Raw genomic sequence first — 144,179 nt, 5'->3', positions numbered from 1 at the left:
CCCTACTGGGAAGAAAGCAGGTATAAATGAGGCAAATAAATACAATTATTTACTTCATCTAAACCACACCCTTCAATTTCTTCATTTACTTTTACCTAATTTCATATACCCCACCTTTCTGCCCAGTGAGAGAACAACAATGTAAAGTAAGTTAGGCTGAGAATGTATAACTGGTCAACAGTGGGGCATTTGAACTTCCCAGATACTAGTCCAACACTCTAACCACTGCACCACTACAGTACAAAGTGGCATCAGTGTTCTTAAAGGCTTTGTACAGAACATAGCATGATAGTAAAGGTTTTTAAGCAATACAAGGAAAGATTCTGATCAGCATGACCAGTTATGCCAAATGCAAAATACATGGAATTGCTCTGGCTTTTGGTATAAATGTATTTATTTATTTAATCATATTTATACCCCACCCTCCCTGTGAACAGGCTCAGGGCAGCTAACAATGAAACATTACACATTAAAATCATCAGCAATTTTCTAAAAACAATATTTAAAACTCAATACAATGTAGGAAACAGGAAAACTTTTATTACACAATCTCAATAATATCACAACTTCACTGAAAAAAATTATAAGGAGTCCTGGGTATTGACTGATCACTTGAGGTTTCTCTGTAAAAAGGGGTAAAGCAGAAGAGCCAGAGTATTAACCCTTTATAATAGGAGAATGGTTTATTCATCGTTTCCTTCCCTAACCCTGAGGTCATGTTATCCTTTCATTGTCTTGGGTTGTGTTTCAGTCTGACAAATAGCAATTGATTCTACTGACAGTTAGACCAGTGGTAAGTGGAGGATGGTGTTTCAGTGAATACAAATAGCACTTCACAAGTCTGACCTTTCCTTTTGAAGATTTTGTTGCCATTCCCTTGAAGATGTGCTTTTTAAAAAGAAGACTCTAATCAGCAGTGTCTATCTATGCAGTTTTGAATAATCACCTTCATGAGCTTTGGCCTTGATTGTGAAAGTTGCTTATCTTAGCTTTGGCACTCTAAAGTTCATACCTTGGAAATCTAGTTGGTCTTTAAGGTGCTATTAGACTCAGGTGGTCTAGCCCAGACTTTATTAACCATTCCTTGTACATTTTTATTCATACAGTAGCAGTGTTCAGATTCCTTACCTGTCTTTCCCCAAGGAAGGAAAGTTACAAATTTATAAAATGAAACCAATAAACTTACTGTAAAAACAGTGGCATGAAACAGTGACCTCTGACCATTTCAAAAGAGCGAAGTCTTCACAATCTTGTGGAAAGAAACCAAGACAGACTCAAGCAAGCATCCTAAAAGAAAACATTTCACAACTGTGATACAACCATAGAAAAAGCCCTAGAGCATCTGCCAACCTTTGGAATCTCTAAAGATGCAAACAGTTTCCATGGGAGTAGATGCTTCCAGTCCTTTGGGGGCTGAGAAGTCAACATCATCCTGAGCTGAGTTTTCAAACAATCTGGCACCCAATCTTTCAAAATTGAAGAACGGTTATCCCTTTGTATTTATATATTAATTAAATTCTATAAATGTAAAATTTTAAATAAAAATAACGTTGCTGTTCTCTCCCCTCCCCTCCCAGTAATGAATTTACTTCACTAGCTAATACAGATTATCAATCTACTATGTAGCTATGTGCTCACCATAGTGAGCTATCAATGGTTTAATGGTCATATCTATATTCACCAAGCATTGGGTGGAAGGAAAGTTCCAGAGGCAAAACACAGCAAAGCAAGGAGGTAGTGTCTGTTATACTGAACCACAGGAGTGGAATTCTGTATTCGATATCAGTTCTATGGGAAGGACTGCTTTATATGCTGTTCAGCTAAATTAAAGAGATTGAGGTGATACACTTAACTGCAAGTAGAGAGCATGCCTGTTTTAATGTGCGCTAAGCTCCTTGACAAGCCCCTGCACTTAGGGACAATCTAACTGTTCATTACCACATGGCAGGGAGTTGCCTCAATATTTGTGGTGAGGAAATTTACAGTGCAATCCTAATTCGGCCCACTTGGCCAGCAGTGTAGCTGCTTAAGGCTGGGGGTTGCCTTTTGCCTCCCCGCAGGAAGAAGAGCTGACAGACAGCTTCCCAGCCATCCAGGGATTAAGGAGGGGGTGAAGCCAAGCTCCTTATAAGGCAGCTCCACCCCTGCTCCCCTGCAGTTGCCTTGAGCTTGGCCTTGGCCTGAGTAGAGCACATTTGAAGCCCAGCTCCTCTGAGGCTGGTTTTATTGAAGGCCTTCAGGTCTAGGCAGCAGTAGCTGCCTTGGAGAGGCTGTGCTACTCTCCTGAGAGTGCTACCTTCAGACTTCAGAATGAGAGCCAGAACTTGGCACTAGGCTCAATGGTTTGGCAGAGACGTTTTTATTATTTACATTTGAGACTTGTCTATCAGTCAGGAGGGCTAAAGCAGGGTTAGATCCTGCCCCTGCAGGCCTCTGGCCTATCTAGGCTTCTCTCTCCTCCCTATTGTTTTCATACAGCAAAGGCCTTTCTGTAGGCCTCAGGGGTGGCTTGTAGCCACCTGAGGGGTGGATTGCTTCACATATTGTTGCTACTGGCCTAGCAGGTGTCTACGTTCCCAGGGTGGATGCTGGTAAGCCCCCCCTCCCCAGTCTAGGCTTCTCTTCTCCCCCTCCCACTATTTTCACTTCATGGGGAGGGAGTACTTCCAGAAGCAACAGCAAAGGCTTTGCTGGAGGCTGCAGGGGTGGGTTGTAGCCATCTGAGGGGTAGATTGCTTCATACGTTATTGCTACTGGCATAGCAGTGGTATATATTACCAGGGTGGATGCTGGTAACCCTTCTGTTTTTGCTGCTCAATTGTGTTGCCTTTTGGGGCCTAAAGAACCACTAAGGCTTTCTCGTTCAACACCACCTGATTGCATCTGCTTTAGCAATAACTGGGTTTTTGTGCAAAGAAAGAGAGGAACAGAAGGGGAGAGCAAAAGTTAACCATTTGATTGGCAATGTGTGGTATTTGATGAATAGCATTTAATTTATAGCAAACAAAATACAAATTGATATTAAAGGACAATCATCACAGTTACTAGGTGTCAGGCTTTGTGGGCTGCTGTAACAACACGGTGGAATGCCACCAAAGAAAGTCATCCAAAAGCCACCCAAAAGAAAGGGGGAGCATGGATGCACCCTACAGCCAGAGGACCCCTGAGGCAAGAGGAGGCATCAGGGACCCAGTGGCATATCTAGATGCCTAGGAAAGGCCAAAGCCTGGAAGAGGAGTCTGGGTGGGGAATCCTCTGGGGAGGGTGCAGAAACCTGCAAAGTTGTCATGCAGGGCACAGAAGTACAAAATGTTATCTGACCTTTCTGACTGATCAGCACAATTGATGGCTGGCAGCCAATCTGGGCTAGTCTGCCATAATCCAATCCTGTTGCAGTAGCAGTTAGGCCCCTGGAAAAATATTTGATTTAGGCCACCAGGGACATAGTATAAAGGGGGCGGTATGTCGATGGTTAACCTTCCTCTTCAAGGAATTGGAGGAGAAGGATGAGATAGACCTTGTAAGTCAGACCAGTGAAGTGAGACATAGGAAGGTTTACTGCACCTGGGCCATTTGGCTTCCAGGGTTTCCAGTTTATGCTGAGGTTCTGGCCCGTGGGCAACTGGGTGGGCGTCCTCCCCTCTTTTCTTTATACATTATGTATATATGTGCTTAATTCAGGGGCCTGTTCCAAGAAATGTACAATTCAAGCATGAATACAACGATGGCTGCCCCCATGTCTTTACGCTGGCCCAGGCTGTGGAGAGTGGGCGTTAGGTGTTGGGAAAGAGAGCTGGGCCCCCAGCTGTGGGCCAGTAAATTGGCCTTTACCTCATGTGACTGGAGGTACTTAGCCAAATGTACAGACTGTTTGTTAGAAGGCTTCAAGTTCAGTTCATATCTGCAACGATGGCTGGTGAGTTCTGGCTTCTTTACCATCTTTCTCACATTACTGGTTGGGAGGTTTATGGTCTGTTGGGCATGGCTGGCCTCTTCTATGGGAGCTCCAGCAACTGGCAGAACACTGAACCTTATCTCCAGGGTGGTGGCACCTAGAAATGGAGTTTCAGGCACCTCTTCTGCCTCAGGGTACACTGGCTTCTTGGCTTATTTTCAGGGGCACTGGTGGCTGGAGCAGTGGCCTGTTGACCAGTCAGAAAGGGGTCTCATCACAGACCTTATATGCTTGGAATTTTCCAATCCTCATGGCAGTTTGATTGTGGGGGAGGGAAGTAGATAACCACTCAGTCCACTTCAGGTATGATGATCAGGCAGTGGTGCATGCACCCAATCCTGTTTTGTCTAAGTCACATGAGACTGATCTGGGCATTTATGGTCCAAGGCAATGCCCTGTCTCACCCGCAGATGGAACAATTTTGGCAGCTTGCCCCTCAGATGCTCTCAGAACTATGGCTGCTTGGAAGGCAGTGGGTGCTTGGCAATCTGGGCAATCATTGCCCCCAGCACACAGTGAACCTATGACTGAGTGGTCGACAGTTCACTGGGCTGGGGCGGTAGATGGGTCTGCAGCGATATGGCTGATCTTGTGGAGCACCTCCACAGTTCTGTGTCTAGTGAAGAGATAAGGGCTTAGCTTCAAGTTCATTGGTAGCCAACAGGTGGTTTTGGCTTCACCAGTTAGGTGGTTAGGTGGAAACCTGTGCGACTTCCAGGATCAGAAGGTTGGCAAGGGAGTTAGGGGCTCGGAGAGATGACAGGAAGCCCATTTTCCCATCTATGCCAATGGGCTAGGTGGTCGCTGTGGGTTTGAGTATGCCACTCCAGCCTTGAGGCAGTGCTGTTTCACGCAGTCACTCTAACTGCCCCAAGGATTAGCACATTGATAGCCTGATCCCTTAGGGAAGGGTCCAGTTGAGTCCTGAGGCTCAAGACTCTAAGTAATGTGGGTTATGGTTAAACTTAGTTCAAGTGCTCTAAAACTGACCATAGGCAGTAAGGGAGGTGATTCAGCTAGGTCCCTGTGCTGACCAGGGGTGAAGTCCAGTGATTGCTCTCCAGTGGTATGGGGAGGTCCGGAGCGCTTAGGCAGAGGTGCTGTTCTGCTGCAGTGATGGTATACCCTCACCAAGTACCAGTTTGGGACAGTACTGTGGGTGCTGTCCTGTTGGCCTGATGGGCAGCAATTCTGCACCCATTATTTTAGCTATGGGTGACCCATGGGCCAGTTATCCAGTGTTGGGTCTGGTCAGCTGCAGATTGATCTCATGTGCACCACAAGGCAGTGAGAAAAAACTTTACTGACTATGTTTTCTCTTTAAGTGCTGTGTCCTGGCTTGGGCAGCTGAGGATCCTCATCTGCGCACACAGCACAGAGTTATAGCAGCACATTAAACCAAGAGGATGCCGGTTTGGGACTGTGATGGCTGGGCAGCTGCCACTGTTTTGAGGGGAGGTGCAGTCTTCTTCCTCACATTTGGTCATTTACCTGGGGGCAATGACCTTGGCTTCCCAAGGGCATAGCCCTTCCGTTACATACTCACACAAACTTGCAGGCCTAGGCAAAGTGGCCTGGTGTGCTGGAGGGGAGGTGCGGTCCTCTGCCTCATGTTCTGGTCATTCACCTGGGTCATAATGATGTTGGCTTCCCAAGGGCATGGCCCTTTCGTTACAGGCTCACACAGACTTGCAGTGTATAGGCAAGCAGTGACCTGGTGGTTTGAGGGGAGGTGCAATCCTCTGCCGCATGTTGGTTATTTAACATGTGGTAATGACCTTGGCTTGCTGGGCATAGCCTCTTTCATAACAAGCTCACACAGACTTGCAATGCACAGGCAAATAGTGGTGCTGAGGTTTTTCTGAAAGTTTACTTTAATTTCAGGCTCTGAATTTAGAGTTCTGTTTAGGCGTTCGACCATTCAGCTGGATTGCAGCCGCCACAATGTATGTATATGCCATTGAATCCCTAACGCTTGTGCTACCTTCTGAACGATCTCGCTGGTGAAGTGAGTTTTACGATTTGAATTCAGAGCTGCAGGCAAGCCAAAATGTGGCAGAATATCATTGAGCAGGTACTGTAGGGGCAGTACAAGGAAAAGCTTCAGGCCATCTGGTTAGTTGGTCTATAAATACAAGCAAATGTCGGAATTTACCAGATGGAGGTAGTTCAGTGAAGTCAACTTGTAGAGCTTCAAAAGGTCTCTTAGTCCATGGTCTTGCTCCAGGGATCACTGATGAGCCTTCCTTAGCATTGACTATCAGGCTGTGGCTTGCTAAAAGTTGCAAATCAGCCCACCTCTTGCAATAAGACAAAAGTCCATTGATTTCAAAAGGCTTTACTGAAGATAGTCAACCAATAGAGTACACATTCTAAGATACATTGATCTTAGCTGAACTGTAAAATTGTTACGAATGCCAAGCAAAGGATTAGGTACAGAATAAGCAGTTCCCCTCAGGCCCCATTCTCCCCCACAGTTCTCAAAACAAACGGCCCGAGGGTGAGAAAAGGAAAGTTTCTCAAGGGCGGCAGGAAGGCGGAGGTATGTAGACGATAACAATCCCTCTCCCTCTCCCTCTGCAAGGCTTCCAGCAGCAGTCTTCCCACCTGCAAAAAGCACACTTGATACACTGACAAAGTTAAAATGGAGTCTCCTTGGCTTAAACACAATCAGAACCTGACATTCTGCCCCGTCTAAGATGTCCCTCCCCCAGGTTTATGAGGATATTGAGTGTGGAAAACTTTCAGTAATCTGGGGGCACGAATATGGATGGATTCTACCCATTCATTATGGCCAGGTTCAAAGTCCTTCCACCTGATAAGGTAAAACAACTTGTTGTGTCGGATCTTGGAATCCAGAATTTCTTCTACTTCATAATGAATTTGATCATCAATCAGGGTAGGCAGTGGTGGGGTAGTGGAATGCCATTGATTTGGAGGGGGAGCCCTTTTCAATAGGCTGACGTGGAATGTTGGGTGAACATGACGTAAGTTCTTTGGTAAATCAAGTGCTACAGTCACTTTATTAATTACTTTACGAACAGGAAAAGGTCCCACAAATTTGAGAGCTAGTTTACGACTGGTTTGAGCAATCCTTAAATTTTTGGTGGAAAGGTAAACAAGATCTCCTGGATGTAATTCCCCTTCGGCCACACGATGGCGATCTGCGTATTTCTTATAATCCCGTTTGGCCTTTTCCAGATTTGATTGAATTAGAGTCCATTGCTGCGCGGCATCCCCCCACCACTATCCCCTCAGTTCCCCTCAGGCCCCAGTTCCCCTCAGGCCCCATCCTCCCCCACAGTTCTCAAAACAAACGGCCCGAGGGTGAGAAAAGGAAAGTTTCTCAAGGGCGGCAGGAAGGCGGAGGTATGTAGACGATAACAATCCCTCTCCCTCTCCCTCTGCAAGGCTTCCAGCAGCAGTCTTCCCACCTGCAAAAAGCACACTTGATACACTGACAAAGTTAAAATGGAGTCTCTCTGGCTTAAACACAATCAGAACCTGACATTGACAAGTTGGCATGTGAGACAGGCTCAGGCCTCTCTTTCTGCTTCTTGGTAAAGCCCAGGAACAATGCAAGTGCAACCTTATGTCTGTCTGTCTGTCTGTCTGTCCGTCCCATGCTGATTCCTCCCATATGAGTTGACATATGATAGTCGTGAATGATTTTCCGTAGTAATGTTCAGGGGAGCCAGATCTTTCCATCTGGGCTGATGAGCCAACCAGCTTCATTCTTTTTTTTTTTTAATAAATTTTTTATTGGAATTAGAATCATTTGTTTTCACATTACAATCAATTCCCGTTTCCCAATTTCTAACCCCCTCCCTTTCCCCCCTTTTTTGTAGACTTCCAACAGTTTTCCAACCCTTTGTCCCTTTTCCCTTACTCATTTTAAATTCATCTATCTAACAAACATGTACTTTCCCTTTAATCTAAGCAATAATTCTTTAACTATTTTTAACACTCTGTACCCTATCTTTAAGTCCCTTCTTCCGTATTAGACAAACAATTTGTCCCTTTTTCCATAATTTCATAATTTCCTGGTTTCAAATATTTCTATAAACCATATACCATATAAACCATATAATCCATGCATTCATATAAGTCAACCAATTTAACTTATATTCTGTATATTACTTTTTCTACATATCTTGTCTTCATTCTACTTTAGTTATATTTAATTATATTATTAATTTCCTCATTCTTTAATTATACATCTATATAACTATCGTCAAAAGTTATCAATCAATTTGATCCATATGTTTCTTCAGGTAGACTTATTCAATTTAACATGTTACACATTTATACCAGAAACAATATTAATTAGTCCGTCCTTATAGTTAGTTATTTTCTATCCATATTCTATATGTTTTTCTATATATAACAATCTAACAAGATAACTGCTTAGAGATTTTCATTTCTCTCTCTACCCTCCGGTAAAGTCACCCCCCTCTACATTTTGTCATGTTTCAATAGTTCTCAAACTGCCACAGTTCTCCTCCCACCTCCCATTTCTTCAACACATATTGCTTCAGCTTCTCCCAGTTTGTGTTGAACTGTCCTGGGTCCAGATTTCTCAATTTCCTTGTCATTTTGTCCATTTCGGCCATATACAGCAATTTGTAAGTCCAATCCTCAATAGTTGGCACTTCTTGTACTTTCCATTTTTGCGCATACAAAAGTCTGGCCGCTGCTGTCATGTAAAATAGCAATGTTCTATATTGGGCTGGAAAGTTCTCCATTCCCAAGTTCAGTAGCAGGAGTTCTGGGTTCTTATTAATTTGAAATTGTAGAATCTCACTTATTACTTTTATTATTTCTCCCCAGTACTGCCTAGCTACCTCACACGTCCACCACATATGGTACAGAGAGCCCTCATGTTTTTTACATTTCCAGCATTTATTAGAAGTGTTCAAATTCCCTAGCGCAATCTTCTTTGGTGTCATGTACCAACGATAGATCATTTTGTAAATGTTCTCTTTAATATTAGTACACGTTGTAGTCTTCATTGTGTTTTTCCACAAGTGTTCCCATGCCTCCATTGTTATTTCTTTGTTAAAATTTATGGCCCACTTCACCATTTGTACTTTAACTATTTCATCTTCAGTATACCATTTCAACAGTACTTGGTATACCTTGGAAATTTCCTTCTTATCCTCTTTTAAAAGTGTCTGCTCTAGTTCCGAATTCTCTGTTCTTATGCCTCCCTTTGCACAGTCCGAGTTGTAGAGATCTCTGATCTGCCTATACTGAAACCAGTCATAGTTGGGTGATAACTCGTCCTGTGTCTTTATTTTAAGTTTGGAAGATTCTATTCGGGTTATCTCCTTATATGTTAAACACTGTTGCTCAGTATCGACAGCTCTCGGATCTATTACTTCATATGGAACCACCCACATGGGGGTTCCTTCTTGTAGAAAGTCTCTGTACTTCTTCCAAGTTGCAAATAGGCTTTTCCATATGTAATGATGTAAGAACATAGAGTTCACTTTCACTTTATCATACCATAGGTATGCATGCCATCCGAATATTTTTTTATATCCCTCTAGGGCCAATAATTTCTTATTCTTCAGCGTCATCCAGTCTTTCAGCCACACTAGGCAGATTGCATCATAGTAAAGTCTTAGATTGGGCAGTTGCATTCCGCCTCTTTCCTTTGCATCTTGTAAAACTTTCATTTTCACTCGAGGCTTCTTGCCTGCCCAAACAAAATCTGATATTTTCCTCTGCCATTTTTCAAACTGCTTAGAGTCTCGGATAATTGGTATTGTCTGTAACAAAAACATTACTCTTGGTAACACGTTCATCTTAACTGCTGCAATCCTTCCCAACCATAACAAATTCAATCTATTCCATTTAATCAAATCTTGCTCAATCTGAGTCCATAATTTTTCGTAGTTATTTTTGAATAGATCTATATTCTTTGCAGTCAGTTCAACTCCCAAATATTTCACCTTAGTTGTTACTTCACAGTCCGTTATTTCCATTAACAGTTGTTGTTTTTGCTTAGTCATATTTTTGCATAGTATCTTTGACTTCTTTTTGTTAATATAAAACCCTGCCAAATCTCCAAACTCCTTGATCTTCTCTATCACTTTTGGCATATTCTCCATTGGGTCTTCCACAATTAACATTATATCGTCCGCAAATGCTCTGACCTTATAAGAAAAGTCTTTTATTTTTATTCCGCGGATTTCTTCATCTTGTCGTATTTGTATCATCAGTATCTCCAATACCAAAATGAATAACAGCGGAGACAACGGGCAACCTTGTCTTGTTCCTTTACTTATAGTCAATTTCTTAGTAGTCTCATCATTCACCACAATTGCTGCATTCTGGTCTCTGTAGATTTCTTTAACTGCTCTTATGAATCTTTCTCCCATTTGTAGCTTTTCCATAGTGGCAAACATAAAGTCCCAGTTCAAATTGTCAAACGCTTTTTCAGCATCCACAAAGAAGAAACCAACCTCTTTGTCACAACGCTTATCATAATACTCAATAGCATTGATCACTGTCCTTAAATTGTCTCTGATTTGTCTACCAGGTAAAAAACCTGCTTGTTCCTCCTCAATAACTTCCGAGAGCCATCCCTTCACTCTCTCTGCCAGTATCTTCGCAAAGATTTTATAGTCATTATTAAGTAAGGATATAGGTCTGTAATTTTTCACATTAGTCAGATCTTGGCCCTCTTTGGGGATCAATGAAATGTTGGCTTCCTTCCAGGTATCTGGAATCCGTTGATCCTTTAATACTCCATTGATCACTTCTTTTAGGAATGGTACCAGTTCGTTGGCCATTGTCTTATAAAATTTGGCTGTAAGTCCATCTGGCCCTGGCGCCTTTCCCAAATTTGTTGATTGTATTGCCATTTTTATTTCCTCATCCGTTACTTCATTGTTCAGTCTGTCTCTCCACACTTCCGAGATTACTGGGAGCTTCATTTTCTCCAAATATATCGCTATTGATTCTTTATTCACCTCTTTCTTATTATACAATTTAGCATAAAATTTATAGAAGGCTCTACTAATGGATGTCTGTTCCAAATAAGTTTTGTTATCTTCACATATTTTATTTATTATTTTCTTTTCCTTTCTCTTTTTCAATTGCCATGCCAAATATTTCCCAGGTTTGTTTGCACCTTCAAACCCTTTTTGATTCAGTCTTTTAAGATTCCACTCCAATTCTTTATTATTCATTGCTGTCAGCTGTTCTTGTAATATTTTAATATCCTGATAAATTTTCTTTTTCCCTGGTCTCTTCTTTAACTGTATTTCTTTGGCTTTTATTTTCTCCATAATCTCCTGTCTCTTCTCCTCTTTCTTTTTTCTGGCTCTTCCATTTAAGTCCATTAGTATGCCCCTAATTACCGCCTTGTAAGTGTCCCAAACCTTGTTGGTTGGTACTTCTTTATTCATGTTGTATTGTATGAAGAACTTTGTCTCTCTTCTCAGCATCTCCATATTCTCTCCCTCTTGAAGTAAGTCCTCGTTTATTCTCCATCCTTTCCTTTTACTCCTTCTCCCCAATTTCCACATAATTGGATTATGATCCGAGCCTACCATCGGCATTATTTCCACTTCCTTAGTCCATAACGCTAAGTCTTTTGAGGCCCAGATCATATCAATTCTCGATAGTGTAAAGTGTCTTGCGGAGTAGAACGTAAATTGTCTGCTTTTCGGGTTTTGTCTTCTCCATACATCTTCTAAGGTTTCCTGTTGTATCAATTCAAAAAACAACTTTGGTAGCAGTCCTCTCTTCTTTTGTGCAGTTGATGATTTTTTGTCTAAATCCAAATTTGTCACTCCATTGAAGTCTCCAGCAAGTATTATCTGGTCATATGAAAGTTCATCTAGTTGCTTCCTTAAATCCCCAAAGAAGCTTTCTTTTGCTCCATTAGGTGCATAAATTCCAACTACCAGCACTCTCTTTGAATTCCATACGCATTCCACTGCTATAAATCTGGCTTCCACATCTTTCATTACAAACTTTGGCTGCAGCTCCTCTTTAATATAAAGCACTACTCCTCTTTTTTTCTTATTAGAGGCCGCTGCAAAATCATTGCCCAATTTTTTTGATTTTAAATACTTTACATCTTGTTTTCGAATATGGGTCTCTTGCAAACATACAATATCACATTTTTGTTTTAATAGCCAGTGAAAAATACTTTTTCTCTTATTCGGTGAATTAAGTCCATTTACATTCCAAGATAAAACTTTACACTCCATAATCATAATCTTGTTGCTGGTAAGTCCTTTTCATTGTCTCTTATAAATCGCTCCATCTCTCGTTCAGATCTGATGCGTTTTTTGGCCCCTCCAAATTCAAAGGACACTCCTTCTGGTAATTCCCATCTGTACCTGATTTTCATGTCCTTCAAAATCTGAATTAGCGCCTTATATTTTTTCCGGTCCAATAACACCGATCTGGGTAATTCCTTCATAATGATAATCGTCTTGCCGTCAATCTCCAATGGATCTTGAAACTGTTTAGTCACAATCTTCTCTTTCATATTTCGGGTCGTGAATTGCACAATCACATCTCTTGGTAATTTCCTCTGGGTCGCAATTCTTGAATTTACACGATATACCACGTCCAGGATAGCCACAACTTCCTCCTCCTCCTTCCCCAGGTATTCAGCTAACACCTCAGTCATCTGTTCTTGCGCTGTCTTTCCTTCCACTTCCGGCAAGCCGCGAAATCTTAGCTGCTTCTCCATATGTTTACTTTCCGCAACCGCCATTCTCCCCCTCATCAGCCTTATCTCTGTTTGTTGCGTGTCAGCTAGATTCTCCACCGCGCCTTCTACTACTTTAACTCTCTGCTGTGTTCCTTGCAGTTCATTTTGCATTGTTTCCATACCTTTCTTTACTTCTGACAGCTCACTTTTCACTGTCTGTTTAACCTCTTTGATCAGCTCCGGTTTCATGTCCTTAAGTTCTTTGATCACTTCTAAAAGTTTTTTGTCTAAGTTCTCTATTGCCGATTGCCACTCTTTTTTCGACATCGTGGGGCTTGCCTTAGCTCGCTCCCACGAGTCCGCCCTCTTCCTTAACTCCGTGGCGTAAAATTTAGTGTCTTTTTAGTTTTTAATTTAAATGTCCCGGTCTTTTTGCAAAGAAAAAACTTTTAAAAAATCCAAAATGTCGGGCGTCTTTTCTCTATGGTTCTTCTATGGTTTTTGTAATCCAAAATGGCTTACTTCCTCTTCCGCTGAAGCCGCGGCTTTTCCCCTTTCAAAGATGGTGATTCCCTTCTTCCTGCCCTCCGGCAGGGGCCGCTTCTCTCCAGCAACTCTATTGTTATTACGTACTTCCTGTCTCCCGACTTCCCGCAGTAGCTCTCGCGATGGTAAGATTTTCTCACAGCTCCATAACCGCAAGTATTCAAAACAATAGTCCAAATTCTTTAATAACTTCTTTAAACTTAGTCTTTTTTCTATTTCGACTCTTGCCGAGTCTTCTCCTCCTTATAGTTAGCCTGTTGCAGTTTTAAAATCTACTTTTAATCTTCTTTACTTTTAACAATCTGTCCCGTATCAGAAGATAGTGATCTTTACCTTCCCATTCACTTTCCGTGGGTTGTAATCACTGTTTCAATCTTCGTTTCTCCTCTACTCCTCTTTCCCCTGTTGAAGCTTGGGTACGTAGGTCTTATGCCAACCGCATTGGCCCCGAAACTGCCGCAGAGATCATAGCCGACCTGTCACAGGGTGGGACCTCAAGGGTCGTGAGGGGGCCCGTCGCGTAGAGCCCCCCCTCGCCCGAGATCAACGCGCCCTGAGGTCTTGAGAGTTCTTTGCCTGCTCTCCGCCTGAGAGCAGTCGGCCTCGGGCTATTTTGCCCCCGCCGGCCGCTTAAAATGGCAGTCCGGTCAGCTCCGCAGTTGGAGCTGCGTCAGACCTCCATGAATCCCAAACCGTAAGTCCCCAACCAGCTTCATTCTGTGTAGCTTCATCCTTCTTGGCCTGCTGTCATTTTTTTTTTTTGGTATAAGCTGGCTGATCAGGGAGCTGGAGGGTTGTGATTAAGGCTAGTTGCATTAGGATGGGCTTAAGTGTCCCTTCCTTTGCTGAGACATCAGCTGGTTCCCTCTTGCTTCAGCAGAGATGAGGCGCTGATGTCCTTGCACATGAATGACTGCTACTTCTTTGAGAAGGAGAAGACTCTTCAGAACTGAAAGTACTCATTCTTCATGAGAGATGGGCTTCCCTGCTGTTGTCAAGAAGCCTCTTTCCTTCCACAGTTTACCAAAAGCATACTTTGAATCAGTGTAGATGTTGGCATGAAGTCCAGTTGATCGGTGCAAGGCCCTGTCTAAGGCGAACAGTTCAGCTACTTGGGCAGAGCAGGAAGTAGGCAGAGATCTGGATTCCAAAGTCTCGTGCTCCATAGTGACTGCATATCCGGTGTATCTCTTTCCTTCTTTCATATAACAGCTCCCATCGATAAATAGCTCTAAATCCGGGTTCTGGAGAGGAATATCACATATGCCCACACGACTCATAGTGGCTTGGTCAGTTACTTCTAAACAATCGTGTTCCAGTTCCCCGTCATGGAAGGGCAGAAGGGTTGCTGGATTCAGGTGATTGCAGGCTTCCAGGGTGATGTCATCAGGTCCCAAGAGTAAAGCTTCGTATTTGGCAAGCCTGGAGTTGGTAAGCCATTTGGCTCCTCGCTGTTGTAAGAGTGATGAGATCGAATGCGGGCAGAACACATGCATACTGTGTTCCAAAGTCAGTTTTTTAGTATCTTCTACTGCCATAGCGGTGGCAGCTATGGCTCTCATGCAGTTGGGCCATCCTTTTGCTGTCTGGTCAAACTGCTTATACAAGTAAGCGACTGGCCACAGCTGGGATCCTAGATGTTGAGTTAGGACTCCACTCATTTGCCCCCCCTTTTCATGTACAAATAGCTGGAATGGCTTGTTCAGGTCAGGGAGCCCAAGAGCTTGAGCTGACATCAGGGCTCTCTTCACTTCCTCCCAGGCGTGAGTTTCTTCTGGGGTTCAGACTAGGAATTCAGGCTCTCCAAGGTGGCACTTGGTCATCAGTGGTTTGGTAATTACACTGAAGTCAGGGATCCAGGACCTGCAGAAACCCGCCATGCTTAGGAATGTTCTCAGGGCTTTCTTAGTGCTTGGCAGGGGCAATGACACAAAATAGCCATTGGGTGGCTGAAAGCAACAGGTTGGTGGCAACAACTTGCAAAGGCAGTGGGGCCTAAAAAAAAATCCTTCAAGCATGGACATGAGTGGGTGCAGAGCACTGGCAGACTTCAGCAGCTGGCATGGTATGGTTGGATGTCCAGGACATGCAACTCAGGCAGCAAGAACTTTTGCTGTTGTTTCTTGCAGGGTGCCACTCCTAAATATGCTGGTTATGCAGATGAGGTCCTCAGGTGAAAAGCTGGATAGATGCAATCCATTTTCAGGCCAGGAGCAGGACTGGAAGCAGCCTCTTCACTTCTCGAGTACACACGCACATACACACAGTCTCTTCCCAAACGGGACCAACAAACACAAACTTCAGGAGCAAACAAAAAGCAAACAGATACAGGCAGATTCTTAATTCTCAAAATAGTTTCAGTAGTGCACACAAACAAACAGGCTTTTTTTTCAGAACAGTCTCCCAAGGCAGACAAAACAAAAAAAATAAACACAACCTTCCCAGAGGGACCAGCCCCCTCCCAAGGCAAGCAAGTTTTCCAGGCAGACAACCGAGCACAGAGAGACACAGATTTCAGAGCAAAGATAGGTAACATCCACAAGCATACAAACAAAGAGAAACAGGCACACCAATGGGCTAATGTAAGCATGCAGTTTCCTGATTTTTTCCTTAGGCAATTTTTTTTTCCAACCCAATGTTCAGTTCCCTTCCACAAGGACAACAAAGTTCACAGTCACTCACTTCACACACTCCAACGGACGGACCAGGGCAGGCAGTACATTCACAGACCATTTCAAAAACAAAACTTTTCACAAAGACACACACACAGGTTCCAGTCTGGACGGGGGGCCCATAAAGGAGTCCAGATGTGCTTGCAGATACACAGAAGGTTCAGGGTATTCCAGAGACACGGAACAATTCTGGTCTGGAGGGGGACCCTTGCAGGGATTTGCAGAAATCCAGACACTTACTGAGACAAAGTAGGATACAGTTCTTGCAAGTTCTCTTGTAGCTCCTAAAAATAGGTGACTTCGTTTTTACTTTCAATGTTCTCTCGTCTCATCCATTCTTCTTTAAAGACGTCCTCTTGCCTAATGTCTGAACAGCAACTCAAACGGATTAAAACCAAAACTTTCTTGTAGCACTTCATGATAACCAAACAACAGATGTTGGAGTAGCTGATTCCAATCATTAGGATGTTTCACAGCATGGGTCTTCAGCATGTGGTTCAAGCTGACTGTATCTATCAATCTAGGCTCAGTTTGTAAATTTTCTGCTAGGTGGCTACAGCTGGTATCTGTAGCAACCACTTGAATCTCAGGCCTAGTCTGCTACTCTGAAATCTGACTTTGGGGCCTACTCCTAGTTACCACTCTACCTACTTTAGCTTATGAGGGCAGGTCATTCACTAACAAAATTGGAACGTCCAATTCTCTCTACACTCATGATCCATTTTCCCTGGAATCCTTTATATCTAATTGGGAGTTCTGCCCAGTTCACCACAAACTCTGGGCCACTGATTAGTTTAATCCTGTATGTTTTCCCCGATAAATATTTGTTCTTTCTTTACAAAGTTAGGCTATATTAAGGTGACTTCTGTCTCTGTATCTCTCTAGCCTACTACTTCTTCGCCATTTATGTCTACAGGCTTCAGGTATTCCGTTTAAATCCTCCTGCACTTTTCAGACTTGTAAGACTCTAGCTAGTCTCTCTGTTTGGGCTTTTACTGGAATACAGTCCGAGGGAAGTTCTGTGACTGCTTCTGTTTTTCTAACTAGTTTGATAAATTTGACTGAAGTTTGCTGGGGGGGGCGTTGTCTAACTTTGGACAACGGGCTTTTATGGGTTCCTCTTCCTGGCAGGTTCCACTCGCAGAGTTGGTTTTAAATGGCTCAATTTTCTCTGAGATGCTCCCAACTTTTTCTTGATTGGGGTGGGAAAGGAGATCCTCCCAAGTCCTATCTTATCTAGTGCATGCATTGAAATCCCCAGCAATTATTAAGTTAGCAATGGAGAAAGATCAACTTAAAAAACTTAAAAAGTTCCCCAGTCTAGTCCAACAATTTTTCACCCTATCATTGCTTGAAAAGGGGGAAAGATAAGTTGACACTACAAGAAGAGACAGTTCTGGGAGCTCAGAGTATACTGTCAGTGCCAGCAGGGCCGGTGCCAGGTGAACCATGTAAATTCATGGCCTGTTCTTCCTCAGGCCCAATTCAGAAGAAGCAGACAGATAGAATCCGATGAGGAGAGGAGTTACTTTATTTGAATAGAGGGAAGACCGCGGATACAAGGGCAATAAAAGCCCAGTAAAACCAACCATTCTTCAGAGATCTGAGAAACATTACATCAACTTTTATCACCTTGGGTTCATTATGCATTCAAGCAAGTTATTGGTTGAGTTAGTTACGTGTACATATGATTTAGCATCATTCCATTGGTTTAGCATAATTAGGGGTTGTCCCCTTACTCAATTAACACTTGTAAAAGTTGTTTATCATTTCAAAGAACACTCTTTCTTTGGCAACTCTGATATCAGTTCAAGAAACTGTTAACCCAAATAGGGCCCCACCCACTCCTGGCCCATTTAAGGAGAAGGCAGGTGGAGTAGAAGGAGTACAGAAAGTCTTTCTTGCAATAAAGGGAGGAACAGGTTCTTAACACAAAGAAAGTTACCTCAGGTTCCTCACAGAAAACAAAGCTGCTACCCCCTTTATACTGAAGGCAGCCTATTCCATATATGGTAATCCAAGCTAATTGGCCTATTTCAATGCTGCAGTATGATGTTCAAGGCACAAGTGTGTCTAAAGAGTTAAACAAGTTAAGTTGATCACATGTCCTCTGGCTCTGCCTGTGATCAATCAGTATACTCCTTTAGGAGCACTAGGCCAGACTAGGCCCAACATCAGGTATGTGCCATCAGTCCCCCCTTTGGCCCAAGGCCTAACCTACAGTGGGCCACTTGGGCCACCTTGATTTCGATAATGTTGAAGCATTATAAATGTCATTTTCACAACTAGCCCGGATCCGTTCTCATCCTTGATGTAACTAGCAGAACAACTACCCATTGTTAATTTATTCCATTACATGATATAGGTGCTGGGCAAAGAACATTTCCCCACATTCCTGAAATAAAGGCTTTAATACAAGTGCCCCAATCTATGGCAGGATGATGGCCATCTATCTCTTGCAATGTTGCCAATGAAGGAACTGAGATTCTACAGGCCTGGATCTTAATTGTTTTGTTCTCACAGATTCTAGAAATGCAGTTTCATTTTCTACTGTCAGCACTTTTGTTAGCTTGCAAGGACAAAAGAAAGGAGTAAGGGGCTTCTCTTAGTGTGTCTGTGTAAAGACAAAAATCATAAAACATGATTACATCTACATTCATATAGTCATCTTTCTGATACATGTTCGTGCTATATCTAGAGTTGCATATTACTCAGGGACTCTAACTACTCAGAATTTAGGGGGGGTCAGGGCTGCGTCCCACGCAAGTTTTCTGGCACCTGAGACCAGATTCCTTTCCCCTCCCCCGGGGGGCAGCTTCAGGGGTGTTGGTGCCCCCACGTGCATGTGCGTGAAGCGCGTGTGTGCACCCGGACTATGTGATGATGTCACTGCACGTGACATCACGTAGGGCATGCCATTGCGAGCTGGCCACTCCATTGGCAAGACAGGCAGCTGGGACAGCACACAGGTGTCCTCCCAGCCCTCCCACTCAGTTGCCTCACACTGCCCTGGCCGCCTGCCTCACCTGGCTGGCCCGCAGCTGTGTGCTGGCGGTGGTGGCAGCAGCAAGGGGCAACTGAGTGGGAGGTCTGGGAGGCTGCCTGCTCAGTTGCCCTGTGCTGCCACCACCAGCACGCGCTCCTGGCCAGGCACCTGCAGGCCAGGCACACAGGCAGCCAGGGCAGTACACGGGAGTGGCTTCCCAGCCCTCCCGTTCAGCCGCCAGCACTGCCATCGCCAGCCCCGCAGCATGCATCCCCACCCCTGGTCAGCGCTTGAGGTGGCTGCCGGCACCGCCTCAATGGATGTGCCGGCCCTGAGTGCCAGAGGTGGAAGTTCATCAATGTGAATGTCTCCGAGGGACAACCCATTTGTAACCAAGCAGACAAGGCCAGCTGTAGGGTGCCCCCTTCTCATCCCTTTTTGTGCTTTCAAATAGTATGATGAATATCCTGTAAGGAAGCAACTTTCCAGGCACCAAGTTTCCTGGAGCAGAATTATAGAATGCTCACATAAAAAGATTTCAAATCCTGGAGTTTGTATTTGAGCCATCTTTATAGCATTCTCCAGAGATTGCTGAGGGATCTCTGTAATGGCGCTGGACTGTACTACAATGCAGCCATTTCCATTCTGAATTGTAATCTTGGGTTCAGGGGGGGGGGGGTGTGAAACCCCGCATTGCCACTCTTCAGATTCCACGACTTGGAGATGCCCCATTGACTAGAGCAGGGTAGAAAAAACTTCAACAAGAGTATTAAAGCTGTGGCTACTAAGTTTCTACCTTAATTTCTCCAGAGTTCCCTGCCAATAGCAAAACCTTTTAATCATTTTATCCTGGTCAGAGGGTGTGAGGGAGCTAAAGGAGGAGAAGATGTTGGCTTTGGTTGCGGCCAGTACCACTTCACCTGAGCCCTAATGGATCTCCATCTTGGGGTCAGGAGCAACGGGGTGGTTGGGCGCACTCCAACTCGGTACCTGATGATATGTTCCTGGGAACTCTGTTCAATCATGCCATCAATGTTAAATGGTTATCTGGTTTTCTTCTGGACCTTCTAGCTTACTTGAAGTTGGTAGCTTTAAAGAGTTCTCATACCAGATTAGGGACCTGACAGTGGGTTCCCAGAAAAACCTAGTTACCACTGTACCAAAATTCCTAAGTCTTTCCCCTTCTGCCTGAAGCAATGATGGTATTCTAGATGAGTGGAAAGAGAGTAAAATCCTGTCAAAATGAACAACACCAGGCACTCGCTCAGCCTACTTTAGGTCACCATGCTAGCTCATCTAGTAAAGTGGCAACCTCATTGACCATCTTTAACTTTTTATCCCTGAAACTATCTAAGTTGTCTGTAAAACTGTTCTAAGCCTATTAATTGCTTCAATTCTTCAAATGTTTGTACTTTCCTCAACTCATCCATTTGAGGCTCTGTTCAAATGACAACCTAGCTGTGCATACATTTCACCCTGCTTTATTTTAATTTCCCTGAAAGCTTTTCTACTTTTTCAGCGGTCAGCCCAAATCTAAGTCTGACCCTCTCCTGTAAAAGTAAATAATATGAGGTTTCCTCATCCCTCATCTTTGTGTATACTTCACTCAGTCCTCCACAAATCAGTGGGCACAAATAAATCATTCTATCCTCATCTAGGACCCCAAAGTCTTGACAAATTCATTCAAAACTGAAGAGAAATGCCTCCATACCATCCCCTTTTTGATAATGTGGGGATTTCTTTTGTCCACTGAGGTATTTTCCCCACCTTTCTGTGGCAGTGGCAATTCTGCCCTTAGCTGAATTTCCCTCATCTTCATTTTAAGCATTTTTTTTCGTGTCCCCTTTCAGCTTCCCTCTCTCTTGCCTGCTGTGCCATTTTAGCTATTTTTTTTATCTACCTGAATTTTGTCTAACTGTGAGCCAAGCTACAAGAGGTAAATTACACAAGGAGGAGCACATAAAGGGAGTTGCAATGTTAGTCGGGAAGCTGAGTTTTAAAAGAGATCAGAAGGGCTTTGTTAATTTCCCCTCTTTACAGAGCCAGGGAGATCACTGCTTAGAGGGTTTATTTATTTCCTCTTTGCCTCCTGAAGGCTCTATCAATTTCACCTCCCCTTCTAAGAGGCAAAGAGGAAATGAACAACCCCACTGAGCAACCCCACTGGCTCTGTAGAGAGGGGAAATTGCCACAACTTTCCAATCTCTTTTAAAATTCAGCTTCCTGGCTAACACTGCGACTCCCTTCACATGCTCCTCCTTGTGTAATTTGTCTCTTGTAGCTTAGCTTTGTATTTGTTGTTCTTTTTCCACTTCAATTTTGGCTTTTTCGACTTCTGTTTTTGCCAGTTCAGTTCTAATTCTCATAATTTCTACCTTCTGACTAGGATTCTCCTCAGTAGATGTTTCCTATCCCTCTCCTCCATATGCTTCTCTTGGTTTTTGTGGTGGTGCGATTTTTGACAGGAATTCTGTAGTAATTCCTCACAAATTTATAAAATATTTTATTTTGGTTTGTGTCTATGGTGGGAGAAACTAATTGTGAGTTTTATTTTTGTATCACCATGTTGCCATCAATTATGACATTCCCGCCTCCTCCTCCGCCCTCTTTTTTGCCCTTAAACAACAGAAATGGTACCAGAGGTATTTTTAAAAATTCAAAAGTAACTATTTATTTTAGAGGGGAAAGGTCAGGTAAAATCAGAGGATGAAAATTTCTGAGGTAATTTAACATAGAAATCTCAGTGATAAAATCAGTATATGCACAGACTTTTAGTTCTTATGTTCTTCACAGTTATGCAAATTATGTTTAAAGGCTTTTGTTCCCATGTCTCCCCAAACACTCTAGTATACTTTTTTTTAGGATTCTCTTTCTCTTTTGGGTTTAAGAATGTTGGTATACACTTTCTAGTACCCCACAGCCTCTCTCTTCAAATACCAGTGCTTTCCTTCAGTTTTTAACTGACTCTTAAAGTCTGCAAAGCCCTGACCTGGATAGCCCTGTTGAGCCTGATCTCATCAGATCTCAGAAGCAAGCAAGGTTAGCCTTAGTTAATAATGGGATGGGAGACCTCGAACAAAGACCAGGGTTGCAGGCAATGGCAAACCACTTCGGTTAGTCTCTTGCCATGAAAACTCCGCCATTCTCCACCACCAAAGTCTCCAAAATGCAGTTTCCAACTTTGCTCAACCAGGGATCTCTCTACTCTCCTGAGCTACCTCCTTGTTTGCCTGGGTACGGAAAGTCTCCTCTCCTTAGAAGAACTATTCCCTTTCTTTGGCCCGAATGGGAGTCTGCACCTACTTCCAAACTTTCTTGCTAACTTTTCCCCAGTTCTTCCATCTATGTTAAACTACTTTTAGTTAGGACTAGAGATGGGTATGAACCTGAATATGACCCAAAAAACCCACGAACCAGCCCAGTTCATGGTTTGCAAACCAGTGGTTCATGGAAGCTCCTTTCCACGAACTGGTTACTGGTTCATTTGGGTCATATTGGTTTCAGAGAGGGGCAGTTTAAATGGCCCTTTCCCTGAGGAAAAGGCCATTTAAACTTTTCCTGCCACTTGCAAGCAGGTCCCCCCCTCACCTCCTGCCAACTGATAGTTTAAAGGGACCTTTAAACAGCCAAAAAACCCAGCCCCCCCCCCGCCCCAGCCCCACACTTACCTTGATTCACTCTCCTGCGGACTGTGGCCTCCTCCCTCTCCTCTTGCACAGGCCCACAGATGGACAGAGGAGGCCGAAAAAAGCCTTGTTGCCCCTCAAATGGCCACGCGGCATGGGAGTGAGGGTGGGGGGGCTGGGGCATGAGGGGGGTTGGGCAGTTTAAAGTGCCCTGCCACTGGCAGGTCCCTTTAAACTATCAGCTGGCAGGCGGTGAGGGGAGGATCCCCCCCTGCCACCTACCAGCTGATAGTTTAAAGGGACCTGCTGCTTGCAAGGCAGGAAAGGGCCCTTTAAACTGTTAAATGCTCTTTTCTCTGCTGCTGCTAAGCAGTTGGAAAGTGGCATTTAAACCCCACAAACTACAAACTGGTTCATAACTGGCCCCAGTTCTGTGCCAGTTCGTGATTGTGAAAACCCATTTACTACGAACCTCGTGGTCTGGGGGTTTTTTTGGTTCATGCTCTTGTCTAGTTAGGACTCAATCTCCAACTCCTTCACACTTGAATTCCTCTCAGCTAGGGCTGAAAATAGACCCTCCTCTTTCCAGCTCCTGCTACCCAATCAGATTTATTAGAGTAGCCTGTCACTCAAAGCTCTCTATGTCTGTGAGGGATTAACTCTTAACTGTTCTTCAGTTGCTTGTACAGCACTTCCAGGCTTTTAAAAAGTGCAGTCTGTCACAGTGATCAATATGCTTCAGTTCAGCCACATCTGTTGAATCATGATGATGTGGTTTGAAGGGGCAGCCTTTCAAATAAAAAGCACTGCATAATGAGAGGCCTCTGGATGCTCTGCTTGGGCCTTTTCTGTGTCCTTTGGATGCCACTTAACCTGACTAAAAGGTTGAGAAACAACCACATCCACTTTACTAATCAGAATTTATATTTAAGCCACTTCCAAGCTTACTCTGTGTCTTCAAAATATCTTTTTCCATTACATACAATTGTTTTTAAAAGTCTCCTTTGGAAATCAGAAATTAGTTATAATGAAAAACAGACAAAGTCAAAAGTATCATTCATTACCTTTCTGACTATTTATATTTCTCCAAGAAAAGAACGCAGCCACAGGGCCTGTGTTCAGATCCTTTGGGCTGAGAAGGAAGTTTCTCTAAAGTATGCTTCTATATTTACAAGCAAGTTGTGATTGCCAAATGGAAGCTTTATTTTAAGTTCTTCTCAGAAGGGTGCCCAGTCCTCGTATTTCAGCTGAACTGAACAGAATGTTGTGTGCCAATAAAATGTCATTTTTAAGTGGAAAGGGTTTTTTAAAAAAATTTGCTCCACAGGTGTCTTCAACTTTTATCAAAATTCTAATCATTTTCCTCCTCCACCATGTTATTTCCTGCCAGAGAAATTGATCCTGAAACAGCCTTTTGAACTTTAGATATATCTTGCTGTCTGTTAGACTTTATTCTGCCAGGAGTTCCTTTGAGCTGGTCTCAATTCCAGAAGTCAGGGCCAGCTACCATCTAGCCCTGACTGTGGGGAGAAGGAAGGTTTCAATTTAATATGTTGTAATTTGTGTTATTCATGTGCTGTTTTTACCAGTTTTCTTCACATCACATTACAATCCCATGGCTAGTTCACACAAGCATATACATCACTTGGTCTCTCACAGCTTACTTACTCTACCCCACTTTGTGCATGTGATGTAAGTTTTGGTGGGAAATGTTCTACATTTTCAGCCCCTGTAAAGCTACTGTCACACATAAGTGGAAAAATTGTAGGGGCAACTATGTGTGCATGCACATAAAAAAAACCTTGAATTTTCCAAACACTTTTGAGGAAATCTCTCACTAAAAGCTCATGGGATAAGAGGAAATGATGTCCTATAGATCAGAAAGCAGTTAAACAATAGGAAGCAGAGCTTAAGCGGATAGTTCATGCAATGGAGAAAGACGGGATTCCATAGGGATTGGTATTGGGTCTGATGCTATTTAATTTGTTAATAAATTATTTGGAACTGAAACATTTTGCTGACCAAGTCTACAGATGACACCAAACTATTTAGGATGGTAAGAATCTAAGAAGTTTATGAAGACATACTAAAGCATCTCTCCAAATTGATGAATGGCAACAATGTGAAAGTAGGATTGCAGCCAAATGAGTGACCTTTTAAAAGCTTTACTTATTTAAATAACATCTAGCACTTTTTAATGCTACCCCCCATTAAATTGCAGCAGCCCAAATAGGCCAACTTAGTGCAAGTTTGTCAGAACTTGGATGCTAAACAAGGGTGGCGTCAGTGAGTACTTGGATGGGGTTGCTATGCAGAGGAAGGCAATAGCAAATATCTCTGCTCGTCTCTTACCTGGAACACCCCATGGATGGGGTTGCCATGCGTTTGTTGTGACTCAAAAGCACATTCTTCTAAGTCAAAGTGCAAGAATGATATGAGAACTTTACAAGGTCTTCCCATTATTTCCACAAACAAATTGTACGAAAACTAGCTGGTACACATTCAACTAGTAAGAAGAAATACAGGCAGCAGGAGCAAAAATTGAGGGAAGATGTCGCCTGACAGCTTTAAAAACCTAGGTAGAGTGATTTTTTTCCCTCTCGCAGCTGCAGGTGTCTATAGCCTAAGAAGGCATTAGCCAAAGGGCAAGAGTTTAAGGGCTCTTATCCCATGGATTACAGCTCATGGCCTTGGCCAGATAGATTAACCCAATTGTCATCAATTTAGGATTTCTTGTTTACTTCTTGTCTTTTGTCTGTTTTCTATATTGTTTTATATAAATTTGTTTAAAACTGTATTTTTTGGTAAGCCAGTTTTGGTCTCCATTAGTGAGATAAGCAGGATAAAAATATACTAAATAAAAATAATAATAAAATAGTGCATGTATTAAGGCTTCGTTTTTAAACAGTTGAAAAATAGATTAGCACATGAGCAGTATGGTGTTCATGTGCCTAAAATTAGGGGGGCCCAAGAAAAGGTTAAACTCTCACCGATACAAAAGTTTGTTGAGTGCACTTGGGACAGATACTATCTTTGGGTATGCCATCATGTTATATGCAGTTCTGTGATGATTTAAAAAAAAATTGTTTTACAGATTGCAATTCATTTTAATAATATAATAATAACAATAACATTTGATTTATATACTGCCCTTCAGGACAATTTAACGCCCACTCTGCGCAGTTTACAAAGTGTGTTATTATTATCTTTATGACAATGGGTGGGGCTGAGAGAGTTCTGAGAAGCTGTGACTTACCCAAGCCCACCCGGCTGGCTTCAAGCAGAAGAGCGTGGAATCAAACCCGGTTCTCCAGATTAGAGTCCTGCCACTCTTAACCATTACATCAAACTGGCTCTTTTCAGAGAAAGGCTGGTGAGAAGGGGACAAGAGCAGCTTTATAACTTGTCTCTTCCATGTTCATATTTCCCTCCAGAGGGAATAAAAAGAAACTTAAAGGTGGCCGTGGTGGGATGTGTTGTTTTGGAAGGGTTAAAAAGTTCTCTTGCTTTCTCTTGCCTCCCTTTGGAAACTGAATATTATGTTCTGTGATTTTGGCCCATAGTGATTTCAGCCAGACAATGATTTCAGCTCATAAGAACATCTTTATTACCAACTACATGCGCACATGCTCCCAAAGGAGCCAGATATATGCACCCAATACTATGCCCCTTTTCAGTAACCCCCAATAAGAACACATGCAACTAGGATCCCTCATTTGCATGCCCTAAATACAATGTAACATATTTACAAAGCAGCAATTGGTCCTAATCCAGGAGGATCGATTGGCTGCTGCTAATCCTATTACCCAATAAGATTGCCGACCCGAAGAGCCCCACTTTAATTGAAGCTAGCTCAATACATAACACTGAAGGAAAGCAGAAGCAATCTGTAAAAGAAAACAAAGCGTTAAAATTATTATGGAACTACATCTAACAGGCAGTTCTACCTCTCAGCCTAATCTAGCTCCCATGATTATTGTGACGATAAAAGGGGAGACCAAATGAACTGCCTTGGTAGGTGGATGAAATAAAAATAAAATATATATACAAAAACAGCAAACTCTAGATAAAGGGAAAAGACAGAAGGATTCCAAACTTTGTATTTATATATCCTAAAGCTTTTCCAGCTTTATACTGTATAACCCCTATCAGTTCTGCTAGAATCAAAGATGTCAAAAGGACAAGGGCAGTACTGTACATTTTAGTCTCTGCTTAAATGCCAGAAATGCATAGCTAATGAGTCTTCTGAAAGGCCAAATGAAATATTTGCTCCAACAGATCTGTGCTGCAACACAAGCTATTTTTGAACCAATAACATGACTTTTTCCATGCTGGTGAAAAAGGAATTTAACTAGAATGCCAAAAAAAGAAAAGAAAAAAGCTATAATCTAAAGCCATGATGAAAAGGATGTGAAGCTGCAAAATCCTGACTAATCAGAAAATGATGCAGATGGGAAAGGAAATTGTTAGCCTGATTAGATTTCCACACAGCTGAGAATCAGATGTTTGGAAATAACCAGCTTTAAAAAATATACTACAGATCCTAGATGTAAAAACAACTAAAGATAATAAGGACCCATGAGCTCATTTACACATATCCTACACTAAAATGACTTTGTTGAAATATCCACAAGAGTAAGTTAGCTCAGCGTTCCTGTTTAAAAAAAAAACATAAAGTAGATGAGTTAGGGCACTTTTTCCACTAAAGCTGTGCAGGTTTTATAGAATCTATTTGGAGAAAGGAAAGATGGACAATACATTTGCCAAATACATCATCAGTACGTGTGCTTATTCAATGGTAAAGGATCATCTTCCTGGAGGGAATAGACGAAAACAGCTGGTGTTCCTTACCTTTAGAGACAGTTGGGGACATCATGATTAAAGCTGATGAAAACAGGAGTAAAAGAGGGGAACATCTCACTCCAAAAACACATTTTAATGTGTTTAAACTCATTGAACTAAAAGTTAGTTTAGTTTCCAAGTTAGGTTATGACCCCCAAAAAACGCCCTCAGGGCCAAAAACTGTTTTTGATTCACTTTAAAGGTTTTTATATTTACATTATTAAACATGCTATGTTTATCACATTTTGTAGTCATTTCCATAAGTTTTAAAAGGAAACACATTTCTAGCTATTATTTATTTATGTCATTTATAGTCCACCTTTCTCGCTGAGACTCAAGGCAGATTACACAGTGTGAGATTAGTACAGTCAGTTTCAAGGACATTTCTATGTTTGTTTGTTCAAATTGAGATGAATTCCTCAAGAATTGTAACCTCTACAAAATTTCAGAAACATTAGAGAAAGCATCCCTATTTTTAGCAATACAAACTGGCAAGTGGCCACAACTGATACATCATAATAAAGGCATGCTCAGGTATGATCCCACCCATTCATGACTAATGTAGGTGGTGGGTCTCTTTGTCTATTGCCAGACAGTGGGAAGTGTAGTCTCAAGCTCCCATCAATGCATCTTCCACGCTGCCTGCCCTGTAACTGACAGAACAGCAAGTAAACAGGAGTTATTCAGTTGTACAGAATCATATCAAAGACCTCACCCTCCTACTCAGTCCTAGCAATTGGTATAAGCAACACTTTGGAAAGACCTGTCAATGTAAACCTCTTTGGTGACAAGATCTGCTTTGCTGGCCAGTTAAACATTCCTGTTTCTGGACAGAAACAAACAGGGTGTGGAGGCAAACACTGGCTACATAAGAGGCCATGCCAACCCTGAGAGGCTGCCATGGGTAACAACCAACTGAATAAAAAGGGAAAACCCTCCCATGGAATAAATACAAGTACAATGAATAAGACAGTGTAAAATTAAAGTGCCAGGTGCAATAAATATGTTCTGTGATATCAACATATATAATCTATATAAATGCTATACTATAAATAACAAGAATAAACAAATAGCAAAGAGCCCAGTAGTACCTTTAAGATGAACCAACTTATTTGCAGCATAAGCTTTTGCGAACCACAGCTCTCTTCGTCAGATGCATGGAGGGTATGAAGAAACAGGCCAGAGATATATAGGTGGTGAGGGGAGGGGGGAGATCATGCAGGGAGTGAGGGTCATATAAATGTAAATCAGTTACAAAAAGTCATGAAAGAGGTGGAATGCACAATGCAGGCTGGGTGTGACCCCTCCCCTCCATAGCTGAATCTGAATGGAATGCCTGAGGGCAGTTACTTTTGGTAATGAGATAACCATTCATAGTGTAAATAGCGACATAAATAGCGACATCTAAGATACAAAAATCACACTATCCCCCAAAATGTTGGGTTACAAAAATCACTGATCAATCTGTCCGTTATTACTTCCACAGGTCACAGTTCCTCCCGGTCTACAGGTATGTGAAAAAGTCCGATGCAACTCATATCCAAAATAAATAATGTTCTTTCTGTGTTGCAGGTACAGGGTCCAGTGAATCTCACCCAACAGACCACTAGCTGAAGGCCGGTTTCGTCAATCTTTCTCAAGGGCATATTAAATAACAGTCAACCTGATAATACAATAAATTAAATGCTAACAACTAAACAGCGGACATTCTCTAGTATAAATGCATCCTATAGTAAAAATTCAAGAAAACCCCATCTAGGGAAATAACTCACATTGATTCCATAGTCATAAATCACCAACAGAGCAATCAACATACGGTTGCCGTGATCACCCATCCAAACACTGATCCTAAAAAGGGTGTCACTAATTGTTGCACTATCCTCCTTAAGAGGCCATCCCTGCCCCAGCCCCCTCAACACAGCATGCAAAAAAGGGGGTTGCTGGTGCTGCTGACTAGTTCCCCTCTCCACTGGCCACAGCAAACCCTTCCACTTCCCATCTCATCTCAATTGAAGGAGGTGGTGCTGGAACAGTCTTTTCCTCACTCTCCTTATCTTCTTAAAATCCTGAGTTGCCATCTCTGAGTTTGGAAATTCCTAGATATTTGGAGCAGTTCTAGGAAATGAGAGAGATCATTATCACCCTCTCCCTTACAGCTTAGATCCTTTGTTATGTCTGACCCACTGCTAATATCCATTTTGGCCCCTTGTAGTCTGATGTTTACTAACCACAACTAGCAAAGTGGGAATTTTTTTTGCCACTCAGGAAATCTCTACTTAATATTCTGCCTCCCACGAGTACTGGGAAAGAGGGAATATCTGCACTGCAATGCACTTCAGTTCTGTGCACATTATACTCTTTATGTAGCATTAAACAAGCTTGTAATTGCTTTTCATTAGTTGTAGCCTCAATTGATAATCCTAAAGCTATGAAATCAAATCTTGCATTACTTCCAAGAGTCTGTGAGGGGAGGGGCATATGTGATGTTTTGAATAATAATTTATAGCTTGCCTCATCTTCTTTTATCAACATTTTTCACAAACTGCCTTTTTCTGAGGTGTCTCATGACCCCGAGTTACCTTTTCTCCTAAAAAATCGATCTATAAATTTGCACACAAATCAGATTGTGTTTCTTGTTTTTCCTTCCCTGACTGATGAAAAATTCCATAAGCATATATGAGGCCAGTTTCAGCCAGAGAATAGAGCTTTGTAGAAGCATGTTAGAATTTACAATAAACTGCTTATGTAGAACCCAATAGGCAGAAAGTGCTGAGGGTTTAGAAACATGCACATAGCCTTACAAATACAGATATGTATGTGCTCTTGTCAGGGTTGCTGGGGGAGGAGAAAATTGACATGGCTTGTATCACTGAAACTTGGTTAGATGAAAACAACGGGGTCTGCCTTAATGCTTCCTGGTTACATGACCCTTCATCAATCCCATTCAGAAAGCAGGGGGAAGGGGCTATCATCCCCAGGGCTGGCGCGCCCATTGAGGCAGGTCCAGCCCCCGCCTTGAGCGCTGAGGTGCTGGAAGGGGTGCCAGAGGGGGTGCCAGGGGTGGGGGCGTGAGCTGTGGAGCTGGCATGCCTGGCCTGCAGCTTCTGCAGCCTGCCAGCCTTCCCACCCCGCACCACCACTGCCACCTCCGCCACCTCCGCCTCTGCCTCCACCAACACACGCCCCTGGCCAGGCGCAGCAGCCACAGGCCAGGCGCAGCAGGCATCTGGGGCAGCGCAAGCAGCCTCTGCGTGCCGTCCCAGCCACCCGTCGGCCAATGGGGCCAGCTTGCTCTGTGATGACATCACACGCAGTGATGTTATCACGCAGTCTGGGGGGCGCGCACGTGTAGGTGCAGCCGCGGGAGCCAGAAATCCTGCTGCCACCCCCGATCGTCCCTAATACAATCAGAAGACTTCCTAAGTGCCTGTTCCCTTGAAAAACAATGCATAACCATTACCTGGTAAGCCAGAGATTTTGTGCCTTTAGCACACCTGGCCTAATATAATTATGCACATTCTAGTTCCCCATGGATTATCAGTTAATTTTCAAACCTTCCAATAAAATTTAATTATAGTTTCCAACTCTATTTTTGGCCAGTCATAGTACCCACTCTCTTACTGACAAACACCAGACACAAGACCCATAAAAACAGCCTCTGAGCCTCCCCACACTCAAGTGTAGCCAGTGATCTTGTCAAGCCTGCTTCCCCAGGTCAGATAGCTGGCCCCGCTGGAGTCTTCCAATTCTGAATCTACCTTTCATAATTCTCCTAGACTGAACTCTTAGCCATCTTTTCAGGATCAGGATCTAATGTTTTCTTTCTCTCCCTTTTTTCTCTTTGAACATCCCCAATTCACCTTACCACTAGTCAGTCCCCTTTTTCCACATTCTTCACTGCACCCATAGATAGGATTGCTAAGTCTGTGGTCCGCAACCAGTGAGAATGGGGGGAGGGGTGTTAGCAGTCAGACCTCTCCTCCTGCTGAGGGGCACTTTATAGATATAAAATTATAAACACTTTTCCTCATAAAACATAAGTACAAGACATAAATAAAACAAAATGGATGTCAGCCAGGGAAGAACCTGGAAAATATTTTAAAAGGAGAGACAGAGTGGCTGGCTGACTAAACGCACACACACTTGCCCCAAAGAGATGCATAACTTAAGACAATGAGGCTCCCTGGAAACTGACTCATTTTGTCAATGCCCAGCCTCACTTCCCCTCATCCATTTACCCTAATCAAACAACACCCAAGCTATTCAGCAAACCTGGTAGCTTTTCCCATCCAGGACTCACAAGCTCATCAAGAACCATTTTCACCTATAATCCACCTCAGGTAGACCCGTTAGGCCTCTCTCAATTCCATTGTCCACCTCCAGCAAAACCCATTAAGTCATTGTTTTCAGGGCAAAGATGTCAGCATGCCCCAGGGAGCATGTTCCTCTATAACTGGACTCCCTAGTCACCAGTGTGTGTGAGAGAGAGAGACAGACAGAGACAGAAAGAGAGTGCACACACCATTTGGGCCTATTCTCTTCTCTGTGAAATGCTGGCTGTTTTGCTGCTGCCTCCGTGGACCTGTATCCTCGAGACTGGTAACTATCACCTTCCCCAAAACTGCTTTCTCCTCTCTACTCCCTGATTTCTTCTTAGTTAGCCTTGTATGTGCTCTGTGTGTTATTTCTGTGCATTTCTTTTATTTCTCTTAATAAAAAACTTTTCCAGTTAAACATCTTTGTCCCTGTTAAGCTAATTCCCCCAGCTAATTGAGAGACCTCCTCTTTGGGAAATAGGAACAGGGATATGAGGGTGTCATTGGCATGATGGCATTATATCACTTCCAGGGGAAACCCAGGAGTGATATCATGCCTCTCTGGGTATCACCAGAAACTATGGTAATCCCACATTATAGGAATCTATAATGTAAAACCATAGACTTTCCAACAATTCCTAGAGAGGCATAACTTCACTTCCAGGTTTTCTCCAGAAGTGACATAATGCTGTTGTATTTTTTACTTTATTTTTCTTCAGACAGTCAACAGTGGTGTAGGGCTACAAGAGCTCAGGGAAGGACATCTGCCATACCCTATCAGTAACTGGTAACCATATCTAAGACAATAGTTCATAGGCAGGTAGACTTAGGTAAATGTTTTTAACTAGTTTGTTTTATCCACTGGTTTCTTCTATGTTCTGCTATTGTTCCCATTCCATTCCAATTCGGTATCTTGTTATAGAAATATTTTCTTTTTTAACAGCTGTTTTCTTTCTCATTCTTTTGGAGTGCTACCTCAATTTAGGACTTAAATTTCTACTATTGTATACTAGAAAGATCCGTGGTGATGAGCAACTCAGGATGCCTGGCACTGCATTCCTCTGTGTATGTGTGTTATTTTCCTGATTAGCATAAACCTTTGTTCAAGGTGGGAACACCTCCCGCACTCCACCTTATCATCCTATGTCCATTGTGGGAGTTTGTCATGCCACATGGTCTTCCCAGGAGGAGGACTCACCTTTCCAGAGCTTCTGCGGGGTCTGTGAAACTGACAGCTCCTTTCTCCTGCTGCCCGGGCTGTCAGTTTTACAGACCCCACATCAGTTCCAGTGCAGGATCCGTGAAACTGGCAGCAGGAGAAAGAGGCTGTCAGTTTCACAGACCCCGTGCTGGGTTCAGCCCATCAGAATGAACCCAGGCAGCAGAAGAAAAGGGCTGTCTGTTTCAAACGCCCCACACTGGCTTCAGCAGCTGGTGCAGGGTGGTTGAAACGCCACAAACCATGAACTGGGAAAAGGTCGGAAGTACGTGGTTCGAGGTTCCGTGGAATGCTACGAACTATGAATCACGTGGTTCGTTGAGGTTTTTTTGGTTCATGCCAATGTCTATTCCCAAGTATTCTTGATTTTCAGGCTGATTTCATCAGTGGAATGTTTGCTGGCATTTGTTTGCATTCTTTGGTATTTAGCATGATGGCAAAGTATTTTGTAGCCTCTGGTGCCTGGAATAGCTATTGATTTTGCTTTCTAAAAATAAGCACTTTGCAACATCACTTTTTTGCCAATTTGTACTTGCCTTTGTTTAGACTGCAGCTTAGGTAGCAAATGTCTTTTAGAATAGTGATGCTATGTGAGACGACACTTTAAACCTGACTAAAAGTATAACAATGAAAAAAGTTACAATTGAAATAGTGCTGTTGAATTAATTAATGTATGACTTCACCGTTTGACTTCACCGTTAGGTTTCAGTCCTGTGTTTTAACAGTCCTATGTTTTAAATATTCTTGATGCTAAAAACAAATCAAAAGAGCATTTCAAGAGAAATGTCATGATCCAGCAAATGACATTTGCTGAGCCAACCTGGGAGTGCAGAGTTACCACATGAAAGATTGGGAGTGCATCTAGCACCTGTCGGCGTGCATGTGGCAGTGATCTTGCATTGCATCTGAACTATTGAAGAACTTATCAGATGACCCCCTTTTTGAGATTCAGGAAAAAAGTACAGGAGACAAAGAGGAAGCCAATACTGAATTCAAATAAGGGGGGGGGGGGAGAAGGTGATGAGGCAACTCCTACTCAATTTTTTGAAATGACCCCAGCTGAATTCACTGGCAGCTGCCTGGACTGGTTCTAAAATAACCTACCAGACCTGTCCTTTTCATGACTTTAATAAGGTGGTTAGTGCCAGTCATCTTATAGTTTTATTGATCAACGTTAAGTCATCTTGAAAAGGAAATCAAGAGTTTGCACATCTCTCATCTTGTTCTTGAGAGTCATAGTTGCTTATTTTTTGCAGAAAAGATGTTTGCAATCTATGGGAGACATTGGTAGTCAGCTGAAGGTAGTGGGGACCTGTGAGTTGGAGTGCTGATGTATCTTAAACTTGACCTCTACACATGAACCTGATATGCATCGACTAAATGGGTGGAGAGGGAGAACAGGTATGAGTGTGTTGGACGCACCCCCTATTCTGTGTAATTGCTGGGACTATATTTCTGAATAGACTTTCTATATCTGCAAGTCAAAAAGGAGAAGTTTCAGTATACTTTCTGGTTTACTAGCAGATTTTGTATTTCTTCTGTATTTCTTCTGTATTTCTTATTGTATTTATTACTGTACTATATTCATTGTGCATTTATTGGCTATTTAGCATATTGTATTTACTGTCAGACTGAATACACACTACCATGGTTCAGGTTTAGATGTTGGTGAAGAAATGTTCAAGATTTTGGAGCACTTGAGCACTTTATATTTAAGAATACAGTCATATATGCTTTTATAATTTATTGTCATTTCTCCAGATAGGTTCCTTGGTGGGGTTTTCCCTCTGGTTGTCATTATACACTAGGGTTGCTAGGTCCCTTTACCCTCCCTGTGGGAGGATGGACCTGGCAGTCACTTTCTTTTGTCTCCTTGTGCCTGTGCGAAGTGCTCCCAGGGCCTGTGTGATGATGTCATTCCTGGGAGTGATGCTATTGCGCTGCAGTGGGAGCATGCCTGGGAGGCCTGTTCCCCCACTTTTTCTCCCTGCTGCCAGCCATGTGAGTGGTAGGGGCAGAGGGTGGGAGTGGAGGATCCCCCGCCCCCACTGGGGGACCTGGCAGCCCTATTATACCCACTGGTTTTATGTAACAATAGAGCGGTGAATCATTATTTCTGTCTCACACTGAAAGAGGATCTGGGCCTTTGCCATCACCAAGTTCTCTCACTTTGCTTATATGTACTACAGGTGTGGCACAGACTGGGTGAGACTTTTGCAATGGCAGCCAAGGACATAAATCTGATGATGGAACAAGACACACAATGGGCTTTCCCTTCACACAATTTAACAATAAAGGTTGTGAGAAAAGGGTTTCCAGTCAAAGCCACGAATGTTTCTATGTTTGCTGACCGCAAGCTGAATTTGCTACTTCTATATATTTGCATATATTGTAAATGTATTAAATGCAGAACTAATTTTCTGCAGAGCTTTTAAAAGCTAATGTTCAGACAGAAGACAGACAGAGCTTTTAGTGCAGCCACATTTGACTCATGTCAGGTATAATAAAATAAAGTAAATCTCCTGTGTGCACCATATTTTCCTTTTGCTATAAGCTCAAAATAGAAGAAAAAGGCCTTTTGCTGTCCTTGACTAGCGTCAGATGCAATTAACATAATTAATGTTCAAGAACAAATCAATCAAATCACATAAGTGCTGTTTCACTTTTGTTTTAGCCCATTTCAAATGCTCATGTATCATAGGCAAAAAGACTATCAGAAGTCTTGGCCATAATGGCCTGGTTGCACACCGTGTATAGTATTTCTGTCCACAGATAAGTCTGAGTAATAGTTTGGCACAACTTTGATATGAAAAGCAATGAACCATCCTGCACAACTGCCTCTAACACTTAGGCAAGCTCACAAGTTCCCAATTCCTCAACATTATAAAATATAAGATATTGTCTCTAAACTGTAAATTCTATCACCACATGGTGTGCACTTTAAATTCCTTTTCTGTATGTGCTGAAAAAACCTACGAGAGCAATCATGGGGATATTTAGGAGCATTAAGGTATCTTTGCAAGTTGTTAGATAGTACAAAATGCTTCCCTGGAAATCATGCTGAGGACTCAGGGTAGGTGCTGGGAAAACGACTGCTTTGATTTGCTTCTAAGAGATATTGGAATGATAGAATATGCTGTACTTGTTGGATCCTGGGGCCTTGATTTATTGTCTTTGGGAATTAGCAAAGACTGTCTTAACTGTTTCCCAAAGAAGTCCACATGTGTGACCAGTAATGCACATATCATCCTCCTTGTGTGTTAAGTCAGACACATGTCTCTAGGGCAATTAACTAATGTGTGTGTGGGGGGGTCAATCTTATTGGAAACAGTTATTTCTATTTTATTTGCTAGCAGAGTTACCCAGTCAGAAGCATTGTCCCAATGTGCAGCAGTTAGACAAATGTATTGTCGAAGGCTTTCACGGCCGGAGAACGATGGTTGTTGTGGGTTTTCCGGGCTGTATTGCCGTGGTCTTGGCATTGTAGTTCCTGACATTTCGCCAGCAGCTGTGGCTGGCATCTTCAGAGGTGTAGCACCAAAAGACAGAGATCTCTCAGTGTCACAGTGTGGAAAAGATGTAGGTCATTTGTATCTACTCAGGAGGGGTGGGGTTGAGCTGAGTCATCCTGTAAGAGTTTCCCAGGGTGTGGAATGCTAATGGCGGGAGGCTTCACTGTATCCTGAGGAGGTTCTTTTCCATATGGATTGGTACTTGATGTGCTAATCTTCTCTGCAGGGCTATTGTCGGGGATAGAATGTTTTGTTAGCCTGGTGTTTTTCAGAACTGGAAACCATGCTCTGTTCATTCTTAAGGTTTCTTCTTTCCTGTTGAAGTTTTGCTTATGCTTGTGAATTTCAATGGCTTCCCTGTGCAGTCTGACAAAGTAGTTGGAAGTGTTGTCCAGTATTTTGGTGTCCTGGAATAAGATACTGTGCCCTGTTTGCGTTAGGCTATGTTCAGCCACTGCTGATTTTTCAGGTTTCTGTTTTTACTGTTTTTAACTTTGTATTGTGACGGCCTTTGGCCTTATACAATTAAACCTTCTTGACTAATCCATAAATCCATATATCATCAAGTCCAAGTCATTATTATCTATGTCATGTAAAAAGTCTATAAACGGTTTCCATTCAGCCACAAATGTAGCTAATGTATTTTCTCTAATCAGTGAAGTAAATTTTGCCATTGATGCAAACTCCAAAACTTTTATCCTTCATTCCTCCATTGTAGGCAATGTTGAAGTTTTCCATTTTTGCGCATATAGTACTCTTGCCACTGTGATCAAATATAGAAACCATGTTCCAAAAGTTCTTTCCAACTGACTATCCATCATTCCCAACAGAAAAGTCTCTAGTTTCAACTGGATTTTGATCTTCAAAATCTTCTGAATCGATGACTGTATCTGCAACCAGAAACTCTTTGTTTTCTTACATGTCCACCACATATGATAAAACATCCCTTCTTGTTTAGTACATTTCCAACATACATTTGAGGCATCTTTGTACATTCTAGCCAATTTTTCAGGGGTCATATACCAACAATACATCATCTTATAGAAATTCTCCTTAATGCTAGTGCTTAATGTAAATTTCAACCCCCTTGTCCACATATTTTCCCATTGCTCTATTAATATGTCACGTCCACAAATTTTTGCCCATTTAATCATACTTACTTGCTTTACTTCTGTCTCAAACATCAACAGTTTGTACATTTTAGCAATAACATGTTCATCATTAGTACAAAGGGCAATTTCAAATACAGTTTTAGATTGCTCAAAGTCATAGTCTCTCTTACCTAGTTTAAATCTCTCTGAGATTTGCATATAAGAAAACCATTGGCAAACATGCCCTTCTGCTACCAAGTCCTCTCTTGATTGAATTTTAACTTGGCCTTGGGAGAATTCATCCATAATCTCAAATCTGGTAAACCCAAACCTCCTCTTTCCTTTGCATCCTGTAGAACCTTAAATTTAACCCTTGATTTTTTGCCTTGCCATATAAATCTCGATATATCCTTTTGCCATTGCTTAAATGGTGCCTCAGTTAGAATTACTGGAATTGTCTGAAATAGGAATTGCATTCTAGGTGCCTCAGTTGTCAATACTGGAATTGTCTGAAATAGGAATTGCATTCTAGGTAGCACATTCATTTTAATTGTAGCTATTCTTCCCAACAATGATAACTGAATGTTATCCCATCTTAACATATCCTTTTTAATTTCATTCAAAGTCTTAATATAATTGTTTTGGAATAACATACAGTTCATACTTGACAAAGTAATACCCAAATATTTTACCTTTTTCTCAATTTTAAACACTGTTTGCTCTCCAATTTCATTTGGTCCTGTATTTTCATATTTTTAATAAACACTTTAGTCTTCTGCTTGTTAACCTTGAAGCCAGCCACTGCACTGCACCAAATTCTTTCAATTTTGACATTAATGTTTCAATTCCCTTTAGGGGATCCTCCATAACCAACACCAAATCATCCGCAAAGGCTCTTAACTTGTAAGTCTCCTGTTTCAGCTTTAATTCTTTCATCTTGTCTTAACCCACTGTTCAGGACTTCAAGCACTAGTATAAATAACAAGAGTGACAGCGGGCAACCTTGTCTTGTACCTCTTTGTATTCTACATGGTTTAGTTAACTCCCCATTAACAACTATTTGTACTGAGGGACTTCCGGTTCGGGATCCATGAAGGTCTAAAGCAGCTCTAAGAGCTGAGCTGTCCGTGCCGCTGTTTGTGGAGGCTGGAGGGGCACAGATTGCTCGCGGCCCCCTGTTCTCAGGCGGAGAACAGGCAAGTACGCACTGCATCTGAGGGTGCGTCGATCTCAGGTGGTGGGGGGCTCTAAGCAACGAGCTCCCTCCCGCCCTGGAGATCCCACCCGAAGACAGGTTTGCCAAGATCTCTGCAGCGGCTCTGGAGTCAATTGTATTGGCATAAGACCTGCATGCCTGAGCTTCGTTAAGCAGCAAGGGAAACGGATTCGTTTGATTAAAAGAAGCAGCAATTACAACCCAAGAAAAGACGCTTAAGAAGGTAAAGATTGTTATCTCTCAAACCGGGACAGATTTAAGCAAGTAATAAAGTTTAAAACTGGACTTAAAAACTGCAACAGACTGATTAAGTGAAGGGGAAGATTCCGGCAAGGGAAAATCTAAAAAGCGACATTTTAAACAGTAGTTAAGGCGGAAAATTGGATATTGTTTACATACCTGAAGTGGGAAGAGATACTGGACTGTGGGAAAGCTTGAATATCGCGAGAACTGCTGCAAACATTAAAGAAACAGGAAGTACGTCAGGACCATAAAGAGACTGGCAAGAGGCGTTCTGTGTTAATACAGGAAGTGGAAGTTCGCCATTTCGGAGAAGGGCAAAGTTTTGGCTTCAAGGAAACAGGAAGTAGGACATCTTGGAAGAAGGTAAGGGTGTTTGCTTCAAGTTAAAACCATAGAGAAAAAACGCCCGACATTTTGGACTGAGCAAAACAACTTTTAACAAAAACTGGGTAAATTGGGATTTTTTAAAGCAATTGGAAGTAATAAATCAGTGCCACGGATTTAAGGAAAAGGGCAGACTCGTGGGAGCATGGTAAATCTAGCCCCATGATGTCGAAGAAGGGGTGGCAAGCTGCAATGGAGAATCTGGATAAAAAAGTTTCTGAAGTTACAGAAGGCAATAAAGAGCTCAAAGGTATGATACAGGAGATGGCAAAAGACTTTAGAGACTTTAAAGAGACACTTAAATCGGAAATGGCAGAGCTGGTAAAAGACATATCAGATACGCAGCAGAGAGTGAAGGTAGTAGAAAACACGATGGATCTGCAGAGGACAGAGATGAGAGGACTGAAAGCGAGAGTGACCATCGCGGAAAGTAAACAAATGGAAAAACAGCTAAGATTTCGTTCGATCCCGGAAACAGAGGAAAAGACCGCCCGAGAGCAGATTACAGAAATTTTGGCAGAGTACCTGGGGAAGGAGGAAGAGGAAATTGCAGCTCTCCTAGACGTGGTGTACAGAATTAATTCAAAATTTGCGTCTCAGAGGAAGTCACCAAGGGATATGATTGTGCAATTTACGACAAGAAATACAAGAGAACTAATTGTGACCAAACAGTTTCAGGATCCATTAGAAGTTGATGGAAAGGTGGTAAGAATTATGAAGGAACTGCCCAGATCGGTGTTGTTGGAAAGAAAGAAATACAGAGAGCTAGTCCAGATGTTAAAAGAAATGAAAGTAAAATACCGATGGGAAATACCAGAGGGACTGACATTTGAGTTTGGTGGAGTAAGAAAGAGCATCAGATCTGGCCAGGAAATGGAGGATTTTATTAGTAAAAATGAAAAGGACTTACCAAAACCCACAAAACCTTGATCATGGAGTGTAAAATTATATCTTAGAATGTAAATGGACTAAACTCACCTTGTAAATGTAAGGTTATTTTCCACTGGCTTGTAAAACAGAAATGTAAAATTGTATGCCTACAAGAGACACATATTAGAAAGCAAGATGTAAAATATTTGAAAATGGCAAAACTTGGAAAAGAATTTATACCTGCCTCCAAACAGAAAAAGAGGGGTGTTGTGTTGTATATAAAGGAGGAACTACAGCCTAAAGTGGTGTTCGGTGATGTTGAAGCTCGATATTTGGCGGTGGAAATAATTTGGAATTCAAAAAAGACATTGGTGATTGGAATTTATGCGCCTAATGGTGCAAAAGAAATTTTTTTTACGGACTTACAAAAACAGTTACATGAACTGTCTTATGACCAAATAATATTGGCAGGCGATTTTAATGGAGTTACAAACTTGGAGGAAGACAAGAAATCTAAGACTACACAAAAAAAAAGAGGACTATTACCAAAGTCATTTTTTGCAATCATGAAACAGGAAAGTTTAGAGGATGTATGGAGGAGACAGTATCCCAAGAATAGACAATATACATATTACTCTGCAAGACACTCTACACTATCAAGAATTGATATGATCTGGGCCTCCAAAGAACTGTCGCTCTGGACTAAAGAGGTGGAAATAATGCCAAAGGTAGGCTCAGATCATAATCCAATTGTGTGGAAATTTGGTAAGAATACTAAAAGAAGGGGATAGAGAATAAATGAAGACCTGTTACAAATGGAAGAGAATATTGCGTTGCTGCGAAGAGAGACCAAGTTCTTTTTGCAATATAATTTGAATAAAGAAGTATCGACAAATAAGGTTTGGGACACATATAAGGCCGTGATCAGAGGGATACTAATGGACTTGAATGCGAGAGACAGGAGGAAAAAGGAGAAGAAAAGACAAGAAATTATGGAAAAAATTAAAGCCAAAGAGATTCAGCTCAAAAAGAGACCAGGCAAAAAGAAAATATATCAGGATATAAAAATATTGCAAGAACAGTTATCGGCAATGAACAATAAAGAATTGGAGTGGAATTTAAAGAGGATGAATCAGAGGTCGTTTGAAGGTGCAAATAAACCTGGGAAATATTTGGCATGGCAACTAAAAAAGAGGAAGGAGAAGAAAATTATCAGTACGATACGAGAAGATGATAAGCTATTAAGTGAACAAGTCGCTATTAGTAGAGCCTTTTTTAAATTTCATGCAAAATTATACCAAAAAAAGAGGTGAACAAAGATTCAATAGCGGAATATTTAGATAAGATGAAACTTCCGACACTCTCTGAAGAATGGAAAGAGAAATTGAATAAGGAAGTGACAGAAGAAGAAATAAAAGAAGCTATTCAATCAACGAAATTGGGGAAGGCGCCAGGCCCGGATGGACTAACGGCAAAATTTTATAAAATAATGGGCCAAGAATTGGCACCTCTCCTGAAAGAGGTGATGAATGGTGTTATGCAGGATCAAGAGATTCCTGATTCTTGGAAGGAGGCTAACATATCATTGATTCCAAAAGAAGGACAAGATTTGACTAATGTTAAAAATTATAGACCAATTTCATTGTTGAACAATGATTATAAAATATTTGCAAAGGTGTTGGCGGAAAGAATTAAAGGATGGATGTCGGAATTTATTGCAGATGAACAAGCGGGATTTTTACCTAATAGACAAATTAAAGACAATCTGAGAACAGTAATAAATGCTATTGAATATTATGATAAGCATTGTGATAAGGAGGTTGGTTTCTTTTTCGTAGACGCAGAAAAAGCATTTGACAATTTGAACTGGGACTTTATGTTCGCCACCATGGAAAAGCTGCAAATGGGAGAAAGTTCATACAAGCAGTTAAAGGAATTTATAAAGACCAAAGTGCAGCGATTGTAGTGAATGACGATTTGACAAAAAAACTGAAAATAAGCAAAGGCACAAGGCAAGGCTGCCCATTGTCTCCATTGCTGTTCATATTGATTTTCGAGATATTGATGATTCAGATACGAGAGGATGACACAATCCGAGGTATAAAGATAAGAGAGTTTACCTACAAGGTCAGAGCATTTGCGGACGACATAATGTTGATTGTAGAGGATCCAATTGACAATATGCCAAAGGTAATAAAGAAGATAAAGGAATTTGGAGATCTGGCTGGTTTTTTTGTAAATAAAAAGAAGTCGAAGATACTATGCAAAAATATGACCGAACAGAAACAACAAGAACTGATGGAATTAACGGACTGCAAGGTAACAAACAAAGTAAAGTATTTGGGAATTGAACTAACCGCAAAAAATATAGACTTATTTAAGAACAACTATGAGAAATTGTGGATACAAATAGAGAGAGATTTGATAAAGTGGAACAAGTTGAATTTATCATGGCTGGGCAGAATCGCGACAATAAAAATGAATGTTCTACCTCGTGTGATGTTTCTGTTACAAACGATTCCGATTATTTGAGACTCTAAACAATTTGAAAAATGGCAAAGAAAAATTTAGAATTTTGTGTGGGCAGGCAAGAAACCACGTGTTAAAATGAAAGTGTTACAGGATGCGAAAGAAAGAGGTGGCTTGCAACTGCCCAACTTAAGACTGTATTATGAAGCAATTTGTTTGACATGGATAAAGGATTGGATAACGTTGAAAAATCGCAAGCTTCTGGCATTGGAAGGTTATAAGAAAATATTTGGATGGCATGCATACCTATGGTACGATAAAATAAAAGCGGACTCTCTGTTTCTGCATCACTATATTAGAAGAAGCCTCTTCACAATCTGGAAGAAATATAAGATGTATCTGGAAGATCAAATCCCCTCTTGGGTGGTCCCGTATGAAGTAATAGACCCGAGAACTGTCGAGAATGAACAGCAACTTTTAACTTATAAGGAGATAACACAAATACAATATTCAACATTAAGAATAAAGTCACAAGAAGAATTGTCTCCTTGCTATAGTTGGTTTCAATACAGACAGATAAGGGATCTTTATAAATCGGACTGTTCAAGGGGAGGAATAAGAATGGAAAATACAGAATTGGAAGAAGTAATGCTACAAGAAGGCAAGAAACAAATCTCAAAGATCTATAAGATACTTCTAAAATGGTACACTGAGGATGAAACAGTGAAAGTACAGATGGTGAAGTGGGCAATAAATTTTCATAAAGAAATAGCAATGGAGGCATGGGAGTGTCAGACTGTGGCTAAATAAGGCACTCACTACAGGGTTCCCTTTAGAAGCAAACACAAGTCCATTGTTTGGAAAAGGAAACTGTAAATAAAGTGACTGTTACTGCAACAGTCACTTTATTTATTATCTTGCGCACAGGAAAAGGTCCTAGGAATTTCAGAGCGAGTTTGCGGCTTGTCTGAGCTAGTTTCAGATTTTTTGTGGAAATATACACATGATCTCCGGGTTGTAATTCCCACTCGGCCACACGATGGCGGTCTGCGTATTTTTTGTAATCCAGTTTGGCTTTTTCAAGGTGTTTCTTAATAAGAGTCCATTGCTGCGCCGCCTCCCCCCACCATGAAGAGACATCTGGCAATTTAGAGGAATGGAGAGGGGGTGCGTCCAACGGGAAGGGATTGAAGTGAGTTCCGTAGACAATTTTGAAGGGGGCCTCCCCCGTTGAAGCGTGTACACTGTTGTTATATGAGAACTCGGCCAAAGGGAGAAGGTCCACCCAATTATCTTGTTGAAAATTGATGTAGCAACGAAGGAACTGTTCTAATATTTGGTTTGTTTTTTCGGATTGCCCGTCGGTTTGTGGGTGGTGGCTTGAACTGATGCCTTGCTCAATATTCAACATTTTCAAAAGCTCCCGCCAGAAGTTGGCAACGAACTGTCCGCCGCGATCCGAAATCACCTTGGACGGAAAAGAATGTAATTTTACGATGTGTTTTAGAAACAAATCCGCTAGTTTTCGAGCGGAGGGTATAGCAGTACAGGGAATAAAATGAGCTTGTTTGGAGAACAGATCTACCACAACTAAAATACAATTATGTCCTTTTGAAATAGGTAGATCAGTGATAAAGTCCATGGATATTACTTCCCAGGGTCTGTTTGGCGTTTCCAATGGTTGTAGGAGACCCGGAGGCTTCCCTTTCCTGGTTTTGGCGCTGAGGCAAATAGGGCAGGAACTAACGTATTGGGAAATGTCTTTGCGCATGCCCGGCCACCAGAATTGTCTTTGGATTAGGTGCAAAGTTTTCAGATACCCATAATGTCCAGCAGTGGGAGCATCATGACAGCGCTGCAAGATCTCCAGCCTGAGGCTGTCCGGAACATAAAATTTGCTCCCAGCTAGCCAATCCCCGTGTGGGGATTGGGTCAGTTTGTTTCGCGGAGCTTTATCCCCCTCCTTCTCCACTTCAGCTTTAAGTTTCGATTTCCACTCTTGGTTGGCCGGGAGGGGCTGCTTGGCCCGACTGCGAGTAGTCACCACGCCCCCAAGTTGCGTAGGCGAGAAGACAGTGTCGACAGTCTCCTCCCTTTTGCTCTTATGTTGGGGCATGCGCGATAGGGCGTCCGCCAAAAAGTTAGTTTTGCCCGGGAGATAATTTAGAGTGAAGTTGAATTTGGAAAAGAATTCCGCCCACCGCAATTGCTTAGCATTCAGTCTGCGCGGGCTTCGGAGGGCCTCCAGATTTTTATGATCCGTCCAGACCTCGAAAGGGTATCGCGCCCCCTCCAGCCAATGTCTCCAGTTAGTAAGGGCTGCTTTTACTGCAAAGGCCTCCTTCTCCCACACATTCCAATTCCTTTCCGCCTCTGAAAATTTTCTAGACAAGAAAGCACAAGGCCGTAATCTCCCATCCTCCCCCTTCTGTAGTAAAACTCCCCCTATCGCCGTATCGCTGGCGTCAACCTGTACTATGAAAGGGGCTTGTTCGTTGGGGTGGGAGAGGATGGGTTCCGTTACAAATTGCTTTTTTAGACATTCGAAGGCCGTTTGGCAATCGGGGGTCCATAGCAGTTTGGAAGAGGGTTTTTTAGCCTGGTCCCCTTTATCTTTGGTTTTCAGCAAGTCTGTTAAGGGGAGCGTGATTTGGGCGAAATTTGCTATGAAGTCTCTATAGAAGTTGGCAAAACCCAGGAAAGATTGTAGTTCTTTACGGGTGGTGGGTGTCTGCCAGTCTTGGATCGCCTGTATTTTGGCTGGATCCATTTTCAGACCTTCTTGGGAGATACAATACCCGAGGTAAGTGAGTTCGGTTTTATGGAATTCACATTTGGACAACTTGATGGGCAGCTTATTCTTCATCAGGGTGGCTAAGACTTTTCGTACCGTTTGAATATGTTCTTCCTCGTTGTCCGAATAAATTAACACATCATCGAGGTACACCACCACCCCTTTGTACAGAAATTCGTGTAGAACTTCGTTTATCATGGACATGAATACAGACGGGGCTCCCGTCAAACCAAAAGGCATAACTAAGTATTCATATTGTCCGAGGGGCGTATTGAAAGCGGTTTTCCACTCATCCCCTGCCTTGATACGAACGTGGAAGTAAGCATCTTTTAGATCTAATTTCGTAAAGATCTTACCTTGGGCCACGACGTTGAGAAGGTCTCGGATGAGCGGTATAGGATAGGCGTTGTTGGTGGACACTGCATTCAATCCTCGGAAATCCGTGCACAGTCGGAGTCCCCCATCCTTCTTTTTCACGAAGAGGACTGGAGCGGCGTGGGGGCTAGTGGCTGGGCGGATGAACCCTCGTTGGAGGTTGGTGTCAATGAATTTCCGGAGCTCTTCGCGTTCATGGAGACTCATGGGATAGAGCCGTCCTTTGGGCAGTGAGGCTCCGGGTAAAATTTCTACCGCACAGTCCGTTCGTCGGTGCGGGGGTAGAGTATCAGCTTCCTCCTCAGAGAAAGCATTTAGAAAAGGCCAATACGGTTCGGGTATTTGGCTGACTTCTTCTTGGGTGAGAAGGGCCTTTTCTTTATGAGTCGGATCTTCGCCCCAGTTTTGATTCCAACGGTGATTTTTACAGTTGGTATGACTGAAGGTAATACATCCTTGTGCCCAGTCTATGTAGGGATTGTGATCACATAGCCATTTACTACCTAGAATTAACGGGTACTTGGCAGTAGAGCTGATGACAAAGGACCTCTTCTCCCAATGTTGTCCCATGCCTGTGATCACTGGGATGGTTTCCGTAGTTACAGGATTCATGTTGGTACCATCCATTTGCTCAAAGATTACTGGATTTTGTAAATCCCGAGTTGGTAGGACTAGTCCATTGACTAGAGCAGGGGCGATGATGTCTCTTGAGCAGCCCGAGTCAATAAGAGCTTGCACCCGAATGTGCATCTTCCTCTCTGGGTTGATTAGAGTCACTGGCATGAATAAGATGGACCCAGGCGGCCGGTTCCGTGCAGGGACGGGCTTAGGGCGGATCTGTCGTTTGGGTCCTTTTACGACAGATCCATTTCGTTTCCCGACTGGGGACTTTCTGGATTGACTTCTGCGGTTGGGGAAGTGGGATCGTATTCCATAACTTCTTCCGCTTCCAGCCCTCTCTCTGAGGCTGGCCTTTGGGAAGCGCCGCGGCCTCTATTCGCTCGTGGTGCTGGAGTCGGGCGTTGGGGCGTAGGAAACGGAGCAAGGGTTGGACGCCGTAATTGGAGCGGAGGTCTTTGCACAGGCCGGTAAGGGCATTGTGCTGCAAAGTGACCAGCCTGTCCGCAATGCAAACACAGCCCTTGTTGCCATCTAGCATCTCTCGCTCCACGGGTGGCGTAGCTAGCTCCCCGTGCTCCCCTCTGTAAGGTCAGTGGCCTTCTTTGTCCCGTTTGTTGTTGTTGTTCAACCAAACGGACTTCCAAAATGCGATTCTCCACTTCGCAAACAAGTTGGATCCACCCTAACAGCGTGGGGGGATTGTCTTGCATGAGGGCTCTGTCCAAAAGTCTCGGGTTAAGGCCTTGTTTGAACAGAATAATCTTGGTGGACTCCTCACACCTAGGGCACGTGGCTGCTAATTGCCGGAATTTTGTAACATAGTCTCTTGCTGACATGCTGCCTTGTTTGATGGCTTGCAATTCTGTTCGGGCCCTGGTTTCTTCTAAGGGGTCTTCATATTGTGCACGGATAGCATCCACTAACCCCTGGAGAGTATCGAGTTCTGGGGCCCCGACATTGTATAGTCCTACATACCAATCTGCTGCCTTGCCCTGTAAACGAGATCCAAGATGTTCGATTTGACTGGCCTCACTGCCGAAAAGGTGCCCCCATCGGTTGAAAAACTGTACCACTTGTACTAAGAAAAATCCCAGTTTGGAAGGATCCCCATCGAAGGTGGCTTCCAGCTTCACCCAGCCCATCGGGAGTTCTTGTCTCGGAGCAGGCGCTGGGTAGAAGTCCATCGGCAGTCTTAGTTGCGCCTGAGGCGCGGGAGGAGGTAACTGGAGTCTCGGTCGGGGCAACGGTGCCGGCTGTACTGGCGGCGGTTGAACCGGCGGTGCCGGCTGGGGTTGGGCTGGCTGTACTGGCGGAGGTTGGGCCGGCGGTGCTGGCGGAGGTTGCCTTGGTTGAGCTGCCGGGGTTGGTCTCGGTTGGGCCGGAGGCTGCAGTGGCGGGCGAGCAGGTGGCGGCAGTCTTGGTCTGGCTGGTAACACGGGAGGCGTTGGCGGTAGCTGTTGAGGTGGAGGAGGCTGGTGTGGTTGAATGGAGATCGGCCGCTGAGGAGGGGGTTGGAGGTGTCGTAGTGGTGCAGGCCGTCCCGGTTGGTTCGGGGGTGGTAAGACGGGCTGGTCCTGGGGCTGCTGCAACGGTATGAGCTGCGGTCGAGGTGAGAGGGGCCGCAGCGGCGAGGGTCGGACAGGTGGAAGGCCGCGCGGGCTTGCCCCTCCGGGCGTTGTTAATCTGGGAAGCAACGGCTGGCCTCGTGGCGCTGTTAGACCATCTCCCGTAGGTTGCCCGACGGGGACAGTGTCTCGCGGTTGACGAGGGGCTCCCTCCTCGGATGGAGCCGCGTGTGCTCCCGCTTGGTCCGGCCGGACCGTTATAGGAGAAGTAGGAGGGGGTATCACCGGTGTATCACTTGGCTTTTCTTCCCCTTCCGTAGGCCCCTCAACGGGAGTCTCGTCTGGCGGCACATCCCCTCCCTGGTAAGGAGGTTCGGTGGGGGTCTCTCCGGGTGGCTCAACCGGGTTATCCCTTCTCGGTGGAATTTCCTGCTGTGCGGGAAGTTCCTTGGGTTGTTCTCCCGATTCGCCAGGGTAGGTGCTCCCCTCGCCGGTAGGTGACGACCGCTGCTGAACCTCCTCCACCGGATAGGAGATGACACTTTGGAGGGTGGCTATCTGTATCGCCATCTCTTCAGGAGACAGTCTTTCTCCTGCTCCCATTGCCGAAATTAAATGGATGGCATGAGCCAAACTTTCTTCCATATCCATCAGTTTAGCTTCTAACTGTTGCATTCGACTTGGCCCCGGTTGCTCGCTTATGGAACCTTCATTCGTTGCACTCACCGGGGAAAAGGGGCCCCAAGGAGGAGGGTCCCCTTGGACAACTCGCGATCTCGCGGCTAGAATTCCCTTGGCCATACCCGTCACGGCCGAGATGCTGGTATCTACCGCATAGGTGCGACCTTGTATCTGCTCCCAACTTTGTTCAGGGACCTCCGTTGGCTCTTTCCACGGAGCAAGTTCAGAGTAATCCCAACTCAGGGCGCCTCGGCGAGACGTGTCCCCCTCCGTCTGCTCGAACGTCCTGTTCCAATATCGCCATGGTTGGCTGCTGTCTAGCTCAGGGACGGTTTCTAGGCTTCGGCGCCCGTCCATCGAAACTCGTGGATGGAGTCCCCCTGCCCGACGCTCTCTGGTTTCTCGGGGTCTGGCTCCCCACTCCGACGGGGTGGGTACCAAAATCAAGGGGAGAGCGGTCGCTTTCGGCCTTGCCCCGAGGTCGGCTTCGGTCTCGTCCCGAGTACTGAGTTCGATGAGAGGCGGGGTGGAAGTGGAGGCTCCAGTTCCGTTCCCGGCTGCTCCCAGCTCCTGGGAGTCTTGGGCTTGCACAGGTTGATTGTCGGGAGACGCATACGGATCAAACAAAGGACCCCTGTCCGGGACAACCTTGGATTCCGCTGGGCCCGACTCAGACATGATTGGTAACAAAATGTCAGACTGTGGCTAAATAAGGCACTCACTACAGGGTTCCCTTTAGAAGCAAACACAAGTCCATTGTTTGGAAAAGGAAACTTTACTGCAGAAAAGGTCCATTATAGTCCACTGTCCTGAATAGGAGACTCAGGATGGTACATGATCATTGTTACCAATGAAGAGCAAGCATAAGGTATAGAGTAACAATACCCATCTGGATCAACCTCCCCCCACAGTTCTCAAAACAACATCTCTCAGTCCTGGGAAGCTGCTCTCCTTCAAGGCCAATGCTTGGTGGAACGGTGTTAGACAAAACAGTCTCCTCCGGTGGGAATGCTGCCTGGGAACTGGTGCACCTGGGAAGAAAACACTCAAACACTAGAAGCATTAGAAAATGGAGTCAGTACAGTTTAGATATACACTGGACCTGACAGGGAGCACTTGTGGAAGAATACAATTAAGATTACAACGTGTACGAATATTAAAGAAAATGTATACAAGATGATATACAGATGGTACCTAACACCGAAGAAAATTGCACTGGGGAACGCTAAAATGTCAGATAAGTGCTGGAAATGCAAAAAGCACGAAGGATCATTATACCATATGTGGTGGACTTGTGAAGTAGCGAAGCAGTACTGGGGAGATATAATAGAAGTAATTAATGAGGTGTTACAAACCCAAATAAATAAGAACCCAGAACAGCTGCTACTAAATTTGGGAATGGAGAATGTTCCAGTGCAAAATAGAACATTGTTATTTTATATGACAGCTGCAGCAAGATTACTGTATGCGCAGAAATGGAAAGTGCAAGAAGTACCTACTGTAGAGGACTGGATTTACAAATTGCTGTACATGGCAGAGATGGATAAAATGACAAGAAAACTTAAAGACCTAGATCCGGGACAGTATTTGGCAGACTGGGCGAAACTGAAACAATTTTTGGAAAAAAAATGGGATGTGAAAGGAGAACTGTGGCAGTTTGAGAACTTTTGAAACAAGACATTTTAATCAGAAGAGAGAAGTGACTTTACCATTAAGAATTTATATCTATTTTAATCTAAGCTTGGATTATAATATAGCAGAAGAGGGAAGAAATTTAGAACTGATTTTTTAAAGAATAAGATAGGGAGGTTATGATAAGTAATACCTTTATCAGAGTATATGAATAAGGGAATAGTTAAACAAATATACTGATGGGGCATACTATATATACTATTATGTTGGTAGAGTAGATTGTATATTATATAATGAATGTGCAGTATGGTGCTGTGTGCGGTGCCACATTGGTGGCAGGGTGCACAGTAGGGGTGTTAATACATATTATAATGACAATAGTATATTTGATAGAATATATGTTTAAAAGAAATAGAATATGTTTAAACTAAGACTTTTGTTATATATTATATTATATTATATTATATTATATTATATTATATTATATTATATTATATTATATTATATTATATTATATTATATTATATTATATTATATTATATTATATTATATCATACTGGTCTATATTGAGGGGTATAAGATTTATACTATATTGATAGTATAATTGATAGATGTATATTATACTGATAGAATATTTGATAGTATAATTGATAGAAGCATGCTATATTGATAGGGTATTTGATATATATGATAGAATACCTGGAAAAAAAATTAGAATGTGCTTAGACTAAGGGAATTATCAAGTAATAAGAGGGGGTAAGGGTTGGAAAGCTGTTGGAAGTCGATAGAGAGGGGGGAGGAAAAGGGTGGGGGATAGGGTTAATTAGATATTGAGGGAATGTATGTATTGAATTTGAAAAGTATACTCACCAATAAAATTTTCTAAAAAAACAACAACAACTATTTGTGCTGACTGGGATGTATAGATCGATTTGGTCCTTTTATAAAATTATCTCCAAAGTCCATATCTTCCAAAATCTTAAACAGACATTTCCAGTTTAAATTATCAAAATCCTTCTCAGCATCTAGAAAAAGCAAAGCAGCTTGTCTTTCATTATGTTTTTCTCCATTGGTGTGTCACAATTCTTATACAGAGTTGCGTAAAACTGGTAGAATGCCTTTTGTATATCTGAAGTGTCTGTTAATACAAAATCTGCCTCTTGTATTTTCAGTATCATTCTCTCTTCTCTCTCCTTTCTCAGTTTGTATGTCAACCATTTCCATGGCTTATTTGCATATTCAAATGTTCTTTGTTTGGCATAATTCAATTTTATTTCCATTTCTCTTGACATTAACATCAACAGTTGTTGTACTCAATCATGTAAACCATGCTATTTCTCCTAAATGTTGGAAGAATTGTGGCGAGCTGGGGACCTTTCTCCACTGCTGGTGGGAGTGCAAATATGTAAAAGCATTCTGGGATAAAGTATTTAATGAAAAAGACTTACCTAAAAGAGCTAAAATTTGAACATGGAGTGTAAAATTATGTCTTGGAATGTAAATGGACTAAATTCACCTTCTAAATGCAAGACTGTATTCCACTGGCTTTTAAAACAAAAATGTAATATAGTGTTCTTTGCAAGAGACACATATTAAAAAGCAGGATGTAAAATATTTAAAACTTGCAAAACTTGGAAATGAATTTGCAGCGACTTCCAAAAAGAAGAAAAGAGGAGTTGTATTGTATATAAAGGAAGCGCTGCAGCCTAAATTAATACTATATGACACAGAAGCCAGATATATAGCAGTGGAGATAATTTGGAATTCAAAAAAGACATTGGTGATTGGGATTTATGCGCCTAACGGTGCGAAAGAAATTTTTTTCAAGGATTTACAGAAACAGAAGAATTGACTTATGCTCAAATAATTCTGGCAGGCGACTTCAATGGAGTCACAAACCTGGATGAGGATAAGAAATCTAAAAGTGCAGAAAAAAAAGAGGATTTTTACCAAAATCTTTTTTTGGGATTAAAGAACAAGAAAGTCTGGAAGATGTGTGGAGGAGACAAAATCCCAAAAATAGACAATACACATTTTACTCAGCAAGACATTTTACATTATCAAGAATTGACATGATCTGGGCCTCCAAGGAACTGGCGATATGGACTAAAGATGTGGAGATAATGCCCAAGGTAAGCTCAGACCATAATCCAGTCATGTGGAAATTTGGGAAAAATACTAAAAGAAGAGGATGGAGGATAAACGAGGATTTGCTGCAGATAGAAGATAATATGGCATTGCTACGGAGGGAGACCAAATTCTTTATACAATACAATATGAATAAGGATGTACCAACTTATAAGGTATGGGATACATACAAAGCTGTGACTAGAGGAATATTAATGGACTTGAATGCAAGAGATAGAAGGAGAAAGGAAGAAAAGAGACATGAAATTATGGAAAAAATTAAAGCCAAAGAGATACAACTTAAGAAAAGACCAGGGAAGAAGAAAATATATCAGGATATAAAAATTCTGCAGGAACAATTGACGGCAATGAATAATAAAGAATTGGAGTGGAATTTGAAAAAAATGAATCAAAAGTCGTTTGAGGGTGCAAATAAACCTGGGAAATATCTAGCTTGGCAATTAAAAAAGAAAAAGGAGAAGAAAACTATAATTAAGATTCGAGAAGAGGATAAAACAATGTTGGATCAACCAGCTATCAGTAAAGCCTTTTTTAAATTTTATGCAAAATTGTACCAAAAAAAGGAGGTGAATAGAGATTCAATAGCGGAATATTTGGAGAAAACGAAGCTTCCAATAATCTCAGAGGAATGCAAAGAAAAGTTAAACAGGGAAGTAACAGAGGAAGAAATAAAATAAGCTATACAATCAACTAAATTAGGGAAAGCACCAGGTCCGGATGGAATAACGGCAAAGTTCTATAAAATGATGGCTAATGAATTTGCACCTTTTTAAAGAGAGGTAATGAATGAAATCTTGCAAGGCCAAAGGATTCCTGACTCATGGAACGAAGCCAACATATCGTTGATTCCGAAAGACGGACAAGATCTGACCAATGTCAAAAATTATCGGCCAATTTCGTTGTTGAATAATGACTACAAGATTTTTGCAAAAATTTTGGCAGAAAGGTTAAAGGGATGGCTGTTGGAATTTATTGCAGAAGAACAGGCTGGATTTCGACCTAATAGACAAATTAAGGATAACCTAAGGACAGTAATAAACGCTATTGAATACTATGATAAGCATTGTGATAAGGAAGTTGGTTTCTTTTTCGTGCACGTGGAAAAAGCATTTGACAACCTGAATTGGGACTTTGTTTGCCACTATGGAAAAGCTGCAAAGGGGAGAAAAGTTCATACCAGCAGTTAAAGAAATTTATAAAGACCAGTGTGCAGCGATTGTAGTGAATGATGATTTGACCAAAAAACTGAAAATAAGCAAAGGTACAAGACAGGGCTGCCCATTGTCTCCTTTGTTGTTTATTTTGATTTTGGAAATATTGTTGATTCAAATACGAGAGGACGATACAATTCGAGGCATAAAAATAAAGGAATTTTCCTACAAAGTCAGAGCATTTGCGGATGATGTAATGTTAATAGTCGAAGATCCAATATGCAATATGCCAAAAATAATAGATAAAATAAAGGAATTTGGAGACTTGGCTGGATTCTATGTGTACAAAAAGAAGTCGAAGATATTGTGTAAGAATATGACAAAGCAAAAACAGCAAGAACTAATGGAGATAACAGATTGCGAGGTAACTAACAAAGTGAAATATCTAGGCATTGAGCTGACTGCGAAAAATATAGACTTATTTAAAAATAACAATGAGAAACTGTGGCTACAAATAGAAAGAGATTTGATAAAATGGAATAAATTAAACTTGTCATGGTTGGGAAGAATAGCAGCAGTGAAGATGAATGTGTTACCACGTGTGATGTTTTTGTTGCAAACAATTCCAATTGTCCGAGACTTCAAACAATTTGATAAATGGCAAAGGAAAATCTCAGACTTTGTGTGGGCAGGCAAGAAACCCCGTGTGAAAATGAAAGTATTACAAGATTCGAAAGAAAGAGGTGGACTGCAACTGCCAAAGATAAGATTATATTATGAAGCAATGTGTTTGGTCTGGTTAAAAGATTGGATAACGTTAAAAGACCGTAAACTGCTGGCTCTGGAGGGACATTAAAAATTGTTTGGATGGCATGCCTATTTGTGGTACGATAAAGTAAAAGCGGACTCTATGTTTTTGCATCACTACATTAGAAGAAGCCTTTTCACAATCTGGAAGAAATATAAGGATTATATGGAAGATGGTATCCCCTCATGGGTGGTACCATGTGAAGTAATAGATCCGAGAGCTGTTTATAATGAACATCAGTGTTTAACTTACAAAGAGATAATATTAATGGAACATAAAATGTTAAAAATAAAAACGGAAGAAGAGTTATCTCCCCATTATGGATGGGTTCAATATAGGCAAATCAGAGATCTTTACAACTCAGCCTGTTTAAAAGGAGGAATAAGATTGAAAAATTCGGAACTAGAAGAAGTGATTTTACAAGAAGGTAAAAAAGAAATCTCGAAAATTTATAAAATACTTCTAAAATGGCACACGGAAGATGAAACAGTTAAAGTCCAGATGGTGAAATGGGCAATAAACTTTCATAAAGAAATAACAATGGAATCCTGGGAGCATTTGTGGAAAAATACACTGAAGATTTCAACTTGTACTAATATTAAAGAGAATGTATATAGAATAATGTATAGGTGGTATTTAACACCAAAGAAAATTGCGCTAGGAAATACTAATATGTCAGATAGATGCTGGAAATGTAAAGAGCATGAAGGATCATTATATCACATGTGGTGGACTTGTGAGGTAGCTAAGCAATACTGGGGAGATATAATTGAAGTAATTAATGAGGTTTTGCAAACCCAAATAAATAAGAACCCAGAATTGTCGCTACTGAACTTGGGAATGGAAGATGTTCCAATGCAGTACAGAACGTTGTTATTTTACATGATTACAGCAACAAGACTCTTATATGTGCAGAAATGGAAAGTGCAAGAAATACCAACTACAGAAGATTGGATTTACAAATTGCTGTACATGGCTGAAATGGAAAAAATGACAAGAAAACTGAAAGATCTTGATCCAGGAGAATACATTGCAGATTGGGGGAAATTGAAACAATATTTAGAAAAAAAATGGGATGTGAAGGGAGGACTGTGGCAGTTTGAGAATTATTAATTTTTGATGTTATAAATAGAAGAGAGAAGTAACTTTACCATTAATGGGAAAATTTAGCTATTAATTAACCTAAGCTAGTATTATTATTAAGGAGACTTTATCAAAAATATACAGTTTAAATAGTGACGAAGAGAATGGATATATTAGTGGATTTGATATAGTATATATAAAAGAATCTGAATATGCTTAGAGTAAGAGATATAATATATATATGATTTAGAAGAATATAATTGAAAATAAGTTAAGTAATAAGATAGGTTAAGGGTTGGAAAGCTGTTGGAAGTCTATAAGGAGGGGGAGGGAAAGGGTGGGGGTTGATATTAATTAGGTAAGATGGGGAATGTGTGTATTAATTATGTACTCACCAATAAAAATTTTCAAAAAAACCAAAACAAACCATTCTCATGTCTGTACCTTTGTTTAGATTTAGTTCAAAAAATTCTTTTAGTTTACTTTTACAGTCTTTAATATGTCAGCATTATATTGCTTTAGACAATATTGCTGTAAGACAGCAGGCACTTAGTGGCCATGATCACTGACAGCTTCCTAACAGCTGAATGTGCTGTTTGGTTTGAGCTGGTCAGGTCTGGTTCCTCCCCTGCCTGGATGATGCAATACAGGAGGGGATAGATGACTCAGCATGACTCAGGAGGAGCTAAATGACTCAGCATGATGGCTAATTGGATAATTGTCAGTGCTGATATGTATATAAGTGTATATGCTTTGCTTAGTCTCTCTCTGCTGTAAAACAGACTGGCTGGCACAGCACTTTGTCTGATTGAATGACTGTGAACTATATGTTCTGTAAATAAATGTAAATAGTTTTTACACTAGCCTGTACTGGTGTGTGACTCTGCTTGGCTCACCTGCAGCTTCGGTGCTGGGATGCACGTACACTGACATAATAATCCCTTCATTTTGTAACACAGCTTCATTTAATCTCCACCTAAGGGAACCCATTTTCCCCCATATGTCATAGATACAGGGTTATGATCTGAAAAAGTCTTAAGTAGAACCTCTATTTTAACCACCCTAGAGGCGGTCCCTTGATGTCAAAATCATGTCTATTCTTGAAAAAGATCTATGTCTTCCTGAAAAAAAGTATACTCTCTTGCATTGCCATTGTTTTGTCTCCACACATCAATCAAACCCAAGTTGTCCATTAAATCAAAAAAGCTTTGGGCAGTTTACCCTGGAGAGTTTTAATGTGTTTCTCAGAACACCTGTCTATCTTTGGGTCAATCACTCCATTCTAGTCTCCTATGAAGCAACAATTTTCATATGCTAAATCTGTTAAACATTCCCCAATTTTTTTGTAAAAACCAACTTTGTTCTCATTTGGAGAGTAGAGACCCACCACCAACACTGTTGTCCCCTGTAAATCAACTCCTACCACCACATATCTTCCATGTTCATCACTCAGTACCAATTTAGCTTTTAAATGTGGTTTGATATACAAAACAATTCCATTCTTCTTTTTAGTATCTGCAGCTATAAATTCTTCACCCAGTACTTTATAGGTCAGAAATTTTATATCTTTTTTTCTAATATGGGTTTCTTGCAAACAAATCATATGTTTTAGGTTCTTCGAACAGTGAAATATTTTCTTCCTTTTTTGGGCTGAATTTGCCCAATTAATGTTCCATGTTAAACTTTTGTAATCCATAATGCTATCAGATTTTTAAAGTTAATGAAATGTGATTAAAAAATCAAAGAAATATATATGGGAAGATAGAAAGGGTGGAATTAGATAAGACTGGTAGCCCCCATTTCTGCGTCCTTCTTACTCTACTCCAGTTGTTGCCCTGTTAGAGTCTCTGATGAACTTTCTGTCTGAATGTCATCCAGGTTTCTGTATTTTTCCATAAAGTCTCTGGTTTTGTGTACCGACTTCAGCCTAAATCTTTGTTTTTGAAATGTAAAAATTACACCCTCTGGAGGATCCCATTGAAAAGCAATATTTTTATGTTTTAGTTTTTCCATCAGAAAGTTGTAATCCTTCCATTTGCACAGAAATCGAACAAAAATCTCTTTTAGAACAATAATCTGGGCACCACCAATTTTTAATTTTGTATTATAATACTGTTGTAAAATTTGCTTTTTCACCCTTCTTCTTAGAAAATGTACCAATACATCCCTTGGGACCTTCCTTCTTTTAGCAAATTTAGAGTTAATTCTGCATACTTTATCAATTTCCATTTCCATTGCTCCCTAATCCTAGTACAAAAAATCAGCCAAAGCCATGATAATTTTGTGTGTGATATCCTCCCCCTCTTCTTCTGGAATGGATCTAAACCTCAAGGAGAATTCTTTTTCTTGCATTTCTAATAAAGCAAAATTGTCCAATTGTTTTTCCATCTGTATATCATGCAACTCTACTTTATCCTCTAAAGCCCTCTAAGGCTTTATCCTCTAAGACCTTCTTGTTAATTTGGTTCACTTCTGCAGAAACTTCATAGATTGGTCCAACTTTTGAACTTAGTGTGTCATTTGATCTCTCAATTAGACATGGGCACGAAAGGGAAAAAAAAACCCGAACAAGCTGTTCATTGTTTGTTGCCATCCATGAACAATGAACAGTAACGATCATGACCCTGTTCACAAACATGTTGGTTGTTTGTTGTTCGTGGCCCTTTAAAGATCCCTTTAAACTATCAGCTGGCAGGTGGCAGGGCCCTTTAAACTCCCCATAAACTGACCTTCCCAATGTCCAATACCCACCAAATTTGCAGGGACATAGTCCTCACTGTCCTCCGAGACCCCCCAAGTTTCAGAGAGATTGCACCCCAGGAAAGGCATGATCCATGGGTCCCCCCCTTTGTTGTCATTTTCTCTCCACAGTGGCAAAAACGGGACTCTTCAGTGGAAGCTACTTTGAGGGGTTACAAACTGACCTTCCCAATGTCCAATACCCACCAAATTTGCAGGGGACATAGTCCTCACTGTCCTTCGAAGACCCCCCATGTTTTAGCGAGATTGCACCCTGGGAAAGGCATGATCCATGGGTCCTTCCCTTTGCTGTCATTTTCTCTTCACAGTAGCAAAAACAGGATTCTCTGCTGGAAGTACTTTGAAGAGTTAATGCCAGAAGGAGTTCAGACAGAGTTCAGTCCCTGCCTCCGTTACCAGGGGAATTGATTGAAAGGCGCCAGACTGTCTGGCTTGACAAACAGATGACAAAGCAAGTCTTGCAACAACCACTTGCTCATTTAGAATGGGGCCTAATGAACGGCTTGTTCGCAAACAGAGGAACGGGCTGTTCATGGTTTTTTCCCGTTCGTAATGCTGTTCGTGCCCATGTCTACTCTCAAAGCAGCAATCCTTTTATCTATTCGTTTCTCAAGGAAGTCCATTTTGTCCCCCAGGTTCTTTCCCAATGCATCCATCTTATCAGCCATTTGCTGGAAATATTTCTGTAATTGATCCATCTCTGGGAAATCTAAAGAGCCATGGCTCTGTGTTTTTCTTGTAGTAGTCATTGTAAATATCCTATAGTTACCCGAAAATATCACAAGGTGGCAGTATGCGTCTAAAAATCCATATCCCCAAAGTTTCTCTCTTTCACCATGGCAACCATATCTCTTTTCAGTCTTATTATACTCTGAAGGGAAAAATTTAAAAAGTGAGAAGAAAACACTCTGCCACCTCAAGGTCAAATCTTTGAGTATCCAGTATCTCTTATCTGCTAGTCTAAACAGCAGCAAAACATTTTTAGAGTGAACAATACTTTGGTCCCGAAAGCACTTTACCTCCCCCCCCCAAAAAGTCCAAATCCACAGTAATAAGTCTTTAGGGAGGGAAGTTGCCAATCTTTTTGACTTTTTACTTTTTAAGTCCATAAATCTTCCATGAAGTTGGAGAAAGAAAGATTTCTTCAAACATCTTTTTGTGGCCTCCTGAAAAAATGCTCTCTCGCCAAAGGGATTGTCTCATTGTCTTGGAGAAAATCTCTTTTTGTTCTTCAAGTAATTATTTTCTTCTAAAATCAAGAAATGAAGAGTGGAAGCCTTAGTGTCCTTAATTAGCTCCAGCACAGCTCTGAGTAGAGATGGCTTTTTCCCCGATTCCAGCAGCTTAAGGCAGGGACCCAAGTGCTGAAACCTCTGTCTCAGCAACAAATTCCCGCCGAGAAGCAATTTTAGGATTGCACATGGGATAAACTCACGATCTGTCTTTATCCAAGCAGATTAGGTGGGTGGAACCTCTCCCACTCCGGCAATTAGCTGTGCTATCTCTCACTGGGACTCCGCCTTCCTTACCCTCCTCACTGGAACTCCTTTCTTAGTGAGTTTCTTGATGAGGAGCCACAGATACAATGCCTTGACACACACGGTAATCTCGTCAGCTTGAGTTCCCCTTGGGAGTACTGGCAGAGTGTGCTGGAAGTCTCCAGCCAGCAGCATGGTGACTCCTCCCATCACTCTCCCATTGCCTTTGACATCTTTGAGGGTTATGCTCAGTGCCTCAAAACACCCCTTGTGCGCCATGGTGCTCCCATCCCAAACAATGAGCTTACAGTTCCACAGCACTTGGGCCATGTTGCTTTGTTTTGAGATGCTGAACAGGGGTGTTTCTGCATAGATGAGGTTAAAAGGCAGCTTGAAAGTAGCGAAGGATTATATGCCATGCCTGAGTGAGCCTTGACCTTCCATGGAAGTGAGCACCTTTCTACTTGTCCTCCAGGATTGCTTTGCTCATAGAGAGACTCTGCCACTCTATGCATTCAGGATGATTTTGCTGGTACTTGGCTACTGTTGCTCGGTGTGTACGATGTGCTGGTACTTGGCCACTGTTGCTCAGAGTACAATGTACATATTTCTTTGCTGCATCTCTAAGTTGCTTCCTCCTTTTAGTGTCAGTGTATCTTGTTCAACGTCTGCCAGGAGGCTTCTTAGTGGCAGTAAGAAGTGATAGCTGCAAGAGGTGTGAGGTAGAGTTGGACCTTCGCCAGGTTCATGTGAGAGGTTTGCATTGAAATGGCCCCTAGAAATGTCATGCATCATCTCCCCATGTACATTTTAAAACTTAGTTGCCATACTGACTTTTATATAAAATCCCTATTCAGGAGTCTTGTGCTGTCTTTCTTCAACTATCTGCAGTTTCTTTTACCTGATTTTTACCTTAGAACACAGAGTTCCACAGCTGACCAATCAGGGAGGGGGGGAATGCGCAGGCAGGAGTCTGCCAGCCACGCAGGAAAGCCAGGCCCCATAGGGAGATTGGCAACCCTAGTAGGGAAAGACGGGGGCGCATTTTACCTCAGGACACATTCAATGATTCCCAGTAGCAGCTGCATACTGTTTAGAATGTTGGGGGCCAATCAGGCTGCATATGCAAATGTCCTTGAAAGGCTGGCCCAATCACAGAAAAGTGGCCAAGATGGCAGTTGGTGAGAGGGGAGGCAAGCAGGCAGTAGCCTGCCAGCCACACAGGGAAGCTGTATCCCTGTGGGAAAACACATTTTATCCCTTTTTACCCCCTTAGAGGGTGAATTTCTTAAAATCCCTTCTTAGTTGGTGTTTACATCATGAAAGGAATGTTCTTTCCAAATTTCACATTTCTAGGTCCAGGGGTTTGGGCTGGACATTGATGAGTCAGTCAGGACACTTGTCTTTATATATATAGATTTAGACTTCCAGCCCAAGGCCTCCTAATTTGTAAGTCATTAGGCAAGTTGCAACATAGTAGCATGCATGAAATGTCAAAATAAGAATAAAACTCAGATTTCATAAAATAGCTCTGTGTAGTTAAAAGCCTTCTTCACACAATCACATCCTTAAGAGAGAAATTCAGCCATGAAATTCAGGGTGGTGATGATGGACAAGTGGCCAGCTCTCAGTCATAATATAGATCACATAATAATCACAATATCCAGATGCTATAGGAATTATGCAAGATTGTGTACATGGAAAAGAGCAGTGCAACAACTTTTAGAAACAACAAATGACTAATGTTTCTGCTCTGCATTTGCTGCTACGAAGGTGCACTTCCCGTTCTATGATAAGCTCATAGGAGAAGGAAAAGTTTATATTTACTTTTCTTTGAAATCTTGAATATTCCACTGTTGACTTGTAATATAATCACTTTACTGTAAAATAAGCAAGGAAGGACCAACATTTAAACACATATCTACAAGTTAGTGTTGCCAGATCTCTTATCTTTTGAGACATATTTAAAGCACTATCTCCTTTTCCAGAGCATCAAAACCAGCTGGTACATAATGCATACCCTTATATACAAAGCACATACTGCTGCATAGAATAGGTAAAACTGTTCCAGGATTTCTCTTATTTGGACATTTTTTTTAATCTGGCTGTCACAATATAAGTGTAGTTGCTATAATATATTGGGGAATAGAAAGGATACCTGTAAATTTCAAGCACCTTTTCCAGCCTCACAGTGTGCCATGATACATGATGCACAGGTCCAACAGGATTAAGGAATTCTGCCCCACTGAGGAACTTCAAATAACCACTGGGAGGTTAGCAAATAGGCTACATGTACATGCCATTGTAGATGTGGACAAAAACAATCCAGTTGTAAATTATTTTTATTGTACATCAATAGTGTAATATCCAGCGATATACCAATATATATTAGTTAGTTTTTAACTACCTTTCCATATAAATGTAAAGAAATATTCTAGATACATACTATAACAACTTTCAAGAGGACCCTCAAAATGCTTGACTTGAGTACACAGGCTGTAATTATGTGGTCCATTGATGTCATTTCAGGCTGCTTCTATATCATAATGATTCTCTATGTAGTAGCTTTCATTGCTGCAATAGAACATCTGCAGTTTTCTCTGCACTGCCCTTGTGTTAGCTCCCCATCTCATGGCTGCCATTCCCACACCCCACCCAAGACACTGGAGGACTTTTTCATGTTTTTTTAAAGACCAGCAATTGACATACTGGTATAGAATTATAAAAACCTGTCTACTACAGACATATGTATGGCGACCCCAGCAAGGGTCTCTCAAGTCATATGAGGGGAAGGCAATGACTTCAGAGGAAGTCATTGCCTTCCTCTGCAGAGCAACTCAAGTCTTCCCTAGTGGCCTCCCATCCAAGTTTCAACCAGGGCCATCCCTGCTTAGCTTCTGAGGTCTGTCAATATCCTGCTATACCATGCTGCCTTTCCTCCAACCTGCCTATTGGGCCTTAAAATTCCCAGCTTTCATTTTTAAAAAGTTTCTAGCCCCTTCTGTTATGGAAATATGACAACAAAAAGGACAATCGTTTTTTCAAAAAATGAAAGCTGGGAATTTAGAGAAACTAACATATAGATTGTTATAATGTCATTGTGATGTGTCAATTGCCGTGTCTTGAAGTCTGAAAAAACCCTCTGTTAACCCATATGGCAGCTGAGACAAGGAAAATTATGCTGAAATGAACAGAACCTGCAAAAATGTATACCTTTGCGCCTGCATAGTATACAAACCCTTCAATGTAATCTTTCCAGAAATATCATACCATAACGAGTTTTGGAAAGATTGCAGCAAAGTGGAGGAAAACATGGAAAGTGGACAATTGAGGGTTGACATCATGCAGTTGCTTCAGAAAAAAACCTTGCTATGATTTGAACACCGAACTGGAGCAAAACGTAGAAGCAGAAATAAAGTAACATTTTATTTCATGTTTTATTAGATTATATGGGATTGTGTGTGTGTCAGTTTAGCAGCCTGCATCAGCAAAGAAAAACTATGCTCTGGCTTTAGCAGCTCCTTTTTATTTTATCAAGATGGGCTGGTATTTTTGACGACACAAATTTTTTTATCCTGTAGCACTTTTACCTCTTACTTTTAAACAGACCCACTGATATATAAAGGAAAGATCCTCACATTCCAGTGGAAGATTTTTCTGTAAAGCTAGCCAGTTCAAGGGCAGGTAGTTTAGGACACTGGATAATATTTCTCCCACTACTAAATTATAAATGTTCCACAGGTTTCTGTTTAATGCTAAAGAAACTGCCACTTTAGGGCAGCATGAAATCAAAACCTGGATTATTATGCCATTTTAATGGCCAAGCTTGCATAAAGTGATACTCTGCAGCCATCTAACCTTTTCATAATAAAGTGTAAAATTCCCCTTTTCTTTGCTTTTAATGACTCATAAAAGACTTGGTGTGTAAGATATATTTCTCTTTTCTTTGTAAATGGAGTCAGAATGGCTATGCCTTCACGGCATATTGCAGGTATTTGGTGCCAACACTCTGATCCATATGCATGAACTGGATATACACATAAGAGCTTACTAAACAAACTGGACAGAGTCCCAGTGGGAACACTCAAAATGTATTAATCAAAGTCAAATGGCAGAGCAAATTGAACCAGTTCATTAATTATGAAAATTCTCTTGCAAAGTGACATGTTGTTAACTGTGTGGAGATTTGACACATTTTCATCTGCAAAGCTTTTCTACACTCTACCCTAACACAAAGCATTTAGTTGTAAAATGAAGATTTTCTTTCTGCTCCCATCCTGTTCCTTTTCTAAATTAAACATAAATGCACACATACCAACCTTGCCCCAGATTCCCTCCCGACCTCTGATACACGGTGGCATGCCACTACACACCCACTCATCTCCATGAACTGGAAACTGCCGCATTATCAAATTTGAACTAGTCATTATATATTTAATATTGACACTTATTTGGTAGTTTCCAGTTTGGAAAGGTAGCCTGTAACATAGCTGAAATGAATTTGCTCCCAAAACATTCTTCTGAAAAATAGTCCTCTGAAAATCTGACATCAGAATCACCCAATAACCTTTGAATACTTGGATATTTGGACCATTTGTTTAAAATATTTTTTTTAAATACTTGAGGAATATTTGATTTGCAAATATTCTTAATATGATAGTTGGCAGCAACTAAGCTGCTGTTTAATATCTGAGAGAATTTGATAGTTTACTGACAAGGATATTACTTGGTTATATTTAATTATTGACATACAATGTTTAATACTTTGATAGTATTTAGTAGCAACCATTTAACAATATATAAGTGATGTACAATATTATCTAATATGTCATAGGTAACTGTATTTGCTATTGACTTGTAATAGCATTTAATATTGGACAGTATTTGACAATTGACACTTTATGGGATTTCATAAATGGAGCTCAACAAAACAATCAAGAGAGGCTACTAAATCTAAACCACATTTTTATTTTTAGGGGAAAATTCTTATTCAGAGTATATTTGCTGGCTGAGGAGTCACTTCATGACCTAATGAAAGAGATTCACGAAAGGTTGTATTACAGCTAGGAATGGCACAAACTTTGCGAAAAACACGTGTTTAACAGGTGAACATACTATGTTCAAAAGTCACAACTGCCATTAAGCTATACTTCTTCACTGTTCACGTGGCCTCTGTCCATCTCAAACAACTGTCTAACAGTGGTGGTAGAATTTCAATTCTAAATCCCCTGATTGACTACATCTGAGTCAAGGAAATTTTGCTTTCTTGTAATATTGCAGGGTGGTTTAATAAAATTAATGATGCCTCTTTTAATGATTATATTACTAAATTTGATGTCATTTTACTTTAGGAGACTTGGACTTAGGGGTGTGCGCTTCGGGTTTCCGATTTGGGTAAAATACCCAAATCAAACCCGATCTATAAAGATTTGGGATTCCTGAATCGGAGCCAGCATGCTGGCCCCAATTCAGAAATCCTGAATCAAAGCTTCCCGAAGCATGAGTTGCTTCGGGAAGCTTCAGGGCCCGAGTTTAAATGGCCCTTTCCCTGCCTCTTGCAAGTGGCAGGTCCCTTTAAACTTCAACTGGCAGGTGGGAGGATCCCCCCCGCCTGACAGCTAAAGTTTAAAGGGCCCCTTTCCTGCCACTTGCAACTGGCAAGGCCCTTTAAACATCCCAACCCCACCAGCCCCAGCCCACTAGCCCCACCCCCTCACTTACTTTGGCCGTTCTGCTGCGGTGTTGGAGTGCAGCCGCAGTGGCTCCAGTCTTCCTGGCTGCCCAGCAGGCCACTGCAGCTGCAGAGGCAGCGGGGCAGGGGTGGCAGCAATGGCTCTGGCCTTTCCCACCACCCTGTGGGGCCGCATGCTGCCGGATCCAGCCTTCCTGGCCACCCTATGTGCCGCTGTGGGCCTGGAGGAGGTGGTGCGGCGGCGGCAGCTACAGCCCTCCCCACCACCCTGCGAGGCCATGCAGCAGTAGGAGGAGGTGGAGAAGGCCCTTCCTGCCCCTCAAATGGCCATCGCTGGCAGCTCTGGCCTTCCCTGCCACCCTGCAAGCCATTGTGGGCCCGGAGGTGGTGGCGCAGTGGCTGCTCCAGCAGCTCTGGCCTTCCCCACCTGGCCAGGTAAGTGGGGTGGAGGGGACGGGGGCTAAGTGGAGGTGACGGGTGGGGGTGAGTGGGGGTGGGGGTGCTGGGAGAAAGCCTCCCCCTGAATCACTTTGGTATGCTCTGAATCTTTACGGAGCATACTGAAGCAATTCAAATACCTGAATCCAAAGCGGCTTGCCACTTCAGGTTTTGGGTATTCCTGATTTTTTTTCTTGTTTCAGGTAAACCCGAAGCGGGAAACCCAAATATTTTCAGGGTGCACACCCCTACTTGGACTCAATAGGAACAGACTATGAATGGTTTTGCTACATACTCACTTAAAGCGACTTCTGGTGCTAAAGGTGGCAAATGTAAAGGTGGTCTGGGATTTGTGTGTCTACTAAGTTAGGGGTATCAGTCACCAATCTTGAGTCATTATCCTCTTACGCCAATGCTCTGATTCTTAAATTTAATTCACAGTTATTTTTTATTATCAATGTTTATCTTCCTCCAAACTGTCTGCAATTACAGGTTAAAGGTGAATGGTCTAAACTTGAGGAGTATATAAGTAATTTTTTGTTTTTGTATCCAGAAGCTTCTGTTGTTATAAAGGAGGTTTTAATGCACGGATAGGTCAAAATGACAAGATATTGTATTCTTACTTTTATGATTTTCCCCCAGAGATTGATGAGGCCCATCTTCTCTCCATCAGACATTCATAGGACCATGGCTGCAATCTTGCAGGGCTTCACCTTAAGCTGACTCATAAGCTTGATTTATTCCTTTTAAATGGGAGAATTACGGGGGATAATTTTGGGGAATTTACATTTTATCTATCTCTAGGGCTTCCACAATTGGTAATACAATGCTCTCATATAACCTGCTCTGCTCAAGTGTGAGTTTTCAGGCTGAGAGTCATGCCAAGAGTGATAATTTTCCATTATCTTTGATTTTAAAACTCCCTGATCAATATATATATTTAGATAGTGAACCTTTACTGCTAGCTTCTATTGAATTGAGAGGTCCATATATCAAAAGGTCCAAAGCCATACTTCATTGTTGCTCCTCCTGGATCTATCTGCAACCTTTGATATTGTAGACCACACCATCCTACTGAGCCTTTTGGAGGCAGATGTAGGCATCAGGTGATGTGCCTTGGATTGGTTTAAATCATTCCTCATGGAGTGAATTCGAAGAGTTGCTATTGGAGACCAGCTATCCTCAGTCTATCATTATCTTTTTGGGTTCCACAAGGTGCAATATTATCCCTCATGTTATTCAACTTCTATGTAAAGCCTTTAGGAGAACTCATCCATTGCTATGGAATTGGATGCCATCAATATGCATTCAATTCCCTGGTAATGCAGTAGAGACACTAAGTCACTGCATGACAGTGATCATCAATTGGCTGAAAGCAAACAAATAAAAATTGAACCCAGACAAGATAGATGTGATGCTGGTTGGAAAAGCAGAGATCTTGAAGGGCATCGTGCTTCTGACTTTTAATGGCTGACTCAGTTAAGAACCTAGGGGTTATACTAGACCCAGCACTGATGTTAGAGAAGCAAATAAACACAGCTGCAAAAAAGGCCTTCTCCCAACTCAGACTAGCCTGGAAGATGCCCCTCTACTTGACATGGCCAATGTGGCCACCTGGATTCATGCCACAGTAACATTGAGACTACTGTAATGCACTCAACATAGGTCTCCCCTCAAAGCTGACTCAGAGACCCCAGCTGGTAGAGTTACCAGATTCAATTCAATGTCATGACTATCACATTCAAAGCCCTCCATGGCTTTCGCCCCTCATATCTATGCAGCCATCTCTCCCCTTATGTTTCACCACAACAGCTTCACTCATCCAGAGCCTTCTATAGATACCACCCCGCAGTTGGGCAAAATCAACCACTGCCCACACACATGCTTTCTCTGTGTTAGTTCCCACCTTTGGGCTGGCCTGCCTGAGGAGGTCAGGAAAGCTCCCATCCTCCTGGCTTTCTGCAAACTATGCAAGACTGAATTATTCAGGAGGGCTTTCTACCCAGATTATAGGCCTGTGTCCTCTAAGTACACAGAGATTTCATCTTTGTACTTAACTTTATGTTTATCTTCAAATTTTCTGCTATTGTGCCCTATTATATCTATTTTAATTGAATGTACTAACTGTTGTTCATTATTGTACCTGCTCAGTGAATGTCTTATCTGTTGATTGTATTGTATTTCACTTGCACTGTGTAATCTGCCCTGGATCACAGTGAGAAAGGTGGACAATAAATATATTAAATAAATAAATAACCTGACAAACTCCATGTCAGAGTTGCTTAATTTCTGTATGCAATATTGTACTTCCATTAACTGCTGATTCAGCTAAAGTGGTACTAAAGGCATATAATGATCTGATTGAACTTTTGCAGAATTCCTTGACATACAAAAATATCAAGAGAGGTCATGTGTCTCCCCACAATCCGAAATCTTGGTTTGATAGAGACTGTAATGAAACAAAACTTCTTTTGCTTGAACAATACCAAATATATAGGTAACAGAACTAACCAAGGCTTCTACCAGAATGGTTTGAATTGAAAAGGAAATACAAAGCTTTATCAAAGGGGGAAAATTGCAGGTCCAGAGGGACAGTTGGCAGAAGTCAAGAGAAGTTTCAGCCTCCTTTCAGAAGATTGTGACAGAGGGGATTAAGCATTCACCCAGTAAGAAGCATACTTTCGAGATGTTTTTGTATTGGGTCAAGATTGTCCACGGGCTACTGTGGACAGCCTAGATGGGGTTCCTAAGTGGCCACCAGTATCCATTTCAGAAATAACCTATCTTATTCAATGCCTGAAATCAGTCAAAGCCCCAGGTGATGATAATATTATTGCAGAATTATTAAAAGCAAATAGGATCTAGTTTTGCATCAGTTATTTACTTGGATAGCCCTTACAGCCTGTATTCTGAGGAAGTGGGGATTGGCTATTATTAGCCCAATTTTTTAAAAAGGTTTTAGATCTGAACCTGCCAATTATAACCCTTTTAAAATTGTGCAGACCAAGTTTTTGAGAACTACATTTGCAGTCCCCTGCTGTGTTTCTAATGCAATTTTGCATCTAGAAGTGGGTTTAATTTCTCTGGAAGCCCATGTTTGGATGCATAGGATCAACCACTGGCTGAAGCTTGTTTTTTCTCCTGTGGGCCATCTCCAAGCATCCTCCAGTTCCAGGGTTAACATATAATTAAATACACATTTTGGAAGGTTTTGTCCCAACCTTATTGATCTATCAATTTTTGAATCCAGGACATCATTCATGTCTTCAAAAATTAAGGTCTCTCCTTCTTGAAAGTCTAGTAATTTTTCCATCACAGAAGCTTATTTTTAAGGCCACTTATCTTCCCTCCTCATCTTTCAGTTCTTGGAGGATTTCCAATCCCCATCTTTATTTTATCCTCACAACATCCCTGTGAGGTTAGACTGAGAGACTCTGACATGTCCAAGGCCACCAGGTGAGCTTTCATAGCACAGAGGGAAATAAAACATACTTCTCCAAGGTACTAGTCTATCATTCTAGCTGCTGCACCACACTGATTCTCACTATTCCACAAGACTTAGGCCGATTCCAGATGACTAACCTTAAGGCGCTTCATGCCGCCCTCTTCCGGATCGCGACAGGGAAAATGCGAAATATCGCGTTTCCTCGCGCGAGTTTTGCGCGTCGTCGCGCAAAACTCACGCGAGGAAACGTGATATTTCGCATTTTCCCCGTCGCGATCCGGAAGAGGGCGGCATGAAGCGCCTTAAGGTTAGTCATCTGGAATCGGCCATTATCTTGTTTTTTAAAATGTGAATTTGAATTTTGAATTCAAAATTTAAGTCACAATAGTGAGAAATTAACACATTTAAAATATTTGCAAGTATATATTTCAGCTCTAATCTGTAATGAGTTTCATTTCTAGGGAAATGAAGAAAGTGATGAAGACTAGTCTTCTTCGGCCTATTACACAAATGCATGCTAGGAATGAGGTCAGATCACTGTCTTGATCTGCCAAAAGACAATACAGGGCTCACAAGCCATAGTTTGGCCTGTCTACATGATCATTTTGGTAGGTGCTGACCTCTCTCTTTGCTTTGTCTCTGTGATAAGAATGAGAGACATTACTTTTTTGGTAGTTATTTATTGAAGATGCATTATAAAATCAAGGCCACCCAGTAGGATACCCATATGTAGCAAGAATGGCAGCTCATGTAATGGGACAAACTGTAGTAAGTAGCTACTACTGAAGAGCAGGATTCTGTAGAAAGGCTATCTATACAACTGTACTAACAAGCATTTCCTGGTTGAAAAGAGCAAAATCAGGAGGCAGCCACCATGCAGTGACAAGGCTGGTGAATTGTCAGAATGGCCAGCACAGCAATAAACTGATAACATCATTATCCGGTGCTGAGTGAGATGCCTTAGCCACTGAACACTGATGATGGTCAAACTTTCTGGGGTTAATTTGAAATTTCAGTCATAGAAACCTAAAATATTAGAAAATAGCACTTTTTCTTATAAGTCATATCCTAAAGTTTGGAAATGTCATCACACTGCTGATGACATCATTGGGTGCATGATGGGATTTCCAAATATCCCCTTGCAAACCTCAGCTTCCTAGTTGCCTGGTGGCAGCAATGGTAGAGGCAGAAAAAATCATCTTACTAGATGCTTCTTGTTCTTTCTCTGTATTTTGAAATGTGGAAGTTTAATATCCAAAGTGACAGAAAACCTGAGAAATGTAATTTATCCAGGGCTTTCAGCCTAAGGATTTCAATGACATCACTACCCAAGTATTTAGTTAACATGGAAATTAGCCATTGTATCAAAGGATGTCTTTGAAAGTGCAATAGCTTGCCAAAAATGGAGGAGGGGAATTGATTGTGATTTTTATATTTGTTCTAGAAAAATCTCCCTACCAGTTTTGTTAAGGAAGGAGTATTTTATTTTGATAAAGGTTTTGTGAGGAATCATATCCTCATCGTGTTGAAAAAGAACAGACATGTATTTATTAAAAATGTATTATTATGTGAACTGAGAAGAAAGAGTGCTTTCAAATTTTATCCTCTCCTGCAAATACAGTGTTTTAAGAAAAATATATACAGGTTTTTTTCCCCTTTGTGACTATCTAAAGGTTCTGTACCTTACTGTGTTTATACAATGAATGAAGTTGCTTGGGCCAGTTTCACAAATAGCCTTCCCTATAATTCTGAATAGGAAACAAGTAAGAGTACTGTAGCTGTAAGAGAAATGGTTCTTAGATGTGACATCAGAGTCTTCCTTGCATCTTTTAAAAAAATAAACAAGCAGTGGACGTCTTCATGTTTATCTCATAGGGCAAATAGTGGTGGTGGGGAGGTAAATGAGGTTAGAAAATGGCTTGGGGAATAATGTTAATCCCCTTCCTCTCAACAAATGCCCTGATTCAAATGGGGGGGGGGTCAGCAGACATGTATAGTTTTTTGCCTTCAAGAGATCCTTTCACGGATCTCCCAATCTCATATCCATTTAACTCCTTAGAAGAATTGGTAAGAGTTGCTGTGGTTCAGTTGATATATAAGTGTTGGTTCTCCTTTCCCCACCACAGTGTGATAGTTGCTTTTTCATGGTATGCTCTCACACCATTCCATTAAAAGCCTATGAAGGAACCATATATGAAAGTACAATAATGTGGTTTTCCCACATGAACTTCTTTTCCTACCAGGTGACATTTTCATGGAGAGGAAATTAATCCTTTTCCTTGCCTACAAGGCTCAGTTATATTCAAGGTTATATTCCACTACTGTGGGCAAGTGTGAATTTGCCCTGAGTTGTTCCAGCAAGTGTGTCAGTCCCTGGCAGGTAGATCCCCAAGTTCTCCTCAGCAAATGTGCAGGTGTATTGGTTGAAGTGACTTCATTAGAGATTGATCAAGTTCAAGGTGCTCAGACAACTGAATTGGCAGAAGTGATATGGATGGGGTCAGTAGTGTTAGTTATAGGGAAGGTTCTTGCCATCAGGATAGGGACAACTAAAGTTTGGGTGTGAAGGAGCCGGTTTGGGGGGGGGGATGAAGAGGAGAAGCTAGGTTTAGGCTAGACAGAACAAAGAATGAAATCATCTCAGTTCCCAAGAAGGATACATTTCGAGCTCGCCACAGCCAGCATTCAAGGACACCTGCTAGAGGCGGCGGGAAAAGAGAAAGTAAATACTTGCAAGATAACCTACTGGCTTAACGTTGATAAGAAACTTCTCATGCCCTCAGAGGACCAGTACATAAACACAGAATACATTCATGGCAGATATGCAAACAGGCATATATGACAAGTGCAGTTACTGAGGACTAGATCCAAAAAACTGCAAGCTCTGTTCACAAAGTTTGTTCATAAAAAGGATCTGCTCTTCCTTAACACTACAAGTTACAGTAGCAGAGGGGAAGAAAACAGGAAAGCCATTTCCAGTGTTCACTTTGTGTCTGCCATAAACAATGAGGTACAATGCATTAGGGGTGTAAAAAGGTAAAAGTAGTCCCCTGTGCAAGCACCAAGTCATTACTGATCCATGGAGGGACATCGCATCACAATGTTTTCTTGGCAGACTTCTGTTATGGGTGGTTTGCCATTGCCTTCCCCAGTCATCTACATTTTACTAGAAATGGGCACGAACCTAAATATGAACCAAAAAAACGCACAAACTAGGTCGGTTCGTGGTTCATGAACCAGTGGTTCATAGAAGCTTGTTTCCACGAATTTCCACGAACTAGTCTACTGGTACGTTTGGTTCATATTAAAGGGGCAGTTTAAATGGCCATTTCCCCAGGGAAATGGCCATTTAAACTTTTCCTGCCCATTGTAAGTGGCAGAGCTCTTTAAACTATCAGCTGACAGGCGGCAGGGAGGATCCCCTGCTCGCCGCCTGCCAGCTGATATTTTAAAGGGACCTGCCGATTGCAAGTGGCAGGAAAGGGCCCTTTAAACGATTAAAGGCCCCTTTCTGTGCTGCTAAGCAGCTGGAATGGGGCATTTAAACCCCGTGAACCATGACCTGGTTCGTGAACTTGCACCCGTTCATGGGAGTTCATGGTTTCATGTGGAGTTCATGTGGTTCATAAAAACCCACGAACCATGAACCCCACGGTTCGAGTTTTTTTGGTTTGTGCCCATGTCTAACCTTTACCCCCAGGAAACTGGGTACTCATTTTCCCGACCTCAGAAGGATGGAAGGCTGAGTCAGCCTTGAGCCGGCTACCTGAACCTGGCTTCTGCCAGGATCGAACTCAGGTCATGAGCAGAGCTTGGGCTGCAGTACTGCAGCTTACCGCTCTGTGCCACGGGGCTCCTATTAGGAGTGTACATAATGGGGGGGGGAGAATCAACTGAAAAGACACTGTTTTGTTTTGTTAAAGCAGCCTGTGGAACACTGAACTAAATCTGGGAAACTAAAATGTAACAAGTCTCCCCAAAAAATTGTATATTTTGTTTTGTTTCATACCTTACAGCAGCAGGCAAGTACTAGGTTCGCCTTGCAGGGGAGCAGCTTGATTTCCTGAACAGCTCACCAATCAGATCCCAAGGAGAGAGAGCCTTTACGTTATTAATGAACTCAGTTGGTGGGAAGGGGGAATAAGCACAATGCATACAACTGCATTTCCCCACACACATCCCTGCCAAAGGTCCTTGCAAGGGAAGACACCTCCCCTCCCCAACTATCAACTTTGGAAATATTTAAAAGAGAGATGTCAATCATAGGCTGCAATTTGAAAGATACTTCCCTGTGAGTAACCACTATTGACTAACATGGGACTTACATCCAAGTAGACCTACTGGGGGTGCATCTTTGTTTGTTTTGCAGCACTGTCCAGGCACTGGTCAGTCGCAACTCCTCACACACACATCAATAAGTGCACTTGGGATCACTGTGAGGAAAAGTGCTGTGGGGTCAGGGATCTCTTCAATCAATCAAACTTGATAAAAGCCCTGGAAGACTTCAATCATAAGTTACAATTCTAAAGACACATCCCTGGGAGTAAGCACAAAGAAACATGGCAGCAATTTATTGGCACTATAGAAAAAGAAAAAAGTGAACAGAAAGCAGGATTTATTTTAATGCCACCTCTCCTCCCCCTTTGTCTTAGCCAGCCAGTTTCTTGCCATGTGCACCTGACAACGCTCACCTTTTTTAGGGAGTGTTAATGTTGCATGCATTTTGTGTATAACTGAGGGAAAACCCACAGGGCCAATGGTTTAGAGGGAGGACTGTATTCTGTGCAATTTGCTGCCATTGAGTGCAAAAACAGCTGTCCCAAAGAGCCTGGAAGACTGCATTGCAAAGAACAAGCCAGGAACACCACAGCTGGAAAAAAACCAGTAACAGTGCATAGTTGGTCCAGAACCTCCAGATCCAAAAATGAAACAGATTTTTTTTCAGTGCACACCCCTTCTATGCATTAAATAGACTTCAATAGCAGTTCCCATATAAGATTTCAATTTTAAAGATTAAGCTCGTATTCGTCTGTACTTTTAGACTTTTCAGCAGACACTGAGATGATATTTACCTGAGTTCCAGTGTTCCTGAGTTCTTAATAGATGTCCTCTTAGTATTTTTAATGTAATATTGCTGTATACTTTCAATGTAGCGTCTTACTGGAATGGAAGGCCTCTAGTCCTGATTAGTTTCATTTATCTCTTGGTTCATAATGGCATGCCCAACATCCTATTGAAGTGGACAGCAAAATGTCCACTTAATTTAATGGAGCTGGATTGCACTCAAATGCAACGTATCAGAAATCTCCATCCAGAATTTGGTTTCCCCCAACACACACATTTTGCAGGAGTATTTTTCCCTGATTTTCCCACCACAAGTACTAGTAGGTGACCACAAGCTGGGCCATAGATTTTGTATTATACAGTTTGAACCCATGGCCAGGGACAATGAATGATAGGTCTTGTTCTCTGCTATATAAACAGATACTGAAAACAACTTTTAGTACAGATAACTGATGACATCTAGTGAGCAGCTCATGTAATACACAAGATATTGTACATTCTGGGCTTGGTGATAGCTATGCAGTATGAGCTCAAGGAACCACCACAAGAAACTTTATTGATTTACATAACAGTAAAAATATATTAGATTTAGGTTTACATTTGTACTCTGATTTTTCCCTGTAGCATGGCTAGTACTGAAATGTATTGGTGGGTCATGCTGCCCAGCTTTAGGAATTTTCTCATTTAGTTGTAAAATTATGCAAGGAAAATGATGCAATCAATATACGGCTCCCCAGGAAATGTTTTATTAGTACTATTTGCTCATCTTACTCCTAAATGTACATTCTATTACATTGTTACAATCAGGTGATGTACTTTATCTCTGAACATAAAGTAAGAGCATAGAAGGAAAGTGGAGGCCAAGATATGGATGTTCAATACATTAATTCAGTGACCCTGAGCCAGTTTCAGTCATGCTTTATATTGTGACTCTAGAGCCCTCGAGAAGAGTATCAAGATGCACAAAAAAGTATCCCAGATGTGCATCCACATCTATGCCTCCTACTTGCTACCCTGGGAAATTTCTGCCTTTTTGCAGAAATTTTATAGGATGTATATCATATTTCTCAAGGTCAACTCTTACATGATGAGGCATGAAGAAGAGAGAACAAAGACTTTGATTTCTGGCTTGAAACACATTGGGATTACATATTGTCAATATTTTATGTAGCAAAGAAGTTTGGACCTTTGAAATTTTCCACTTTTAGTGGTGGTTTGCTTTTCACTGTTATAAAGATGGTGTATGGAAAGCTAGTCCATAAAATTTCCATCTGGAAGTAAAGAGGTTAACTCTGCTCTTTTACTGTCTTCCATGTTCAGACAGTTCTGAGAGTGCACCCGTAGACAAGTCTCATCCCACATTTGTAGGTTTCCTAACACACCCTGTAACTGAAGACTGGGGGAACTGTTTATGCACTCTACACAAATCCCATCATATGCCAGCTTCCATTCCTCCAAAGACCTCAGAAGTCAAACTCAATGGATGGGAATGCTGTTGATGCCTTTGATTGAGAGAATTGTTATTAATGAATGAATTTCTGTCACATTTGCTCATCTGAATGCGCCTCTAAGGAGTTCTCAGAAGATAAACTGCTCTGCAGAATGTAGCATTATAGTCACTTTGTTTTTGATATTACATGTATTTTTGTTCTCTTGAAAGGCTTTTAGCCCTGAGGTAAGGATTAGACAACAATTTAACAGCCTTAAAAGGCATCAGAAAAATAACCTGTCAGCCTTGAAAGAAATAAGATCTGATTTGTTTTTCAAGATTTAGCATTGTTTGTCCCACCAACAACTGCAGAGCAGAATCAGTTTGGGAACAGTTTGGCCCTGCCTCCTGATCCAAGGGGAGTTGAAATCCTGAAGTTTTGAGAATGTTCTCTTGGAGCCACAAACAATGGGAGAACTTTTCTTTTTCTCTTTATATCTCCCCTAGATTTCCATTCAGATCCTAGGATATTGCTGTGTGATAAACAAATTCTTAAATTTTCACTACTTTAGTAACATATTTGTGGCAATAGGAATTCAAACAAATTTCCCTCCATTTGTTCGTGGCAAATTCTCAAGAATATATCTATTAAGTACAATATAGACATGACAGAAAGAATGTGCTACTCAATGTCAATACAACAGGGGTTATGAATTATGAAGTTCTATTGCATTTATTCTATTTACATTACATATACCTGTACACCATTAGTGTTTACAGGTATAGTGGTTAGAGTGAACTTGGACTGGAGATACTTGGCTTGAGGTTTCTGCTTGTAACTTACTGGATAATTTGAAGTCAGTTATTGTATTTCAGCCTAACATCACATTATTCATGATTTGTGAGGAGAAAATGTGATCTGCTCCTTTGAGCTCCTTTGGAGGATAGTTAGAATATAGATATGAGGAATGAATGAGAAAGCTCTAAATATACCTCCCTCTTCTTTGTAGAACTAGTAACAGTACTAGTTAGAAAATAATAATACCTAGCCTTATACAGTATATTGAGTATTTCACACACATTATCAAACATTCTAGGGCAGGCAAGTGCTAGACTGTGCTCCCCATTGGAACAGTGATAACACAAACTCATTTTCTAAGCTTCTTCAAGAGAAATATGTTGAGCTCTTTAGCATACATACCTCTAGGAAAAGGCAACACCTAGCCCCTCTTTCTCATCTCATCCAATCATTTAACAACACTCTAAGAACCAGTGCTGCATCTATCAGGAGGTGGTGGCAGCTACAAGCATTGCCAGCTTCAAGAGGGGACTGGACAAATATATGGAGCAGAGGTCCATCAGTGGCTATTAGCCACAGGAGATAGATGGTATTCTCTTTGTGGGGAGGTGGTGCTCTGTTGTCTTGGTGCTGGAAGGAAGGCAGTGGGAGGGCTTCTGGTGTCCTGGCCTCACTGACAGTCCTTTAGATGGCACTGGATTTCTAGCCACTGTGTGTGACAGAATGTTGGACTGGATGGGCCACTGGCCTGATCCAACATGGCTTTGCTTATGTTCTTATGTTCTTATCAGGGTTTCCAGAGGACTCCTATAAACCACAAATGGAATCTATATTCTGGCCTATACTCTGTCTACTAAAGAGTTTTCATGGGGAGATATTCAAGGCCAGGAGACCAGCCTGCTTTGCAACAACAAATTTGCCTGTAGAAATGAACAATTGTACTAAAACCACAGCTTTCATGAAACTACCATTGTACTAGCAGCAGCCACCAGAAATATGCAGTGGTAGTTATCAACACCCTCCACGCACAGATGACAATCCATGCAGAAAGTTAACCTGCACATTACTGCCACCATCTGGAGTTAAACCACAACAAGATACTGGTTTCCATATAGGAAAAATCTATTTGGTAATCACTGTTCCTCATGTCAGAACTCACAAGTTGATAATTTGCTTTTTACCGACGAGGCCTTCAAAGGCTGGGTCTTACAACTTCGATGAAATTTGATATCTGAAGGTAGATAACTGAGCTATTCAGGGTTCCAAGACTTAAAAATTCTTTGTCATTGACATGTCCATAATGCTGCATGAGAAAGTATACATACTGTGGGATGGTTCCAAGAAGCTATGGAGAGTTGAGTTGAATAGAGGGTGGAGGAAGATATGGCAACACTCCAAAGTACTGAAAGATAAAGGCACACAAGCTTGAAAGGTGAAAAGCTAAATGGATCTCCTAATACTGCATTTTGATTTGAGTGATTATAGCATTGACATAAATACTGAAATGTTTGCCAACAGCAGCAAGAAGAGATGCTAGTAATTTCACAGTTATAGGGAAAAGTACCTTTACATTGCTTACAGATGATAATCAGCATGCTGGTCAAGGACTGATGCCACAAAAACCAGATGCCATGAATCACGGCTGTGGGAATGTAAAGTAGACAAGAGGTACAGTGCAGCTTCTAAGTGGCAAAAGAAATCCTTCACCTGCAGCTGGTGCATATGCCATCATGAAAATAGGTTGACTCTCAAGAACAAGAAATATATATTTTTAAAGTAACATGATGTCCTTACCATTTTACACTCAAGTTGTGAGATGGATGCATACACACACACACACACAGGGGACCCATGAGGATTCATGTGGAGAGAATTTTCTTTCCCACTAACTCTTGCTCTTCCTCTGTTACCTGCCTCCCAGCAATTCCTGCAACCTACTCCCTTTCCTTCTCTCCTTCCTACCTACCTAACTTTCATTTTATTTTTCTCCTTCCTTGCAGTGTCTTCCCCTCACTTACTCACCCACCTCCCTCTGTTCCTCTCCTCCAACTGCAGCTTTCCCTTTTAACCTTTTTGATCCTCTTCTCTATAGCTTTGCCCTCCCTCCTTCCTATAGTTTAATTTTTTCCGTCTCTTCTCCCTCTCCCACACTGACCCTGAGACTTGGAAAAGTTGGTTGTGGGTTGTCTAGCTACCCCAAGAATGGCCACTGGGATCTCACAACAGTCTCACCTTAAAGGAACAGACATTGCTGCTACTATGATTTTAGGTTTTTCTAAACCCCAATGTGTTTTTGTTAACATTCATATTTTTCTGCAACCTGGGTCTTTCTCCAGGCTTGCAGAAAGATCTCCCCTGTCTGTTCTTGTCCCCATTGTGTGAATATTTTGATCTGTATTCTATGGCTCAGTTCAGAAGTAGATACAATGATAAATATATACAGGTATCATTTCAAGGGGAAACACACAGGAACGCAGTTCCAGCAGTTCCCCAAAGAGGTCACATCACATGTCAGGTGGCCTCACCCACCTGACTCTCAGCCATTTTGGGCCTGTTTTGGCCTGGATTGGGACTGAAACAGCATGGATCAGGCCTCTGATGGGTGGTGGATCACTCTCCTGCTCATCAGCGGCCCGATCCTGACCATTTTGGGCCCCTTTTCAGCCATTTTCAGCCCCTTTTTGCCATTTTGGGCCCAATTTTGGCCCTGAATGGCCAGGATTGGGTCCAAAACAGCCAGAATAGGTTATGTCAGGGGTGTGGCATATGCAAATCAGTTATACTAATGACACACTTCTGGTGATGGCAAGAGGCATGGCATATGCTAATGAGTTACACTAATGAGTTATGCTAATGAATTCCTCCAGCTCTTTTTCTACGAAATGACCCCAGAATATAGACTCATTGGGTAGCGCCTTCCCTCGGCTCCTCTCTCTTCCAACTCCTTTCTCACACACTTTCTCATTTTCCTCTATCCCTTCCCAGCCTTCTCTCTCACGCCATTTTCCAGTCTCACTTTTCCCATCCCTTTCTCCCCACCCACCATGTTTATCATAATATCAAAATATCATAATCGTGATATTTTGCATGATATCTGTTGGCAAACTGGGATTGTAACCCCCCCTCCTCCTTGTCATTTTTTATTTTTCTGCATCTGTCCCCATCTGTACATGGGCCCATTGTATGGATTCTTTAATCTACATTCTGAAGCGATGTTCAGAATTAGATATATAGATTATATATTTTTGCAGCTATATTTATATATAAAATACAATCACATAAATGCCCACTGGGAGGTGTTATTCTTGGGTAATATAGGATTACTTGAACAGTTTAGAAAAGCAGTGATCTTCTTCTGTGACAACATAATGTACAAGACTTGTCTCTATTACATGCACTTCCAGAAGATCAAAAAGCACTCCTATGTTATACATACTCTTCTGTACAGAAATTTCAATTCAGCCATGTGATATCAGACAGAGATGAAAAACTACACATTGATGCAAGGTAATACTGAAACCTATCTACACTGAAACAGCCATGGATTAAATGTATTCTACTTTTAAATAAATATTGAAGTGTGATTAGAAGGCTTTCACGGGGCAAAAATATCCCAGACAGTATCATCATATTACCTCTATGTTTCTGACTTTGATTCATTAAGCCATGTATATCAATGGGATTTCCATTTTAATATGTGTGCAAAGAAAAAAAACTACACCAGCATTTATACAGTAGTCTTTATTTAGCTATAATCTCAGGAGATTTTCTAGCTGATCCAGATATCTTTTGAAAGGATAACTTGAACATTTTACTCTACTTTGTTCCTCTTCAAAAATCCAGGACCTCCAAAGAACATAAGAAGTAAGATTTACAACACAGAAACAAAATATACTTCTCCGTTCCAGGGAGCAAATGTAAAGTGCCAGCATGCTCTTAGAACAATATGCTTCCTAACAGTATGCACCAAATGAAAACAAATCTTGGTAAGTTATGTAAGTGACAAATATGGAGGAGTGGGATTGGATTTCTTTTCATAAGCATATGTCTGTTCATATCATTTACTAACTGCATTTCTTAAGATATATATTAGCCAAATTCTGCCACCACCACCACCACCCACCCACCCACCCATCTTTCCATATCGTTCCACAAGTATTTATAATGGATAAGCAGGTTTAATATGTGCTGGTGTGCAGATAGTTAGTGAATTTCAAAACTGGACGAGGTTTATGTTATATTATACAATTACTGTCAAACTGAACCACCAGGCCTTGTCTAGCATTTTTGAAAATCAATGCAATAATTTGTAATGCAAAAAGGAATATCCGTTATTAACTTCTGATTAGTCCTCATCTGTACTTTCATGTATACTTAATCATTGTGGGTGCTTGGAATACCGAAGCTTCTCAGTCACATCTAATGCTGCATCCACCCTGATTAGATACTACACTGTTATTGCTCTATAGCAAACATTTGCAAGTAAATTGTCCAATTGCAAATGATGAACAACAATAACACAACATCCAGTGGTGTTTGGATGCTGTCTTACTGTTGAAACACCAAAAACATACTGACCTGAGCACTGCTGAGTAAATAAGGCGATTGAATATCTGAACAATGTAAAGACAAAGGCCACACCTTTAGTCGCTGCAAATTAAGTTTCCCAGGAGGAGATGTGAGACTAGATCACTACATAGTATGTGTATTTATTTTATCAGATGTGCCAATATAACAGAGAGAGGTGTGAGCTGCAGCTCTGCTAGCTATGCAAATTGTTTTGGGCACTACACTATGGTATTACTAATATTCATATAAAAAGTCTAGTTATTGCGGATAAATGAAAAGTCTACACAGATCTATAGAAAAGATAGTAAAAATGACAAAGGGTCTGTGATGGAACCAGCATGAAAATGTCAGGATTGCCAAACGCTGTATCCAGCAAGAGGCAAATAAAGGCTTGAGACTGCAGCGGGAAGGGAGATGATTGACAGGTCCCTTCCGCCTTCTGTGGCTAGCCAGAGAGAGAATGGCAGCTGGTGTTAGAATGATGAGCTGGCAGTTGGTGCTAACAGAATGAGAGGTTGACAGTTGGAGCAAACTGAAGAGTCAGAATTGGAGTCTGGCCTCCAACCAGAGAGGGTCAGTCAGCGAGTCCTCTGTGTCAATAAGAAAGGGAAAAGTGTACACTTACAATAAAACAAAGTTTATGAAGCATGTTTAGTCCTTGTACTAAAGTGGGACAGTCAGTGCTAAATTTTACTGAGACAAAAGAAATCTGGGAACTTGTAGTTAGCCTAGGAAGTGGGTAGAAAAGGAGTCTCCCCTTTGATCAAAGGAGTAGGGTTATAGCTTGGATATAAGTATAACTCCTGACCAGTATCTGGAGAGGGTTTTAACTCAGAGGACTACCCTGAGGTCTGCAGTAAAAGGGAGGGAGTGATGTGGGTGCATAAATTGAAGCACCTAATCTGACAAGAGTTGAAAAGGGAGTAACTGTACTGCAAAGAGATCAAGTCTCTCTCACCTAAGTCAGCCAACATAATATACTCAACCAGACCAAGTGTTTTGTGCCTCACACGAGTGAAGCAATCTGTGTAAAAACCACCTACTTACTGAAGCTTTTACGTACTTGAATCAGAGGAGGAACACATTTTGTGTGGTCTTGTGTATATCAGAAGAGCCATCTAACCCATATCAATAGACACAATGGCCATTTCCTCACGGCTTACCTTATTCTGCAAAATAGCGAAATCTCACGCAAAATCTCATGAGAAGATTCTGTTATCGCGTCTTCTCATGTGATAACAGCATCTTCTCGTGAGATTTCGCACGAGATTTCGCTATTTTGCAGAATAAGGTAAGCCGTGTGGAAACGGCCAGTGTGTTGAGGCCCAGGTACAGAGAGCATCTGAGAACGGCAGGAATGTCCAACTTCACAGAAGTTAGAGATATGATTCAAGGATGGGTGTGCTGCAATAAAATCCTATTCCATCAAGGGTTAATATAACAACTGTTCAGTTCTGCCAGCAAGACGCACCTGGGCTGAGATGTTCTTGCTTCCAGTTATCAAGGCCATTCAGCCAAGAGAGCAGCACTAATTAATTTCAGAGTTGGGAGGGGGGAGAAATGAGCAATGACATGATAAGTCTGGAAGCTTCTCAGAACCTGGGCATCCCATTGGTTAGCACCAGTCAGGAGGCAGAGCAACCAAAAATCTATAATTGGCCTCAGGTCCCATCTTTTTTATACAGTAGACTAATAAGATTACCCCATAGGTAATCTCAATTGCCATAGGTAGCCTCAATCCATTCCACCTGCACTTACCAGGGTCTGCATGAGCTTAATAACAGAGGCCACAGTGGCCCTATAGTCTCTCAGAAATGTATAATTGTACATATTCACCAAGTGAGTCATTGAAACAATGTGCTAGAAATCATTCAGAAGGCTTTGACTCAGGAAAAAATTTCAGTTTCATTTCCTAAATCACAGTACTACAGAGAGGGGCTTATTCTCCTAGTTTTGTATCATAATGCTGTTGAGGTGAACAGAACAGATTCATGGTGTAGAAACATGAGCAATATTCATGTGGTCTGCCTCTCTGCTGTGGTCTTGGTCTGCTGTTTATCTGAAACATGTATGACCTGCCTGCCCTACCCCCTCCGATTGCTAAAGAGGTATATAGTTTTAATATTTTTGCTGCTGTTGGATATGGTTTTATGGTTTTAATTGAGTTTTATACTTCATATTGTATTATTAATTTTATACTGTATTAATTGTTATTGTAGTCTAACAATGTTGTTACTCACTCTGAGCCTGTTCGCAGGGAGGGCAGGTTAGAAATTAAATTAAATTAAATTTTGAAAGAAAAATATGAAGTTAATGCTCCAGTACATCTGATATTGAAAGCAGCAATAAAAATATTTGATACTAAGAAAATTATCGTTAAGGTTAACAAGTGCACAGTCATCTTTGGAAACCCTTTTCTGGTGTTTTGAATCACATTGTTTGCCTGCCAAAAGCCAATAGACGTTCAAACCTATGGGAACCACCTACAGCAAACTTGAATACAATGAAAGTTCCATAAGTGACTGTTGATATTTGCACAGGTATTCTTTCTTAGCCACCTGTGCTGAGTTTACAAAATGGGTGTGTGACTCTTATATCTTTTATGTTACCAGCTTGCGTTGCTGAGATACTGTATCTCAGGCCCCACCAGTGAAAATAAGGCTAATTGTTTTCTCCCGTCCTCAATCAGATGATGCATTTGAGTGACACTAATGAACTTTGTCTGTTTAAGCTCTTTTATGTGGCTTGTCATAGTCTGCCTTTGGAAACCCACAGCAATGTAGTGTGGTCTGGAGGATTTTTTTTTTTTAAGATTTAGACAAATGTTAAAGAACTGATCCAAACAGACAAGCACAGTTGTGGTCAGTTCTCATGCTCTCTTGGTGGCAATGCTATATTTTTCATCTATGCACCAGTACATTATTTGCTCAAGTTTCAGTTTTGGAAAGAACTGAAAATCAACATTTATATTTCTCTTCCAACCTTTCTGTATCCATAATAGTATGAATGGTACACCATGATACATTTTAATATCCTAGTCTTCAGCAATTTATGCAGAGTGATTTTTTTCCTCCTCCAAGATCCTGTCCAGACTAGTTGTGTAGTATGCAATTGCCATGGTTTGATCACTCTTTTTTTAAAGTCCCAACAATGCCTTGACCAGTTCATAGAAATATAGAAATATATAAACATAAGAGTTGGAAGGTATCCCAAGGATCATCTAGTCCAACACTGCACAATGCAGGAAATTCACAGCTATCTGCACCCCCCCCCGACTCCAGCAGAGGAAGGCAAAAAACCTCCAGAATCTCTGGCCAATCTGGCCTGTAGGAAAATTTCTTCCTGACCCCAAAGTGGTGATCAGCATTACTCTGGGCATATAAGAAAGGGTCATGAGAGCCTAGCACCAGCTCATTGCTTCATGCACTCTTCTTCTGATCTGTGTACATTCATATTAAGTCAGAGAATCATTATAGCTGTCAGGTGACCATCTAGCCTCTTCTTAAATACCTCCAAGGAAGGTGAGCCCACCACCTTCCAAGAAAGCCTGTTCCACTAAGGAACTGCTCTGTCAGGAAGTTCTTCCTAATGTTTAGCTGACAACGCCTTTTCTTTAATTTTAACCTGTTATTTCTGGTCCAACCCTCTGGGGCAACAGAAAATAACTGCACTCCATCCTCTATGTGACAGCCCTTCAAATATTTGAAGAGAGCTATATTATTACCTCTCATTCACTTCCTTTACAGGTAAAACATACCCAGCTCCTTCAACCTTTCCTCATAAGACTTGGTCTCCAGACCCCTCATTATCTTTGTTGCCGTCCTTTGGACACGGTCCAGCTTGTCAACATCCTTCTTAAACTGCGGTGCCCAAAACTGAACTAAGTGAGATCTAATCAGAGCAGAGTAAAGTACTGCTTTGTGTGATCTGGACACTATACTTCAGTTGATACAGCCTAAAATCAAATTTACCATTTTAGCAACAGTATCACACTGCTGTCTCATGTTCAGTGTATGATCTACTAAGACCCCTAGATCCTTTTCACATGTACTACTGCCAGGGGTCATTTTGAGGGGGAACGCGCAGGAACGCAGTTCCAGCAGTTCCCCAAAGAGGTCACATGTCAGGTGGCCCCACCCACCTGACTTTCAGCCATTTTGGGCCCGTTTCAGCCTGGATTGGGGCCAAAATGGCCCAGATTGGTCCTCTGACGAGTGGTGGATCACTCTCCCACTCAGCAGCAGCCTGATCCTGACCATTTTGGGCCCCTTTTCGGACATTTTCTGACCCCTTTTGCCATTTTGGGCCCAATTTCGGCCCTGAATGGCCAGGATTGGGTCCAAAACAGCCAGGATAGGCGATGTCAGGAGGTGTGACATATGCAAATCTGTTATCCTAATGACACACTTTCAGTGATGGCCCACCTGGTGGGGAGGGCGGACTAAAAATCTAATCTAATAAATAAATAAATATGCTAATGAGTTATGCTAATGAGTCCCTCCAGCTCTTTTTCTACGAAATGACACCTGACTACTGCCAAGACAAGTCTCCCCCATCCTATAAGTATGCATTTGATTTTTTCCTACCTAAATGCAGAACTTTAAATTTATGTCTGTTGAAATTCAGTTTGTTAGCTTTAGCTCAGTTTTCCAGCCTGTCAAGATCACCTTGAATCTTCTTTGTCTTCTACCGTGTTTGCAGCCCCTCCCAATTTACTATCATCTGCAAATTTAATGAGTATCCCCTCTACTCCTTCATCAAAGTCATTTATAAAGATGTTGAACAACACAGGGCCCGGGACAGATCCCTGAGCCACTCCACTGTCACTCCTCTCCAAGATGAGGAACTATTTAGGAGCACTCTTTGGGTGTGATCTGTCAACCCATCACAAATCCACCTAACAATAACTCATTGCAGTCCCTTATTTTCTGTGTTGATGTTTCATGTATTTGCAGACCTGTTTTGTGATATTTTTTTAATACTTCAAAATGCAGTCATATCTGAAGATTCAATGAGAACTACTTTCTCTTTTAAGTTTCATCCTTTTCCTTCCAAGTGTATTAAGTACTTCCTGAACTTCGCAGGTTGACCATTTCTTGCTGGCACTCATGAATAAATAAATAATAGTCACTGGTGATTTAGGCTTGCTACAGATTTTAAAAGCTGATAATTAACCATTTATTCATGAGTACCACTAAGAACAGAAAGTAATTAATCTAAAAACAAAGATGAAAATACAGAGAAAGCAAGACCTTTGTTGAAGGAGATTTGCTTGCAAGTAGAAATATAGTAGGCGTTTGCCCTTGAGGGCTCACTTTACTCACTTTAAAGCTTATATATTGCCATATATTTAAAGAGAATACAGCACTATATTAAGTGCTGCATTCTGATTCTAGATAATTGCTGAAGGCTAGTAATTTAATAATGCAAAATAATGCTCACATGGATAGTCCCTAAGTTAACTATATGGGCAGGTTGCGTACAGTCAAACAAAATATTCATTGGCTGTTGTGGGTTTTCTGGGCTGTATTGCCGTGGTCTTGGCATTGTAGTTCCTGACGTTTCGCCAGCAGCTGTGGCTGGCATCTTCAGAGGTGTAGCACCAAAAGGCGAAACGTCAGGAACTACAATGCCAAGACCACGGCAATACAGCCCGGAAAACCCACAACAGCCATCGTTCTCCGGCCGTGAAAGCCTTCGACAATACATCAAAATATTCATTGTCAGATCTGTTCATTGCCAGATTATAAAATAAGTTCGCAAGTACAGATATCTACAGACACTTCATACATTACATGCAGTGGCATCATTGCATGGCATGCAGTGTTGGAGCCCTTATTTTGCCACACAGAAGAAGTGAGCTAAGCTGAATTAGGATTTATCCCTGGTAAGAGTCTTAGTTTGCTGCTAACCATAAAGTGGTCCAGGTCAAACAAAGCTTCACTTACACTGATATAGTTGTTGGATAAAAACAGAGACACAGAACAGTTCTGTCTCTTGCAGCCTGCCCATTTCCTTGTTTATGTTCCCTATCCTCCAAGTACATTCTTCTGCTTAAGACTCAAAACTACACTTTCAATGGAATTCTGTGATTCTTTCATCTTTTTTCTTTTTTTAGTAAACCCAAAGCAGCCTAAGACAGAAGAGAGGGCAGAGAGACTGCTTAACCTTTTCCCCTTTGTGGTCTTCTACAGCTCAAAACTCATCTTCACCAAGCTGCTTTTTCATTTAGACAGGGAAACGAAACAGGATTGTAGGTAGTAGCTACCCACATCTCTCCCAAGGATAAAAAAGAAGTTGGCAGAATTGATTTTGCCTTAGGAAATTACTGGAAGGAAAAGAATCAAGCTGCCTCTCTTCAGCTACCTTTGTGCCCCATACAGCCTGACCTGCTACTTTGGATAAGAAGTGGGGAGAAACAATCAAACTCCATATAACCTGTAGTTTGAGCCTGCAAGAAATGTTATCCAGTTCTCATGACACAATAGGGCAGGGCTTGTTTGCTTTGGAAGGTGCTTTGCATCTTAGTAGAAGTCTGAAATAACTAACCAGAAAGCTGTTCTCAGGAAAAGGTGTGGATTTCAAAACATTCGGCAGTAGGACAATTGCCAGAGGACATATGAATGAATTCTACTGATGCTGAAAACATATGTACTAAAATGTTTATTTATGGGGAAAGAATGAAGGTATACCTGGATTCCTCCTGTGGGTCAGGTCTTTGTGATAATGTAATCTAGCTGACAGATTAAAGCACTGGCACTCAACATTGCTACTGTGGGTGGGTGCCCTGGCCTGGAGTCTTTACTCACTATAAAGCTTATCTAAAACATTTTATTACAATTGTAAAAGCTAAGTTTTTCAGCTATTTTCATCAAAAGCAAAGCACTATTTGTGATTCACACTTCTCTGCCTGGACTGATCTGCAGGAATGACAGGATCTAGTTGATTAATACAGCTGTATCCAGGCACAATTCACCTTCTACTTTGGAGGTGTTACTCTTTCATATGAAGAACATGTTCTTGGTATCTTCTAGTATGAGCTGGAATGTACCATGGCAGAGTGAACTAGAAACTTAAGGGCTCACTCAAATGTGGTAAACAGCAGTTCTCACCATGTGAAGGCACAAACTGACTTATAAGAAGCCCTTTCTCTGTCGTCCCTGAGCAAGAATCTCCCTCCAGGCACCTAAACAGGGAAATTATATAACTCCTTTTTTTTTCATTTTTCCTTCTAAGCCAATCAGTGACTAATGTGGATATATTTGGTGCAACAGACCTTAGGATTAGAGATGGACACGATCCAAAAAAATTTAACGAGCCAGTGGATCGTGGTTCGGCACCAGCACCAATCCCAAATTAACGATCCATACCGATCATCTCCCGTTCCCGAACCATGGATCATGGATCGTGGGTGGCAAAGCGGGGCACGCTGGTATTCCCAGCTATGTGGGAAGGTGGGTTGTGGCGGCGGCCGACTCTCTCAGTCTCTCTCTCTCTCTCCAAAGGCTAGCAAGTAGCAAGCAAGAGCTCTGTCCCACTCCACTGCTCGCAGAAAGTGAAACCCAGCCTTGGAGACCACGGCTATTTATAAGCATGGGTCCCATTCAGCAACACAGGAGGTCTGTGTTTGGCTGTCAGAGCTGCCTATCAGGGTTTGCAGGGATGAGATTGGAGTGCCCATGGCTACAGAACACCCCCTTCCCCCTCTCTCCCCTGGGTGTCTTCTCCCAACTTGTGACTGCTTTGCTGCTCTGTGGTTGGAAGGAAGCCCTGCTGATCAAGGAAAGCTGGGCTTCCATTCGGGTTTCCAGGGTGACAGAAGGAGGGCAAACAGAGCTCACACATTCCCCTGGCTCTGCTGCCAGGGGAATAGATTGCTGGTGCCTGAGTGTCTGGATCCCTGAATTGAGCCCGAACGCTACGATCCAGGCCTCTCCTGACTGCTGGATCATTGGCCGTGGACGATCACGATCCGCTGGGTCACGATCGCGCGATCGTCATTATCGTGGGGTTTTTTTGTTCATAATGCGGATCGTGCCCATTTCTACTTAGGATAGTAATTTTGTGGCATTAGTAGCAAGGCCACTATTCCCCATATGTCTGAAGAAAGGAGCTCTGACTCTCCAAAGCTTACACCCTAAAAATCTTGTTGACTCCAAGGTGGCACTGGAATCAAATCCTGCTATTCCCCATATGAAACCGATAGGCTTCTTTTGCCATGTCCAAATAGTTATCTCAAGTCCTTGGCATAAATTGGATAGAAAACCCATTCTAAAAATGATTTCCCATCCATTCAACTGTGGGAATTATCCATAGCCATTTCTTTATTGCACCCTATATCCTCGTCCTTTTCTAGTACACCCATACTTGGCGGGGGGGGGGGGCAGAAGCAAAGTAGGATTCACGGATGTTTGAATTAAAGTATACACATCCTTACAAATACATTAATAGGTCACCTGTGTTGACTGTGGCTTCAGCCATCAAAGTGTATAAGAGAACATTTTCAATCTACTTTCCACTATATCTTCACTGAGGTTTTTGTGGTAAACCATGAGAAGTATTCCTAGGGTTACACTATCTAACCTCACTTGTGTTATCCCAGCATGACTGTGGTTTGGTCTTCAAACAAGCTCAAAGATAAGCAAACACCATCATATCTTGAGTGACCCCCTTCCATAGTGAATACTATTTGAAAGCAAATGATACAGTTTTAAACTGTGAATCACATAATATATTGGAGCATAGATTATCCATGCTATAACAAGTAATATCCACATCTGGATAAGGTTCCCAGTTCTACACACACTGGGAACCAGCATTAGGGAAAGTTAAGAACAGATGTTGATTTTTAAAAGGATACTGATGCTGAAATTCAAAGTTCCCTACTACATAAACAGACTGCTCTTGCTCGGAAGCTGTTGTACACAAAGGTTGTTGACCATTGCTTGTCTACCACTCAGCAACAGCCTATCAGACTCCTCTCTTTTCAACAAAATTCAGCAACCACACTTGAGGATAGATGAGAAAACTGTTACCATTTGAGCAGAAACAGGATCTCAAAATTCCAGTCTTTTTGCTTCTTTGGGCTAATGTGCATTTAAAATAATTCTTACTAATATATATTATACTGAATCATTTTTTAAACAAAGGATGAGTTACAATTTCCAGTAAGCATTTTCTCTCCTTTTTTGCACATTTAACCTGAATTCAGTAGATACTTGCCTACATTATGTTAGGATGATTAACAATGGAAACTGAACTCAAAACAACCTTTACAATGTAAATTGTTAATGATAAAACAATATTCCCAATGATTAAAGCACACTAGTAATTAATTATGAAAGTACAAGAATTGCTGACATCTATTCCTAGAATTTCTGGGTTTAAAAACGAGTGTTAATAGATGTTTAAAAATCATACATAATCTGTGTATGTGTTGTCAAGTTGCAATCAACTTACGGTGACCCCAGCAAGGGGCTGTCAAGGCACAAAAGTGGATTTTTCCAGTGTCTTATCCTGCAAAGGCTTCCTTGATGGTTGCTTATCCAAGTACTGACCCTGCTAAGCTTCCAAGATCTGATGAGACCAGGCTATACCATGTCGCCTTCCCTCCCACATGATCTGTGCTCCAGTTAAAATCAAGATCTTCAGTGTTAAATCATAAAGCAATTCTCAATGACATCAGAGTTGGCCATGTCACCTGCTGTGACTCCCTAAAATGTGGCAAAAATAAGAATACTGATGCATGAGAGAGAGTAAGATAGAAGACTGTGACAAGAACCCTTTGAAATGTGAACACAAGGATGCCTGTAACAGTTCTTTCCACTTTTCATCAAGTACCTTCCCAAGACCTCCATAATGTTGATGTGGGAGGTTGTGCAACCTGTGTGAAAAAAGCCACACTCTGGGGTGGAAGAAGGGGACCCTGAGGAAAATCAGCTTTTCTCTTCTTACATTAGTAGTACTGATGTTGGAGCAAGAAATTACATTTGAGCAAGAGTGGTGCCCAGCTCCCCCTCTTTACTGCATCCTTGGCAGCCTGCCTTTTGTCCATGTTGGCCCCATGACTTCTAGCACTAGCTTTTGGAGGTTTCAGGGGGTTGCTGAAGGAAGGGCTAGGGGAGAAATCACATCCATGAACAATGTTGCACTTGTTTTTCACAGGATCCAAGCCTATAATACTTAAACTATAAGCACAGAAGTCTTCTCTCACACATGTTGTTGTTGTTGTTGTTATTTATTAGATTTATAGTCTGCCCTCCCCATGAATGGGCTCATGGTAACTGAAACCAAAACACACTTGTGGGAATGCTCTCAGTATATGAGGAGATACGAGGGTTGAGATAGATGCTGTGTAACCCATAGGATGTTGATGCAGGACCTCCAAGCAGCCATTCCTGTGCCATAGCTCTATGGATGTCACAGACTGATTTGAAATCAGAACTTATACCTAATACCTAATACCTAATACCTAATACAGGTAAAGGGATCTTTTGGAACAGGAAGGGGGGTAAGTGCAGGACTATGGTGGGAAGAGGAAATTGGTGAAAACTGCAGCTCCCTCTTCCGCCAGTGTAAGTACCATGCCACCAGGAAAATGGTTGTTACCATGTAGAACAGTACCTTAGATCCAAACCCGCTTGGATTTGAATTTACTGGAATTCATTTTCACTTGCACACACCTGTATCTTGCACTAGCTTGATACCCGTGCTTTAATACCATATTTAACTACTTTAAATCCAGTTATAATACTTATGGGCAACCCTAGTGAACTTTTAGGGGAAGACTGGGAGGTGCATTTTACCTCAGGACACATTAAATGACTCCCAATAGCAATTGCGTACTGTTTAGAATGTGGGGGGTGAGGACCAATTAGGCCGCATACACAAATGACCTCTGTGTTCCAACTGTCTCTGGGGGGGATGAAATGTGGAATGTTGAGAGCCCCAGTCAGCCCACATATGCAAATAACCTTGAAAGGCTGGCCAAATCAAGGAAGAGTTGTCGAGCTGGCCATGAGTGGGAGACTGCCAACCACACAGGGAAGCTTTATCCCTTTGGGAAAACAAATTTTACCCCTTTTTACTCCCTTAGAGGGCGAATTTCTTAAAATCCCTTTTTAATAGGTGATTACATCATGAATGTTCCCCCCAAATTTCATGTTTCTAGGTCCAGGGGTTTGGGCTGGGTGTTGATGAGTCAGTCAGGATGTCTTTATATATATAGATTACAGGTATGTATTTTGCAACAATTATTTCCCACCCTAACCCCACACCCACTTTTCCTGTCTCCATACCCTTATTTTATCTTCACCTGTGTGGATGCCCCTATATATATCCATCAACCAAGGATACTTCATACAACTGATGAAGTAGACTCTGGCCAACTGCAGTAAATTAGTCTTTTAAAACAACAAAGTTTTGTGGAACTTTTTTTCAAGGCAAACATGTATGGCAGAATAAGTATGGCATAATTAGTTCTATAAGGAATGGAATTTGGAGGAGGATTTGGGTTAAGAATTTATACGATATTTCTTTCTGGAAAGGTTAAGACACTGGAGAGAATACATTTAAAAGGTCAGTATACACCATTTTATTCACACTGCTGAAATATCAATGCAGTCCTAAATCCTTCTAAGATTAAGAAGACTGCATTATATACCAGGAGTAGCATTATATAATAATACAGACTCTTAGGAACAATAATGACATGGAGTGTGTGGATGTGTGAATGAGAGACAGACAGACAGACAATAGAGTGATGGACCTAGCTTCTCCCTGACATGTAGTTTTCTATGTGCAAGGTTTTTTCTGGCACAATATTCACATATGTGACTGCTGGTCAGCAGTGGCACAAGACAAACACTACGGACAACATTAAAATATTTGTTATTTGTTTAGTACATTTGTATCCCTCCCGCTCTCCAAAGAACTCAGACCAGCATACATGTTCTTTCCTCAATTTAGCCTCACAATAACTTTTGAGGAAAAATGTCATGTCTCTTTAACAGAGGTTTAACATGATGTTATTTGCAAGGTGATGTTATGTACCGCCACACTATAAAAGCTTCAGTGGCCCATTTCCACACATTAAGCCTCTGTTAAAGGGACAGGACATTTTCCTCCAATTTGTTGGCAACCTTAGAAGTAGGCAAGGCAGTCTCTGGTCTAAGGACAGCCAGAAAGTTTCATAGCAAGTAGAGGTTTGAACCTGGGTCTCCCCAGCTCTCGCAGCTTTAACCGCTACACCACACTGGCACACAAACAAGCCTTTGGACATTCTATAATGGCTCATTTCAAGCTTAACAACAACAACAACAACATTCAATTTAGGACAACTTAACATCCACTCAGAACGGTTTACAAAGTATATTATTATTATCCCCACAACAATCACCCTGTGAGGTGGGTGGAGCTGAGAGAGCTCTGGAAGAGCTGTGACTGACCCCAGGTCAGCCAAGCTGGCTTCAAGTGGAGGAGTGGGGAATCAAGAAGCTTAACTCCTTTCCTAAGATTGCAAAAGAGCCTTGGGGCTGGTTCAATGAAGACTCATGCATGTGATCAAAACTGAGGAAAACAATTCAATCCCTTGCAAGTTCCAGGTATCAAACTGTGTGATTTGGTATTCTGTCGTTTGTCAATACCTTGAATGAGCACATTGACAGAAGTGATGAAGTTGTATACAATTAGTACAACTGAATTAAAGGATAGGTGATTAATTGCACTGGGGTCTTGGCGTGAGAGTCATTACTCACAAAGGAAACACCCAGGAAGAAATCTATGTCTGCATAAAAAACACAAATGAAACAGAAGAGATGCTGCACTAAATACAAAACCTTACCAACTAGCAAATGTGGCTGACACAGAACCTTTGAGAAAGTATTCAGAAAACAATACTATGCACATTTGGTCCCTTCCCAGACAATACTTTACATTACTAAAGAAATGCTGCTTCCTGACATTTAAAAACAAGGGCTCTACGAGCTATGGAATGCAGACATACATCATGTCTGTGAGATTGGAGAGAGAAAAAGATCAAATGTAATATTTTCTTTCAACACAGACAACTGCTTTGAGATTTTCCACCCAGACAGTCTTGGAAACTGCCTGCAGCCTTTGCCAATTACTACTGACAAATACCACTTGGTCCTGAGTGATGTTTTAAGTGAAATAAAACAGCGAAGAAAACTGAACATGATGAAAGGGCTCCTTTTCCCCTTCTTCTTAAGAGGCAGCTACAAGTTACATATTCACAAGGTAAGGTAAAGGCTTCCTGTTCATGACAAAGGCCATGTGAAGTTGAGAGCAGGGCAAACTTTGTTTGACAATGAGACAAAACTCATTTTCCTGCCTTCTCAAACATATATTCTTTTCATTTTCCACAAAGGAAGAGAAGCTAATGCAGCATCCCTGCTCAACATCAGTCTTCACAATATCAGTGTTCTAATGGAGAAAATGATTCCTGGCCATTTTGCTGTAGGTGACAGATATACAGAGACTTTTCCCAACATGGTTTCTGGATTCTCTACCCCAGGCTGCATATAAAATACAACAGGCTAGCATACATTTTAAACTATTTTATATGAGCATCTAAAATTAAGAACCACATATACAAAGGTATAGCTGCATAAAATATAGAAAAGGGGTCTTTGTCACTGGTGGGGAAATTTCTAGTACTCTAAATGACAATAATTAATGCAAGCCAGAATTAAGACTTCTTGGAACAACACGCTTGTTTTACTTGCTGTTGTGCCCATAACCTCAAATTCACATAATCACTTGCTATATTTCACTCATTACATTTCTGTTTAGCAATTCAGGCTATCCCACATATGTGTGAAATCCTCTCCAAGAAAGGCTAAAACAATAGGAACTTTTCTGTAGAAATAGATTGGCCTGAAGGAATTCATACCCATCAACAGAATAGAATAAATACTGAAGCTGATCCAGCACTTAGAATGTGCTACATTAAATCTACACAATTGCAAGTCTAAACACACAAAAAATGTATGTTTCTCACTGTGGACAATTTGTTGTGTTCATGTTGATTTAAAAATGGTTAAAACCAAGGTTGGTGGCAACTAGATTGGCTACTTTGAGCAATGATGGATTAGAAACCTGCCTATTCTACCTGCTCAAAGAAGCCCACCGACATTTCTACTGGGCCCAAGCCTCCATTCACTTTCCCTTCTTTCTCTGCTCCCTAAAATATTTGTTAATAGAAGGAAAGTTGGTAAAGGGGAACTTCATAAGCCAGATGACATCTCTTGGAGGTATTCAGATTTTACTTGATTATAACAGAAATCCATATTTGAAAGGTAGAAATCAAAAGGTGCTTGGCTGTTGAGTTTAAAATGAATGTATAAAACATGCACATGCAATAGTACACATGCACCCTCTAGTGTAATACTATGGAAATAGCAATAGCCTCCAAGAAATTAATAGTCAAATTTATCAAGATAAATTGCCTTTAGCATTAGGGCTGGGGTAAGCAGATTGCTCTCTAGTAGGAGAACAAAGTGAATGTCAAGGGGTAAAAAGATCCACATTAGCAGGGGGAGGCCATTTTTGCCACTTTTCTACCTGTGGTAGCTTCTCCCTCATCCTGCTCCTGGGGAGACTGGTTTCCTCCATCCTATAGGAGCAAAATTGGGGGTAGGAGCATGGGGAGTAATTTCAGGCTACAGTGTGACAGGTGGGGAAGCCATGTTTCTGTGCACAAAATTCAGGCAGGAGCCAACCCATGGTTTCTTTCAATTAAACTTTATTAGCAATCAACTGTAGTTTTTCACAGCTGGTAGAGAACCCAACAGTTTTATTCACCCTTAAAAAATAGCTCTCTTGAATGTGATTATCAGAGTATGTGGTTATATTACTAACGTAACTCAGTTCTGGGTATGTCTGCCTTATTACTAGTAGTTTCTGCTGCACATAGCATGTGCTCATCTCATCTCTGCAACGCATACACACACAAAAACAGTACTCTAAAATTCCCATTTAGCAAATACTCCAAGCCACCAAATTTATGCTCAGTGATTTCAGTCAGGATGCTGCAGTCTATTTTATCTGCTTTTATATTTATCAAACTCTATCGGTTTCTCTTGACTGCACATTTCAACCATAAAATGATAGGAATTTGTGTGCGCTACTAACAACAAAAGCAAAGATTGCCCCAGGTGTCTATGAAGCATAGCCTATGTTTACAGACCTTTTAACAAGCTCAGCCTGCATTGAGTTTCCAATTAACCAAGCTAGACATGTTTTACTTTGCTACAGTGCTAACATTTTCTTCCATTTTCCAGTTTATCATCTCCATCTACAGCCATAGATGTGCCCAGAGCTGGAAATTGCTTCATATAATTCATGCTGTAAAGGAGTCCCTTTCTTCCACCCGGCTTCATATTTCTAAGGAGCACTTCACTTCTAAGGCACAGTGAATCCTTGAAGACACCACTTACAGATCTTTCCCCTTAGTGAGTGTCATCTTTTGACATTTCATTCATAATGTACTTAAAAGCTTTAATTAACACAGTTTGAAAGTTGATACTATCTTATCTTCTCCTGAATAGACAGGTCTAAAAGCACTAACCCATGATGAATGAGCACCACATTTTATAGCTGAAGCTGGGAAACTAAAAACCATTCTGATGATAGCTGTAAAATGATATCAAGGGAGCTTCTGAGATCATCTCATTCTTTCTCCCCCAACCCTGCCCCAATCAGTACCTTGCTACTAATAAGCAAAGAAAAATAAATGACAGCAGTCTCCTCAAGTATAACATTTATATAGGAATCATGTACCCCCTTTCCTGTAATCCTATCACACCTCACACAATCATAAACCTTTTCCATATTGCTTGTGTATACACTGGATAACAGATCACTCTTCACTTTTAAAAAACAAACTTGATAGCAGAAACTGAATGCTGGTGTGGGTTAACTTTGTAACATGCTCAAAGTTGATTCCTGATCCCTTCCATCTATATGTGGTAAAAGTTAAAAAGACTAACATTGGATTTAATGGGGGAGGATAGGATTAGCAGAACAATCCTAAACCCTGTCTCTGAATAGCTTAAGACCGCTGCTAATCCTGTCACCAGCCTAAGTGGGAAATATATCAGCACCAAGTCTTACTGGTACCACACTAGTACTTTCCCCTCTAAAAATAGGTAGCAACAGGACCATGTTGGGGAAGCATTAGGGCTCAGTCAGTACCTTAGCTCTCTCTGTTTCATTCTATGCTCCCAACACTGAAGAAACAGGGCTGTCTAGAAGCAAGCCTTATGCAAAACTTGAAGGGGGCTGCTGAGTATACTATACTTGTGCATTTCCCCTATGTGTTATGTTTTTCTCTGCAGTCCTCCCAGCCCTGGTATACGTGGCTGGTTTCAACACCAAGGCTGCCAAGAGATCCCTCATGTCCTGTGCTGTGATCTGTGTGTCCAGTTGAGGGAGCTGCTGGCCAACTGCTCCAGAATATGTAAGGTACACATTCTTAATCTGGTTTCTCCAGTTTTGCAGCTGACCAGCCTGTTGCTGGCCAAAAGGTAACCTTTGCTTTCTTGCTAGCATCCTTTCCTATGGGAAAAGCCACATGGGTGCTTTTCCATAGGAGTTGCTAGGGAAATGACAGGAATGCTTCTATGAAAGAGTAGTCATGTGTTCTCTTGTTGCTGCCAGGCAGCCAGGTCTATATCCTGCTTGCCAGGTGAAATGCTACTGCTCCTTAGCCCAACCTACCTGAACTCTTGTGCAGCCATTTTGTTGAGGTTTCCTAAGTGAGCTGTGGCTGTATGTGGGTGATGTGGTTGTAGTGTCCAGGGTCACTTCTGTGTATATCCACCTGGTCAAAAGGAACATGGTTGCAGGAGAGTTGAAATGGCACCCACAGAGCTCCCTGAATAAGTTCACACTGGACGTGCCAAAGCCCAGACTACAAGAGGGGTTTGTATTTCCTTTGTTTCTGCCCATGTTATACCCTGGCCATGGGCACAGGCAGAGTGGCCCCTTCCATATATAGCTGACATGGCAGGAAAGTCAGAGTCACTTTATGATCAGTAGATTGCAGCAGGTTACTATGGAATTTGGTGGAACTGCTATGTCCTCAGTTCCTTGTATATTTGGGGCAGGAGAGTAATCTAATATACTAATAGCCAAGTAGCCCTGATCTGTGTATACTTAAATCTGGAGACTGGAGCCATGAACGAACAAGACATATCTTCCTTCACACATGAAAAATGCCCCAGGTTTGCAGAAAAATCTGAAATCTTAAAAATCTGGGAGACCAAGGTTCAAATCACCACTCTGTCACACACTCTTAACTTAATCTACTGCTCAGGGTTGTTGTGAGAATAATACAAAAGCAAAGAGAATGATGTAAGCTGTTCTGGGAAGGATGTAGGGAAAGGCTGCCAGGAGGGTAAGTAATTGCATGAAGAAGGGAATATACAGAAAAGTGAAGTACCCCTCACAAGTCCTTGCAGGTACCCCATCACACATCTGGACCTGGCTCAGCTGGCACCACACAACTGGGCCATAGGGGAGAGCCCCCTGGGAAAGCTGAAGACAGGGAGTCAGACAAAGATTGGTGGAAACGAGAAGGAAGCAGGAAAAGGAGAGACTATGGGGGGTGGGGAAAATGAGATGTCCCCCTCAAGTCTTTGTGGGTCCCCTCCTCTAAGTTCGCATAGGACACAGACTAGCAATGCCAGCAATGCTCCAGAGCTCACAGCTTAAATTTGGACTGTTAAACAGCTGCTTGTTAAACCCATATAGACAGATGGAAGAAACTCATGATTTCTTGTGTTTGGCCCAGCAGTGAACTGTTCATGTAATCAACAAAACGTGGAAGAAAAAAATTGACAAGAGTAGTCAATGAAGTCCAATGCACAAGCCATTAAGACGACCTTCTTGATATACGTTTGGATTTGTTTTCAGAGCATTAATAATTCAAACAACAAATTATTAAAGACTGGGAAAAATTTTCCCTAGGTGCAGCAATGGTACCATGTTTCATGGAGCAGACCTAATGACATCTGTAAAAAGTGAATTGTTTTGGGAGTTTTGGACGTTTCTAGGGCTCATGTTCATAAAGAAAACTTTACCAGGTAGATGGAACTAGCAAAATTAGAATGTTTTTTCTATCAGTTTAGGAAGGAAGAGGGCTCCTGCTTCTCCCCATCAAGTTCCTGGGCTGGGATAAAAAGCTAAAAAGCCCAGCTTCAGACTGCTCAGCGAAAGCAGGCAAACTGAATCATGGTGGGAAAATCTGCCACACAATTGGGGAGTGAAGGGGGAGTCCATCATAGCAATGCAGGAAAAATCCATCATGGGGGTCAAAAATACCCCTCATTGAAAACATCAGAACCCCTCAGAAATATAACTGGTGTCAAAAGTGACCCCACCGTTTTTACAAGTATAAGACACGGGCATCTGTAAAACTGTTTAATTTTTAACAAAGCAATCATTTTTAACTGTTACAATACTGAACGCAATAGTGCAGTGAAGAACAGATAACAACAAAATGAGGTAGCAGGTGACACAGCTAGAATATCAAAACTAAAACATCAAAACCGCACAGAAATGTAATTGTAGTCAAATTGACCACACCATTTTTAAAGCATATAATACGGATCCCAGCTGTGCGCCAGCAGTGGGCAAACTCCCAGTGGTGTGACCTATTGCCCGCAGATCGCTGGTGCCTGGCAACTGCCACCACCAGCAGGCAATGTATTGAAGTGATGTCATGGTGCCTGTGTCACATCTTCAAATAACTACTGTGGGATAATTCTTTATTCGAATAAACAATAAAATATTACATTTAAACATTATATAAATAGGCATTAAAACATATCATACAGTAAATACATACTCCTAAAACATATCATACAATAAAACATCCTCCTCAGATGGCGACGATAGAATAATAACCATAAAGTGCTGTGTTTAAGTCTGGTCCGTAGGTTCTAATGTTTGTTCCTGTTTTTCTGACAATGTAAATCTGCTTGACAACTACAAGAAAGGCCTATCTGAATTAGGTGACTTTGCTGCAGCTGCTGGGTCTGTGGTACTGGAGTGCTTTAACTTTACCATGTAACATACCCAGGCTCATCTCGCGGGAGACAGAATGACCCTACTTTACAAAACTGTAATACGAGATGTGACACAAGCAAGCACAAAAGCAAAAGAAAGGAAGATGGGTCAGATGTAGGGTTGCCAGGTGTGCAGTTTGGGCCTAGACAGTCTGGTATTTGGGGGGACTGTCCCGGGAAACAATCCCTTAAATACCAGACACTTGGCCCAGGCCCAGTTCCTCCCCATTGGTTGCCCAGCCTAGCACCAAGCCTCCTGCAACTGAGTGGCACTGCCACCAGGCCAGGAAAGTGGCCTGCCACTCCAGGCACCTGGGTAGTCTTCTGTGGTGGCGTGCCACCACTCAGGAGTGGTCAGCCAGCCTGGCAGGAAATGGGGGGTCAGCGGGATGGTGTCACTTCCTACAGTGATGTCATTACCCTGCCCAGGAATGTGCACGCGCACAAAACTTAAGTTCCACCTCACCTCTTTCCGGGATCCGTATTAGGTTGGACCCCGTCTGGCAACCCTAGCCAGAGGTATCTAGAGAAACCAGTGCTATTCACAGCTGCCGCCAGTCCAGTGTTCTACTTGGGAAATACCTGGCTTGACCAGATGGGCCACAGTGGGTTGGACCCGACTCACCTCCATGCACTTAAACCATACAGGAAAAGGAAGAAAAACAAGGAAGGATTCTTTGCGTACAGGAGAGGGAGGGATTTAATGCGGACACTGATACCTTCAGTAAAATTAGAATCTAGGAACAAGAGGGAGTCAGTTATTATATCAGCCCTTCTGGACACAGACTTCTTTGACTTTCAGTGATCCACACTAGAAAAATAGCAGGCTAACATTCTGTTTTCCATTAATTAGAAAATTATTCTATAGTATGTTCAGCAAAGCTTAATAAACAAAAAATATTTTTAAAACAATTTGTTTAGCCCAATTTAATAAAATAATAATAACACTTGATTTATAAACCGCTCTTCAGGACAACCTAATGCCCACCCAGAGTGGTTTACAAAGTATGTTATAGTATCCCCACAACAAAACACCCTGTGAGGTGGGTGGGGCTGAGAGAGCTCCTAAAATTTGTCATCTGTGTGAAATCACTGAGAGGTAAGATCTTAGTTATAGAATCACAACTGATCACCTGTTTCTAATTTGCTTGATTTGAATTCCTCCATCAGTTGTTCAGTCACAGTGTCCTTCCTACTTTCCTGCTCCACAATTGCCAACTATCATAATACAAATGACCATATTTCTGTATTAAAAGAGACCTTATCTGATAAGTAAGCTCCTTTATTGTAGCGAGTTAGGCCAGAGAGTCTCAAATTCTGTCCAGCTCTTCATTACTCCATGCTTAAGAGAAATCACTGTGCTCCAAATATTATATTCCAAAATGCTATCCTGTTCCAAGGAGGTCAAACTGCTGTACAGTGTAAATGTTGAAAATTCTCAGCTGAAAGCAGTAAGATTTTTAGATTTTCCATATGTAATGCCTCTACTAAAGTCAGTTGGTTTACAAGATGTACATAATCCCTTTTCAAAATAGAAATCTAGAAAGTAAAAAGTTATTATTAATAAACTCCACCAGCCATTATAACATACTTACACAAAAATCCAGACTTATTGAAAATATGGGCAAATAAAAGACAGCACTGTGAACACTGTGTTTAAAACACGAGCTGATGTGCATATTTAGATTACCTAGAGAGGCTCCAGTTAGTGTGCCATTAGTGAAGATTTGACGAGTGACAAGATGATCCATCAAGATTATATTCCTTGAGATCTGCCTTATTCCACCAGTTTCATGTGTCAGGAAGATGGTTCAAATGATTATTTTCCCTAAAATATTTGGTTTTGCTTATTTATTGGGAATTACTTGTTAATGTGAGGTTGGCTGAGGAATCAGGATTTTGTGGATCTGAGTTTTTCATTCGATTTTGGATTCTGCTACAGGGAGGGGGAGTCATGGGAGCTACTTCTAGATTTCGTTCGTTTTCATTATTGGTCCCTTCATTTTCTATCTGTTAAGGTTTTAGTTTATTGATGGTATTTTGAATATTAATTTTACACATTTGGAATTACTTTTTTTTCAGCTCAGTCCTAAAAGGGGGGAAGGGAAAGGGCATAGGGAAAGAACTAAGGCTTACACCAGTGGAACTGGCTCCTACGTGGGTGCAAATGCCCTTCCACCAGCAGTGGCACGAGGCGTGCTACTGCTGCTGGGTCGCTGGTGGCGGGAACGCTTGGCGGGCGGACAGAGGCGGAGAAGCGGCGCAGGGCCCTGCTCTGGAGCAGGAAGGGATGGGCTGAAGGGTGGGGCCAGAGTTAGTTCACTCCCTAAGCTGTTCCAGGCGTGGGAACGCCCCTAGCGGCGCAAAAGAGCTACGCCACAGAAAAAGGCGGCGTAACCCATAGGGGCCCATTGCTCAGGAGGAATTAGGCCCGTCCCTCTGTGCCTGGCCCCGCCCCCGTGACGAGAAAGCACATAGGAATAGGACTAAGGCGGGGACCAATCTGGGCTCGACTACGTGGTGGGTGAGCCCACCACACCACGCCCAATCCCCGCTGTCACCCTTCAAAACATCTGGCCGTGCCGGCCATGGCCAGGTAAGTGGGGAAGAGGCCGGAGGCTCTGCTGGTCTGCCCCAGGGTGTGGGAACTTTGTTTGCGAGGTAGGAGAGCCAGCGGTGATGGTGGGGGTGTCTGACTGCACAGGGGAGAACTTTGTGGGATTTTGGTTGAGTGGTGCTGTCACACAGTGGTGATTGGGCACAGTCTGTAATATTGGGTGGTCCACCCTATCCCACTACTTCTACCCTTAGGTCACCTAAACATTGAATCCTAGCATGGGACCAGTCAAGAAACTAGCCAGGTGAGGCGGGGTGGGGTGGGGGTGGCTCAGGGATCCCCTCCACCTGGCTGCCGCACCAGAGCCTGCTGAAGCTCCACCCCCTCCTCACAGCCAGGGCTTGCCAGTGAGGCGCTCGGCAGGGGTGGCAGCAGTCTATGTCAGTGGTGCTGGGGTTGACAGTGGCTGACGGGGTCTTTGGGGTTCCGGCCTCCAACCACATCTTGGCCGTGGGATGGATCCCAGGTGGCAAGGCATGGCCAGGTTGGGCAGGTGGCCAGGTCAGAGGAGGGGCCGCCCAGATGGACGTGCCTCCTGAGTCCCAACAGATCTCTAACTGCGCAATCCTATGCAGAGTAACTGCGGTCTAAACCCATTGATTTCAGTGAGCTAAGACCACAGTGACTCTGCAAAGGACTGCAATGTAACCCTGGCCTTACTCCCTGACAGGCCGACTGCCAATACGCAGCACCCCTATTGAGGAGGGTCACCTGACAACTGCTCACGCACTGCACCAGTGAGGTCCTCGTTGAAGGCTGGTCTCATGCATGGAGTCCATTCCGGAGCCCTACTCGGCTGCAAATGGCATGGCAAAAGCCTGTTCAGTTGGATATTCATTTGTTTGTTTCTATTGCAGGCATATCACCATCTGTCAGGAGAAGCGTGGGGCATGGCTCTGGCTGCGGCGACGCAGCTGAGACAACTTTGCCAGTTGGCGCTGCCTGCAGAGCTTATCCAGATGGCGGTGCTGCCTGCTGCCCTGCCCCCGAGTGGGCATGGCACTGAGCTGGCCGGGCAGGGAGTGGGTACTCGCTGGGCATTCAGATGTCCTACACAGCCCTCTCCGGGGGTCCCGGACTGGCATGAGGCCGCATGCCCCCTGGAACACGTGCTGTGCAATAAAGGTTGAGCCACAAGCTGCTTCCGTCTGTCTGTTCTCAGCAACTTGCCCTGTGCCCTCCTTGCATTTCAGGTGCCGAGGGCCAGCGGAGGGAGCGGGTGGCCGGGGCCAGGGGGTGGGAGATGGGTGGGAATGGGGTCAGCTCTCATGAACCCTGGCCCCATTGGTGAAAATACGAGCAGGGCAGCACGTGGTTGCCAGGTGTCGGACAGGAGGTCCTGCAACCCTGGGGAGGGGCGTTCCAATTGCAGCTGCAGCTAAAGTGGTACGGCCCCATGACTCAGTTACCCCCATGGTGGGCCTGATCCTGGCTTCCTGGAGCTGCCCCTGTGGTCTGTTCCATGCCCAGCATCCCGTGGAGCCCTGGCAAGCAGCCACACCTGTGGGGCACCAGCCAGGCATCCAGATTAACAAGGCGCGGTTGTTTGGAGGAGCAGGGAGTGGTGCTGGGTGGCGACTGGCTCTCCCTGTTACTGGTGCCACCTACTGTAATCAGCACCTAGGACCGCTACCAGCACCCAGCTTGAGCCGATGAGCCCCTTATACGTCATTGGCCCCATCCTACCCGTGGTGCTGCTGTCTGCCCCGCCCACAAGGGCAGCAACGGACTATCCCGCTTGCCCCAATTGCCTGAATCCTGGCCATCTGAGGCTGCTCTGACATTTATCCGCCATATGTTCTCCTTGCCCAGGGTGGGTGGCCCAGGTGGCCTCCCCCAGCCATGGTGGGCCCCCCATCGCTGGTGGGCATCACAAGCACCCCCTTTCTGAGGAATACAGCAGGTGAAGCAGGTGTTCATTGCCCGTCTAGGTGCTGCACCAAAAATGCCCCTGCCTGTTCCACGCCCAGCCTCCGCACCCTGTGCCCTCCCCATCCAGCAAGGGTGGCACTGATCTTGGGGATCCGGGTGTCAGGTCTGACTATGTTCCTTGTATGATCTAACCAAACAGACTCCATTTTAATCCTGTCAGTGTTTAAGCTCTTCTTTTGCAGGTGACAAGCAACCCTGTAACAGTTATCTCAAAGAAGAGGAATGTTTTGACTACAGCCTTTCCAGCCTTGGGAAAGTTTCAATCTCTCAGCTTCAAGCCGCTTGTTTTGAGAACTATGGGGGGAGGATGGGAAATGCTGGGCTTTGCTATTCTGTACCTTAACTATTGCCTGTCATTCGTAACAACATCCGTGTACCAGCCAAGATATTGCATCTTGGTCAGTGAACTATAATGGTTGTTTATATTCAGTAAAATCTTTTGAAATCAATGGACTCATGTCTAATTGCAAGAGATAGTCTGGATTGCAACCTTTAATAAGCCACAGTCTGACATTTTGTTACGAATCACATCTGTTCCAATGCCTAAACTGGGGCAGACGGATACCAAGGCCGATCCCAACAGGGACCCTTTGTTTGATCCTTACACCTCCCCTGGTTTGGAAGGACTGGAACCCCCAAGACCCATTCAGGGAGGAACGGAGTCCAGACGTACTGCGCTGATTACCCTTGCACCTGCTGGAGCCGAAACTAGGCCCAGGGCGGCGGCAGAACCGTTAATATCGCTGCCTACGCCGAGGCAGTGGGGCTCGAGGCTGCGAGAGACGAGGGACAGGAGAGCTAGTGCGGTGTTTACCCAGTCACAAATGGACGGGAAACGGAGTATCGGCTCGATACCAGAGCATCCAAGTAGCCAGCCGTGGTACCACTGGAATCGAGAGGCCGATCAAATTGAGTGGAACCGAAGAGCTTTGGAGAGTACCCAGATGTGGGAAACCTTCCGTCGTGACGTGATGAGTTGGGATTACGCGGAAAGTACCCCGTGGATGGGGCAACGCGAGCCAACCGAACAGAGTTGGATACAACTGCAGAGCCGAACTTTGGCAGTCGATGCTGGAATTTCGGCAGTGACCGGATTGGCCAAAGGAATATTGGCGGGGAGAATGGAAACAGAACAAGGTAACGGAGCTCAGGGCATGGGAGAAATTCGGCCTTGGCCTCGGGCGACAGCATCCTACACAGAATATATGGAAACTACACAACTCCCCAAAGAAACTCCTCAAGAGTATGCTGAATCGGGGGGGGCATGGCGGGCCCAGAACGTGTACAAGTATTAGAAGAGAGACTTGGTAGCATGGAGGAGAGCTTAGCACATGCTGTTCACTTGCTCTCCGTACTTGTTGTAGGGGGATCAGAGGAAGGCCCCTCCAATCGAGCTGTTGGGCAAAGTTTGGTGGCCCTGCAGGCTATGATCCCGAGGGAGCAACCGCTGATACCCGTTGACGATCAGCAACAACCGGTACAACCACCGGAACCACCACAGGAGCCAGCAGATGAGAGACCGGAGGAACTTCCCCCTGATGAACCGGGAGGACCTCTGGAAGGGGAGGAAGAGGCACCGTTAGAGCAGCCTCAAGAACAGCCGCAGGAGCAGCCCCAAGAACAGCCGCTGCAGCCCCAAGAACAGCCGCCGGGGCAGCCTCAAGAGCAGCCGATCATCCCGGGAGGATTACCACTACAGCCAAGAGATGAGGCTCCGGTACTTCCACCGCCACCGAGGGAACAGCCTATTCTCCCACGGCTTCCAGCGCTTAGGCTTCCGCCACCACCAAGACCGAGAGGTCCACCTCCCCAAGGCCCGCCAGCTCCGCGACCGCAGAGACCACAGCCGAGGCTGCAAGCTCTTCCAATACCGAGACCCCAAGGGATCCCGCAACCAAGGCCCCAGTATCCTCCGATGCATCCGCTCCCGCGCCAACCCGATTGGCAGCCAAGGCAAGAACTGGTACCTGTACAATATTACCCACTCCCAGCACCGGTTGCCAGACCACAAGAGTTACCAATTGGATGGGTAAAATTGGAAGCTACTTTCGATGGAGATCCCTCGAAGTTGGGATTTTTCCTAGTACAAGCACTACAATTTTTCAACCATTGGGGACACTTGTTCGGAGACGAAGCGAGCCAAATCGAGCATTTGGCATCTCATCTGCAAGGAAAAGCAGCGGAATGGTATGTAGCCTTGTATGATTTGGGGGCTCCAGAATTAGATTCCCTACAGGGTTTGGTAGATGCACTCCGAGCGCAATACGAAGACCCACTAGAAGAAAGTAGAGCCCGAACGGAATTACAATCGATCAGGCAAGGTAGCATGTCGGCTCGGGACTATGTTACAAAATTCCGACAGCTAGCTGCCAAATGCCCAAGGTGTGAGGAAACCACCAAAATAATTATGTTCAAGCAAGGCATGAATCCCAGACTGTTAGATCGAGCACTTATGCAAGATAATCCTCCCACACTCTTGGGTTGGATTCAACTAGCTTGTGAAGTAGAGAACTGAATGCAAGAAGTGCGCCTGGTTGAGCAACAGCAAGCGGCCAGCCACCGGCGAACCTCTATAATTGTTAGAGGGGGCAGAGGGACAGTATACGCAGCTAGAGGAGCGAGAGATGCTAGATGGCAACAAGGACTGTGTCTACATTGTGGCCAAAGCGGTCACTTTGCAGCGCAATGTCCACTCCGGCCTGTGCAGAGAACTCCATTCCCACCAAGGCGTCCAACCCCTGCCACCCTTCCCCAGCCGTCCCGCCCAACGCCCGCTCCGCGAACTTCGCGAGGGAGAGGTACGTTCAGAAGAAATCCTCCCGAAAGAGGATTAGAGCTAGAGGAAGTTATGGACTTTGACCCAACCGCTCTAATCGTTGAAGAAGCACCCGAAAGTCCAAATTCGGGAAACGAAATGGATCTGTCGTAAACGGACCCAAACGGCAGATCAAAACTCAGTCAGTTCCCATAGCGGATAGACCTCAAGGGTCCATACTATTCATACCTGTTACATTAGTTAATCCTGAACGAAAGACTCATATTCGGGTGCAAGCGCTTATCGACTCTGGGTGCTCCAGAGATATTGCACCAGCTCTAGTGAATGGATTAGTGCTCCCAATAAAAGAACTTGAAAATCCGGTCATTTTTGAACAGATGGATGGCACTAATATGAATCCAGTAACTACCGAAACCGTACCTGTCATCACAGGCATGGGTCAACATTGGGAGACAAGATCCTTTGTAATTAGCTCTACAGCAAAATACCCATTGATTTTGGGAAGCAGATGGTTGTGGGATCACAACCCAGATATTAATTGGGCAGCTGGAAGCATCACCTTCAAAACAGACAGCTGTAAAACCCATTGTTGGGACCAAAATTGGGGCAACAACCCTACTCTCATATAACAAGCACTCCTGACGCAGGAGGAAATTAACCAAATTCCGAAACAGTATAGAGCCTATTTGCAAGCTTTCACCGAAGAAGAGGCCAACACCTTACGTCCCCAGAGGAGAACAGATTGTGCAGTGGAAATCATCCTGGGAGCAACATTGTCTAAAGGTAGACTTTATCCAATGAGCCCAAATGAAAGAGAGAAACTCAGAAAATTCATTGACACCAATCTCCAAAGGGGATTTATTCGACCAGCAAACAGCCCTCATGCTGCACCAGTACTGTTTGTTAAAAAGAACGATGGAGGGCTAAGACTGTGCACAGACTTCAGAGGACTTAATGCAGTCTCTTCCACAAACGCTTATCCCATACCTCTCATCAGAGATCTACTCAACGTCATGGCCCAAGGTAAGATCTTCACAAAATTGGACTTAAAAGATGCTTATTTTCACGTTCGTATAAGAGAGGGGGATGAGTGGAAAACCGCGTTCAATACGCCCTTAGGGCAGTACGAATACTTAGTTATGCCTTTTGGCTTGTCCGGGGCCCCTTCGGTTTTCATGTCCATGATCAATGAAGTGTTGCACGAATTTTTATATAAAGGAGTAGTTGTTTACCTGGATGATGTGTTAATTTACTTAGAAATGGAAGAAGAACACGTAAACTTGGTGCAAAAAGTATTAACTACTCTCATGTGTAATAAATTACCCATCAAATTGTCTAAATGTGAATTTCACAAAACTGAACTTAATTACTTGGGATATTGCATCTCAAAAGACGGGTTAAAAATGGATCCAGGCAAAGTGAAAGCAGTTCAAGACTGGCAAACCCCCACAAATTGTAAAGAACTTCAATCCTTTTTGGGGTTTGCCAATTTCTATAGAGAATTTATACAAAACTTTGCCCAAATAACTCTCCCCCTCACAGAACTCTTAAAAACCAAAGACAAGGGGGAGCAAGCAAAGAAACCAAAGGCAAAATTATTATGGACACCACAATGCCAACTAGCCTTTGACCAGTTAAAGCAGCAATTCATATCCGAACCAGTGCTGCAACACCCAGATGAAAATTGCCCATTCATAGTACAGGTGGACGCCAGCGATACCTCAATTGGGGGCGTCCTCCTGCAGCGGGGGACGGACAATATTCTCAAACCCTGTGCATACCTCTCCCGAAAATTTTCTGAAGCAGAAAGAAATTGGAATGTTTGGGGAAAGGAAGCCTTTGCTGTAAAAGCGCCGCTCTCCACTTGGAGACATTGGCTGGAAGGGGCCCGCTATCTTTTTGAGGTCTGGACAGATCACAAAAATTTAGAAGCGTTACGCAGTCCTCGGGAGACTCAACGCCAAACAATTGAGATGGGCAGAATACTTTTCAAAATTCAATTTCACCCTCAAATTCTTGCCCGGCAAAACTAATTTCCTAGCGGACGCCCTTTCGCGCATGCCCCAACTCAAAAGCAAGAGGGAGGAGACAATAGACACAGTATTTTCGCCCACCCAACTGGGGTGTGTGGTTACTACGTGCAGCCGCACAACACAACCTCCTCACTCAGATCAGGGGTGGAGACAAAAACTGAAAAGCGAAGTCGAAAAGGAGGGGGAGAAGGTACCCAAAGAGAAACTAATCCAATCTGCACAAGGGGAATGGCTTTGGGGTGATCGATTTTATGTACCAAATAGTCTAAGAAAAGAAGTACTTCAACGCTGTCATGACGCCCCAACAGCTAGCCATTACGGATATTTAAAAACCCTTCATTTAATCCCAAAGACAATTTTGGTGGCCAGGCATGCGCAAAGATATTTCGCAATATGTAGCTTCGTGTCCCATTTGCCTCAGCGACAAAACGCGAAAAGGCAAGCCTCCGGGACTTTTACAGCCCCTTAAAATAGACCGTGGGAAGTTATTTCGATGGATTTCATCACAGATCTTCCCCCCTCAAAAAACCACACCTGTATTTTGGTCGTAGTGGATTTATTTTCAAAACAAGCCCACTTTATTCCCTGCACTACTATGCCTTCGGCAAAACGGTTGGCAGATATATTTCTGAAAAATATTGTAAAGCTTCATTGTTTTCCATCAAAGGTGATATCCAACCGAGGCAGACAATTCGTTGCCAACTTCTGGTGGGAGCTTATGCAACTCATGGGAATTGAACAAGGTTTAAGCTCCGCCCACCATCCGCAAACCGACGGACAGTCGGAAAAAACTAATCAATTATTAGAACAGTTTCTCCGTTGCTACATCAATTTTCAACAGGACAATTGGATTGATTAATTGCCTCTAGCAGAGTTTTCTTACAACAGTGTACATGCATCCACCGGAGAGACGCCATTCAAAGTAGTTTATGGCTATCACTTTAAACCATTTCCTTTTGAAGCTCTTCCCCCCGCAACAGCCTCCAATGATGTTTCAGAATGGTGGGGGGAGGCAGCTCAACAATGGACTCTCATTCAACAACATCTTAACAAAGCTAAACAGGACTATAAGAAATACGCTGATCGCCATTGTGCAGCCGACTGGGAATTGCAACCAGGAGACCTTTTTTACTTATCTACAAAAAATTTGAAAGTCGCTCAAACCAGCCGTAAATTAGCACTGAAGTACTTAGGACCTTTTCCTGTTCATAAAGTCATTAACAAAGTGACTGTAGCACTTGATTTACCAAAGAACCTTCGCCACATCCATCCTACTTTCCACATCAGCTTGTTAAAAAAGGTCCCCCCAGCAACTCAATGGCATACCCGTGCTCCTCCCATTCCAACTTTTTAATTGATGACCAAATCCATTATGAAGTACAACAAATCTTGGACTCTAAAATCAAACGTAATAAACTGTTTTATCTTATCAGATGGAAGGACTTTGATTCTGGATTTGATGAGTGGGTGGAAGCTATTCATGTTCATGCTCCTAGAGTAGTAAAATCTTTCCACAATCTCTACCCTCTCAAACCTGGGGGAAGGGCATCTTAGAGGGGGCAGAAATGTCAGGTCTGACTATGTTCCTTGTATGATCTAACCAAACAGACTCCATTTTAATCCTGTCAGTGTTTAAGCTCTTCTTTTGCAGGTGACAAGCAACCCTGTAACAGTTATCTCAAAGAAGAGGAATGTTTTGACTACAGCCTTTCCAGCCTTGGGAAAGTTTCAATCTCTCAGCTTCAAGCCGCTTGTTTTGAGAACTATGGGGGGAGGATGGGAAATGCTGGGCTTTGCTATTCTGTACCTTAACTATTGCCTGTCATTCATAACAACATCCGTGTACCAGCCAAGATATTGCATCTTGGTCAGTGGACTATAATGGTTGTTTATATTCAGTAAAATCTTTTGAAATCAATGGACTCATGTCTAATTGCAAGAGATAGTCTGGATTGCAACTTTTAATAAGCCACAGTCTGACACTGGGTAGGGGCCCCTGAGGGCAAATCTCTCCCAGCCTCGCATGCCAGAGTGGCCGCGCCTGTCCTCGCCGGACAAGACACCGTATGAATGCTTCATATAGGTGCACGGGACAGGCATCCACTGCAGTGGCGAGGGAATGGTGGCAGCCTCCCGCGCACGTTGCACAGTTCCCACCATGGACGTTCGGGCATGGCCACTAAGAGTCCACTAGCCCCGAGAGCGCCCCTGCGGTAGGCAGAAACATGTACGTGCCCGTGTCCAGCGCCCCGCACAACTTGTCCTTCCCTCCACGGCGAGGCCAGCGGGATCCCCGTGTCTGTGCTGGGCATTAGCCCCTCCGGGGCGCCTGGCTGGCTGCCAATCAATGGGCAGAGGTGCGGTGGCCGGTGCTGGAGGGCGGGTCATGCGGCCCCTGGCCCCGGGGGACTGCCCCTCTAATCCCTTATATTCGCGCCCTTTTCGGCTCCTCTGACGCCTCTGCCAGACAGAGATGGACAGCAATGGCTGGCAGGAGCAGTGGGCGCCGGCACACAACCCTCCCCCTCCTCACTGCCCTGCTGTAGGTTCCCTCTGCAGGCAACTGGGACGAACGGTGGTGAGAAGCCGTTGACCGAGTCCACAGAGTTGTGACCAAGGGGCGAGCGGTGCAGTGGGGTGAGTGCAGGGGGGAGGCACAAGAATGAGGGGGCAGTGGGTCGCCTTGCTGGGACTGGAACCATCCCCCACTCTGCATGGCCACCCACCCGCTTGGGCCAGCTGTGGTCCTTGACCACTGTCTCCCGTGAAGACGACTGATGCAGGGGGGAGGAGGCTCGCTGTTGCGGGCACCAGGGCCCTTGGCAGCCCAGCCCTGGCAAGGGCCTGGGGTCCTGATTGCAAGCCCTCCACAGTGCCACCTCCATATCCACCAGAGGATGACAGCAGCAACATGGAGCATGGCTTCTCGATTTGGTCGCCGCAGCAGGAGGCAGATGAGTGGGAGAAGAAGCTGCGTCCGGGCCCATCCTCGAAATGGCGTCGGCTGGCCCCAGAGACTTGTGGAGCGGCTGGAGAAGCGAAGGCTGGGCCATCATCAGAACCCTAGCCGCCTGTCCTTCTGGACTGGTCCTTCCCCGAATGTGCCTCCCCCTTACCCCACACAGCCCTACCCCCCTCCCCGTCCAGACTCTCCCTAACTGGGGTGAACGGAAATAATAAAAGCCAGGTTCTGTGCCACAAGCGTCTGTGTTCCTTGCCTTGGGCTGGGGCCAATGTGTTGGCATGTTGGTGGCCAGATATGGCTAACCCACCACCAAGGCGCCACTCGATGAATGGGCCATGCTGTCGGAGGTGTCTGCTGCCTGATTCAGGGCTCCCCGCGGTCCAGTAGGATGATGTACCAGGGTTCGGAGACAGACCATTGCCAGCAGGTCTGTGGGCACATACTGGGGGGGAGTGGGCGGTCTGCCCGCATCTGGATGAGTGGCATGCCAGTGGATGCTGAACTCCACAGGGGTGGCCAGTGCCCCAGACCCTGCTTGGGACAGCTACCAGGTGACTACAGCCTTTTGGGGTGAACAGCCAGAGGGGTGGTGGGTGCTTCCGCCAATGACGCATCCGCCCACTCCAGACTTTGCCATGCTTGCTCCTGTCTGGCCGACCAGAAACGGTGATACCAGAACATCGCCACCCCAGCATCCCCGCCCCCTCTTCTCCACTCTGCTCTGGAGCTGTGGGAGTAGCTGGCCTGCAGCCACCACCAGCCTGTTGCTGCGGAGAGCGGATGGAGCAGCGACTTCCCCAACCATGCCAACCCCCCTCCGTGTCGATTGCAGCCCTTACCCAAGCCACAGGCTAGGGCGGTGTGCTGGCATGGGCGTTGTCCGCCTGTTGCTCTGGAGGCTGCCCTGGATCACGAGCTGCCCACTGGCTGCGCCTCTCCTTGCCCCTCCCCCGGCAGTTAGCTGGGAACGGCACCTGTTGGCTGTGGCTGGCGGCGCCCACGCATCCACCCCACCCACCATGCTTTTTGACTTTTCTGCTTTGCACCTCTGCACTGCTGCCGCCACCACCGCCTCTGCACTTTGCAAGCACGGGATCCAGCCGAGCAGCACCGCAGCTCCACCTCCACTGCCACGCTGGTGTTACGGCCGGCCATAAGATTGCACTGCAAATCTGACATATAAGTAAGCTGCTTGATGAGTATCCTACACTAAATGATTTTAAAAGTATTAATAAAATTAAAGTATTTCCCAATATTCTCAGTGCCTAATTTAGTTACTACTTCAAATTTCGCCTTGCCAGCTCCTGCTTTTGTTTATTTCTTCTAAGCACATAAGTTACTTCCATTTTATATTTGTTAGTGAAGTCTTGAATTGTGGTTTTTACATATTTATTTATTTTATTTGTAAGCCACTCTGGAGAAATTACATGGCAAACTGGGATTGAAAATATATGAAAAAATATGCTGTCTGAGGGAAGTGCCAAGATCATCTGGAAGCAAAGCTGGATCTGAAGGGATGTATCATATTTCATATCATATTAAAGAAGTATGTTTACGGCTGTGTTCCACAAAATGTGCAAAACGGAATTGTTCAGGACAGCCTTTTTATAATAGGATAGCTACTTTAGATAGCTATCATTGCTTTGTTCATTGTGCACACCATACTGTGTCTCTAGTTCTGTGACCCAGTTTTGTTTCACCGTTTGTTGTACATACCATACTAGTTTGTTGTATGTACCATACTATTATATTGCATGGTGGGGGAGGTTAAGCTTTGGGAAGATTTTAATGGTCTTGGGGTCTTAAATACAGTATTAGATTTCATTGTACATGTACTCAATATACCATTAAACATTCTCAGTCCTTGAGCTACAGTGGAATAAAAATACCTTTTGAAGGACATGCTGAGTTTCCTCTATCAGTGATGTACATATTTTTGTTGCAAGATCCAAACTCTTCTTTTCATTCATCTCTGAAATGGTATCACCAAGCAGCACTTTCTTCCATGAAGTACTACAACCAAAATGTTTGAATAAACGCATCACACTTCGGACTACAACATAAGGCTACCAGTAAAGTGAATGGATGGCACACAAGCTGGTATATCTTTGTAACAGACCTTTTCAGCAAATAACTGGAGAACTTACAATTGGTCTTCTTCAAGACACACCAGTTTGAGAGCTGTAAGAAGCCTCCAAGAGGGCCCATCCCATCCAAATGTCAGATTGCTAGAAACAGAAAAAGGCAAATCACTGAAATATGCAAACTGGTATTTTCAAACAGTACAAAAGAAAAAGCAAAAAGTGGCTGCTTCTTTCTATCAATTTACATATTCAGTAGCAGCAAATGATAAATTATTAAAAGGAAGACGTATGTTTGAAAGTTCTATGATGGAAAGCTTTACAGAGAGCAATTGTAGCTATCACATGGTTCACATGTCTTACGCTGTCTGAATGCATTGTGAAATTATATGCTGTAATCAGCTTTGAGTCTCAACAAGAAAGGCACACTATAAAGTAACAAATGTTGTAGCTAAACAGAACCTCCACATTCACACCAGATGCAGGCAACATATAAAGAGGAAGGGTGTCATCTTCATGCCCAGTTTGTAGGCATTTTAGAGGCATCTGACTCATCACTGTTGGAAAATGGTTGCTACACTACATGGACTGTCAGTTTTCTAGTTATCTTCTTAGGACTTTTAGCATTCTTTTTCTATTTTAACTGCTTCTCCTGTTCTCCAACTTAGACCAAACCACCAAGGCTGGAAGAACAGGATCTCCGTTTAGAAAGGGTAGGAGGGCAGTTGTCCCTTCTCTTTTTCAGATTTCATATTTCTTCTCAGGAACACTCATTTCTATGGTTATGAAATGTAAAAATGAATCAAAACAAAAAGTATTACTATTTTTTTTAATCTGAAAAGCCAAGCCTTGGATCTTCTTTTTAATAAACAGTCTCACATACAAACTCAGGTGAGAAAAACCTGACCAAGAAATCATAGAAAGTTTAAAATTCACATAATTGCAGTTTGGCATCTAGAAATCTTGTCAACATAGCATGTAAGCATAAATACTCGCATTTCACTCGCATGTAACATAGCATGTAAGCATAAATACTCGCATTTCACCATGTTAATAAATATGGCCCTCTTCTTTGTGTTGGAGAAGCAACAAATAACCAAATTTAAAGAATTATTTTGGCACTATGCTTTTAACACAAATATTATGATGAAAGTTTCAGACCTGGAGCCACCAGAATATTTCCATGGCAGAAGGGAGAAGGTGATTTTTGCCAATTCCCCCTCTCCCACTTCAGACATCTAACTCCCCACTATGCTCTTTCTGTGGTCCCCCTGCCCCCCTAGAGCAGCACTGTGGGGGCAGGACTTGGGTCTTCAGGAGAGTGGAAGCAAGAAAGTTGCATGCTTAGGAAAGAAATCTGTCCACAGTAATGTTCATTAAATCCAAGACACAGCACAGTTCAAGGTCACAGAAAAAATATTTTTTTGTTTTAAACCCAAATATTGCGTGGATGTATATACTTACTCTAAAAGTTTGTGCTCTTGCAAAATGGAAACTTTCGTGTGCTTCTGCTTATCTTCTGGAATGAGGTACGTAAGAAGTGAATCTACACAAAAACAGATATTTAAAGTGAGTAAGATGATTCACTGTGTTTTTCCCACCAATATCACCATAATAATGTGGAAACAAAGGCCCAGACCACAGAAGAAGAGCTCATGCTGCCGATATACCTCATGCCACAATACGGAATGAAAAACCAGTTTTTTCAGTAGCGGTTCCCACCTTGTGGAACTGGCTCCTTGTGGAAAGGGGGGGGCACCACCCCTAGAAGTTTTTAGAAGGCACGGTAAAACTATTTTATTTGCTAGGGGAGGTTGATGGGGTTTTACTAAATTGGGTATGGTTTAAATTTGGAATTGTAAACTGGCTTGAGCCCCAAAGGAAAGGCAGGGTATAAATATTTTAAACAAATAAATAGTCAAAGACCTGCCCCATTTTGCTTCAAAGAGCAAAGCCCTACTCATTTTTAAAAGACACCCTGTCCAAGACACTGTAGTTTATGATCACATCATGCAAGCCAACCTAAAGCCAGGTTAGTACACTGCAGGGCTAGCTGCACTGGTAGTTGGTGCACTATGGAACCAGCAGAATTTAAAGCCCAGTGAGTGACAACCACCACTGTACTAAGCCCCTATAATACCCTTCCAGACCAAACCACAACCTTACCTGTCCCAACATGCACACTATTGTGTGGATTACTGGCAGCAACAAAACCATATTCCAGAAGGAGACGCTGATCATCATGAGGGCCATAGTTGATAAATACTTCTTTGTTTTTTGCACAGTGTGAAAGAGTCCTTATTTCATAGCATTGTGTCTTTTCATTAAATGCAGCTTTCACCTTGAGGTGGGGTAGAAAGAAATAGAATTTTAGCTTAAACAAAATTCCTAAGAAAACACACATTGCATAAAATGTTGTAACTACTTTTGAAAGTGTGTTTATTATGTTTATATCCTGACTTTCTTCTATCATGGAACTCAAAGGGGCAGCCGTAGTTCTCAAGAGGACCCCCCACACACACACACACACACCACCAGACAGCTTCAGCAAGGTATTCTGCCATATCCTAGAAACCAGAGTTCCAATATGATAAATCCACTAATCACCCTTGTATCCATGGTGACTTGGTTGCTCACAAAGTACATAAAACTAAACAAATTAAAATTTGTCTTTCTTATACATAAGGCCTATGTCAGTATTCAAAGTAGTATATTGACTTTATTTTTTCTTCTTCAGACCACTTGCTCCTGACAGCTCCACCGATTTTGGCCACTGTTCCAGACTACCCCTCCCCCAATTCTTCATTTTAAGTTGGTACTAACAACGTAAATTCCTAAGAAGTCTCTTTAATGTTAAATTTAAGTGGTTAAAAAAATCAAATGTCAAATATGTCAAATATCTGGGTTCAGTTCTTCAGCATGAATTACAAGGTAAAATACAAAATACTTAAGAAAAGTCATAAATCACTGGATCTGGCCGTTCCAATTACAGCCAGAGATGAGTCTGAACAAGTTTCAAAACAAAAATAGCTGCTGTTTCTACTGATACATGGCCACCTTGGGTGACATTTGTGAGTTGCACATACTAATTCTGCCATTACAATGTGTCAGTCTCATGATATCTATTCCAATTTCATACCCATATTTGATCAAATTTTAAATTGGCTACCTGGACAGTGGGACTGTGATTTAGTAGGTCCAAGTATGGGGCTAATGCATAGTTATCTGGATCTCTAGAAAAACATTCCTTCTGTGAATGCTTCATATATACTGTTCTTGTATTAATGGTGCACCAAGCCCACTGGAAGGCCCTGTAGTTAAAAACAGATTCCACATCGTCAGGAAACAGAGGCTGCAAGGAAAAGAAAAAACTCTTGGCTGCAACATAGAGCTCCTTCACGAGACTTCTTTGCTCCTGGGCCTTTCTTCTCAAGGGCTCAGGAAACAGATTCACTGCCTCTTGCTCCAAATACATAGGACAGGTATAAGTTTCAGGTAGAATATCCAGGTAAGGCTGCCACAGAGACTTCTTGTGGATATATTTTTCCGCTATTAGAAATGTACACAGTGCAGTCAAAGGAGAAATCGGAGGTCTCCATCTAGTAAAAAGGGGAAAGAAAACCTCAAAACCTGAAACATGTTCCCACACACTAAATGCATGGAGTTTTAAAATATGTACAGTACTTCAGCCTCTGCTAACTACCAAAACCTGCTTCCCTGGGGGAAAACTTGCTTGAACTGCCATCCTAAGCAGAGTTACACCCTTCTAAACCCACTGAAGTCAATGGGCTTAGACGGGTGCAACTGCTTAGGAGTGCACTGTCAGTCACTGTTCTCTGAACAAAATGGTAACAGCATACTCCAGAGAAAGTAAATGTGTTTGAAAATCCCATTAGAAGTTAGAGTTTTTGAACACTTAATTCTGCATGTTAAAACTCTATGGGAATTAAGGAATCTAAGCTCTCTCAGAAATTATTCTTCTGCTTCTGTTTTTTATTTATCGTTATTATCATTATTATTTATTAACAAAACTTCTGCCCTCACAGGGCCTCCCGGGCAGCTAACAAATTTAAAACATATAAATTAAAATCTTAAAAGCTATTAAAGCCAACATATAAATGCATAATTAAAACAATTTAAAACCAGAATTAAATAAATACAAAAGATAAAAAGGTTAAAACATGGGAGAGGGAGGAGGGATCAGGGAGGGAATCCCAAGCAAAAAAAAAAAAAAAACCCTTCTACACCTGCTGTTGGAAGATGGCAACTGAGGGAGACAGGCAGATCTTCCTAGGGAAAAGAGCTCCAGAGTTTTGGGGCACTACAGAGAAGCCCCTTTCCTGGGTTGCCACCTACCTAATCTGAGAAGACAGCAGCACCAGAAGCAGGGGCCTCCGAAGATAACGCAATGGTTGGGTAGGTTCATAAGGGAGTTGGCCGGCCTTCAGATTTGCTGGTCCCAAACTATACAGGGCATTAAATGTCAGCACCAGCATCTTGAATTTCTCCCGGAAACAAATGGGAAGCCAGTGTAGATGAGCCAAGACTGGAGTGATATGTTCCTTGTGACCTATTTCAGTCAACATCCTAGCTATAGTATCCTGCACCAATTGAAGTTTCCAAACACTTTTCAAGGACAGTCCTATGTACTGCAGTAATCTAATCTGTGATATGTACTACAGTGGCTAGATCTTTCCTGCCCAGGAAAGGCTGCAGCTGGTTAAACAGATGAAGTTGGTAAAAGGCACACCTGGACACAGCTGCCACCTGCTTATCCAGCAGTAGGCCTGGGTCCAAGAGCATTCCCAAACTACAGACCTGTTCCTCCAAGGGAAGTGCAACCCCATCCAGAATGGGCGACACTTTAAATCCTGGGTTAGACCTTCTGCTCACTACAGCACTTCCATCTAGTCAGGATTAAGCCTACATTCACTCCAAAACCTCCTCCAAGCACCACTACAGCCTCCCTAGGATCAGCTGGAAGTACAAGATAGAGCTGAGTGTCATCTGCATATTCGTGACAACCCAGCCCAATATATGATTTCACATAGATGTTAAAAAGTATGGGAGATAGGATGGAACCTTGCAGAAGCAGAACAAGGTGCTTGAGCAGCAGACCCCCAGCACCACCTTTTAAAACCTACTTTCTAGCAGGGTTGAAACCACTGCAAAATGGTGTCTCCCAATCCCAGCCCAAAAAGGCAGTCCAGAAGGGTACCATGATCAATGCTACCAAACGCTGCTGAGAGGTCCAGGAGAATCAACAGAGTCACACTCCCTCTGTCCATCCACCAAGGTGACCAAGGCTGTCCCATAACCAAGCCTAAAACCAGACTGGAAAGGATCTAAACAATTTGCCTCATCCAGGACTCTTTGAAGTTGTCCAGCCATCACCCTTTCAATCACTTTGATCAAGAATGGAACATTTGAGACTCACATTTGATCGTTATTAGTTACCCTGGGCTCGACTTCCGGTTTGGGATCCATGGAGGTCTAACGCAGCTCTAATCGTGGAGCTGACCGGGCTGCCGTTTAAGCGGCCGGCGGGGCAAAATCAAGCCCACGGCCAACTGTTCTCAGGCGGGGAACAGGCATAGAACGCTCAAGCACCTCAGGGCGTGTTGATCTCGGGCGAGGGGGGGTCCTACGCAACGGATCCTCTCCCGACCCTTGAGGTCCCACCCTACGACAGGTCGGCTATAATCTCTGCGGCAGTCCTGCTGCCAATGCGGTTGGCATAAGACCTACATGCCCAAGCTTCAACAGGGGAAGGAAGAGTGGATGGGAATCTAATATTGAAACAGCGATTACAACCCAAGGAAAGTGAATGAGAAGGTAAAGATCACTATCTCTTGAAATGGGACAGATTACTTAAAGTAAAGAAGAATTAAAGTAGACTTTTAAACTGCAACAGACCAAGTATAAGGAGGGGAGGACCCGGCAAGAATTATATTAGAAAAAGGACTAAGTTAAACGAAGTTATTAAAGAAATTGGACTATTGTTTTGAATACCTGTGGCTATAAGGAGATATCAGGCTGTGAGAAAGTTTCACCATCGCGAGAACTGCTGTGGGGAGTCGGGAAACAGGAAGTATGTAACAACAATAGAGTTGCTGGAGAGAGGCGGCCCTTGCCAGAGGGCAGGAAGTAGGGAATCGCCATTTTTGAAAGGGGAAGAGCCGCGGCTTCAGCAAAAGAGGAAGTAAGCCATATTGGATTACAAAAATCATAGAGGAACCATAGAGAAAAGACGCCCGACATTTTGGACTCTTTAAAAGTTTTTTTTGGAAAGACCGGGACATTTAAACTAAAAGGACATTAAATTAAACGCCACGGAGCTAAGGAAGAGAGCGGACTTGTGGGAGCGAGCCAAAGCAAGTCCCACGATGTCGAAAAAAGAGTGGCAATCGGCGATAGAGAATTTGGATAAAAAACTTTTAGAAGTGATTAAAGAGCTTAAGGACATGAAACCGGAGTTGGTGAAGGAGGTTAAAGAGGTTAAAGAGACAGTGAAAAATGAGCTGGCAGAATTGAAGAAAGGTATGGAAACAATGCAAAATGACCTGCAGGGAACACAGCAAAGAGTCAAGGTAGTGGAAAGCGCGGTGGAGAACCTAGCAGAAACGCAACGAACAGAGATGAGGGTGATGAGGGGGAGAATGGCGGTTGCGGAAAGTAAACATATGGAGAAGCAGCTGAGGTTTCGCGGCTTGCCGGAAGTGGAAGGAAAGACAGCTCAAGAACAGATCACTGAGGTGTTAGCTGAATACCTGGGGAAGGAGGAGGAGGAAGTTGTGGCTATCCTAGATGTGGTATATCACATCTATAAATTCAAGTGGTGTAAATTCAAGAATCGCGACCCAGAGGAAACTACCAAGAGATGTGATTGTGCAATTCACGACCAGAAATATAAAAGAGAAGATTGTGACTAAACAGTTTCAAGATCCATTGGAGATTGATGGCAAGACGATTATTATCATGAAGGAATTACCCAGATCGGTGTTGTTAGATCGAAAAAAATATAAAGCTCTAATTCAGATTCTGAAGGACATGAAAATAAGGTACAGATGGGAACTACCAGAAGGAGTGTCCTTTGAATTTGGAGGAGCGAAAAAGCGCATTAGATCTGAATCAGAGATGGAGCAGTTTATAAGGGACAATGAAAAGGACTTACCAGCAACAAGATTATGAATATGGAGTGCAAAGTTTTATCTTGGAATGTAAATGGACTTAATTCACCAAATAAGAGAAAAAGTATTTTCCACTGGCTATTAAAACAAAAATGTGATATTGTATGTTTGCAAGAGACTCATATTAGAAAACAGGATGCAAAGTATCTAAAATTGAATAAATTGGGCAGTGATTTTGTAGCGGCCTCTAATAAGAAAAAAGGGGAGTGGTATTGTATATAAAAGAGGAGCTACAGCCAAAGTTAGTGATGAGAGATGCGGAAGCCAGATTTTTAGCAGTGGAATGTATATGGAATTTAAAGAGAGTATTGGTGATTGGAATCTATGCACCTAACGGAGCAAAAGAAAGCTTCTTTGAGGACTTGAGGAAGCAATTAGATGAACTTTCTTATGACCAGATAATTCTTGCAGGAGACTTCAATGGAGCGACAAACTTGGAATTGGATAAAAAGTCAGCAACTGCACAAAAGAAAAGAGGACTATTACCAAAGACGTTTTTCGTATTGACGCAGCAGGAAACTTTAGAAGATGTATGGAGAAGACAAAATCCCAAAGACAGACAATATACGTTTTTCTCCGCGAGACATTCTATGTTATCAAGAATTGATATGATCTGGGCCTCAAAAGACTTAGCGCTTTGGACTAAGGATGTGGAAATAATGCCTAAAGTAGGCTCAGATCATAATCCAGTAATGTGGAAGTTGGGGAAAAGGAGTAAAAGGAAAGGATGGAGAATAAATGAGGATTTGCTGCAAGAGGGAGAAAATATGGAGATGTTGAGAAGAGAAACAAAGTTTTTCATACAATATAACATGAATAGAGAAGTACCAACCAACAAGGTATGGGACACCTACAAGGCAGTAATTAGGGGCATATTGATGGACTTAAATGGAAGAGCCAGGGGAAAAAAAGAGGAGAAGAGACAGGAGATCACGGAGAAAATAAAAGCCAAAGAAATACAGTTAAAGAAAAGACCAGGGAAAAAGAAAATCTACCAGGACATTAAAATTCTTCAAGAACAGCTGACAGCAATGAATAACAAAGAATTGGAATGGAATCTTAAGAGAATGAATCAAAAGGCGTTCGAAGGCGCAAATAAACCTGGGAAATATTTGGCATGGCAATTGAAGAAGAGAAAGGAGAAGAAAATAATAAATAAAATCTGTGAGGACAATAAAGTGTACCTGGAACAGACAGCTATTAGCAGAGCCTTTTATAAATTTTATGCCAAATTGTATAATAAAAAAGAGGTGAATAAAGACTCAATAGCGACATATTTGGAGAAAATGAAGCTCCCAGTAATTTCGGAAGCTTGGAGAGACAAATTGAATAATGAAGTAACGGAGGAAGAAATAAGAAAGGCAATACAGTCAACAAACTTGGGAAAGGCACCAGGACTGGATGGACTTACAGCCAAATTTTATAAGGTAATGGCTAACGAACTGGCACCATTCCTAAAAGAGGTGATTAATGGTGTTTTAAAGGATCAACGGATCCCAGACACTTGGAGTGAAGCTAATATATCACTGATCCCCAAAGAGGGGCAAGATTTGACTAACGTGAAAAATTATAGACCTATATCGTTACTTAATAATGATTACAAAATTTTTGCGAAGATACTGGCGGAAAGAGTGAAGGGATGGCTTTCTGAAGTTATTGAGGAGGAGCAAGCTGGTTTTTTGCCAAATAGACAAATCAAAGACAATTTAAGGACAGTTATAAATGCTATTGAATACTATGACAAACGTTGTGACAAGGAGGTTGGTTTCTTCTTTGTGGACGCTGAAAAAGCGTTTGACAATTTGAACTGGGACTTTATGTTTGCCACCATGGAAAAGCTACAAATGGGAGAAAGATTTATAAGAGCAGTAAAGGAAATTTACAGAGACCAGAGTGCAGCAATTGTGGTGAATGACGAGGTGACCAAGAAATTGACTATAGGTAAAGGAACAAGACAAGGTTGCCCGTTGTCTCCACTGTTGTTTATTTTGGTTTTGGAAATACTGATGATACAGATACGAGAAGACAATGCAATCTGTGGAATAAAAATAAAGGACTTTTCCTATAAGGTCAGAGCATTTGCGGACGATATAATGCTAATTGTGGAAGATCCAATGGAGAATATGCCAAAAGTAATAGAGAAGATTAAGGAGTTTGGAGATTTGGCAGGATTTTATGTAAACAAAAAGAAGTCAAAGATATTATGTAAAAATATGACTAAACAAAAACAACAACTACTAATGGAAATAACAGACTGCGAAGTAACAAGTAAGGTGAAATATCTGGGAACTGAACTGACTGCAAATAATATAAATTTATTTAAAAACAACTATGAGAAACTGTGGACTCAGATAGAGCAAGACTTGATTAAATGGAGCAGACTGAACTTGTCATGGTTGGGAAGAATTGCAGTAATTAAGATGAATGTGTTGCCAAGAGTGATGTTTCTGTTACAGACAATACCAATTATCCGAGACTCTAAGCAGTTTGAAAAATGGCAGAGGAAAATATCAGATTTTGTTTGGGCAGGCAAAAAGCCTCGAGTGAAAATGAAAGTGTTACAAGATGCAAAAGAAAGAGGCGGAATGCAACTGCCCAACCTAAGACTTTATTATGACGCAATTTGTTTAGTGTGGTTGAAAGATTGGATGATGCTGAAAAACCGGAAATTACTGGCCTTAGAAGGATATAAAAAAATATTCGGATGGCATGCATACTTATGGTATGATAAAGTAAAAGCGGACTCTATGTTCTTACATCATTATATTCGGAGAAGCCTATTCACAACTTGGAAGAAGGACAGAAATTACCTACAAGATGGAATCCCCTCATGGGTGGTTCCATATGAAGTAATAGATCCGAGAACTGTCGATAATGAACAACAGTGTTTAACATGCAAGGAGATAACCCGAATGGAATTTTCTAAACCCAAAATAAAGACGCAGGACGAGTTGTCTCCAAGTTACGATTGGTTTCAGTACAGGCAGATCAGAGATCTTTATAATTCGGACTGTGTGAAGGGAGGGATAAGAATGGAGAATTCGGAATTAGAACAGGCACTTTTACAAGAGGATAAAAAGGAAATCTCTAAGGTATATAAAGTGCTGCTGAAATGGTATACTGAAGATGAAACAGTTAAAGTGCAAATGGTGAAGTGGGCTATAAACTTTAATAAGGAAATAACAATGGAGGCGTGGGAATACTTGTGGAAGAATACAGTGAAGATCACGACATGCACCAATATTAAAGAGAATGTCTACAAAATGATTTATCGTTGGTATATGACACCAAAGAAAATTGCGCTAGGGAATTTGAACACGTCTAATAAATGCTGGAAATGTAAAAAGCATGAGGGATCTTTGTATCATATGTGGTGGACTTGTGAGGTAGCTAGGCAGTACTGGGGGGAAATAATAAGAGTAATAAGTGAGATTTTACAATTTCAAATTAATAAGAACCCAGAACTCCTGCTACTGAACTTGGGAATGGAGGACATTCCAGCACAATATAGGACATCGCTATTTTACATGACAGCAGCGGCTAGACTTTTGTACGCGCAAAAGTGGAAAGTGCAAGAAGTGCCAACTATTGAGGACTGGATATATAAATTGCTGTACATGGCGGAAATGGACAAAATGACAAGGAAACTGAGAGACCTTGATCCAGGACAGTTCAGCACGGATTGGGAGAAGCTGAAACAATATTTAGTGAAGAAATGGGAGGTGGGAGGAGAACTGTGGCAGTTTGAAAATTACTGAAATACAAATAAAAGTAGAGGGAGGTGACTTTACCGGGGGGTGGAGAGTTAAATGAGAATTTCTAAGCAACTATTTTATTAGACTATTATATATAGCATTAAGTATTATAGGTGTTATTATAAGAATTATAATGATAGAAATTAACTAATTATAAGGATAGAAACTAATTAATTTCATTTCTGGCAATAATCGTATAATGGAGATAATTTTATAATTGCAATGAAGGAATTTAAGTAAGGTGGGAAAATATATATTAATGTATAGATCATGTATTAAATTGATTGAATTAGTTTGGAGGTATATATGGGTCAAATTGGTTGACTATTTTTGGTGGATAGTTGCATAATGGAAGAATAATATAATTATATAATTAAAACAGTATGAAGATAAGATATGTAGAAAAAGTAATATATAGAGTATAAGTTAAATTGGTTGACTTATATTGAATGTACTGTTTATAGAAGTATCTAAAATTATGCTAAATGAGGGATAAATTGTTTGTCCCATATTGAAGATGAGATTATAAGATAGAGTATAGAGTACTAAAATTAGCTAAATGATTATTATCAAAAGAAAATATGCCAAGAATGTATTATTTAGTTATGCATTATTTAGTTGTTAAAGTAAGTAGGAAGACAGAAGGAGCACTGTGTTATATAGATAAGCTTAGAAGAAAGTGAAAGTTTACGTTTGATAGATAGAATAAATTTGAAATGAGTAAGGGAAAAGGGACAAGGGGTTGGAAAACTGTTGGAAGTCAACAAAAGGGGGGGAAAGGGAGGGGGTTAGATTTGGAAAAATTAAAGGAAACTGATTGTAATGTACAATTTAATGACATTTAATCCAATAAAAAAAATTTATAAAAAAATTAGTTACCCTGGGCTCAGGGTAGACTTCTTTAAAGAGAGCGCACCACAGCCTGTTTCAAGGATGGGGTGACCACACCCTCCCTCAAGGAAGCATTAACTACCTCTCAGAACCAGTCAACCAGCCCCCACCCACAGCAGAAAATTAATTAGTCAGGAAGAGCAAGGGTCATAGAAGCAGGTGGTAGGCCTCAAACTTCCAAGAATCCTTTCCACATCTTCCAACTGAATAAACTGAAAACTATCCCAAGCAACTGGACAAGTCAGTACCCTGGCACCATCTGACCCTATCACTGCTAATGTAGAGCCAAAGACAGAATGGATGCAAAAAGGTCAGAGGGCCAGCAAACCACCTACTTCCTCCTGCAGGCTGGATCCCAATAGGTCCCTAACACTCAGTACAGCGCTGCTGGCCTACACTGTACAGACACAATGGTGGCAAAAATGCATCTTTAAAAAATTCAGTGAACACGTTGACTAGTATTCTAGCTATTTTAAAACAGATTTTGAAATTAACATTTTTTACAACTACGACAGGTCTTCCTTCGCTCTCTCCAACTGACAGAAACCCTGGAATGGAATCATTAAAAAAAAAAAAAAACCACTCCTCAGCACTTGGTTGATCATATAGGGGTTTTTTTTCAGCTGGCACTGACCAATCAGAGAAGAGGGAGCAGCCTGTCACTCAAGGTCTCTATTTTAGGGAATAGTTCACCCTTCCCCTCCCAGCTTTCTGGTTTTGCTGCACTTCAAAAACTTGCTGTTAACTGCAGTTCATCACAGCAACCTACTTTTCCCTCTTTCATTATTTGCCATTTTTTTGAAAAATTAGTTATGTTTTTAAAGATGGGCTTTCCTAATGATCCTGTTTTGCATGCTATTGTTCTATGCATGAATATGCACATGAATATACACATGAATATGTATGTAAGCAAAAGATGCACCTTGTATAAACTTTCATTTCTATTTGGTTCTATTGAAAGCAAAGCAATAGTAATAAGTCACATAAAGAAAGACACATAGTGGGGTTCAAACAGAAAACCCAAAATTCAAACAAAATACAGGATTAAATAAGAAACTACCAACTTACTTTATAATGTATTCTCCGAGGTAGCTGTTAAGTACAGTATCTGTGGTGAGCAAGCATTTTTCAGGCAATGCAATGATCAACTCTCCTGCCTGTGATATTTTTTAAAAAATCAGAGTAAATGTACTTTCAAATACATTTTTCATCCAGATATGTAACCATCCAGAGGCACTATTCTTGCACTGATAACACTTGATTACAGACAAGATGTTGGTTGGAAAGGCTGATGTTGAAGAAGAGATCGATACATTCTTTTTTCATTGGGTGAAACTTGGTATCAATTTAAGTTAAATGCTCAGGCATGCCCTTAGAGCCAGCCTTGCTCTTCAAAGACCAGGTTGGTGTGGTTACTTTCCATCACTTGCAGTTTCATTAGGAAGTTATCTCCCTTTCTAGAAACAACTAGCATAGCCAGACTTAATCCCAACAAAACGGTGGTGCTCCTGGTGGGGGAGGGAGGTTTGACCCAGGAACTGGGATATCTTCTGTTCTGGATGCCATTGCAGTTCCCTCAATGAGCTGGTTTGTCACTTGGGGGTGCCGCTGAACCCTAAACAGGTCGCAGCGGGGAGTAGGGGTGCCTTTCACCAGCTTTGGCTTTTCCTAGGCAGAAAATATCTTGCCACTGAGGTACATGCCCTGGTAACATCTAGACTAGATTACTGCAGTGCACTCAACGTGGGACTGTCCGTAAAGACTATAAAGAAGCTACAACTGGTACAGAATGCTACAGTCAAAATGTTGATTTGAGTGGGTCATAAGGACCATATCAGGTTTGTTCTACCTACACTGGCTCCCAATTTGCTTCTGGGTTCAATTCATGGCAGTGGTATTGACCTTTAAATCTTTATATGGGCTTGGGGGCAGCACACCTGAAGGACTGCCTGTGTCCCATATGAACATACCAGTCCACTCTCATCATCTTTGGAGGCCCTGCTTCAGGTGCACCCACTATCTGAAGATAGACAGGTGGCAACCTGAGATCAGGCCTTCTTGGCCATGGTAACAAAACTCTGGAACCTCTCCTCAGCGAAATACATCTTTCTCCTTGTGTCGTCTTCCACTAGCAGGTGAAAACTTTTTTCTTTGGTTTGGCATACCTCCAGTAACTCTTATTGGCCCTCCTCACTGGTTATTACATATGTTTGAACATCTATATGTTCCTATTGAATTGTTTAAATATTTTATATATATCTTATTTTAAATGCTATTTTAATGTTTTAAATGTTTTGATGTTCACTGCCTTGGGGCCCCTATTTGGATGAAAAGATAGCACTTAAATGTTTTAAATAAATACATAATACTGAGAGAACGTTTCTGTAATCTCTAGGTTGGATTATTGAAACATGCCTTATGTAAGGCTTGCCTCTGACAACAGTCCAGAAACTTCAGTTCATACAGAACAAAGATGCTCATCTATTGAGCATGGAGGTCTGATTATATCATACATATTTTTCAACACTTTGTTGGTTTCCTGTACATGTCCAGATTCAACTCATGGAGTTGGTTATCAAAACACCCTTCACAAACTGGGATCCACATACATTAAGGACACAATAGAAAAGAACAGGATGGCTGGGGGCACCTTCTTTGGGGGGGGGCATAAGGGGGGAAGTCCAATCTTCATTCATTTGGGGGGGGGGTCTTTAGAGGAGAGTCAGAACTCAGGAGGGGTATGTCCACTGAACATTTTGTAGGTTTCTTTTGCAAAATGCGAAGCAGGCTGACCAGCCATTTTCCATTAGTTTCTATTGTGGGGGAAAATGATTCCCACTGCAGAAACATACGGATCATGCCCCCCCTCGGGTCCAATCTCCCTGGAACTTGAGAGGTCTTTATAGGACAGTTAAGACTAGGTCCTCTGCAAATTGGGTGAATTTTGCTTGCAAAATGCCACCCCAGCCCCTTGGTTAGCTCCCCTAGTTTTCCCCATAGGGAATAATGAAAACTGGATATGGATGGGGCACCTTCTTGGGGGGGGGGTGCAAAAGTCCAATCTTCATGAAACTTGGGGAGTCTTGAGAGGACAGTCAGGGGTATGTCCCCTGAAAATTTTGAAGATTTATTGTGTAAAATACCATCCCCATTCCCTTGGATAGCCCCAAGTTTTCCCCATAGGGAACGGAGATTGGAGGTAGATAGGGGCACCTTCTTTGGGAGGCCATAATATGGCCCCCCAAAGTCCAATCTTCATGAAAGTTGGGTGGTCATGAGATAACAGTTAGGAGTAGGTTCCCAGCAAATTTGGTATTAGTCGGTAAAAAAATTCCCCCCATGCCCCCACGAAACCCGAAGCTGGAAACTGATTTGGGTTTTCCCAAATACTGAATAATACTGAAGCTGGAAACACAATTTTTTTTCTGTGCACTTCCCTAATAACTACTACCTGAATCTTTTTAACTAGTGAATGGAACCTGGGACTTTCTGCATGCCAAGCAGATGCTCTACCACTGAGCCATGGCCTCCCCCCACAAACATTAGTGAAATTATATTGCTTTCCAAAAGTAGCTGAAAATGACAGTGCTCGGTTGAAATTAATGTCCCTCTGATATTTTTGTTACGTGGCTTTGAGTTTCCACTGGGGGGAAAGCTCATCAAATTACTCCTTTCTGCCACGTTGGATTCAATTACTCTGTTCCACTAATCATCCCTCCATCCGAGAAATTCTACCAATGGTCCATGCAGGCAACCTAAAACTTTTCAGGAACAACACACTTGGTGGGGTATGTGTGTGTTAAATTTTCAATCCCAATGCTGTGCTGTTAATGGCTTATGGTAGCTACCCCTAACCAAAGCAGATTATTGTACTATAACAGAAGGGGGGTTGTTTATGGAGAGGGCAGAAGAAAAAACCCTATCCTTTCTACTTTCACTCCTTTCCCCAGCAACCCTTGAACAGGGATGTTCTACTCGTATAGTGTTCCAACAGTCTTGTTCCTGGAACCTAATCAGAACCACTCCTGTTAGGGGCTGCAGGATAGACTGCAACATTTCTTTAAAGGTCCCCACTTGTATTCTCACATTGCAAATCTGATCCATAATGTCTACCTTGACTCTGTCACAGGAATACAAACCTGAAGGGCTTTCGTAGCCATTAGTCCTCTTCCGGTTTCTAGAATATACAGAAATAAATTCAGAACAATGTAAACTGCCCCCACCCTCAGGCTGAATAGAGACATAGGATTCTTATCACACTACAGATGCAAATTTCTGTTCTAATCAGGATGCATTATCCCTTTACATCCTGACCCCCTTCTTTGCTTCACCCCCTCGTACTCCCTGATGGGGATATAAAGGCTCAGGAATCTTCACTCCTCCTTGTATCTGAAGAAGCGAGCTTTGACTCTGGAAAGCTTAAAACCTGAAAATTTTGTTGGTCTCTATGGAGTCACTGAACTCAATTACTGCTTTACTTCTGCAGACCAACTTGGCTACCTACATGAAACTGCCTCATGCAAGAGGTTAGCAGAAGTCCAAGTATATGACATGTACAGGATTACTTTTATCTACAAACTTCTTATGACACTCAAAAAATCCAAAAAGTTGATGAAGCAGAATTTATGTTCACAATGTCATGAATCTTCCTCAGCAAGTGTGCTTAATAATCCTATTTTAATAACATTTCACTAATTTGTTTAACAGAGATTTTAGCTTACATAGGCCTGTAATATTATGTCCCATGTTGAATTTTTTGTCCCACCAAAAATAATCAGATATATGTTGGCTACCTTTCATTTTCTTGGTAAGCAAACTCATTTTCATGACAAGTTCCATTGTTTGTACTGGAAACCACAGCAACTTGGGAAAAGTTTGCACATGGCATTGGCAGCCATACTGTAAGCTTCAAATAAGTGCTGTGGGATCACCACCAGGCACACAGTCAAGTAGACCTCACATAAAAGCACGGTTTATGGAATTTAGCATCTCCAAGTGAAAGTTTTACAGGCCGCTCCCACAATTTGCCTGACGACAGCAGCTAGAAACAGAGTAGCTACGATTACACAGATGATCGGAACTATGACAGAAGCTCCACAAGAAGGCATCAGTAGCTCCCCACTACCCTGGCCTAACACTCCTAATAAATTTATATAGCTCTAGTAGGTTTGGCACAACAGTATCTCAGGAGTTAAACAAGTTATGCCACTCCCAAGGCACAACCTAGCCAAAGTAAAACATTTTAAATTTAAATGTGCCTAACTTTTACTGGATTGTATCCTAAAATTCTACTGCCTGTCCAAAGTAAGAGTGGAAGACTGTCTCACTGCCCCCTTGAAATAATTTAGAATCAATCCTAAATTCTCTAAATATGGCTACATATTCAGGTGGAGCAAAAGTATCACTGCAGCCTACCTAACCTTGTATTAATAAAACACTGTCAGAAACTATCAAAACCTTACCTGAAAATTGTGCTGGCCTTAATATATTGTCTTCATAACCTCTTTCTTTCAGCCATTTCTTCAGATGTATATATTCACATTTGTGACTCAGGTTAACTAAACAGAGTGGTGGGGAGAGAAATGATTACACTTTACAACTGGTACACTTGACTTTGATGCTGTTTTTTTAAAAAGCAGCATAACTAACACAACTATTACACACAGAGAATACACCACAACATAAAGTTGTGAATTCATATACTTTAGTAACATGGAATAACTTGCCAAGGCAGAGCCAAAACAGATGCAATGTGATCAGATCTTTGGGTCATTTCTAAAAGGCTAATTGGCTGCTCTATGGGGCTTTGATTTGAAGCAAGGATTCAGACTTTCCAGCGTTGCATGATTTCCCCAACAGTAAAAACAACATACAAAAAAAGATACTTTTCATCCCTTAACCAGTGTGATGCAGTGGTAAGAGCATTCAACTAGGACCAGGAAGACCCAGATTCAAATTTCTGCTTGCCACAAAACTTACTGGGTAACATTGCATTCATCATTCACTCTCAGACTAACCTACCTCACAAGGCTCTTTTTAGGATAAAATGAAGGAACAACTATGAAAGCTACCATTAGCACCTTTGAGGCAGGGTGAGATAAAAATTCAGTAGACAAGATGTATTCTTACTTGGAAATAAACCCTGCTGAATTCAGTAGAACATCTCCTTTCAAGCATGTATAGGATATTGTTAAAAGTACTGAATATTAAGGTATAGTGCTTATCTCACTAAAAATTCTTATTAACTAATCATTTTGTTCTTTGAAGCATTTTCTTAAAGTCACATTACCACCACATAGTGAAAAACATCTAGAGTGATTTCTCCTCCTCTTTCGGGATGTACGACCTCTACGTTTCTTCATGTTCATCAGATGTGTTCAGAATTTATCCATGATCTATGCAGGAGAAATGGTGAAAGAAGCATGTTTCCTATAATAGTTCTTTTCTGTTTCCATACACTAAATGTTGAACCTCAATATTTTGCAAATGTGTCAGGAAGAAAAAAAGCCAGTGCGCTGTAACGGCTAGAGAGTCAGACCAGCAGCTAAGAAACCCAGGTCTGAATCTCCATTCTTCCCTGGAAGCTTGCTGGTTGACCTTGGGCCAGTCACACTCTTAGCTTAACCTACTTCCCAAAGTTGTTGTGAGGATAAAACAAATAAAAGGAGAACAACGTAAGCCACTTTGGGTCCCTACCGGAGAGAAAGGTGGAGTATAAATGAAGTAAAGAAAAAAAGCACTGGATTTTAGTACTGCTAATATTTTCATACAACACACATTTTATTTTATTTTTTTTACAATGGGCAAAACAGATGCACAAAGACTCAAAGAAGGAAGTCTCATCCTACTTAACACCTTATGCAGTCACTGAACTCACCCATTTGCAGAGAGATCAGAAAGGTGTTTTTTAAATGTGTGTTTCCTTAATTAAACTCTCATTAACTTAGGGATGTTAAGAGCGCTGCCAGATCAGTCCAGTGGTCCATCTAGCACAACATTCTATCTAACATAGTGGCCAAGCAGATACTCTTCAGGGCCAACAACAGGGCATTAGAGTCCAAGGCCTTCCCCTGATGTTGCCTCCTGGCACTGGTATACAGCGGTATACTACCTCTGAATGTGGAGGTTTCCGTTAGTCACCATGGGTAGTAGTTGCTGATAGATTCTCTATGAATCTGTCTAATCCCCCTTTAAAGCTGCCTATGCCTGTGGCTGTGAATTCCACATTTTAATCACACATATAAATATTTCCTTTTGTCCATCCTCAATCTACTGCCTATCAACTTTGCTGGATGCCCTCAAGTTCCTGTACTTTGGGAGAATGAAAAACAGAAAGAGTTCTTTCTGTTCTCTTTACCACCATGCATAATTTTATAAACCTCTGTCATGTGACCCTGAGTTGTCTCTTTTCTAAACTGAAAAGTCCAGATATTTTGGACTTTCTTCATAGGAAAAGTGCTCTAAACCCCTAAACATCTTGCTTGCCCTCTTCTGTACTTTTTCAAGCACCGCAGTGACCTTTTTTGCAATACAGTGACCAGAACTGCACACAGTATTCCAAATCAGGCTGCAGCATAGATCTATACAGGACCATTATATAGGTCCATTCTATTTTCAGTCTCTTTCCCCAAAATCCCCAGTATAGAGTTTATCCTTTTTTACTGCTGCAGCACACTGGGTGGACACTTCCATTGAGCAATCCACTATGACCCAAGGTCTCTTTCCCTCTCAACCACAGTAAGTTCCGACCACATCAGCATATACTTGAGGACAGCCTTACACTTATCTACACTGAATTTCATTTGCCACATTATTGCCCATTCACCCAATTTGTGGAAGCCTTTCCAGAGCTCTTCACATTGAGCCTTGGATTTTACCATCCTGAATAATTGTGTCATCTACAAATTTGACCACCACACTGCTTTTCCCCAGTTCCAGATGATTTATGATCAAATTAAATATCACTGGCCCCAATACTGATCCTTATAGGAACCCAGTGCTTTTTGAGAACTTTCTATTCCTACTCTCTGCTTCCTGTTGCTTAACAAACTTTTAATCCAAACGAGGGCCCAGCCTCTTATCCCATGACTGCTAAGCTTGCTCAGGAGTCTTTGCTGAGGTACCTTGTCAAAAGCCTTTTGAAAGTCCAAGTACATAATGTCTACATGGTCACCATTATCTTGTTCACTTTCTCAAAGAACTCTGTAAGGCTGATGAGGCAGGACTTGTGATGCTGTTACAATGGGGTGTATCTAATCCTGACTATGCTAGCAAAGAACTGCAAAGATGTCTGTACAACTTTCTCTTATATTAATTTAATCATCCTCTCTCATGCAGTATAGGAAAGATAGTTGAATATCAGTCTACGTTAATTTAAAACATGTATGTGACCACAGAATTCATTAGAAAGTGCTTACTGGGTACATCCAGAAACAACGGAGCACATCCTCTCTGGAGAACCACAAAATAACAGAGGCTCTTTACCCTTCTTAAAACTGTGAACAGCCTAAAAACCACAGAGGCAAAACATCTTAAAGTTAACTGCAATTCATATACAGTAGACAAGAGTAAGAGTCCAGGTAGCACCTATAAGACTAACAAAATTTGTGATAGGGTATGAGCTTTCATGAGCCACAGTTCACTTTTTCAGATGGAATTCATATATGAAACTACTCAGTTAAGTTACAGAAAGGAAATGTCTACATTAACAGCTAATTAGTACATTATTTACATTCAGAGAATTTCCAGCGTTAGCATAATTTTCTCCTTGACAGTAGTATCTGATTTATCTCTTTAAGGCATACAAACAATTCCTTCTCTATAATTCAAAGAATAACCTCGTCTATAAAAAGTACATCCTCAGTTACTACTCCGGATCATCTTAAACATACACTAACAAATCTTAGGCACGCTTATTCTGAAATCCCAGTCGAATCTCTATTTCCAAGCAGCTCTGCATAGTCCTACCAGAAATAAATTTCACAGAAATCAATGAGACATACTTGTCACTACATTGAGGCTACCTAAACTCTCCACAGTCAGTATTGCTCCGTTAGACACGTTTTGTCCTTCCTATTCTATCGCCATCGGAATAAGCCGAGCATACGTTGCTTCTCCTCCCCAGGCCACCAGGAAGAGGAAAGGGCGGCCGCAGATTCGTGTCAGCCAGTTGTCTGTAGAGAGGCGTTTGAACGAGGTAGGCTTCCCATTGGGTAGGAGGTGCCTTCCTCTTCCTCGGTGTTAAAAACAAGCATCGAGTCTTTAGAGGGAGTTGTAGGAGCTGCAACAGGAGCGAAGATTAGACAGGTTTGCGGCTTATTTCCTAAAAAGGATATTCTTTGTCTCTTTTATCAATCGCTATGTTAAAGTATTTGTTTTCAAGCGTACAGGCTGCGAGTTGTTCTTTGTTTTTAGATTCATTAACGTTTGTTAATCACAGAGGGGACATATTGTTCTTTTTAAGCGAAGCCACCATTATTCTATAAATTATACGTCATCTTCTAATACTTCTTTTTCTAGTGAGCTGCTTTGGAAACCATTTAGAAAAGAGAATGTCCTGCTCGCCGGTAGCCGTAGTGACCGGCTCCAACAAAGGCATCGGGTTTGCCATCGTGCGGGCTCTGGGCAAGCAGTTCTCCGGGGATGTGTACTTGACTGCCCGGGACGCTGATCGGGGCAGGGCAGCGGTGGCAGAGCTGCAAGCAGAAGGGCTGAAGCCGCTTTTCCACCAGCTGGATATCAACGACCTGCAGAGTATCCGAGCCCTGCGAGACTTCCTGAAGGAGAAGTACGGGGGCTTGAATGTGCTTATCAACAATGCGGGGATTGCTTTCAAAGGTAAATTGCTGACTGAAGAAACTGCCTCGGCTGCTCTGTGTTGTGTGCTGAGCTGCAGATGAGGCTTAACACAGATATTGTGGAAGTTATACACACGCTGCTGCAGGTCTGCATTTTCTATTAGCTTAACAGTACAACCGTACACCCTTCTGAATCAGTTGGAGTTAATGGGAGATTTGCACTCTTCAAAGTCCATTGGCTTCACTGTAACTCTGTTTAGGATTGTGCTGTAAGTTTTGCCAGATCACAACGGTGGTTATTTTCTCATTGAATTGGGCAGTCACTTTGTGATAGTTTCTGCTGTTGTATCCCCCATTTTGGGGGCAATGAGTAGAGACTAACACTGTAATCCTAAACAGAGTTAGTCCAGTCTAAGCCTGCTGAAATCAATGGGTTTAGACTGGAGTAACTGCTTAGGACTGCACTGTAAATAAATTAGTAGAAAGAAGTAGCAAAGGATTTAAGCTTCTCCATCTTGAAATGTATAGTGTCCAGTGTTCTATCACATCTCTGTGTAGGAAAATATTCCTTTTTCTTACATTCAGTTAAAGCTTCACTAAGCTGTTTTCTGACAAGGATGACCAGAAACTGCATTTTGGCTTAATTTACATTCTGAATCTGATTGGAGAAATTACCTAAAAGGCTTTGTCATATGACATTTACTATTTACTATTCCACATTTCCTATTTCATAAAAAATTCACTGCTTTTATTCACTATTTTTATTGCATCTTTTCATGATGTCTTTAATGTTTATGAAGTATATCTTTCTAGTATACAACAAATCTTAATATCCAAAATAATTTTAAGAAACAGCACTTAAAGTTCAGTTATTCAGATCTGGTGCTTACTTTTGTTTCTCCCTCTATCTGAAAACCAGTTGCAGATACAACTCCATTTGCTACACAAGCAGAAGTCACACTGAGAACAAACTTTTTTGCAACAAGGAATGTTTGCACGGAGCTGCTACCACTACTGAAGCCTAATGGTAAATACAGCACAGTGGGGGAGAAATCATCATGTTCTGACCAAAGAAGCAAATCTCAGGAAACTCTATCACATACGATGCAGCAAAACCTCCCAGTATATAAAACCATAACAGAAAAAACCTCTTAAGTCTGGTGCTTTGAGTTTAATTATGATTCTTAGGGAGCAATCCTAAGAGGCTATATTCAGAAGTATGTCCCATTTTTTTCAGGGGAGCTTACTCCCTGGAAAGTGGTGTTAAGGTTGCAGCCCCACTAGAGCCTCTTAGGCTTACTCTCCTAGACTGCAGCCCAAAGTCCACTTGCATTTCATATCTCAGCCACGTGCATTTCTTGGCTAACCTTACTGGTTTCAACGGAACATTAAAAAGTAGAAGCATTACTTGGAAGTACTGAAGTTAATGGAATTTACTTCCAAATAAACCTTATTCAGGATTGATTCTAACAGAAGTCCTAATAGGAACATTCTAATATTTAGTAATGAAGTTCTCATTAATATTAAAACTGACCCTGCTGCTCAGCAGCAAGCAATCCCTACTGGTTTAAGAATGTCTGTTCCTGAGCAGTGCAGGGACCACGGCTCAACATCCTGACTTGACAAAGCAAAAAGGAATAGCAGTTAGTATTACCTGTCATTCTGAATGTTCTAATCCCATTTTTTACACTTGCACAACATATTATAGACTCAAATGGCGGATAGTTTAGTCCAAACTTTTGCTCTGTAGCAAAAACTTTTGTCTCTGCCTAGCAGCTCCCATTCATTCCAATACAGTAACCTTCTTACAAGGTAATCCAGTAATAACACAGGTGGACAGGAATATATAGCCCAGTATCAGAATTTCTTTTGCAGTACAAAAACTTTAGTAAAGTCACTCGAACAGTATAAATAGGTTAGTTATGCATCCTGAGAAAACCCAAGTTCCTGATGGTTGCTAAACCCAGCCCTAAAGGAAAGCTTGTTCTGAATGTTCTTTCAGGAGGAAATGAGGTTTTGTAATTGGTAGCATAAGGCCACAAACTCACTTCCTGTACCATTTTTCTTTTTAATAGGCAGGGTTGTGAATATATCCAGTATCGTGAGTGTCCGAGCACTTGCCGGGTGCAGCCAAGACCTGCAGCAGAAGTTTCGCAGTGACACAATCACAGAAGAGGAGCTTATGAAACTCATGGAGAAATTTGTGGAGGACGCCAAAAAGGGAGTGCATGAGAGGGAGGGCTGGCCAAATACTGCTTATGGGGTGTCTAAAATCGGAGTGACAGTTTTGTCCAGAATTCAAGCAAGACTACTAAATGAGACAAGAAAAGCCGATGGTATTCTCCTGAATGCCTGTTGTCCTGGGTGGGTTAGGACTGACATGGCGGGTCCCAAAGCCCCCAAAACTCCTGAGGAGGGAGCAGAGACTCCAGTTTATTTAGCCTTTTTGCCCCCTGGTGCTGATAGACCTCATGGCCAATTTGTTAGTGAAAAGAAAGTACTGCCATGGTAACTGTGCCTTTAGATTTTTACAGGTACACACTGGAGATCTTAGACCTCTTGCTCAATCCAGAAAGAGCAATCCAACTGCAGCCACAGGCTTCTGTAGCTTAAGTACACCACTCTGCAGTGCAGGGTGAGAAAGATCCAAATACAACAATCTGATAAAATGTGTAGAACATCAAATGTTGCCTGTTTAAAACACCTGTGCAGACTCCTGTTCTGCTTATGTGGCAGCTTTTTAATCAGTGTCCAGAATCTGAGTAAACACCTCCAGCTATACTAATTTTTCTTAATGTGACTATACCAAACCATAAGTTAGAAAAAGTGCCAATATTGCTTTTTCTTTTGTTGTCAATATTGTTTTCTGTAATGTATGAAATAAGACCTTGAAAACTTACATGAAAAAAATCTGTGAAAATTGTAAAATAAAAATATAATCATTTGATGTCTTTTTGGCTACTTGAGAAGGGGAGAGCTAGTCTTCAGTGCTAGATTGAGAAGCACACATTCTTCAGGAAAAATAAACACAAACATCAATGCACTCATATGTTCTTGGTGAACCTCTGTATTTATTAAATTCATGGGCCCATTAAATTGATCAACCAATCTTCTTTATATGCTATATGCATGTACACTTTACTTGTATGAACATTGTACAGTAATGTTTTATACAGTAGGATCTGAATGCAGTGGCACCTTAGAAACCAACAAGATTTTCAGAGTGTAAGCTTTTGATAGTCAGATCTCTTTTCTTCATACACAGCCTGTTTTGCTAAATTACATATGTTAAAAAAAATGCCATAATTATCCAAAAGGAAGATAACAAATTTAAAATATTCCAAAAAAAATGGTTGTACACAAGGTTATTTTATTATTGTACATAACTGGTATACAAACTTAAACCCCCCTCCTCGCTGGCACGTGGTAAAAACAATGATGTTCCTTTCAAGATAGTAAGATTGCAGGATAGTTCTTGAGAAGAGGGTCAAAATACAGCAGAACAAGCCTACGATGTGCCAAAATACACAACTGTTATAGAAGCAACTCTCTTAATGCCCACAAGGAAAAGTAATTTAAAACTATCCAACTGAAGGGAGTGTTTTCCCACGTGAACAGACTTTCATTTGTTGTTTATGTCCTTACTCATTGTGACTCAGCATTTTTGCTCTTAGTTATATAAATGCTAACGTATTGGGAAGCTTTCTCAGTTTTATATATGGAAAATACCTCAGACTTTCAATTATAAATAAAATAATTTTAAACTGTCAGGTGGCTAATTTCTCATTCTGTAACCTGCCACTTGGCTTTTGAAACATTAGCAGTGTAATCATATGCAGAGTTACTTCAGTCTAAGCCTGTTGATTTCAACGGGTTCAGATTGTAGCAACTTTGTATATGACTACTATAAGAGGTCAAAGTGCTGTATGATACATGAAAAACATGTTCAGAGATAAAGGCTATGATGATGACATATTTTGCTCCTATTAAATGCAAAAGGGAGTTCTGGAGGTAAAATTCTATATTAGAGCCCTTTTAAGTATAACTATTTTGCTGCAACAGGTTTTTATATTTATATAAAACAGTAAGTTTTGGTTTATTAAATATTTATATCCTATCTTTTCATTTGGGTTTAAGGCAATTTAATAATGCTATAATAAAACTATTTGTAAATATGCCCCTCTAAAAAAATCCCACACCTGTACCTGTCATATCCCATTAAATGCTTTGCAAATAAAATAGCCATACAGTACTTTCTAAAAACCAGCAAAAAGGACATTCTCTTTTACCACCTCTGGAGCCACAATTGAAAAGGAACATACTCTAGTAAATGCCAAGCAAACAAGCTGGGGGTGGGGTGGGAGGGGAGGGGTGTATGACCAGAGGATAATACTTAGAGCAAATGTGGTGGTGTGGTTAAAGTGTCAGACTTGGATCTAGGAGACCTGGATTCAAATCTCTGTCATGGAAGCTTGCCTGGCTGACCTTGGGCCAGACACACACACTTACCCTAATCTACTTTACAGGGGTGTCACAGTATTGTTTTTTACTTAATATAATTTCTGCATTGACATTTTAATGTATATGATTTTCTTCCACATTTCTGGAATCCTGGTCCTATTACAGTGTTCATTACCCTATTGATTGCACTAATTTACACTATGTAATCTACACTGAGACTTGGTGAGAAAAGCAGGCTATAAATAAAGTAATCATAATCCATATCCAGAAGTATGTAAGTAAAAAGGCAAGAACTGATAACTATACAAAGGGTGCAGAATATATCAAGCAGATTTTTTTACATTATGGTTTCTTCTACAAAGGGCATACTTCTAAGCTAATATACTACAAGGTTAGCCATATTTACTAGTAAAACATAGGCTGCTTCCCCACAGCAGTAAAAACAAGCTGCTTCCCTACAGCAGTGATTTTCCATGTAGCTGTTATTGCCACTGCAACTGCACAGGCATTCATAGCAATGTAACATTCAAATAGTAGTTTTCCTCCACACTTTGCCCTGGGTTCCCACAGCTGCTATCCCCCAAGACACTGGATAGCTTCTTTTGGCTAACCCCCCCCCCCAGTAATTACTACCTTTAAGCGATAAGGATATGTCAAGGAGCACTGCTTTTTAAAAGGTATAGCTTAAAAACTTGTTGACTTATTGCTAAAGTTTAAAATTGGTAACTGATATATCACTATAGATAGCCTAGAACTATAGCAAAATGTTAATTACCAATTTTTTAAAAAAATATTAATAGCTGGAAAAGCTCTTCCCTGGCATGGGCAGCTGAGAGTGCTGAGTGAAGGAAAGTGTGTGGATCCATAATCTGGACTGGTCTGAAAAATTGTAGCCACTCCAGTTCGTGGATCAGTAATGCAACTGTAAAGGCTACATTGTTTAGAATGTAAACTCAATTTATTCTTCACCCATTTTCATAAAACCAGACTGCTTTATAATGAAACAAAATCAAATAACTAAGCCCTGCTAAAAAGCAGGCAGCACATGACTTTCTGTTCTTCAGCTTCTCTCTCACTTCTTTCCAATTTGACTGCAGGCTATAAAGAAGGAACCATTTGGGTTTGGAGCTCTATAAAGCTGCCAGTACACCAGTTTGGATATCAGACTGGATTATAAATCCAGAAGTCATATAAAGTTGGAGACGATACCAAGGAAGGAATTCACAACTACTTCTGGATCAAGAAATCATTAAAAACTATTCAAAAACAAGGTGGCACCCATATTTTGTGGGATGGACTATTAAGAATATAGTTCCAATGTAGAAACAAGTTAAGTCCACCAACTTCGCCATTAACATCACCAATAGATGCCTATTACAATGTTACTACAAGAAATAAAACAGACCATGTGAATTATGAACATATAATTAATAAACAAGGAAAAATAAAAACATGGCAAGAAATTCAATCGCAAGGAAAAATATTTCATGGCTGATGTATTATCAATTGATATCCAAACTCAGAGAACAACTATCCAAAGAAGGTGGCTGATTAAGAGAGAAAACAATGTTTGAACAACTAATTAATGGAGATCCCAAACATCTCTTGGGGAAAATATACAAAATTCTACTGCAATATGCTACAGAATTGAAATAAGCCAGAAACTGTATGATCTCCCAATAAAATATGCCAAACAATCCTGAATCTATAATCCAAAATATATCAGATCATTCAACTTGAATTTGTCTTTCCATGTTTTACCTTTCTCTGTTATGTAGTTTTTAACAATTTACCCATGTTGTATTTCATATTGTAAACAGTTTTGTTAATAATTGAAATAAAAATAATTTTTTTAAAAAAGAAAAAAAGAAACTGTATGATAAAGTGGATACAAAACTTGGAGAAAATATTTCTATAAGTTAAAGGAAAATTTATGGACCAAAGAAATTAAATTTACAGATTATCAAATATTAGGAGAGAACTGGTATAAAATGTTTTTAGATGGTATATTACCCCTAAAAACATTGCAAAAGCTAATAAGGATTATAGTTGGTGTTGTCAATATATGGACACAACATTATATCATATGTGGTAGATATGTGAGAAGGCAAGAAAATACTGGACAAAAATACATGATGAGATGCAAAAGATATTAAAGTTTTGTTTTGAGCTGAATCCCCAAAATAGGTTATTAAATATTTTACCTAGTAATATTATTATACACAGTGAACTTTTTAAATATGTGGTGATGGCAACGAGAGTAGTATATGCAGCAAAATGGAAGACAGAATCTTGCCCAGATGTGACTGAGTGGATGAACAAATTGCATGAATATGCATCTATGGCCATTAACTTCTTATATCCATAATAGACCAATCTTAGGATTTCAAAAATAAATGGACTTTTTTGACTACGTAGCTGAAAATTAAGAAAAACTGAGAATTAAAGTAGACCAACTGTAAAATTAACATTTTTAAAAACTTTGAAAATAAATGTTGTTGAGTGTATGCAAGTAAGGGTATGGAGAGGAGAAATAGCTTTGTAGTAAAATAGGCTGTTATATATTGTTTTTATTCTTTTTGTGTATTGTTATATATCTTGCTTATTTTATTCATTATTTATTGTCTTTGTTGTTTATTGTTTTTCTTTACTTTCACATATAATTTAAAATTTAAAAAAGGAACTCATGGACATCCACAGAAAATAAATTTACAGAAAAATCTATTTTAAAAAAGCTGCCAGGAGGAGCAAGTCAGCAGCTGTCCAGCTAGAACAGTCTTTGAACTACCTTGAGCAAGCACAGCAGCAACTACAGAGCTGGCAGACACTGCATAGACTCAGCAAGGTAAACTAATATTCTCTTATTATGGGTGATCTCAATTTGTTTGTTTTCTGAGAATCTGGAAAGTGGCTAAATTAGGCCTATTCTTCTCTAACTTGTTGATTGTGATTCCTGATCAGAAAAAAGCCAGGAGGAACAATACGTAGTACAGAAATTCCAAAGTGGCACTCTTTGTAGCAATGATTCCAGAGTAGCAAATTGTTTCTTCCTCTCTTTGAAATCAGAGTGTATATACCTACCCACTTAGCGGATCATTTCATGCAGCTATCAAAACAGACTTTACCATTGAAAACTTATGCCACAAAAAATATGTTAGTCTTGAAGGTGCCACAAATCTCCATTGGTTTTGCTGCAAAAGACATCATTGTCCCTACAGAAATACTCCACTGAAGTATGAAGTTACTCCAGTCAAAGTAATAGTATATAGCTTAATAATATTGTGTGTAAGAATTTCTTATGTTGGTGTTTTCCATATTCCTGTTTGGTCTCATATGTAAAGGAAAATGTCCAGCAGACTGAGCCACAGCATTGCTGGCACAAAGTGTTCTGGGTAAAAAGCTTGCATTTTGGACAGTTCATAGTTTTAGTA

General features: G+C 41.9%; 2 protein-coding genes across 6 annotated transcripts; one reads left to right on the top strand and one right to left on the bottom strand.

Annotated features, from left to right (window-relative positions):
- Window positions 1–77,914: 77,914 nt before the first annotated feature.
- On the bottom strand, window positions 77,915–135,597 carry SETD4 (SET domain containing 4). Of its 5 annotated transcripts, none has more exons than XM_054974810.1 (12): window positions 135,514–135,577; window positions 134,908–134,996; window positions 132,780–132,885; window positions 131,953–132,048; window positions 130,630–130,667; window positions 127,559–127,647; window positions 117,824–118,253; window positions 116,821–116,995; window positions 116,119–116,200; window positions 114,721–114,801; window positions 114,463–114,586; window positions 77,915–77,992 (listed from the first exon to the last, which is right to left on the bottom strand). In XM_054974810.1, exons 3-12 carry the CDS (start codon window positions 132,856–132,858, stop codon window positions 77,936–77,938), a joined length of 1,251 nt encoding a protein of 416 aa, XP_054830785.1. In that variant the 5' UTR covers window positions 132,859–132,885; window positions 134,908–134,996; window positions 135,514–135,577; the 3' UTR covers window positions 77,915–77,935. The 5 variants fall into 5 exon arrangements, with proteins under 5 accessions (XP_054830785.1, XP_054830782.1, XP_054830783.1 ...); XM_054974807.1 differs by lacking the exon at window positions 77,915–77,992 and adding an exon at window positions 99,590–101,789; XM_054974808.1 differs by lacking the exons at window positions 77,915–77,992; window positions 134,908–134,996 and adding an exon at window positions 99,590–101,789 and having other exon boundaries at window positions 135,493–135,597.
- A 93-nt stretch (window positions 135,598–135,690) lies between these two features.
- LOC129326790 (carbonyl reductase [NADPH] 1-like) lies at window positions 135,691–139,234 on the top strand. Its single transcript, XM_054975132.1, has 4 exons — window positions 135,691–135,796; window positions 136,010–136,327; window positions 137,207–137,314; window positions 138,363–139,234. The coding sequence occupies exons 2-4, from the start codon at window positions 136,042–136,044 to the stop codon at window positions 138,797–138,799; spliced, it is 831 nt and encodes a 276-aa protein (XP_054831107.1). The 5' UTR covers window positions 135,691–135,796; window positions 136,010–136,041; the 3' UTR covers window positions 138,800–139,234.
- The last annotated feature ends 4,945 nt before the right edge of the window (window positions 139,235–144,179 follow it).

This window comes from Eublepharis macularius, chromosome 3, assembly GCF_028583425.1.
Source record: "Eublepharis macularius isolate TG4126 chromosome 3, MPM_Emac_v1.0, whole genome shotgun sequence".
NCBI classification, from domain to species: Eukaryota; Metazoa; Chordata; class Lepidosauria; order Squamata; family Eublepharidae; genus Eublepharis; species Eublepharis macularius.
The sequence above is the reverse complement of the archived record's forward strand: the minus strand, read 5'-3'. Positions and strand labels throughout refer to the sequence as shown.

Excerpts from the sequence above, each read along its gene's own strand:
- SETD4 (XM_054974808.1), bottom strand. The coding sequence starts at position 132,858 with ATGAACATGAAGAAACGTAGAGGTCGTACATCCCGAAAGAGGAGGAGA. Across the intron at positions 116,201-116,820 it reads TAGTGTGCATGTTGGGACAG|ATTCACTTCTTACGTACCTC; the intron begins GTAAGGTTGTGG and ends GTTTTTGTGTAG. Across the intron at positions 114,587-114,720 it reads TGTCTTGAAGAAGACCAATT|TACTTCATGGAAGAAAGTGC; the intron begins GTAAGTTCTCCA and ends TTTTGGTTGTAG.
- LOC129326790 (XM_054975132.1), top strand. The coding sequence starts at position 136,042 with ATGTCCTGCTCGCCGGTAGCCGTAGTGACCGGCTCCAACAAAGGCATC. Across the intron at positions 136,328-137,206 it reads TGCGGGGATTGCTTTCAAAG|TTGCAGATACAACTCCATTT; the intron begins GTAAATTGCTGA and ends TCTGAAAACCAG. Across the intron at positions 137,315-138,362 it reads ACCACTACTGAAGCCTAATG|GCAGGGTTGTGAATATATCC; the intron begins GTAAATACAGCA and ends TCTTTTTAATAG.